Below are 144,179 nucleotides of genomic sequence, written 5' to 3' on the forward strand. Positions count from 1 at the left end.
AGCAACAAGAACAACTCCCAGTAGCTCAAATTCTCCATTGCTACTTGGTTGGAGAAAATTTGGAACTTACGAAATATTCTGGGGATACCATTTATATAAATAAGATTAAATACCAAGCTCTAAAAGACTCGTGTTCGCAGGTGACATTATGCCTTCCAGAAATAATCCCTTCAGAATTTATAGTGAAAGGAGAAAGCATAAGAGTCAAAGGAATAGGGACAGAGGTAATTACACTACCAGTAGCAAAAATACCAATAAAATATCAAGGGTGGACTGGTTGGTGGAGAATTGGAATTAGCAGCGAACTGCCAATGTCATGCCTGATAGGTGTAGACCTCTCTGAGCATGTCAAAAGTGCGTTAATGAATTCTTGTGCCCAGAAAGAAAACAAGGAAATATCTGAGGAAAAACTTGAGTCCTCTGATGTAATAATAGGAGGGAATGATGGAATGGATGATTTGGTGCCAATGATAAATCCAAATGAAACAGGAAACAAGGAGCAAGAAACAAACAGGAGCAAGAAACTGATCCATCGTTAGAACAGTGCTTTAAATTGATTAGTAAAGATCCAGTATCACCGGAGAACCCTGAGAGATACTCTGAGGCAAAAGGCCTTTTATATAGGGAGATTTTGATAAACCCCAGAAGAAAAGGGGAGAGCCTACAGAAATTACTAGTGGTTCCTTCCAAATACAGAAAGGAAATAATAGAAAAAGGACACACAGACACCCTATCTGGACATTTAGGTACTGCAGAAACTAATCAAAGAGTGTCTCAGAAGTATTATTGGCCAAAAATGGGAAAAGAGATAAAAGAATTCTGTCAAGCTTGTGACACATGTCAGAGAAAAAGAAATAGTGAGGATAAGGCCAATAGGGAGGACAGGAATAGAGATGATTATAAAAATTATATGGAAGATATTAATAAGATTTTTATTCAACTGAGACAGGAACACTCTGAACAACAGAAACAGGAACACAGAGAGGTGTCAGAACTTGGAAAGAGTGGGAATGAGGTGAAACAGGTCAATTTAGTGTGTACAAAATCAAAAGGAAATCAGGAAACATCATGCTGCCCTGAGATAGTGAAACTGAAAACTTTAGAGGAAAGTAAATTGAAGTCAGCAGAAGTAGTATCTAAGGAAAAGATACAGCTAACTGAAAAGGCTGATAATTCTATGGCTGCACCCATAACTAAAACCAAGCAACAAGAAACCCTAGCTAAGAAATTGGAGAATAAAGAATTAGAACTAGAGAAAATTAAATGTGCATCTAATATTAAGCAAGAAGATAAAAGAGAAATGCAATGAGTACTAATGAAATTTACTCTAGTCATAGAAGAGAGAAAAGAAGTTAGAGGAAAAGCTATGATAAGGATAGCAGGCTATACCCAGCATGAGGAAAGAAATGTCAGACGTATAGCCTCTCCTTTAAAAATTATAAAAGCTAAAAGAAAATACAAGAAGATCCAGTGGTTGAGCAGCTGTAAAGAGACCCTGGAGAAGCTGCACACTGCATTAAAGAAAATTTGGTGTAGTATCCAGAGAGGTCATCGAATCCAGAGAGGTCGTGTCCAGAGATGTCATCGTATCCAGAGAGGTCGTGTCAAGAGACATCTTCATGTCGTGAGAGTTCCAGAGTGTCTTCAACATCATCGCTGAGGTATCCAGATTCGAATCCAGAGCCGTGCTGAGCCAAGCAGACGACGAGAAAGATCATCAGCCAGCTGAGTTCCTGAGTGGAAAGCTGCAGCCAAGGTGGAGAAATCGTGCTTCGAGGAAACGTAAGTGGGACAAAAGAGGGTGGTTGTTGCAGGAAGTCCAACCGTGCAAAGGGAAAGGACAATTTGGACTATGCACAGACTCAATACCGTTAATGGGCTTACTAACTGGGAAAGCTTACAAGAACAAGCTTGCAAACTGGAAGAGAGACTTGCAAGATTTGGACTTTAAATTCCGCAAGAAAAGAAAGACTCAAAAGATAGCTACTGAAGCTTGGGTTCGAAGGCCTAATGAAGAACAAATAGTCCACTGAAAAATAAATGTAGAATGTAATGGACTCCCAGTTATGTATAAATTAATATAAGTAATTGCAAAAGTAATTGTCTTTTAAAAAGAAAAATGGTAAGAAATGTAGAATGTAATAAACTGTTTTAGTTAGGTAAAAGTAAAAATAAGTAATTATAAATGTAATTGCATTGAAAATGAGAGAATTGTAAGTGATGTAGAAAGTAATAAGCTGTTCCTGTTACGTGTAACTAAAAGTAAGTAACTGCAAAAATAATTGTACTGAATAAGCAATGGGAAAGTGTATTAACAAAGAATTTGAAAGTATTAATTGAAAATGTTAACTGATAAAAGTACTGTAAATGAAAAATTGATAAGCAATGGAAAAATGTAATAACAAAGGAATTGAAAATGGTAATTGCAAATGATAAGTAATTGAAGGTAAAAATTTGGAGTAAGTATTAATGTGAATTTAAAATAGGTAATGTTAATAAGAGGTGGAAATATTAAAGTGCTTCTATGTTGTTCATGGAGCAAACCACTATAGGTTTCCTCCATGGAACTAACTTGCAAAGGAGGGAGGTCTGTAACGGTACCCAAAGTATGACGTCATTCCTGCCTGTCAATCAGGGGATGGAGCAGGAGGGGTGGAGTCAGAATGACAGTTGGAACAGCTGGGTGAGACAGTTAGGAGGGGGAATCAGATAGACATAGGGATAGAGAGAGTTAGGGACCGGAAGTTATTGAAACAGTGCTAGGGCATAGGAGTAACAAAAAGGGTTAAGAAAAGAAATTGAAAGAATAAAATATATTGGACAATCAGGAATTATCTCATCAGTTTATCAAAAGAAATATTGACATGATCTGACATACGTTAACACCTGATTTAACACACATGAATATATAACACAGTTACATTTGATTATACTTATGATCCTGTTCAATAATAAAAGAATGTTTATTTAAAACCCTTGTCTCCTGAAATTGTATGACCCTTTGGGGTGACAGCTCCTGAGTGTGTGGGATTTGATTTGGTATTTGTATAATACCTGGTGGCAGCGAAAAGGGCGGATTTACCTTTGTGGAGCCCAGAGGTATAAAGGGCACAAAGGGGGATCGCCACACCTAGCAAAACAGAAAGTGAAGGTGTGAGCAGAGGTAGGCCAGAGAAGGCACTCAACAAATGTTATTTCAAAATCAATATATTTAGTGAACTAAGAATCCTTGGTCTTTCAGATACAGTTTGAAACTTGTATCTGGAGATTACCAGAATTGTGTCCAACATACCTTTCTAATTCTACACAAATACATACGTACACTTTCAGAGCAGTGAAAGCAGCATCCTGGAAGGCTAAAAGGTTGTGAAAATGACTTTTGCATTTTCGCACTACTGATGTCTCCTTCACATCCATTTACAGTATTCTCTTTCCAAAGAGACTCTCCTATTTGTCCCATATGAAAGGCAGAAGGTTATTGCTGGCACAGAACGGCTCCGATGAGACCAGCTTTTGTTGCTGTTTAGTGGTTAAGTCACACTTTCCCAACATCAGGGTCTTTTCCAGAGATCAGTTCACACACAAGTAAATGAACGCCTGCTGTCCGGGGTAACCTGGTTGGGGCTGCAAATGATGCTGCTAGAGTCTGTCTGGAGACATGGCTGGCATCCGGATTTGTGCCAGGCTCTTGTCCTCTGTGCCAATGATATTTCATTCCAGGGCTCTGAGGAAGGGCGCTGAAAGCTCAGACGGGTAATCCTGAAATTGCCACGACAGATGAGCGATTGCTCTGCAGATGCAGGTATTGGGCGGCTCCCTCCGGGGTCGGGTCGAGACAGCCGATGGGGGCCGCTCCAGCGGTGCCTGAGCCAACACGGGGCCAGAGCGGGAAACGATACCTCGAGGCGGGAGGAGCTTCCCGCTCTCCCGCCCGGCTTCACCTGGCCAGACTCGGCTGCCCGCCCGCCCGCAGGCAGCCGCCCGAAGGACTTTGCAAAGCACTGCCCCTGCTCCAAAGGCCGGAGAAGAAAGATGGCTTCATTCGGCGCGCCGATGGAAAGGAGCTGGAAAGGAGGGGGGGAACTGCTCGCCCTCACTCCAGCAACCCTGCGCCGCCCCCGCCGCCCGCCTCAGTCGCCTTAGGTGGAGCTGCCTCCGCCGCCGCCCCCGCCAGACTTGAGGACGGCGCGCCTGAAGCCTCCTGCGCGCCACGGCCCCGGCGAGCGTCCCTTCCCGCCAAGTGGCCATGACGCTGAACGGCTCCTCCTCAGCCGCGCCGGGCAACCGCACCGGACCCTCGTGGGCCGGGGGTAGGGCGGCGAGGCGTTCTGGCTCCTCAGCCTGCTGGCGGCGGCCACCTTCACGTGGAACCTGCTGGTGCTGGCCACCTTTCTGCGGGTCAAACGTTTCCACCGGGCACCTCACAAGCTGGTGGCCTCCACGGACGTGCTGGGGCCGGGCTGGTCATGCCGCTGAGCCTGGCGAAGGAGCTGGCGGCGGGGCCGGGCCCTGTGCCCCGTCCGGCGACGTCCTCTGCTGCACGGCCAGCCTCTGGAGCGTGGATGGCCGCCATCGCCCTGGACCGCTGCTGGTCCCTGGCGCGGTCCCTGGAGTACACACGCTGCCCGCCCGCTGCCGCCGCCGCGCTTCCCACCTCCTGATCGCCCTGGCCTGGGCGCTCTCGGCCCTCCTCACGCTGGGCCTGGGGCGAGGGTGCCTACTACGACGGCCAGCAAGCGGCAGCGCTGCCAGGTCAGCCAGGAGCCCTCCGACACCCTCTCCTCCACCTGCGGCGCCTTCTACCTTCCCCCTCGGCGTGGTCCTCGTCGGCTCTACTGGAAGATCTACCGGGCGACCCAGCTGTGCCTCGGCGGAGGGGGAACGGGGGGGAGCAGGAGGAGGGACGCCGTGGTGCCCCGCCCGGAAATCGCCCAGGTAAAAACTGGCATGGGGCAGCGGGCTGGCTTTTTTTGCCAGCCTGGGACGGAGACGATGTGCGGGGGGTGGGGGGGTTCCGTTTGAATCGGGCCCTCCCCCAACACCGTGTCTGGTCCGTCCAGAGCGATGCTCCGGAGCGTTTCCCCGAGGGCGCGACAGGTGGGGAACTGAACTCGCAGAGCAAGCTGAATAAAGGCTAGGAGTGTTAATCAGCGCCCAACTTCAGAACTCCTGGACTGAATTGCTAGACGTGGAGGAGGTGAGAGTATCTACAGAAGGCGTTTTCTGAGAGCAGCGTAGTTAATCCGGATCTCAATCTGAACGAGGTACAGGCGTTGTTCTTGGCGGTGTCGGGTCAAAGCCCCGAACTTGAGCTGGTGCCATTAAACAAATCAATACGTGTGAAGAGAAGAATTGATTGATTGATTTGATTTGATTTATACCCTGCCTATCTGGTCTACTCGACCACTCTAGGCGGCTAGAAGGTAGCATTCCTTTTACCACCCGCGCTTCCACTTTAGCAACTTTAGTCATTTCCCCTAGAAATGGATTTTAAGACCAGAACCTGAAATGTCCATGAGAAGCGGGGGATGAAGTTTCAGAAAAGGTAGCACTGCTGGTCTGTCATGGGATCGCAGGCGAAAACAAAAAGGTCTGAGGAAGTGGAGTTGATCTATGAAAGCTTTCGTTAAAATATAGCAGTTAGTCTTTAAGGTGTCACGTTTCTGTCGTCTTTATTTTTTATGTCTTTGTCTGTAAAGCCGGGATGAAGGAGCACCTCCCTTTTTTGGAAGCCAGGGCAGAAGTTTGTGAATGGAACAATCCAAACAGCTAGAAACAACAACTAATTAAAAGCTTCCTATCCTCCTCTTTTTAGGTTCCAAGGCTCCTTAGGGCTCCATTTTGCCCTGGGGAAGCCTTTAGAAGCCTTAGGATGGGGATGGGAGCCTTTGATAGTTTTTTTTTTTAAAAAAAATCACCTCCCAAACGCAGCTAGTAGTCCTGATTCACATTTTTGTCCTTTACTTACAAACTACTTTGGGAAGCAGGCTTTTGTTTGTTTGTTTTTGGGGGGTCTGGAAGCAGGCTTTTTATTTATAAAAATTAAAAGAGTTATTTGATATTTTTGCCACACATTTATCTCATTTTCTCATGCACTGTTTTTGCAGCATACTAGGAATGGTCTAGCCATATGCTGCGTTAATATTCTGTTATGTGGTGACTAGTTCTAAAGTGAGAATGTGGCAACAGTCATCATTTCTTTTCAGTATAACTAGGACTTTTCTTGGCTTCATCCAATGCCTATGCAGCTCATCAATATGTCTGGATATGATCAGCCTGCATGTGTGTATAATAATAATTGTGTGCTTTCTGATTTATGGTGACCTTCTTCAAAATTTTCAAGGTAGGTACTGTATTTTTCTATGTATTTTTCCAAACACTTTTTCCTAAAATAATTAAAGGAAAAATTGAGGGTCATTTTATACTCGGAAGTAAGGGGGGGAGGGATCAAAGCACTTCTTGGGGGACCGTCCCCAGAGAGTGCAGCTTGGGGAGAGTGTCTCAGCCCCGTGGAGTCTCAACTGTGGGGTTCCACAGGGGTCGATCATCTCCCCAGTGCTGTTCAACATCTATATGAGGCTGCTGGGAGGGGTCATCAGGGGATGTGGGGTTTCGCGTCATCAATATGCCGATGACACTCAGCTCTACATCTCCTTTTCACCAACTGCAGGTGATGCCGTCCTGTCCCTCCAGCGCTGCCTGGGGGCTGTACTGCAATGGATGCAGGAGAATGGGCTGAGGTTGAATCCGGACAAGACGGAAGTTCTGAGGGTGGGTGGTCCCGTGGTTGGTGCTTGGGTGACTCTCCCACGTTTGGGGGGTGATCCTGGCTGCGAAGAGTGGGGTCTGCAGCTTGGGCATACACTTGGACCTGACGCTCACCATGGAAACTCAGATGGCGTCGGTAGTCCGCACCACCTTTTTCCATCTCTGTCGAATTGCCTGGCTGCGGCCCTACCTCGACATGGGGGCACTCACTACCTTGGTGCATGCGCTCGTAATCTCAAGATTAGACCACTGTAACGCGCTCTACGTTGGGCTGCCTTTGAAGCTGATGCAGAAACTTCAGGTGGTGCAGAATGTGGCAGCCAGACTCCTCACCAGAGTGAGAAAATACCAACACATTTCTCCAACTCTGGCCACACTGCATTGGCTGCCCATTCGTTTCCGCGTCGACTTCAAAGTGTTAATGCTTACTTACAAGGCCCTAAACGGTTTAGGACCTCACTATTTGGTGAAACACCTGCTTCTACCAAGGTCTACCTGGATCACCCGTGCAAGTCAGGAGGTGAGACTGAGGAGCCTGACGCCGAGAGAGGCCCGGAAGGAGAAGACATGAAACTGGGCCTTCTCGGCGGTGGCTCCTCGCTTCTGGAATAGCCTCCCTCCAGAGATTTGCGTGGCCCTTACGCTGGGTATCTTTAAAACCCATTTAAAAACTTGGTTGTACATCCAGGCATTCCCTCCAGCTAATTCCTGACTTTTCTTTCTAATTCTCTTCTATTTTATCTTATTATAATTGTTATTGAATGATTATGTACATTCTTGTGTTTTATTGTTTTATTTTGTATTGGAAGCCGCCTAGAGTGGTCTGGTGGTCCAGATAGGTGGGGTTTAAATTAAATTAAATTAAATTAAAATTAAAAATAAATAAATAAATAAATAAATAAATAAAGGGAGGATTGGCTCGGAGAGCTGTGAGCTCACTAGCTCGTTTGGCTGACGTGATTGCAACGAGGAAGGCCAATTTAAGGGTCAGGAATTTGATGTCTATAGACGCCATGGGCTCGAATGAAAGCCACATCAAGGCGTTAAGAACCAGCTGCACTGACCACTGGGGGGTGATACGTTGTTGAGGAGGGCGAATGTTGTTGAGCCCTTTTTGGAATTTCTTGACAGTTGGGTGAGAGAACAACTTGGAGGAAGGGGAGTCGTCCGGTTGATGAGCCATAATGGCTGATAGGTAGACCTTCAGCATGGACTGGGAGAGACCGAAACTGAAGAGATGAAGGAGGTAAGTGAGTAGGGTCTTCAAAGAGACAGGTACAGCAGGTAAGTCATTGTCCTGAGTATATTTTAGAAAGGACTTCTATTTATTCTCATATAGGAGAGTAGTGGAAGGTTTGTGAGCCCGAAGGAGAACGTTCATCACGTCGGGAGTATCCTCCAAGCTGCAAGACTGAGAGAGGCGACGTTGGGGTGAAGGACGAGGCCGTGGCCGAGCGAGAGGAGATCTGGGCGGAGAGGAAGACGGAGCATGTCTGACGACATTGATAACAGGTGAGTGAACCATGGCTGGCGGGGCCAGTACGGGGCTATCAGGATCGCGTTGGCACCGTCTTGCCGGTGACGGACGATTACCCTCTGGATGAGAGGTAGAGGGGGAAATACGTAGAGAAGATTGTGAGATCAGTCCATCAGGAATGCATCTCCCAGAGAGGCGCTGTCCCTTCCTGCTCTGGAGCAGAATCGGGCACATTTCTTATTGGCATCGGATGCAAAGAGGTCTATTGAAGGCGTGCCCCATCATTGGCATAGCCCCTGGAATAGGACATAGTTCAGGATCCATTTGTGAGTTCTCGTCAGAAGCTGACTGAGCCGATCAGCCAAGGTGTTGTCGTCGGTGGAATAGGGAAAACATGGTTGGAATAGCACCACTCCCAGAGGTCGACAGCTAGGTAGAGCAGAGAAGGGGAGTGGGTGCCTCCTTGCTTGTTGACATAGAAGAGGGCAGTGGTGTTGTCTGTTGCCAACTGCACTACCTGTCCTTGGATCAGGGGAAGAAAGGCATGGAACGCCTTGATGATTGCCATCAGTTCCAGATGGTTTATGTGAAGTGGCAGTTCTTGTGTTGACCAAAGTCCATGGACTGTGTGCTGAAGGCAGTGGCCCCCCCATCTCGTGGGGCTGGCATCAGTTGTGACCTGTATGGAAGGTCGCAGGGGGGAAGAAAGGTCTGCCGATGAGGAGGTTGTCTGGGCAAGTCCACCAGTTGAGTTGGGAGGCTAGCTCTGGTGTTACCGACAGTAGTGAGGACGGGAGGTCTGTCACTGGGTTGAACAGGGAGAGAAACCATGCCTGCAGAGACCTCATTTTGAGCCTGGTGTGTTGGACGACGGCCGCCATCAATGCCATGAGCCCTAAGAGATGTTGGGCATGATGCGCTGAAACGGAGTGATGGGTTTGGAAAAGGCGGACAGCCTTTTGAATTTTTGTGATTCTTTCTGGAGGCAAAAAAGCTCTTGCGCGGAGGGAGTCTACCTCCATGCCGATGAACTTTGCTGTTTCTTTTGGGATCAGGTGTGATTTCTCGAGGTTGATTTTGAGACCGAGACTTTGAAGAGTATGGAGAATTGTGTCTCGTGCCTTTATGGCGTCGTGGTACCATGTCGCCACCACCAACAGTGTTTGAAAGGAGATGGTGAGGCCATAAACTAAAGACTAGTGGGGGGGGAAGGAAGGGGGAAGGGGGAAAGGAAGGGAATAAAAACGGGGGGGGGGGCGATTAGGCAAACAAAAGACATGGAGGATCACTAAATAGGCAATTAAAGTAAAGATAAGCAAACAAAAAGCTCAAAGGAGCCTAGAAAAATAGCCAGAAGGCAAAAAGCGAAGCGCTGAATTTTTCCTGAGAACTGTTCAGCTCGGTGGAAAAAAGGAACTGGGGAAGATGGTGGGTGGGAGGAGCATATACCTCATGGAGGATCACACCATAAAATTGTTACTTTTAGCTCTAGAATCTTCCGAGAGAGTCAGTGCAGGCGCAGACAATACCCATATGTGTGCATTCACAGAGGCCACAAAAAAGAAGTATTCATTTGAGACCTTTGGAATGTATTAAAGAGTTATATAGGTAGAGGTGAGATGGACAAATGGCCACCTGTTTCCTAGCCCACGTTAATAGTATTCGGAGAAGCTGCTGTATATTTCCATCTTCTTTCTTACATTCCAGCATCTGGTCTGCTAGCTGGAGGTAAAAGATATCATCATCTGTTTCTGTGACTGATGATTGCCTTTTGTTGACACTCAGCCTCCCTGGGGCTGCGTCCCTCCTGCTGTGCTAAAGAGGTTCATTGTCCTTTACAAACGAAGCACAGTAACGGAGAAAACACAGCTCATCCCTTATAAATGCACTCTTGAGATTAGGCAAATCCACATTAAATGCCTTTCATTTTTTCCCCACTTCACTGGAGGAGTTAAGGGCTCTGTATGGTTTCTTTCTTCATAACCTGATTGCTGAACAAAGTTGAGGATGGGCACTCAACACCACTCAGAGCTCAACAGTCTCACCTGGGTACTTTAGATAGGAGTGTTGTCAGGCTTGTAGTGTATTTATCCAAAGGTGATGGAAAGCTGGCTTTATACACCGTTTACCCAGATATTGGATCACCGTCTTTCAAAGGTCAGAATAAGGGACTGGGATGCTGAGAGCCATGTGCCAGTGCGAGGTGCTCATAGGGGGACTGTTTTCTGTGCTGGTATCAGCTATCTTTAGTTGTATCAGATGCTACTCCAGAATTATGTAGTGCCCAGGAGCAGGGACAGTAGGGTTAAAAAGTTGTTTGCTACTTTTTGGCTTCCAGATTCTATGGCGAGGTCCTGAAATTTGTGTGCTGGACATTTCTGGCTTGCAGAACTTGCCACAGAAAGCCCCTGTTCCAGATACAAGTGTGGTCTTCCAAACATTGTTGAACTACAACTTCCATCTTTCTTCACCACTGGCAATGCTGACTACGCCTCATGGGAGTTGTAGTCCACCACTACCTGGAGGATCACACATTCCATTTGCCCTGTTGCTAATATAATTCATTCAGAAGCCTGGCACTTTTTTTAAGTGTTCATAGGCTACAGTCCAGGTTTATGCTAGAGGTGCTGTGGGGCAAATTACTTTTTCTATCCGAACAAAACTGCCTTAATGAAAGCTCCTGTTTGCTTTTGTGTCAAGGTGAAAGAATCTTCTCAGCCACAGATGGTATTTACAGTTCGTCATGCCGCTGTCAGTTTTCAGGCAGATGGAGACACTTGGAAGGAACAGAAAGAGAAGAAAGCAGCGATGATGGTTGGCATTCTAATTAGTGTATTTGTACTTTGCTGGATTCCCTTCTTTGTCACTGAACTAATAAGCTCTCTGTGTTCCTGCACTGTTGCACCTGTCTGGAAAAGCATCTTCCTTTGGCTTGGCTACTCTAACTCTTTTTTCAAACCTTCTCATTTATACAGCATTTAACAAAAATTACAATACTGCATTCAAGAACCTTTTTGTGAAGCAGAGATAAAAGAATACCGGGAAGAGTCAACTGCTGGTGTATTAACAAACTGGGATTTTTGATCCAGGAGAGTGGAGGTATTTTCCATAGGTTGGAGGGGAAGGACATAGGTGGCTGTTTATTCTTATATTTAGAGAGCTCTTCTTGACTTGTGAAATCTTACCATCTATACTATGTAGAGTAGGTTGCACTTGTATCCCCTCATTTGTACAGGAGGGTTTATTATCCCACGTTTCAGATGAGAGTACACAGGCTAGGTGACAGACAGATCACAGGCTTCCCAGTCCATGCACACTCAGCCATCCCACAGAATGTTACTTTGACACAAGGCACTGACGCCTTGAATGCTTTTAAAAAAAATCATGCAAAGTTAGTACAGGCTCAATCAAAATGAACCAATGGATCCTTCCAGCTACAATAATAAAATTAAGTTACTTGTTCTTGCATTCACCATTAAAAAGGTACAGTAAATCTTTTGCGTAGTATTATAATAATGCAGACAACTTTTAAGCCCAAAACTATAAGCATGTTTGCCTAGAGATTTTGGGCTACTTCAGTGATGGATAATTTTTGTTTTTTAATCCAATGTCTACAGCAAATTCAACTGCATGGCTTTGGATTCCAAGCCCCACCAGGTTCTCTTACTCCTTTCACGTTGCAAAGCTTCATGCTCTTCCCCAAAGTACTTCAGTCTGGGGGGGGGGGGGAGGGGAGAGACACCTGTGGGAGAAGCAGTACAGGGAGTTGCAGAACACAAACATGTGCATTGAGCAACACGCAGAAGAAAACCATAGACCATCCCATTCTCCTAGTGTATGGCCGGAAGTGCTTTCTGTTTGTCCATAAAGCATGTTGGGTTCTGGTTGCTATCAGTGGGGAGCAAGCTGTGGCTGCCATTCAGAATTCTCAGAGCACAACACCCACCTCAACAACTAAATCCCCCTATCAACTTCTGAAGCAACTACATCCTTGGGTTTGGGAGAGACATTTGCATTTCTTCACCCCATCCAACATTATCTGTAGGACCAAATTCCTTTTTATTCTTCAGATGTACTGTTTCCAATGTGAAGTTGATTTAAACTTCATCTAGGAGTTACCTAGATCTGCAACCCGTGGCATGGAGATTTTTGTGGCGAGAGCTAGATGCCCAAATTTTAATTCAGGGAAGAAGTCAAAATTGATTTTCTGCTCTCTGTATCTTTAGGAAACAGGTCTAATTTTTATTAACATTGATCTAAGGTTATTGTATACATACAACAAAGTGATCTTTGATCTCATCAGCAGAGCAGAAAGCCCTTCAAAATGTCTTCATGATAAGAAGCTGATGAAATCAGTTGGAAGCTTTTGTTAAATGCATCTCGATTTATTCTTTGTTGTTTAAAACATGATACATGTTTTCTACAGCATGTGTATTTTTCCTGAAATATCAACTAGTGCAAAGATAAATCAAAGTAGGAAAGAATACAATTTTTATGTGTCTTATATATATATTTACATAAACATACAAAAGAAATCAAGGTAATATTGTGCTGATTCATTACATCTTTAAAATGAACCGACCTAATCAATGGGTGGATTAAACTGAACGTGGAAAATTTATAAATTCAGCTCCACAAAGGAGCGGCTCTCTGAGGTCATTCAAGAACTCTTGCTTTTCAACTTGGACAAAAGCATTTCATTTTTGCGGCATTCCTGTTGATAAAAAAAGATAGAAGCTTCAGACATTTAACAATGGAGAAATGCATGTTAACAAATGATAACTAACAGCACACTCCTAGGCATGGCTATTTAGAACTTGGATCCACTCAGTTTAATAGGAAGGACTACCAAGACAGCAGATTTAGTAACCTCCCCACCCCCAAACACAATGGGAGCATGGAGGCACTAGTTGAGAAAGGCTGGTGTAGAGGACACCTTCCATAAATGCTGGGGGAATATAAAGCAATGAGATTCATTGATAGGTTGAGAAAGGGTCAGGACTGGCTAATAGAAATCACATAGGACAGCAAAGGAGCAGATGAAATGCCATACTAATATCAAACAATCCCTCCAGTTGCTTTTAGGCTCTTCTGCAAATCGTCGATTCTGCTGCATTCACTTCTGTTCTCCAAAATTTTGCACTACCCGGTGATGATGCAAAATCAATCAATAAATCAATAACAAGATACCATCTGTCAGATATACTGTAACTTAAATACCTGCACTGAGTGTGTGTGTGTGTGGACTCAATGGCCTTTATAGACCCTTTCAAGCTCCATTATTCTGATTCTAAAACTAAACCAGTAATGTATTATCAGGCAACATATATCATCAGCAGTATAACATGGGGCAGATTGTCTCTGCCTATAAATTCTCTACTACTGCTGCTAGAATTTCAGCATTTCTTTCCTTTTACCTCTTTAAACTCCTTGACGGTTTTGAAGTAAAGCCTCTGCTTCTCCAGTAACTCCAGATATTCATCATTTAACTGGTCTCTTCTCATTTTGTTCTCTTGCTTTTTCTTCTCCATCTGATTGAATGAGGGGAAAGGGTTTTACATGTAATGCACAGCAACCACATCCAAATTAAATATGGAGTTGATCTTTACCAAGAAGTCTCTAAGTACCCTGCATCTACATCTTCTAAGATGGAAATTCATTACTGGCGGCATATGCTATAGAAGCACAGACAAAAACACCAAACAATTAAGCTGTGATACTGCTCCGTGTATGCTCCATTCACTGTCAAATGTCAGAACTTCTTATTGTGACTCTTCCTACATCTTTCATTTGAAACTCAGAAAGTCAAAGGGATAATGAGGCCCCACCTTTGCCTATTCTTTTTAGCCGCAGCATGACCTGCTCTTCTGCCTGAGGCAGGAGGGCATGTGCCCCATCACTCCTAGTATCTTGCTCTGGGGCACTGGGTAGGTAAGCCACTCTGCCTAGTGAAGCACTGAAGTGAATGAAGGTCAAAAATGTGCTGTTGTGAGGGGGGTTGTCCTGACAACCAGGCATTGTGAGGTAGATAATAAGCCATTCACACTCTTCAATAAATGTTGTGGTTTTGTAAGTGCCTGAATCTCAACATTATTGATGGGGGCTTCATATTCATAGACAAATATGTAGCCCGCTGGCACAGGTGGCCAACCTGATTACCTCCCAACCCCAGAACTTGTTGGTCTACTTACTGCACAGCATGTGCGGCGGCATCGTCAGTGCACCAATAACAGCAGTAGACCTGCCTCCCTGCTCACCGGCTACTCCACGGCTGAGCGAGGAGACTCCTCCTCCTATCTATCCCCTTGCCAGAGTGACTGTGCGAGCAGGGAGATGGGGCTGCGGCAGCTAGGCTGCTGCTGCGATGGGTGCACGGATGACGGCAGGCGTGCATGCCACGCTGTAAGTGGACTGGTGGATTCTGGTGGTGGGAGGTAATTGGGCCAGTTACCAGTGGCATCAGGCTTAGAATACAAATATGAAGCCCCCCCATCTCTACCCTCAACATCTTGCTTACCATGATAGGGAATGACCTTTCACAAACAAGGTTTTGAGCCTGGCTGGCTGTTTTACAGCCAATCTGACTCTCCAGGCAGCTTTACCACCTGCTGTTATTTTGGTGGGGGGTGCACTCAGAGGAAGGAAAGGTCCTCTAGCTACTTATTACAACATTTGCTGCAGAAGATAAGTGGGTCTGGCAGCACTCTTTGGAGACCCAACCTGGTGACAGGGGATGCAAAATTTGCCCGATGCAATATGCTCACCCACTGTACTGAGCATGCTGACCCCTGTGGTTCTCCAGATGGAGAAAAACGCAAATTGTTCATCTGATGACAGATGGCTCTACTATCTCATGGAATGGAAATCTGGGTCAGATGAGCTTTAGTCCTTCCACTTGTGGGAAGATTCCATCCTACATGAACTTGCCTTCCAACACGTGCAATGGCCCCCTCACTTAGATTCCCTATGTGACACTGTTTACAAAGCAGACTGTGCATAACTCACATGTTGGGGACTATACTGCAATGGATGCAGGAGAACGGGCTTAGGCTGAACCCGGACAAGACGGAAGTACTGAGGGTGGGCCCTCCCACAGTCGGGGTTCTGGGAAACTCCCTCTCTTTTGGGGGGGTGACTCTCCCTGCAAAGGATGGGGTACGCAGCTTGGGGATCCATCTGGACCCGGTGCTCTCCATGGAGTCACAGGTGGCGTCGGTGGTCCGCACCGCCTTCTTTCACCTCAGGCGGATAGCCCAGCTGCGGCCCTACCTGGACGTGGGGGCGCTCACCATCTTAGTACACGCGCTCGTAATCTCAAGATTAGACCACTGTAATGCGCTCTACGTGGGGCTTTCTTTGAGGTTGTTGCGGAAATTACAGGTGGTGCAGAATGCGGCGGCCAGATTACTCAGTGGAGTGAAAAAATTCCAACATATTTCGCCCACTCTGGCTGCATTGCATTGGCTGCCCATCAGGTTCCGCATCGACTTCAAAGTGTTAACGCTTACGTATAAAGCCCTAAACGGTTTAGGGCCTCGATACCTGGCGGAACGCCTATTCCCACCAAGTTCTACCCGGATCACACGGGCGAGCCAGGAGGTGAGGCTGAGGAGCTTAACGCCGAGGGAGGCCCGAAAAGAAAAAACAAGAAATAGGGCCTTCTCGGCGGTGGCTCCTCGCTTGTGGAATAACTTACCTCCTGGTATCCGCGGAGCTTCCTCGCTGGGTACCTTTAAGAACTTATTAAAGACCTGGTTGTTTCGGCAGGCCTTCTCACCAGATTACTTTTGATTTTTTTTTCTCCTTTATTGTTTCTTTACTTTAATTGTTTTGTAATTTGTTGTTTTAGTTTATTGTATTTTATCTTTGTTGTTGGCCGCCTAGAGTAGTCCATCGTGACTAGATAGGCGGGATATAAATTAAATAAATAAATAAAATAAATAAATAAATGTTACTTTGAACTAAAAACCCTTTGGGGCTTTCCTTGCCAGTTGTAGGTGAATTGAAAACAGTGCTAAGAAACATGTTTTTTTCTGTTAGGCATTTTGATTTTGGCTGGTTCTCATCAGTGTCTGTTGTTAAGAGGGCTCCCATCAACACTATATTTTTCAACTACCCATGTTTCCCTGATAATAACACAGGGTCTTATATAAATTTTTGCTCCAAAAACACATTAGGGCTTATTTTCAGGGGATGTGTTATTTTTTTTAATGTACAACAATCTACATTTATTCAAAGACAGTCATGTCATCTTCTGGTTGCTGCACAATGGTGGAGGGTGGGGGTTCACTTAACTAGGGCTTATTTTGGGGAGAGGGCTTATATTATGAGCAAACTGAAAAATCCTACTAGGGCCTATTTTCAGGTTAGGTCTTATTTTCAGGGAAACAGGGTACTGAAATTTTTGACTAGGATACTTCACATTTTATTATCAAATGGATCATACATACTACATTATTTAATGCTCAGATAGCAAGATACTTTCAGTAGCAAACATGTCTCCACTTTCTTTTAAGTAATATGTGACTACTTAAGCTTCAAAAAAGTCGTGAATTGAACAACTGATTCAAGCAGAGACGGGAAATTTCCAGAGGCTTGCACTTTCTTTATTTAAAGGTCTGTTGTCCTCTGTTTGAGGCAGGACAAACAATTCTGTCATACTTCTGTCTACCCCTAGACTTGTTTTAGGCACAGGAAAATGCTTTTTCCAAAACCACCAGTACCCTGGCAGACTTTAACAGTCCCAAGCCCTCCAATGTACAGTAAAATTACCCCTCAAGAGTAGGTAAAGAAGATACATGAAGAGATGTTGGAAGGGATTCAGGAACAGAGTTATATATATGTTTTAATAGAAAAAGAATGTGGCATAAGAACAGACATTTGTAGCATGCTGAGACATTCACTTTCAGTTCATGTGTAGAGTTGGACCTCCCTATCTGCAGGATCAGTATCCACTGATTCGTTTATCTGCTGCCTGGAAATACTAAATAAAATCCTAGAAATTCGTATTTATATGTATTTCCAGGGTGTAACTGGCCACCAGAGGGAGTCAGACCATGCAATGTATAGTGTTTGATACTTCTGCATTTTCCAGCATTCACAGGGTGGGGGGGCCTTGGAATCAATTCCCTGCGGATAATGTGGTCTTACTGTACACAATCCATATTCTGGCCTAGTTTGTAGTTGTATCCTCACCTAATGACCTGGTTTTATTTGAATTGCTAAGATGTGGTATGTTCAAAGTAGCAATGCAAGAAATGAAAGGATCTCCAGATGTTCAGTAACATGTAGTTTATTGCAGAGATTAAAGATCCTACTGAAGTCTTAAAAAATACCAAATGTCTGCAAAAAAAAGAAAAAAAAAAAGAAAGAAAAGAAAGAAAAAGGAAGTTATCTAACCTTCATTCGATTCTGCTTAATTCCTTCTACAATCTGCTCCATCTGCCGCAGAAACTGGTCTCGAGCACCTGAAGAAGCCATGGCTCTGAAAGGAGAATGGATGTGAAGCTAAAGTTTTATGCAAAGGAAGGAGTGTTCTGCAATGGGTGACTTTCAAGATAAACTGTAACTTTCTTCCAAATGATAGATGGGGGGGGAATGGGCCCCAAAGGAGCAGGCCGAGATTAGAAGCTGAAGTAGAGGAAAGAAGAATGTTTGTCTAGGTCCCTTTCCTACTGCAATGTGCAGTTTAAATATAGACACTAAAAAAAACCTAAAAAAAACCTACAGTCAATCCGTATATGCAGCAATCAACTGAATTCCTATATTATGTCCAACCCATTTCGTCTTAGGAATTCTCATTTAATAATAGGCAAATATCTTCAAGTGAAATATAACTTCTTAAAATATGGTGTTTGGAACTAATAACTAGCACAATCCTGCACATAGTCCCCCAAAACCAAGTCCCACCACCTTTGATGGGCTTTCCACTAGGTGAACTGGCACAGACTTGGTTTTCACAGGGAATAGCTTTCAGTGCCTTGGAAATGTCAGACCCAAAGGTTAATGCACTCTCTGGAGCAGTTACTTTGCCGAGCTACTGCTATAAAAAGAAAAACTGCATCAACTTTATACCCCCAGTGAAGTTCTCTTGATTTCATGTAAAGGCTATGAGTGCTAATTAGATTTAGGATCAAACCATGCCCCTGCATGGAAAACGCACTGGGTGGGTTTTTATACACCCCTTGAAAAAATGGTGAACAGTATGATGAATGTCACAAAGCTATAGGGAAAAGAATTGGGTAGGGGGAGGGATTACATGGACCAATTAATTAAACAGGGTAATATAAAACATATTCTTCATGGTATGAAATCCAATCAAGATTCACTGTAAAGGCACAAACTGGCCAAGCTGTAACTATAAGGCTACTAGCCCAAAAGGAAGGAAAGATGACTTACTGCTGGAAGTTGTCATGAACTGAATTCAGCAAATTAACCTAGAAAAAAAACAGGAGCATTTATTTTTATGACAAGTTCATTGTGGAAAAAAGTCAAGTACATCAAGCATCAGGACAGGCTTAAAATAATGGATGACACGTGACTATGTATGTTATAGCACTAAGTAACTCATGACTTGATGACTGGCAGCTGGGGATGTGAACCACCTCCTTCCGAAGCCCTGTGTTTAAGCTGTACTGGGTTACAGAAAGTTCTTTCAGTGGTAGCTGCTAGCTTATTCACACATGCTTGATGTCATCAAGTGGTGCACATTTATGTGTGAATCAGTACTGTGCTGCCCTAAGAATGATGTACAAGATACAGCAATGCTTGCGCAGAGTGCTACACACAGAAAGAGCTCTGGCAAGGAATTTATATCAGCACAAAGACATTCATAGCAATCAAAAATGGCTTCCCCTATGGAGGATCTTCGCTTTACAATGAGTTATTTCGCCCACTGGAATGCATTAACTAGTTTTTAATGCATTCCAATGTTTTTTACTTTCGCTTGACGACAATATCGCTCAACAGCTATTTTAACAGAACGGATTATCATTGTCAAGAGGGGCACCACTGTACTTGGTGTTTCTGGTGGGGAAGTGACAATGTTAGTGAATCCAATCACCTGGCCTAGAAAAAGCTGCAGGACACTGTATCTGCTGAACTACCATCAACATCTCTTCCACTTTCACTATATTCAGTCACACCTTGAAATACATTCTGCAGATATGTATTGAATTGTATTGTAAGGCAATTAAATTCCTAACAAGTAGGAAGGATGTATTATGAATGCATTATGTAATTTTTAATAGGATGGAAGTCAGATCACATCACCACAAGAAAGCCTAAATGTATGACAGCTGGATGAGTAATCATTCTCTTCCGTCAATATTTTTGGACTCTCATTCCCATGATACCTCACTATTGGCTATGCTAGGTAGGATTGATGGGCACTGTAATCCAAGAAAAACAGGAAGCTAATTTCTGGTTAGGAAATGGCAGCAGGTGGCATCAGAGGTTAGTTTTGTACCCTTAAATGATGCCAACCATAGTTGTCACTGTACACCTCCATGTTTCCGGTTGTGGGTGAAAGCCACATCCGTTCAGAATGATCCAGACCAGAAAAACCTTCTTTCTTACAGATTAAATCTTGCACAGACTGATTTTGTTATACCACAAAGCATGCCCATGCACTTTCAGGAACCCTGGTATAATGTGGGTAACCCTGAAAACATCTAAGAGCCTGAACATCTTCATTATCAAGTCTGCCTGTATGCCAAAGCAGCAACTTGACTACCTTAAATTCCAATAGGAGTTTAGATCCCCATACTGTATCCTGTTGTGCATGGTCTAGGGTTGCTTGCTCACCAAAGGGATTCAAACCACAGAAAATCTTCATGACTATTGGTTTGTTTTTGGGGGGTGGGGTGGGGGAACAGAGTGGAAAGGAAGAATACTGATATGAGGAGATATACTCCAATGTTAAACCTTACAGTCACACACTTTAGTTAAAGCAAGGCTCTGGAGAAGTGCCCACCAAAACAGTCAAAACTGGGATAGCTGGGTCAGTTATCCAGATTTATAAATGCATTTGAGATGCAGGAGCTCATGGTCCTCCAGAGGCTGTTGGACTGGATCCCCTTCCTGTTGGTTGTGCCGGCTAAGACTAATAGAAGTTGCTATCCAATAGGAACTGGAGGCTCATCTATTACTACCTCTGATGTAGAAGAATGGATTAACACGCGAAGTCTACACGACTGATTCAGAAAGAGACGGCAAAAGTGCACAATGAAATGGAAGAGGAAAGATTAGGAAAGCAGATCCAGGAAAAAGAAATCACTTTAATCTGCTGAATTGCAGCTAAATCTCAACACATGTGGAGAACCACAAGCTGCCCTTGTTACCAATATTTTGTTCTTGTATTTCTCTTTGCTCAGGGGTGCATCTATTTCCTGTCCACTTTTACTCCTGTGTGATACTGCCCCCTCACAAACATAATCTGTCTTGACATAAATAGATTTATTGGGGGTGGGAACATTGTCTTATCTTCTCACTGGAAGGCATGTTACATTGCTGCATATAGCATGCTGTTCTCCTTTTTAGAAAAAGAATACCCTGTTTGTTAAATAAAACAAAACAAGAGCAGCCAGTTGTGTTCTGTGATATGAAAATGGAATTCACAATTCCTGATTTCTGGTGTGACATCCTCACAGCAGATTTTAAAAATTTATTATTCAGTTCTCTAAAAAATATTTTTAAATGATATTATCCGTGTTGCCATCTCTTCTTCTCGAGAAAAAGAAAATGTAATGGATATTTTAAGTGTACTGCAATTATAGAAATAATGGGTCCCTCTCATTACCGAGATCCCACCTTGCTGTTTAAGTGCAGCAAGTGAATATAATTACATTTTGCTATTTATAATTTTTGCAAACGTTCATGTATACAAAGAGTAAGAAAGCACATCCAATCTACACTAAGCAATTTATAAAAATTCATTATTATAAATGGCTTCCTTTGGTGATTTTAAGGTGCATGAGATTTCATTGCATTACACAGGAGTTACATACATATCCAAGTCGCCAAAGGATGTTTTTAATCAGTAGCAACCTGCTCCCATTCCTTGTGCTTTCACAGGGCTGCACAAAAGGATCTCAGCCACTTTGATCTCGCCTCAAATTTTGGAAGACAGCTTACCTCTTTTTCCAGATACACCTTCTTATCATCCAGTGTGTTATAAAGAGTAAAGAACTGTTTAGTTTCCTTGTGAGTTGCTGATACTGCAAAGAAATAAATCTTTTAGTAGAACATCACACATATGCATATATGGGTAGAAGACAAGAAACCGTTACGATACTTGACTCAAGTCTTTCAATACGAAGTACAATTCTGTGTACGTTCACTGATTTCAGCACAATTTAAATCTTCACAAACATATGTTCAGGATTAAAGGCTGAGAATCTTTCCCTTTAGATATTTTTCATTCACCAGATGTGCTTCTCACTGCCAATTGCTACTAAATAGCAGAAAGTTCCCCTTGATTTTTTTTTACAATATCCAAATCTATTCCCCCTGTCAAGAACATATACTTCTCATTTTGTCTTGTTTCTGCTTTTATATCCAACCTCTTCTATAGACAATTTATAAGAAATAGTCAATTTATAAATAAAATCTTGATAATCTTAGATAAAATATCTAAGATTAAAATCTTAAGCAGTCCACGAACTGAAAATACTAGACAAGGGAAGCTCTCAGACTGCAACTCCCATCATTCATCTTCAATGGATACGGTCTTGTAGGATTGCAGTCTAGGAGTACAGTTGTGCCCCGCTTTATGTGCCCTTAAGCAAAAGGGACCTTCTGAGCTGCTGATCTGTATGTGAGAGAAAGTTAGCAAATATCCTTCAACTCTGGGGAAGCACTGTATGAGATGGTTTGGACCACAGCCAATGCACAGCAAATTCAATTTTTGTCAACGTTCTCCTAAGTTTTCGGCACACTGTAAAAATGTAGAGGGGTGAAGCATACACTCCCAAGTACTCAGCCAACCTACAAAAGCCAGCTATATATCTTAACATAAAATCAACATGCTGTGAATAGTAGTTCACATAAATTTATGGGAAGTGACAGGATTTCAGCTTGTAAAGCAGAAAGGGTTATTCTAAATGATTTGCAATGCTCGTTTAGCATAGACCAGGCAGGCAAAAGGTAGAATTCTCTTAAATCATCTGTTCACTACATTAAGCACAGCTGGGACACTGATACGATAGCTGCAGCCTAAAGAGAGGTAATGCATTTTCTGACACAGAACACTCTTTATAGCCATTAATGGCACTGAACAACCTGAAGAGGCAGAGAGATAAAACTCATACATTATTTTGCTTTGGCTGCTGATAAAGCATCAGCATGTATGCACACACAGGGTTTATCCCCCCCCTTTTTTTTGAAAAAACAATAAAAAGGGACAAACTGCTATTGTATCCTAGGAAAATTTCTGATTGGGACAACAGCAAGCAGCAGTGATGCCAGCAACTTCTTCAGAACAAAGCAACACAGCTGCTAAGATTTTGCCTGGCCACATGTACAATTCATCAGTGTCCAAGAGGACATGAAAACAAACAAGTGGCGACCAAGGCATTCTAAGGAACATAGTCTCTGAGGTGAGCTTGGCCAGGTTTTCAGATCTTTTTTTTGGGGGGGGGGAGGCCCTTCTCTCCCATTCAAGGCACACTGTGTATGGATCCCTCTAACTCCAATGTAAACGTAGGACACTACATTCTTTTTCTCTTCCTTTTAGAAACCATGATCTCTAAGAAGCTGCTCTATGAACAAAATATTTCACCAGACGTTGGAAAACAACATGTCATCCATACAATAGGTCTTGGTGAACAAGAGCAGCCACTCCGAAGGATATTCCCATTCACTGCTGGAGGAGTTTCCACCAAAGTGATCCGCAGTACCCACAAATGTGAGCATGGTACATTTCCCTGCAAGCACACAGATACTGAGGCTTGCAGGGCTTCTTCTCTCACCTCCCACATATTTCAATATTCCCACTTGTGCACATACATGTTCTTCCCTTCTTCTTTGTGAAAGGGGAGGAATCGAGCTTGGACACTTTATTCTTGTGCTGAGATCATCTTGAAGCTACAAAGCATCTATAGAGATCTCTTTCTAGCGACAATATGAACTGGCTTACTTTAAGAAGCAGGCCATAAAATACAGAGCCTAGTTTCTTGTTTGACTCCATTCTGTGTGCAGCTGGTTTACCACCAGATGCTCTTAGACTACAACTCCCAGAGGTCTAGCAGTTTTAACCCAAGAACATTTGGGGACCCCAGGTCGGGAACTACTGGTGTACAGTATTCTGCCTGGAATACTGATTTCAATGATGCAACCAACTACATAAATTGTCAAAATCATTCCAAAAAAATCACAGGTACTACCTCTTTTGCCTCAAGGATATGTTTATAGGCACTCTATAAAAATCTCACAAGTGGGGTTGTATGATGTGAACGTCAAAGAGCCATCAATACAACAGCATTAGCAAAGTGCAGCCAAGCGTCATGCTGCATAGCTTTATAGCACTTAGTTGTGAGGAATTCACTCCCATTTGATATACATACCCTGACCATAAAGTTCAATAAATCTCTTCTGGTACTGTGTTAACTCAGCTCTGCTAGGAACCTCATCAATCTTGCGTTGTAAAATGGCTATTTCTCTGTTTCGTCGGGCCTGAGGAGAGTTTAAAAACAAAACACATAAACAGTTCTCTTCTCTTTTTTTTACAGAAACTTGGCCTGACATTCAAAAACAACCCAATAATAGAATCAGAAAGTAAAGGAATTGGAGCAGGCCTACAAGGCCATCGAGTCCAACTCCCTGCTCAATGTAGGAATCCAAATCAAAGGATATCTGACTAACTGGCTGCCTAATTTTCTCTTGAATGCCTCCAGCATTAGAGTACTCACGACCTGATGTTACACTTAGTAACCGAGAAATCATATTTACATTTTGAAACATGTTACACAAAATACACGTTAAATTATAGAAAATCATATTCAGAATGTTCTTCAGAATTTACACTGTACAAAAGAGAAAAGCATTTAGAAAGTAATTCTGTGAAACCAACTTACCAGAAGCAGTCTGATCTTTTGCAGTCTTTCCCTCTCAGTTTTATACTGTTGATCTATGATTTTTGCAGGTTCCTAACATTTGAGACATTTTTAAAAAATCAATTTCTCATTTATGCTTATGGACCAAATGCGTGTGTACACACACACACACACACACACACACACACACACACACACACACACACACACACACACACACACACACACACACACACACACACACACACACACACACACACACACACAAAATTTGTTGAGACGCTGCCTGCTATGCAGTTATTAATTGATATTGAGCCATTGTTAGGAAAGTTTTCTTAAAGTATAGTAGCTTTGGTCAGTTTTCCTTAAAAGAAATATCCTTTTTGTCCACAGTTGGGATTATTGGAAAGAAACTACAGGCTTCCACACTCGCATGGAGACTCCTTTTTCAGTTTGGTGCTAGCCATGGTTTACTGTGGCATTTGAATCAGCAAGCTCTGATGAGTGCTTACCCTCCAAGCCAGAATTAGGAATCAAAGTAGGGTGACTCCCATCCTGGGTTAGAGGATAACTGTTAGCCAGAGATTGTCAGTCAAGACATCATGACAAGCTGGAGTCCTTGCTAAAATTAATCTGAAGGGAAACTGTATGAGCAGGAATTATGGGAGTGCAGGATTTGAAAGAACATCTGAATTTACCGGTCTCCATTAAAGAAGATGTCAGATTTAAGCTTCGTCATGTGCCATTAACTTTTGAAGACAACTCCTTGTTCAACAATATAATGATGTTAAGTGTAGAGGCCCCTTATCTGGGGCCTCCATATGTCACTGGATTACAGCTTCCAGGCTCCCTGAATACTGGCCATGCTGGGAAATGGAGTCTTAAGAGCATCTTGGGACACACATTTCAGAACACCATCCTGGTGCCGCATCAGTTGCAAAACATGCATCATGGCCAGAATCTTGTTGGGCAACAGTGCAGTGCAAGAGCAATCATGTGAGCATTTCACCCCCTCAGATGAGCTCTTCTTCAACCACTATTCTGACACTTGTGTTCGTCCGCTTTGTTTACCTTCTTAAAATAAACAGCAGAGAGAGAGAGGAAGGGGCTGCATTCTGCAGGCACACGGCACTGCATTGGGTGTTGTGCACAACCAACCCGGTGTTTTCACCCATTTGCTTTCCATCGCAGCCAGAATCCCACACACAGGGTGAGGAGCCTCCATGCAGAGCTCCAGAAAATCAGAGGGAACATTGCTTATGACACTTGCTGCACTGCTCATCTGATATATTTTCTTGGGGTGGGGGTGAGAAATGCAAGAGTGTGTCATAAATCTAGAATAATTCTTGTCAGAATGCCTTTAAAACATCCTCAAAAGCAACCTCTGAAAACAAGTAGAGAACATTGCATGAAGGTAATTTTGTTCCTACTTATTTTAAAGTTAGTTTTGAAATTTAACTCAATACAGTACATTCAGATGAACACACTAACAAAGTAAATATGTAAATCCACTGGAACTGATATAGAGGCCAGTATCATGTTGTTTAACTCTGCCTGAACAACATAAATAACATCACCATTAGTGGAAGACTCGACAGGAGTTAATATGTGGCACTTTGTGGGAAAAGAGTGTCCATTCAAAAATGGGCTCAGAGAGTTGCATCATCTGTGTTTCGCATCTGCTAGATAGCAGACTGTAGGGACGTGGTAGCTCTGTGGGTTAAACCGCAGAAGCCTCTGTGCTGCAAGGGCGGAAGACCTGCAGTCGTAAGATCGAATCCACATGACAGAGTGAGCCCCCGTCGCTTGTCCCAGCTCCCACCAACCTAACGGTTCAAAAGCATGCAAAATTCAAGTACTGTAGATGAATAGATACCATCACGGTGGGAAGGTAACAGCGTTCCGTATCTAGTCGCGCTGGCCATGTGACCACGGAAACTTGTCTTCAAACAAACACTAACTCTATAGGTTGGAAACGGGGATGAGCACCACCCCCTAGAGTCAGACACAACTGGACAAATTGTCAAGGGAAACCTTTACCTTTACCTTAGATAGCAGATTGGCAAAACCAACAGGCCATCAACATTCTAATGCAAATTCTATTCAAGTGAAATAAGAGGAGCAGTTTTACAATTCTTACAAATAAGAGGAAAAGAAAAAAATATTTCACTGGTGTATTTGCTATGTACCTTCTCCTCTTCATTTTCAGAGGCTTCTGCTTTCAAACCTTCAATGTTTTGCTGGAGGCGTGCCATCTCTTCCTTGAAGAGCAAGGAAAATAAAATTTCTTTTCATTAAGCAAGCAAGATGTTCTTTATGGAACACAAGCCAGAAATGGCTTTCTTTTCATAAATTATGCATTAGACAAAGCCTAAGATACAATATAGGCTGGCAACAAAATAAACAGCTATCTATCCATCCTTAGGGCGCCAGAGGAGGCAAAACTTCTCCATTATGTAAAACAGCATGCTCCCCTATCAGTAGCTTTATATCTGGGCAGGCATGGGCAGTCTATCTGGCAAGAATGGTAAAAAGAAAACATCAGGCTTTAAAAATGCAAATGCACTTAACAGATTTACAAACCTGCAGCCACCCCTGGCAGGATCACAGTGTCCAAAAAGGATGAAAAGTGGGTCTTGCAATAACCAATACTCCCACCCTAATTTCAAAGGGTCTTTATATGCTGCATCCCAAGAAGTTCAAGAAAACTGTTCTGCAGCAGTACAGATCAAAGCTGTCCAAAAATACTAAAGACCTGAACATTCAACGTAGGTTTTGTCAATTTCATGGCATGGCACTGATCTTGTCTTTCCTCTCATATTTAAACTAGTGCCTTTTTTCCCCCAAGGTAACTTGTAAACCATCTACATAGCAAAAAGTACTGATTAAAATGTCTGACTCATGCATTATCTTAGCAACATACTGTTTGGGACTGTCTGCCACTCCAGTAAGCTCAAGGTGGTGCACCTGGCTCTCTTCCTCCCCACTTTACACTCACAACAACCTGTGAGGTAGGCTACACAATGGTTGAGTCATTCCACAGTTAGTGGATTACCACTGCACACCTCTCCAAGAAACCCTAGTGGGGAAGCAAAGCATGCTGCCCCATACAGGCCATGGGTTCATTTAGCTAAGTGCTGTTTCTACTGACTTCCAGCGATTTCTAGGGCTTTAGGCATGATTCCCAGCCCTACCTGGAGATGACAGGAACCGAAAATGGCACAAGAGGCATGTGGCACATAAACTATGTGACTTATGCAACTAATTATCTTAAAAGTTCAGAATGGTTTGCATATGCTGGTTTTTTGACAAGGATACTGGTCATGAAGCGGTTGTTGTATCATGTTCCTGTGTCACAGATGCAAGACGGGTCTTAGGTATACACAGACCAGCGTATACCTTCAGGAGCACACCTGGCCCTTGAAGGGAGCTCTGTGTAGACACATACTGTACAAGCTTTCTAAAACTTACCCTGCAATGTGCTCTGAATTCTTGTTCTTGACTTTTTAAGTTCTCATTCATGGCCACCAGTGCCCGAAGCTTCTGCAATACACTAAATTACAACATTTCTTTTGTCCTTGGGAATTTTGAACATCTTTTCTCATAAACAACAAAAGAAGTGTGTCACTGGGAACAACACAATTTGTCCAACGAATACAAAATGTAAGGTAATTGGACTGCAAACTATTAATAGTTCACGAAAAACAGCAGTTCCCAGCATTGCTACTCCATCATTTGATACAGTACAAGTATTTATAAAGAAGCTCAACCCAACCACTGAAGCCAATGGAATTTAAGTTTAGATGCAATACTTGTGTTCTGTCTTTTAAAAAAGTGTATTTCAACCAGGATGGAGTTTTTCAAAGGAAATATGTGGGAACCATTTTGAGTCCTCTCCTAGATTTAGGATAAATTCAATTTTCATAGATTCTTGTAAAGCCTAAATAAGACATCAGGATCAAACTAGACAAGGTACATAGGTCACAATTAAAAGCTGGCAGCATGTGTGCCTTCTAGCAACAGAATGGCCTCAGAGCTGTAGGTCTGGGCAATCAGACTTGCAAACAAAGCTCTTAATGACCAATCCCAAAAAGCAAGCTCATTTGCAAGACATAAAGGTGAGAACATCTTGTGCTAAAAATTCCTTATTACCCTTCAGTAAACAAAAGTGAGCTGAGCATCTTGTCAAGTTTGACCATTAAGCTGCAATCATAGCCACTCACACCTGCCTTGCACAGAAAAGGCCAAAGGTTGCACTTTTGCAAAGAAGCACAGTGGATATGGTTTAAATAAAACTAAATTAAATCATGATTTATTTATTTTTTTTAATGGATTTTTTCATCAATTTAAATAAAAAATGATTTTAAAATTTCAAATTGTGGTTTAAATCCATCTGACTATTTTTAAAAACACTGATTTTAGCCAACCTGCAAAGAATTGCTATGTGGGGGGGGGGGGGAGAGAAATAGATGAATTGGAGCTGCTTTTTCTTTGGCCGTGTCCATTAATTTCAGCAGAGCTTTTTCAAGGGAAGAATGCTAACATTTTTTCCAGCCAGCTACAGACATTCTTGTTTTTAAATTTCTCTAAGAGGGAAAGCCTGGTGCAATTCACTCCTATGGACTCACAACCCACCTCTTTTCTATCATTCGTTTACAACCTCGAATGTTCTTACCCCATAGATGCACCAGTTTTGCAAAACAAATAGACTCGGGAACAACTATACGCACACATAACATACTCACAGTGGGGAAACCGATATAAATAAATATATGTAAAAAAAGAGTCAGTGGTTGGTAAGGGAGGGTACAGAAGAACTGGAGACATACTTTGAATCTGCTTGGGATTCCACTATTTCCAAGGCAGACAGTTCCTTGTCCAGTTTTTCACTGTAATTCTTAACCTATAGGATTGGAATTGATAAAAGCTGTTGTAAACATACGGAATAAATAAGTGGTAAGAATCAACTGAATCTGCAAGGAAATTTCTCTTAAGAGCTGTCATGCTGTACTAAAAAAACTTTTTGTGCAATTTAATTGCCTTTCTATACACAACCTCCACAACACCTAGAAGTCGTCATTCTTCACCAGTGGCAGAAGAGGACCAGAAATAGCCCAGGTGAAGTGCAGGGCTTTCATCATTCCCTGCTTGTCCCAAAGAAAACACTATAACGTGTACCAGCAGACAGGATAAATGTAGTTAAATGACGCACTGCACACTGAGCCAAGCTAGCTTATTAAATATTAACAGTAGTGGCTGAATGTCCCAATCCTTCAAACAAAATTACTTCAGCTAGCTGAGATACAGCCATGACCAACATAGCCAATATCAAACAGAAAGCTGAGCTTGAATTCATTTAACTTTTCACCAAAAAACAAACATTTTTCCCCAGTTTTATGCATAGATAAATTTCAATTACCACAGAAGTTAATAGGTTACGTTTAGGCTGTAACTCAAGGTAATTATTTTGGAAGCACATCCAAGTTAATTATTTGGACATCAGAAAATCATGGCTTGGCCTGAACCATTTCTCACAGTTAATGAGATGTCAGAGAACGCTCCTTTACAAGCTACAATAATGTAAGGTTGAATGAGAGAACACCTCTTTTCCCTTTTATTTTTACAGAGGTGCTCCTTCAAGAGGTAAAAGTCATCTGTTGGTCTTGGCATGTGATCTTCCTCATTGAACTATCTCGTCTATTTTGCTTTCAATGTGTCACTGAAAGTAATCATGTGCTTCACCTCCAAGTCTGATGGCTGAGAAAGGTCTCTCTCTGTGGCAACCCCATGGAAGGAGGGCAAAGGGTTCATTCCGGGGAAGATGCATTGACCCTTATGCAGCACAATTTGGAAATCAAATCTTTCTGTTTCATATGAAAGCTTGTCTGCCAATACAATTCCACATGAGGCTGCTGGGATGCCACACCATCCTTGCAGTTCACAAGGGCAACTGCCTTTCCTTAGGTGGTCATTAAAGCTGCAATCGTATGCATTCTTATTAAAAGTGCAAACACGGACAGAATTCCACTGCAAGAAACCTATATGGAACTTGCTCCTGTTGAGCTGCACTCCTTCCATCACTGAAAGTAAAAGAAGAGGACACTTGTGGGATTTTTGCAGAGTCTCTGCTGGGATTGGGGGCTGGGGAAGATTGGCAACTGTCATGCCAGGGACAGTATGAAAAGAAAGGAGAGAAAGAACACGGCTACTGCACGCAGTTAATTGGGATAACTGTTGCAAAGCAGCGGTCAGTAAGATGCTAAAACCTCCCTTAACAAGAGACAGCAAAATGGTACTACTACAGGCTACATTGTATTCCTTTTATCTCATACCAAAAGGCAAAGGCACCAATTTTTAGACTGGCCTCATTTAGTCTTTTTTTTTTTCCAATTTGGGAGACTAGAGCTCACCTAGAAAATGAGGTGGAAGAAGAGAAAACAGAACTTTACCTCAGTTAGTGTCTTCTTGGCCTCACTACATCCTGCTTCCAGGTCAGCACACTTAGCTTGCAACTGTTACCAAAGAAGAAAAACAGAGGGAACAACCCATCAAAGGGTCAGAAATGCCTTCGGTCAGGCCTTTTAATTAAACATAGCAACAGTACATGGTAATGGTGTTACTATAAACCTGAGAACCTTACTAGAATTACAGTGGTGCCTCGCTTAACAACGTTAATTCGTTCCAGCAAAATCGCTGTAAAGCGAACACATTGTAAAGCAAAATAAAAAAGCCCATTGAAACGCATTGAAAACCGTTCAACGCGTTCCAATGGGCTGAAAAACTCACCATCCAGTGAAGCTCCTCCATAGGGGCAGCCATTTCCGCTGCCTGTAGAGTGAGGAATCCGTCCAAAAACATAGCAGGGAGCCATTTTGAGCACCCGGTGGCCATTTTGAAAACCTGACGATCAACTGTTTTGATCGTCGTAATGCGAAGAATCAGTTCCCGAAGCAGGGAACCAATCTTTGCAAAGCGGAAAAAAACCATGTAAAACATCATTTTGCGATTGCAATTGTGATCGCAAAAACATCATTGTGAAGCAGATTCATCGTTATACGAGGTAATCGTTAAGCGGCGCACGACTGTATTCTCATGTAACTGTCCATCTCGTATCTGTATTACAATAGAATTTAGTGAGAAAATGTGATTCACCACATTTCAGCATTTATCACACACCCATCAGAATCCACTTGGTGTTTGCCTAACGTTTGTAAAATGTACCATGGCGAATTTGAGCTAACTGACAAGGTGGCTAGGGCACATTTTAGTTGCATAATCAGACATGTAACCAAGCATGTGACGGAGATGCACCCCAACTCCCCATCAATTAGCCATGGCAAGTTATGCAAACTTAAAGTGAACACCAATGGAATTCTGGCCATCATATGCACAAAATGTACAAAACTATCAGGCTAGGTTCCTCTTGCACCATGCATGGTTCTATAATCTCTGACCCCCTAGGAGCAATATCTCGGGGACAAAGGGGACTGCAGAGTATAGATGAAGAAACTGCTGACAACTGGGCAAGCAGAGTACTCTCCAGTGGTAGAAAGTCTTCTCTGGACACAAGCCCATGTCTGCACACCTGTGCACGCCCCATTTCACACAAGGACACTGAAATAAAGAATGCTGGCTTAAATGAACAAATTCTGGAAAATTGCAGAGAAATACAATTTACAGAACTCTCACATAGGCAAGTCAGGTTGATTCCATAAAATCATATTCCCTTGTGTTTCATGAGAATGCTAACACAGAGGGAAAACAGCAGATGGGACCAAACAGATGGCAACAAAGTTGTGAAACTGCAAAGAGGGTGACAGGCACAACAGTAGTTTTACCAGTGTCCAAAGGAACTCCGATACAATATTCTACAGGAATAATAACAGGTTGCCGCAAACAATCCATTTGGTTTTTTATGACGACAGCTCCCAGAATCACACAGCAGCCTGGCTCTGTTCTCAAAAATTCCCATTTTTTGTTCTGAAGGCACTTTTGACTTACGTTTCCCCATTAATTCAGACTGGTAACGTGGTTTAAAATCAACTTTAAAATTCAGACAATTAAAAAAAGAAAAAACATACTTCTTCCAGCTGCTTCGTTTTCTGCAAGATCTGCTTGTTTAGAGAGGCCACCTTCCTTCTGTGCTGCTGGGCAGCCCCAAGTCTTTCTGGACGCTCTTCGGCAGAGAGTTCTGATTGCTATTGGGGGGGGGGGAAGGGGTCAAGGAAAAACACAGAAATGTATTGTTTCAACATTCCTGCCAGATTCAGAGATAATTCTGAAGTCTAGCTTTTGTACAGGACCACTCTACAACTGACTAGAAAGCCAACATGAAAGAAAAAGATAGGAGGTTGTGTGTGTCCCACAGTACAGCAAGATGAGGCTCCACATGGGTTTCAAGACTACCGCTTCCTTAATCCTTTGCCCTTTGCCATTCTGGCCAGGGATTCTGGAAGGGCCAATGATTCTGTATAAAACATCAGGAAGACCAAAGATGGTCATTCCTGTGTTACAGACACCAAGCACTTAAATTGGCAGAGATTTTCCACATAACAAAAAGAAGAGGAAGGGAATTATTCATGTTCTACTTTGACCCACACGGATCACCACCCCTGCATGTAGTTAGGAAGAGATGAGTGGCTAAAGGACGGAGTGATTAACAATAAATCATAGAGGTAAAATCAGAGCAGAAATAAAAAGTAAAAAACAAAGACAAAAACAGGGTGGAATCTTAAAGACTAACTTGCAGGAAAAGAAGAAAATGTGACCTGTTAAAACTCAGTGTTTGAAAAATATTCTCTATTTGCAGTACTTATAAACTGACACACAAAGTATAGCAAGCAGGAATGTAGCAAGCATACAGTTCAATATAATACAGATGATGCTTCCCTGACGTTGCTTGAAATTGAAGCCCAAAACATGTCTGACACATAACCCAGCTACTGATTTAAGCAACAACCAGTGTATTTACTAAAAGTGACAGATCTGTGATTTTTAAGAAGAAACATCTCTTGATAAATGACAAAAACCTGAGCTATTAATTCAGTTCATTTCCCATCACAGACCACAGCTTTTCTGTTTAAAATCTATAATTAAGACATGTAGCAGTTGCTACAAACACCCACATAGGTTCATCTTGTTTTGCCATTTATTCACTGATTAAGGCATAAAAGTATGAGATGACTGAAATACCCACGTCCTCCCTGTCAAAAAACTAACAATGTAACAACCGGAAGCCAGACTGTTACTGCATAAAGACAACACTCAAAATGCTATAGCATATACTGAACTGCCTAAATCAGAACTAAATTAGAAACTTTTAGTGGTCCAAAAACAATGCAGCCAGATTGTTAACCACCATCACCAGCAGAAGCCTTACAGCAGCTCCAATGGCTGCCAATCTGTTTCTATTCAAATTCCTGGTTTTAATTGACAACGCTCTAAATGGCTCAGCCGGAGCTATCTCAAGGAGCACATCTCCCTTTATGAGCCTGCTCCTTAAGATCATCAGGCAAGGTATTCCCCTTACTCCCACTACCCTCACTGTTTTGTGGGGACATGGGAAAGGGCTTTCTCTGTCTCTGCTCCCGGACACACCACCCCTACATGTACTTAGGAAGAGATGAGTGACTGAGGCTTGTTTAAAACACATAAAGTTTTTTTTCTTTTTCAACTACATGTATTGTCTGGCTACAATGGAATAAGCAAGCCAGTGAATTTGTTGAGAAACTCTAAATCCTGTATATTGGATTAGAAATGTAATGCATCAAACACATTTTTACGTCATTTTATGGGTGTCATGTAACCAGCTTCGAGGGAGGCAGGACCACAGAAAGAAACTGCACATTGCATCTTATACTTACAAATCTATTGTTCTAAGTGTAGTTTGTCTTACCAAAGTGATAACATGCTCAAAGAAAAAGTTTTCACCACTTAGTGTGCAACAGTTTTTCCTTTTCCCTGGACAGAAGGTGGCTATTGTCTTCCATTCCTCCTTGCCCGCTTCAAAGAAAGGAGGCTAGGGTACTAAAAGCCTGTCTTGGTAGTTCCTCTGCACAGGAGGGAGGGCTGTCCATCCATACAGCATCTGGCCTCAGGATCCATGTCCAGCTGGCCTCACATGAGTGCATCTGAATGTTTCCTTTTGCTATATTGCATCATGCTGTGTCCCTGCTAATCATGTCATAAACCTAAAGCAAACCTTCTAAGATACCAGTCACTTTCTTAGTTCATTGAGGTACTGGTTGGTCCTGAGCTTCCAATCAGCACATTCTTGCATTCAAATTTTTTAAACCCCATATTATTAGGCTGTTGGTTTTTTTCACATTTCAAATACAAAAGAATTTGTAGATACCAGCAAATTGTTGAAAAACAAAATTCTCCACCTGCACCAGCACAACTGCAATAGGCACAGCTGTTCACAACATGGAGAGGACCACCCTCTACTGCCTGATATGCAGATGTTACAGACAAGGGAGCATTAGTGAAAAAGAAGAAGAAATGGCAACCCTAATTTAACATTAATAAAATGGAATACCCAGGGCTTCAAAGATAGAGTTTTTAGAGTTAAGGGTTCAAACCACAGGGCCTGGGTGGAGGAAACTCAGTTCTCGTTTCCGCCACAATTTCTGCTCCTCTGCCTATGAAAACATTGGCAAATTTTACTCATTTATTTTTACAAACTGTTATTGATCCCTGTTCTTTTCAATGTCTGCTCTTGGCACCAATTTCAGAAGATCCAGAGCAGATCTGGAGGAAGCCAGGAAAGAGGAAATCTGTTCTTCCTATAGGTTCTGGGCTTGTGGCAACAAGTAATCATTGGATACAACCTCCCATCTCTTTCCGTCCAAGTATAGAGTTTTTAAAAACTCTTGCCCAAAGCTTGTTCAGCACTTTTCTCTCTCTCGCTTCTGACTGAAGCTACGCAACCTTTCAGAATCATTTGTCCTTCTCAACTCAAGAAGAACTTGTTTATTTCCATCCTTTCATTCCCAGAGGTAGTATCCATTCTTTGATAGATTCAATAATAATCACAAGAAGATTGACTTCCCCAAATGTAAGATGTGTACTGAAGTGACAGCCCTGTATCAACTACTGTGGCTCAAGGACTCAAACAAAAACAAAAACATTATTTTTTTAGCCATCTTCATTACACGCTGACAGGAAATCCATTATGCCAGCCTGAAAAATAAAAATAGCTGAGCCAGATTCTTAAACCCTTTAACTAGCAGAAAGATGGATGGAAAAGGGATAATGAGGAGGAAATAAGGACTGAAAAATAGGTTTGCTTCTAAATAAAACCCAATAAGACACAAAATGTCCTACTATTGGGTTAAAAAAATTATTAACAGAACTTCATGAAATAGTTATATAAAGGCCTTTTCCAAATGAGACTCACCATGGAGCTGTTCTTCTTTCTAAGTCAAACCATAATAACAGCAGCAGGCTTTTGATGACATCTCTGTATGCTCAATATATCCCAAGCAGATGAAAAACATATATAGGTATGACAGAAGTCAAAGCAAGAGAAAACGCACATGTGCAGTATCCTGTTCAATTCACCACATACAGAACATGCCCTGTAATGTTTTCGTTAGCCAACATTTCGTAGGGCACCTTTATTAACTGTTCCAAGGATCAGAAACTCCCAAATCTCCCAAGCTCCACAGAAGGTGCAGTGAGTTGCAGTCCAAAAACAGAACCCTTTTTTTTCAAGCTCTAAACCAAGTCGTATTGCATTACAGAGAACACGTCTTTTTAGAAATAGAATCAAGAAAGGTGAAGCCCTGAAAGTTGCAGACTTAAGAATGCTTGATTGAAAATAACAACGGGTACAAATTACCTACCTTCTCAGCATACTCTGAGACAATCTGCTTGATCTCATCGGACTGAAGTCCAACAATCTGCCCTACGGTGCTTGCGGTCAGTCTGCCCTGCAAGTAGAGCACAAGTGGTGTGAATGCCTGGGAAGAGGCAATATATTGCAAGCCAGTTTGATGCAAATTGCCCTCTCTATTTCATGAGAAACGGCAATTTCGGTCCATTACTTGGCTTCCCTGGAAGCAGTGAGGCTTAGATGGAGAAGAGCAACACAAGGTAGATTGGGGAATGGGACGAGGCGCAACACAAAAGACAGTCAGGAAAGCAGCCAAGAGGGGCAAAGACTGTTCTGCAGTGATGAATCTGAATCTGGCTGCAAGAAAGGGAAGAGATCATTTGTTGTGGCTAATCTTGGCAAGACTGTCCTCGCAATGCACCAAAGGTTATTTGTCACCACAGTCAGTATAAGAGACCGTCTGCCTCTAAATATCAATTCCTGGAGAACATGAGCAAGAGGGTGCTACCATGTTCATCTCCTGCCTGTGGATTTGGCAGGAAGAGCACTAGACTAAACAAGACAGGGCTTTACCCTGATCTTTTCCCATCAAGTCAGAGGACAATGGCTGCTGCTGTTTGACTACCCATGGCTCTTGCTTGAAGTGAAAGACTTAAAACATGGGCTATTGTGAGCTGTGCATCAGCATGGAAGGAAGACACGTGCGTATATTTAAGTGACAGAATCCATGGGCAAGGTGGGAGAATGGGTGTTTGTGCTGTGTTATTTAATTACTAAATGTGGAGGTTTCCATGGTCATAATATAGTATAACTGTATCGGTGAAGCATGGATGCTATGGAGTAAGTAGAAAAATTGGTACAAGGAAAGGATGCAGTCATTAGTAGGACACAAAAAAGCAAGGAGACTTTAAACCAGGCTTGTCCTACCTGCGGCCTGAGGGCCGCATGCGGCCCAGGTCAGCTCATAATGTGGCCCAGTGCAATTTTTTATTTTTAAAGAAATTCCAAAGTTTCAAGTTACACTGCCGGCGCTTGTGGCCAGAATGTGGCATGTCACAACAGTAGAGGGGGAGAGAGGGAAGGAAGGAAGGAGTGGGAGGGGAGGGGACAGGGGGGCTGCGTGATTGCATTGCACAGTCCCCGTCAATAGGTGGACCCCCTCCCAGCCCCATAAAGCCGTCGGAGTCGAAGCTGGCAGCCTCTGCTGTCTGAGATCGCAGCTGCTGGTAAGCGCGCTTGGAGCGGGGGGCTGCAGAGGACGGCTAGGGCTGCCCCCCCATGCAGCCCAAACCAAATGCATGTGTGGCCCAAACCAAATTTTCATCTTCTAATGTGGCCCAGGGAAGGTGAAAGCTTGGACACCCCTGCTTTAAACAGTAACACAGGGAGATGGAGTCAGTCTATTCGTTCTGGTAAAAGGTCACCTCTGCTGAGATTTACCTCTCCTTGATTTGTTTTCACTTGCTCGTTACAAGAACTAATATATTTAATTTTGAGAACAGGTGCCTACATGTATTGTCTGTCTCTTTGCTTCCCATCCCCTTTTCCTTTTGTATTGTGTCTTTTAAATTGTACACTTATAAAAGTAGAAAAGTCTCTTTACTCTTTATACACAGGCCAATCAAACCGCTTCAGGAGCCTTTTCATTACAAGTATAAGACAGAAGGGCAATAAGTTTATTGGGATAGTTACGATTACTCACAGGAAAGACCTGCAATTACTTGCAAGTAGTATCTTTCCCTATTATTTAACATAAATAGCAGGAGCCTACAGGGGCAATTCAGAGGTTAAACACTTGAGAAACACCTCTTTCATCACCTACTAGTCTTTCGTTTCTGCCAATTTTATGCTGTAGTTTCACGTCTCAGGCTGTCTGACTCTAGTTAACCTCACTTTAAAGGTTGTACCAGCTTTCAAGTCAACTTGCAGATGTAGAGAAAAACAACGGAGATGTGAATGTGCTGTTTATGTTGCTGTACCAAGCTGGTTTATTTGGTACAGAACAAAACTAGACCGTAAGTGAATATCTTTTGCATTTATTCTCCACAGGATAAGTCACAGTCCAGTCCAGTTTCAACTCATAGCCCCATGAAAGAGGGACTATTTCAGATAAAAAGCACGTGGCAACAGTTACACTGGGACACATATTTTCATAAGAACTCAAACTTAACACGTCAAGAAGTGTCTTACCTCTTCTGTTCCCATTGCAGCCATCTCAGTCATCAAAGTTTTAATACGAAGCTGATGGAATAAAGGATAAGAGATTTTGGTTTCCAAACAAGCAGTGCATGCTATTTAGATAATACCTGACAATCTTTCCAGTATGGAATTTTTCATCATCCCTAGGCAGCGCAGCCGGTAGCGAAGGACGATGGGCATAATAGTACAAAGTCACCTGCCCAAACATACACATAAGCCTCTTGCGACAGAACCCAGTGTGACAAGCTGCAGCCTCTGCTCCTCAACCCCAGACAAACATAAAAGAAAGAAGCATCCTTCTCTTTAAGCCCTGGCAGCAAAAGCAGCAGCCTCATTGCTAAAAGTAAAGTACGCTTATGCCGAACAGGCATAGATACCAGAGAGAGAAAGAAAGAATGAGAGAGTGATTGGAAGAGTGGTTCTTCTATGTAAACACCAGTGAAGTCTATCTTTTAGTTCAAGGACAATGTCACATACATGAGTGTAAGCTTTTTGGAAATGAGTGCAATGTAGACATTGACAATCAATCAAAGCCATCTAATAAAAGACACCACTGAAGAGCTACTAAAAGTGTTTGCCCATTATTCCATAGCATGCAAAGCTGGAGTGCAGAAAGCTTCTGTCAGCAAATTCCTTAATTGCAGTGAAAAGCAGGGGGGACCTCAAGCTATTAATTAGCCCATCCACGCATCAGGATGTAAAGGACCCCTGATTAAGCTCATCCTAAGCTACCAGTTATGCAGACCTCTTCTGCAGCTTGAAGGTCATCTTCGGTATAGGCATCAGTTTTCCCTGCTGATGCAAGCCCAGGCGGCAGCACCATTTTCTTCTCTTCAGCCTGTTATAAAGGGGGGGGGGGAGTGCCAATATGATTAAGATGAAAGATGGAACAGCTTGTCTACAGAATCATGAGTGGGGACTAAAATTTACCAAAAAGTAAAACATCAATATAGAACAGATTATCTTCCTCATCCTAGCTCAGTCTTTTTAGAGGCACAGGAGTGGACTATACTGAAATCTCTGTGTGACAGTTTCACACATATAAACAGGGATGCATAGATAATGTATCACACACACACCTACACACACATACACAAACACAATAGTAAAGATACAAGGCTGGACACAGTGAAAAGCAAGCCATGTTCTGCGAATCAAAACATAGTTTTGAAAGACTCTATAGCTCCTGGAGTTTAGTGCAGTAAATTACAGTAGAGTAGATCCATACTACACGAAGCATTAGGATTTCAGCATGCAGAAACAGTCCACACATGAGTGGCAGAAATACAATTTCAAACCATCTTGTACGCTACCACATTATTTGCCTGCACAGGATGCCCCTCACAATGCCTTGGTTCTGATGACAGCATTTGATAGTTCAAGGCACACAAACATACCAAGTTCAACAGGAAATGGTGAAGAGATGTGGCTGGATTTTATAGAATTAAATAAAAGGAGTGGGATATGTATTTCAGAATATTGTTTGCGAGGGAATGCATATGGCATGATTTGTCTTTTTTTCACAATACTACTTTTTTGTCATTCTGCATTGATATATACCGTTTTCCCGAAAATAAGACCTAATCTGAGAATAAGCCATAGTATGATTTTTCAGAATGCTCGTAATATAAGCCCTACCCCCAAAATAAGCCCCAGTTAAGTGAAACCCCGCCCTCCACCAGGGACTCACTGAGCAGCAACCAGAAAATGATGATGGGAATGTCTTTGAATAAATGTAGATGGTTGTACATTAAAAAAAATCCCCTGAAAATAAGCCCTAATGTGTTTTTTGAAGCAAAAATTAATATAAGACCCTTTTCTGAAAATCTAATTGAGGCATACTATGTTATTGACTTTCTAGAGAAAAGGGCTCTTTATTCTTCAGTATTAGTTTCTAACACTAGTCAATTATTTCCTCCCAGAATGAAACGCCTTTGAGTCACCCAGTGAGATGTATAAGGTTTCCTGGTGGCAATCAAGGCAGAAACAAAAATAATGAAGAAAATGCTTGCCAAGAATAAACAGTGGCCGTGGCAAAATTGTTTTCAAACTATAGCGTGTGAACTGATTAAAGGAAGCAACAGGCTTGAGTTTACAAGAGCTGAACTGTTGAGAACAGAACATGGCTCATTCATAGGCTGGCCATAAGTCGGAGGCGACTGGACAGCAGGTAACAGCAACAACTGATAAACATCTACAGAGCTGTCAGCACAGTGATAAGAGACTGTGTCCAGATCCAGTAGTGCCTTATCGTTCCACCAATGGGTTCAACACAGCTGTATCTGAGCGAGGGAAGGAGTCATATTTCAGTTCTGATGAGACTTCCTATTCAATGGCTATCAACCATGAAAATTGCAGTACAATGCAGGATTTTAAAAAAAATAATAAGGAAAAGCGATATAGAAGTGTTGCTATATCACAAGTAATGCTGTACTAAAACTGTGGCGGCAAGGCACAAGAAAATCGGAAAAGAGGTTTGAAATACATTTGCGAACTGCTGCATTTAGAGATGGGCACAATCTGTGCTTCAGCACATTTTGGCAGACTGGGCCACAGCTGTTGCATGGGCACCTGCAGGAGGAAGTGAGGGCGGGAATCTGGGACACCCACATAACATCAGTGGGCCCGATCCGCACCAATGTACCAAACTGTGGAACGTGCCCACCTTTAGCTGCATTACATTTTTCAAAATACATATATATTAGTTCTTTACACCAAAGCTGCGGAACCTATCCAAGTCCCCTTCAACCTCTGCTATCCTGCCCAATAGTTGAAGGATAACAGTAATACCTCAGATAGCACTGCAGCAGTTGGTAAAAAAACAATAACAATATATATCATCATATATATGTTTTTCACAGCAGGTGGCAAACTACATAATACTCTGCTTAGCAGTTAGGATAAATTCAAAGAAAATGGAACAGTATTAGAATCAGTGCTAAACAGGGTCATTTTAAATTTATGCTTTATGCCATACATTCTGGAAGCCTGGTCTATCTCCAGCATAGCACCGGTAGACCTGGTCCCAGATCTAGTGCTGCCCTGCAAACTGGGACCCTGTTGAGCACCACAAAGTGGACAAGCCAGCATGTGTGCTGTAGCAAATCAGCGCTAATCAGTGCAGCGGTATGTGAGATATTGCTGTAATAAACACTTTAAAAGAATGCCAAATTAAGGGGGGAAAGTCAGTTCAAACTGACAACAAAATCAAAACTTTGTAAAGTTAAAGAAAATAACATTAGCAATTCTTAAAAGGCTGGAAAAACAGATTACAGTGGTGCCTTGCTTGACGACGATAATCCGTTCCGTTCAAATCGCTGTTAAGCGAAATCGTTGTCAAGCGAAAGCAAAAAAACCCATTGAAATTCAATGAAAACCGGTCAATGTGTTCCAATGGGCAAAATACCTCCTCGTGCAGCGAAGATCCTCCATAGGGCGGCCATTTTCCGATTTCTGTAAAGCGAAGAATCTGTCCTGAACACAGCAGGGAGCCATTTTGAAACCCTGCTGATCAGCTGTTTTTGATTGTCGTTAAGTGAAAAATCGGTTCCTGAAGCAGGGAACTGATCATCGTCAAGCAGATTTTCCCCATTTAAACATCATTTTGCGATCGCAAAAAACTCATCGTAAAGCAGATTCGTCGTTTAACGAGGTAATCGTCAAGCGGGGTACCACTGTATTTTTTTGCCTGAAACCTTAATGACTGCAACAAGAATACCTGAAGAGAGTGTTCAAAAGCTGCCTCATGTGTCCAAGCATTGCATTCAAAACATGATATAGGGTTGCCTTTTTGTCCTCTGTGTCCCTTGAAACTTGCTGCAAGAGGATAAGTTTCGAGAAAATGCAGGAAGAGGTCATGCTGATAGAAACAGTTTTGCCAGCCGAACCAACCCTTTGATTCACATCAAAACCTAGTCTTCTCTCATTCCTGCCTTATTTGTATTCTTGGGCAAGAACCAACCTTACCTTCTCAGTTTTTCCTTGTCTGCTGAACCCATATCTCCTGTAATGCATAAAGGCAGGGGCGAGGATGACAGAAAGAACAAGAGAGACTTTGAGGCTAGATTAACTTCAGCATAATAAAAGACTTCTTTTTTTTCAAACATGCACAGAACAGCCCTCAATGCTTTTTTTAGAGCAAAATGAAAATAAAAGAAAAACCTCAGGGTTAGTTGTGTGGTAAGGGGGGGGAAGCAGCAAACACACAGCAAACAAACCATCAGTCCCACTGGGTCCCAAGCTACGTGAAACTTCCTTTATTAGCCTTCATGGGTTTCAAAATCATTTTTTTGGGGGGGGGTCCTCTTGGTCCCATCACCCTCACATGTGCATTTATTAAGGCTGCAAGAGAAGGCCTTCTCTGTTGCTGCTCCCAAGCTGTGGTACTCCCTTTCACAGAGGCCACCCTTTCCCCCCTCTTGGCTGTTCCTTCTGCCAGCAAAGACTCCCCTCCTCAAGCAGCTTTTTTTTTCTCTCTCCAGTAACTTACTGCCTATGAAAGAGCTCCAAAAATAGGACTGTTTTTATATACTAGTCTTAGAACACTAGCTTAATTGCTTTTTAATACTGTAACAATTAATGGGTTCTTAGCTGTTAATGTTTGCTTTAATGTTGAAAGCTGCCTTGGGTCCTCCTGAAATATTTTAAACAAATAAATAGGTTTCTTTTTTTTTTCTTGCTCTGCCTTCTATCATCAGTGGAAAAGCCTCACAGTCTTTCCCTAACATTTGCAGTACACCCATGTGTTAAGACAATGACTGGCTTGAGTCTCCATACAGGAGAACACCACCCTGGTTTCTACTGTAATGCTCTCTACGTGGGGCTACCTTTGAGATTAATGTGGAAACTCCAAATGGTGCAGAACTTCTTAGTGGGGTGAGGAAACATCAACATATCTCCCCCACTCTGGCCGCCCTACACTGGCTGCCCGTTCGGTTCCGCGTTGATTTCAAAGTTCTAATGCTTACGTATAAAGCCCTAAACAGTTTAGGGCCTCGATACCTGACAGAATGCCTCCTCCCACCTAAATCTACTCATATCACTTGATCTAGCCAGGAGGTGAGGCTGAGGAGTCTAAAGCCGAGGGAGGCCCAGAAGGGGAAAAAATAAGAAACTGGGCCTTCTCGGCAGTGGCTCCTCACCTTTGGAATAGCCTCCCTTCTGAGATCCGTATGGCTCCTTCGCTGGGCATCTTCAAAGGTCAACTGAAAACCTGGCTATTTAGGCAAGCCTTCCCTCCAGCCACTTCTTTATTTTGTACTTTCATCTTGAGTTCTTGTCTATTGATGTTCTATATTTCAAATTGTTTATTTTATATGTTGTTAGCCGCCCAGAGTAGTCAGTTGACTAAATGGGCAGGGTACAAATTCAATAAATAAATAAATAAATAAATAAATAAATAAATAAATAAATAAATAAATAAATAAATAAATAAATAAATAAATAAATAAATAAATAAATAAATAAATAAAGTAAACATAAAGAAACAAAGTGTGACAGCCTGTTAGATGTGGAAGACAGCTAACATATCTTTCATTAACCTTGTCTTCTCCATGCCCTGCAACTTCAATTATGTCTCCTGGGAATTCACTTCCAGACCCTTCACCATCCTGACCACTCTCTTCTGCCCCTGTTCATTCACGTTCTTGGGCAAAGAGCTCCAGATGTGATCTCACTACTGCAAAGCAGAGTGGAACAATTCCTTGCCATTATTGGGACTTGCTTTCCATCCATGCAGCCTGACTGCATGAGCTTTTCAGACAGCTGCACTGCACTGCTGAGTCACTTTCAGCTCATGATTTGCTAAGACGCTCGGATTCTTTTAATACCTGCTGCTTCCAAGACAGGTTTTCCCAATCCTTTGATTCCATGCACCTGAATGCAGGATTTTACACTGCTCTTCACTGGATTTCATCTTGGCAGTTTCAGACCAGTATACCAGCATGCCAAGCATGATTAACAGCTAACACAAATACTATGAGCTAGGCAGGCTGAAGAGGGAAGGGTCCTATACCATCAGTCCAGATGTGTATCCAGATGTGAATTCAAACACAAATGAATATTTGAGTGCATACATCTTAATTTAGTTTGAAATACCTACTTTGGCATAACCTGAAATATAAATGAAGAAAATCTTATGTTTTATTATTACTTGCAAAACTATGTTTTAAAGTCAAACCGCTTTTGCTTCATATCAGTATTATGTTCACTATGGGATGTAATTGCAGATTAAAAGAAACAGATACACAGAGACTTCAGAAAAAGTGTTCAAAATAGTGGAAGTAAAATCTTACTGTACTTTCCCTACAACAAATTCCTACTTTTGCGCTGAAAAATGAATCACTCATGAAATTTCACCCAATAGCATTATTAAATGCCAAACATGTTAACAAGAAAAATGCAAACTCAAGTGCCCAAACCAACATAGAAAAGAAAAAAAATGTGCACACATACACAAAAGAGAAATACTCACAAGAAATAATCAGTGAAACTAAGAAGAGGGAAAATAAACAAGACAAGCAATTTGAATGTGGACTATGACTAGAATTTGGCACAACTCTTTCAAATAAGGCTGTTTCCCTTTCCACCTTTTGTTCTTGTTTAGTCATCTCTGACTCTTCGTGACCCCATGGACCAGAGCACGCCAGGCCCTCCTGTCTTCTACTGCCTCCCGGAGTTTGGTCAAAGTCAAGTTGGTAGCTTTGATGACACTGTCCATCCATCTTGTCCTCTGTCGTCCCCTTCTCCTCTTGCCTTCACATTTTCCCAGCATCAGGGTCATTTCCAGGGAGTCCTCTCAAACTCTAAAGCAGTTTCTCACTATGTCTCCCCTGCCTAATTTCTTTATGCTGCAAGAATCCCATTTGTAACAAATACTGTCATTCTCTGGAAATTCTGGCAAAAGATGGGACTGACATGTTCACCAGCCATACAAAACAGGTGTTCAGTGATCAAATGGAGATAAGGCTGTCCACTCAACCAAACAGAGGGGCAAGCACCTGTACTCAGCTCACATCACAAAAAAATTCCCAGACTGAATAGGGGACCAATGGTTCCGTTCGTGAAGCACCAATGACGGGAGCATTGTACAAGAAGTCAAATGGGTGTCCAACAGCCTAACAGTTGGATGGTTACTCCAACTATGGATCCTTACGGATGTGCTACAGCAAATCTTTTATGTGCAACAACCTCCTTTATAAAATGGGTGCTAGTATGGTGTAGTGGTTGAAGTATCTGATTAACACTGAGGAGACCCTATGGGCATCCAACAGGATGCTATGAAAAATGCGAAGTCCTTGGACACGTTGTGGCCTGAGGCTTTTTGTTTTTTGCAAGAAACTGATCAGAATGACTAATCTTATTTCTGTATCACTTTTCCTCAAAGTTCACAGGGGGTCTATCTTATCCTCCAAAAACTCTCTGACATTTTTAGGCAGAAATATCATTAACCAAGATAGTGTTAACATCTCTGTGAGTTTTACAACTGAACAGTGTTAGACCCTGGGTCTCCTCAGTGTTAATCAGATACTTCAACCACTACACCATACTGTACTAGAACTCATTTTATAAAGGAGGTTGTTGCCCATAAAAGCTTTGCTGTAGCACATCCGTAAGGATCCATAGTTCCAGATAACTATTTGCTGTTTTATCCAGATTAAGGAAAATGGCTCAGTGAAAGTGATTCAGTTCGCACATTTTGGTGGGAGGAATTTTGCTCCTGTGTAGACATGTGCATTTCATCCTTTTAACACTCTAAATTCCTATGGTTATATGAATGAAATGACCCTCAACACTTGGAAATCATGGTCAATCAGGCTTGTAATAGCTAAGGATCTTCATACAGGAAGTCTGAAGAACATGCTACCTACAGAGAAGTCCTCCTATAGCTCATTCAACAGCTGAGGAATAGCTACTTGCCAACTGAGGGAAGTTCCAAAGCATGTACTGAAGGACATACTTATTTTACACAGGTTGGAGACCAGTTCCCATGTGAACCAAGTGTGCAGCCTGGGACACATCCTGTAGCTAATGATACAGCACTGCACCTCTCTAGCTGCTACAGAAAACAAGCAGGAGGGTACCACTGTGATGAAGTCCTTTTGTAGGCTTCCTACCGGCAATCTGTTTGCACACAGTGAAAACAGAATGCTGGACTTTTAGCTTGAATCAACTTCTCAGGAGCACTGGAAAAGGTCTCACAAAGGAATTCCTGATGAATGTTCAGGAACCTCAGTATTACTCCGAATACAGAATTTATTTACCTGCCATATTCCAAAAGTGTAGCATGAACTTTAGAGTCTTCATCTATTAACTTTTCTGCTCCTGCTCGTCGCTGGTATTTCCTTTGTGGCTTGTAGACCTCCTGAAAAGACAAGTGAGTGCAACGTTTCAAACATCAAATGATCAGAAAGAAACTGTACAAGTCCCTCCAGTTTCAATACCTTTCATTTACAGAATGAGTTGTTGGTCACTAAGGCCAACCTTGAAGACTATGCAACAACCTGAAGGTTTTGAGCAAGAGTCAGGGGACTTCCACACAGATAATGGCACTCCCCCCCTCATCCTCTCAATGCACTCTCAAATCTATCTGAATGGTCTCCCAACCTCCTAGAACAGACTAAAGGGGCAAGGAGTTTGAAGGAAAAGAAAGAACAGTCTTTCTCCCCGTTCCATTAACGGGAGCAGTTTCACTGGATACCACCTCTAAATGAAGTACACCAATACTGTACAAGGAATGAAGAATTAGCTGAACTTATGCTCATCAATTCCAATCCAACATCACCAAAACTGTTTGGCTTCAAATCTATACTTTCAAATTTATATTTTCACACATTTCACTGTCTGGCCAGTTGAAAAATCCTACTCTGAAGTAGACACTTGATCCAAATACCTACTTATCTACAAGACATCTTAAAACAGTAAGGAAAATGATAATGATTTTTTAAAAATATATATCTTGTATAATTAAACATTTCATTCTGAGTTACTACAGTTATGCATCCTAGTTTCAACCTCTTACTAAATAATTATATCTAATTATCAGTTACTTCCTTGCAGCTACTTTAGTCAATCAACTGAGAAAGAAAAATTAATTTTAGCATTATTGGAGTGAGGAAATGAAGAAAAGGTTTCTAGTATCTTGTTGATTATTAAAAGGAATAGAAATAAGCCAGAACACTTAAGCCAAGGGCAAAACAGCCAAACTGGAGCCAATAATTCCGAAGGCCAGGACGATACAAACATATTTCATATTACAGCTTGCATCCCCAAAATAAATCGTCTGGGAGTGAGGATTTCTGTACAATTCTTCTTTATCAATGCCAGGCAAGGCTAGCCCTAGAATGAGGTAGCCATTTCAGGCAGCTGGCTCTTGAGTGTCATAAAATGGCAGCCAGCATGGGGCCCACCTCCAACCAGCTCTTCTGAAGGCATGAAAGACCTTTCCATAGCTAAGGAGAAAGGAGAAAATTCCCACACACACAACATGAAGAACCAGTGCCACATCTTACATCTTGATTAGAGTTTCCAACATCTTGATTCTTGAAATGCCTCCTAAAGGAACTGTTCCTTCCTTGCCTTCTACAATTTATTCTTGCAATCCCATGTTTGTTTGTTTGTTTGTTTGTTTTGCTCTGGCTCAAAATCCTGTGCTTAAAGCACATACACCGTATTTCCCTGCACAATTATACAACATTCCTGGGTCTTCCTCACCACTTATTGCTCCCTTTTTAAATACAAGAATTACCGCCATGTAAGGCAGAGAAGCAATGGGGGAGGGTTGGGGAGCAGAGATCAAAATTAACCTTGGGAAAGTGATATCGACAGGATGTCTCAGAAATATTGTTTGCTTAGACTACATATCCCACAATCCTCCAGCCCACATAGCTAGCCAGGTAGGGTGAATTCTTAGAACTACAAAACAGTAACTTTTCCAAGTTCTGATCTACAGTGCACAGCTGCGTGAGTTAAATGGAACGAAGGGAATATTTTAAAAAAAGAAAGCGCAGGTAGGTCTTTTAAAAATAATCCACTTCAGTACTGCTAGCACTTCTCATACAGTACTAGAATCTCTCACACAGAGACACACACAGACACAGATGTGTGTGTGTGTGTATGTGTGTGTGTGTGTGTATATCTATATATATGTATGTATATGTATATGTATAGAGAAAACAAGAAAGGCAGAGCAGAAGAGAGAGAGAGAGAGAGAGAGAGAGAGAGAGAGAGAAAGCATCCCTGTCAGATATTCTTTGTAAAAACGTCTGACGAACACAGCAGGGCCTGGACTCTGAAGCATGACATCCTGCACTTTGTTCCAGACACAATGACAAAAGCAGTTTACTTCGACAAACGAGACTGCAGTTTCCACAGCTTGCCTTCTCTACTCTGTTGACTCTGCCTGAAGAAGGTATGTCAAGAGATTGTTACCCACCTACCCTCCTTTAGTATGAAATGTTTTGATCAAAGTTGCTAGCTTCACAAGTGGAAAATCTTTTTATACTATGGCATATTGGTTGGGACACAACAAAAGCACTTCAAAATTAGGCTCTTCCAAGTTTACAGCAGCCTCATGTTGTACATTGTACTTTAAAAATTAGACGTGAACAGCAGTTTACTAAAATTGCTGCAAAACAATTAGCAAACTCTCTAGTCAAGCAAGGTCACTGCACCATAGTATTGCTGACAGCTAAACATATTTCACAAATGATACCAAAGCATAAACAAGAGAGAATTGAAAGCATATTGAAATAAGTAGAATGTATTTATATTGCAATGTGTTAATATGACTGGAAATAATTTTGCAGATCCAATAATTTGCTCTCTTTGTAGCTACAGTATCTTGGTGTTGCAGTATCTTAAGGTTCTGGAGCCTTTATTCCTTTACAAAAAATTTAGTCAAAACAATGACATGCATTATTTTGAGTTAGATTTTGAATTACAAACTCTTGTTGCATTAGGTGCAACAACAATAGAGATTCCTATTAAAAATTTACCTTGGTACATCACAACTATATAATTTGCAGGTCCTGGAAAGAGAATGTTTACAGTTCGAAGGGAAAAGGTAAACAACTGAAAGTATAAATACAGGGAGGAATACAGGGAGGTAGAAGACACTTATACACTCAACACATCATAAACACAAGAAGGTTTTACATCACACAATGCTACACCACATACACCAGATGCCAACAACAATAGTTTAAGAGCAAAAATGGCAACAGACAAGAACAACACAGATTTTCCTTCATTGGACCCATACTGGTCTGGCCGGGTGAGCATTTAGAATTATTTTGTGTGTTTTTTAATAGGCTGAGAGGCTCAGAAAATACTTTCTTGACTATATATTTATTTTTAAGAATTTTGGTGATTGATTGATTTTCTGCCCATCCGGCAGCCAAGGCATTCTTGCATTTTGCTTTTCAATACGCCTTTTCAGGTCACAAGCTCCTGTATTTTTAGAATTTAATTGAAACTTACTTTCTTTCTTTCTTTTTACTTTTAAAATATATTTCTACTGTATTTTAGACTGAATTCTGACTTCAGTATTTGCCCACAACGTAACTTTAGTTTTTATTTGTTTTTAAGCATTTGTGCTTATAGTTTCTACACAGCTGCAATACTGTTGTATTTTCACAACTTTGAAGTATTGTCATGTTGATGGAACATAAAAGCAATATAAATAAATAAAGCTTGTAGAATTAGGCAAGCTGATGTTGCCTGGAATTATTGCAATAATGAAAAGACTTATAACGTGATACCCAGATGAATTTCGATATGAATGGAAACAATTACTGTAGTTTCATTCTAGAATTAACCCTTAACTGGGACAAATGCCAATTGCAACAAATACAGGCTTTTCCTTAGAGGTCACTTGACCTGACATTTTTGGTGAGCCAGCCAGAGGGATCAGATAATCAATCAGGAGAATTAGACAATCAGGAGAACCAAAAGATTTATGTACCCAGTTTCTGAGCATGACACTGGTTCTCAATGAAGACCACATTCCTACCAATGAGGAAGCACAAAGGGCAAGACCAGCTCATACACTAAACTGTGCAAGCAGCAGGGCTTCTGTTCAAGGCAGAGCTAGTTGCTCTGCTTCATTTTTATTTTAGCCCTCCTTTTTTCCAGCTGCGAGGAGAAAACCCCCTGTAGCTTCCTAAGATAATCACCAAGAAGGGAGTGAGTGAGAGACTTTAAAAGAGCAATTGGCATGCTCCTCTTTCAGTCCTTAAAACGGCAATGAAGGGACCCTCCTTTCTTCTCCATTTCTGTCTACAGTGATGCCTTGCAAGACGGGTGCCCCGTTTAACGACGAAACCGCATTACGACGAACTTTTTGCCATCACAAAAGTGATCGCTTTACAATGGTTTCAATGGGGTAATTTCGCTTTGCGATGATCGCTCCCCTGCTTTGAGAACCGATTCCCACAAAATGACAATTTTAAAACAGCTGATCGGTGGTTTCAAAATGGCCGCCGGGTAAAAGAAATGGCTCCCTGCTATTTTCTGGGACGGATTCCTCGCTGCACAGGCAGCAAAAATGGCCGCCTTATGGAGGATCTTCGCTGGACGGTGAGTTTCAAGCCCCTAGTAACGCATTAATCAGGTTTTAATGCGTTTCTGTGGGCTTTTAAATTTCACATTATGACGTTTTCGTTCTACAGCGATTTCTCTAGAACGAATTAACGTCGTAATGCGAGGCACCACTGTATTTCCTACCTACACACACTCACACACTTCCTCGGCCCTCAATCAGAACTTAGAGGTGCTGCATCTACAAGATTTTGGTTATTTGATCAGTAGCTTCGCATCAGGAAAGGCAAAGAATGTTTATTTCTAAAGTAATGAGCACAGCCGCCATCTTCCTGAGGTTTCCTTTTCCTGCTTCCAACCACAAGATATGAATGCCAAATTTAACACAAGGGCTTTAATGCAGGCACTGCTCGGACAGGTTAATGGCATTGGCTCTGCTCTATATGTGGGCCTGGAAACAGACAAAATACTTCTTATTCACTTCATTTTTACAGTTTTCCAAAGATATTGCACATGCCTAAACCAACTAGCTGGAAGGCCACATGTTCACGCCGCTGAAATAGTAAATTTGGGATAAACATTTCCACAAAAATCTAGCTTACACTTACAGTGATTTCGCTAACTGCTTTGACAGCCTTTTCTTTTCTCTGAATGAATTCATCATCCTAAAAAGGAATTTTAAAAAAAGTATAAGCAATAACAACAGCTATGCTCAAGAAAGAGGCATGTTCAGTCATGCTAATGAAAGATCATTCATTTGATGTGTTCCACATCCATAGTTATGTTGCACAAGTATTCAAATAATATGGACATGTTTGCCATAATCACATTATGTCTGGCATAATCACATTAAGACTGCAATTCTGCACAGAGACTAATCTACAGGGAGAGAATCACTGAACTCAAATATACTTCAAAACAGACACATAAGGTTGCACTGCAAATCTATGCTTTCTGCCAGATGGCTCACAGTCAAACGTGTTAAGGTTATTTTGTCTAGTAGGTAAAAAGAATGTAGACTATGTAGACTATAGTAATCAATTCCAATTTATTGGCTGAAAGCCTGTTCCTGGTTGTAGTAAGTTGCGAGTAGAGTAGAACAGAATTAGTAGGGACTTGGTGAGTCAATTCCTCCACATGTTCCACTGATTCAATAGGCCGACTCTAGTTGTGACTTACTACACTGAGCGGCAGAATTTCAGCCATCAACAAACAAGACCAAGACTCAGCCACTGATAGCTGCAAAAATAGTTACAGTCATGAACAGAAATAAAAAGATTAAACTTGCTTATCTCAAAGCACTTTGAAAAATTGTTAATGACTCTTGGACTGGATTTTAAATCCGAACCATTCTATCTCAGCAATTAGATGTGACGTTACATTATGGATTACTAAGAGTTGATCGCATTGTAATAACAGAGAAACATTATAGCTACAACTCCATCTAGCTAAGACAAAGGGGATAAGAATGGGATGCATTTCAGTATTTGTACACTATATATTGGTGTGATGCCATTGCCCAACTATGGAAAGGACAACAGATCCAAAAGTCTCTTGAGAAAGCAGTCTTAAAAGTAAATATGTTACTGTCTCATTAGTTAATAATAGTAATAGTAATAGTAATAGTAATAATAGTAATAATAGTAATAATAGTAATAGTAATAGTAATAATAATAATAATAGTAGTAGTAGTAGTAGTAGTAATAATAATAATAATAATAATAATAATAATAATAATAATAATAATAATAATAATAATAATAATAATAATGATGATGATGATGATGATGATGATGATGATGATGATGATGATGATGATGATGATGATGATGATGATGATGATAAAGTGTTTCCTTAAGTGCCTCTGGAAACAACTTCCCAGATCATCTTATGAATAGAGTGGAAAACACAGGAAAATCCATCAACCTTCCAGATATATATGACTGGACATTTAATACTTAAAAAGCTGGATTGAATTACTCCATTACAGTTTTCTGCTTCAATACCAGCTTATGAGTTCCAATACCAGCTCATAAAGTTTGATTCATAAGCTGCTGTCTTTGAACCTATGAGCCAAATCTGCTGATGCAGAGCTGCGTCAATCCCATCCAATTTCAAAAAAGGTTAAGAGAATCAGTCTTTTCTCTCATTCTGAATTACAGAAGACACTGCCAAATATTTACCTCTGGTAGACTGTGAGTCTTTTGAAACTGAGATATGGAATATGAGCGAATGTAGTCTCCCATTTCTTCACGGGTTTCTATAGCACGTTTCACTAGCCACTGAGAGAAAAACAAAACAAGAAAGAGGTGGATTGGTGGCATCAAAGCATCGATACACACACACAAATGTCATTGATAACTGATTCACTGCCAAAAAGAACTTTGATTATTTAGAAAAGATGAATTAGAATTAGTTAAATGAAAGAATATGAGTGTCCATATTAAACAGAAAATCTAGACAATACAGTGGTGCCTCACTTTACGATTGCCCCGCATTACAACGAATCCGCTTGACAATCTCTTTGCAATCGCAATTGTGATCGCAAAACGATGGTCTGAATGAGGGAATTTTCCTTTGCGATGATCGGTTCCCTGCTTCGGGAACTGATTCTTCGCAAAATGACATTTTTTGAACAGCTGATGGGCGGTTTCAAAATGGCCTCCAGGTGATTAAAATGCTCCCTGCTGTGTTTAGGGACAGATTCCTCGCTATACAGGCAGCAAAAACGGCTGCTGTATGGAGGATCTTCGCTGGACAGTGAGTTTTTACTCCATTGGAATTCACTGAACGGATTTCAATGTGTTTCAATGGGGTTTTTATTTTCGCTTTACGATGTTTTCACTTAACAGCGATTTTCCTGGAATGGATTATCATCGTTAAGCGAGGCATCACTGTACATAATATTCTGCACAGACATTCAGGATTAAAAGCTATACTGAACTATACAGTAACTCCAAATGCTTCCAACATGTGATGTATCCTGATACTGGAGTGATTGGGGTGGGAAATGTGTGGCTCTTTACATGTTGGTAGACCAAAACTCCCATCCATTTTAGCCAATACAGTCCATAGTGAAGGAAGATGAGAGCTGCAGTCATATTTCGATCCAGAGGTTATTCACTAGTACTCAATGCAACTCAAACAGCTGTAGAGAACTTGTGAACCTTCAGATCTTGCTGAATTGCAGCTCCTGGGCATTCCAGCTACCATACAGTCAGTGGCATGGGAGGTAAAAGCTGTGGTCTAATAGCAGCTAGAAAGTCATATACTCTCCATTCCTGGCCCAAAGTGCATGTACTGTGTAGCAAGGCTACAAAGGAGTGAACTCCAAAGCTGTTCTGACCTTCCTACTCTTTCGTTTCAAATGTGACATGCAGTGTCTGTTGGCGAAAGAAAATGGGGAGAGGGAGAAGGAAAAATTCAAAATATTGTAGCGCTTTGAATGCTAATCATTTTATTTCAGTGCAGACTTTTGTGGATCAAAGCCCACCTCATCAGACACGGAGCGCAAATACACGACCTGTATACTTACATATATCCACACAACCAGGTGAGGATACAGATAACAGGGACAATGACAATGCAGTGTATGCAACAGTAAAGGATTATAGATTTGGATTACAGCTTTGATTTGGATTTCTGCATTTAGGGGAGAGTTGGACTCTGTGGCTTTATAGGCCCCTTCCAACTCCCTTATTCTATGATAAGGGGCAATCCAAAATAAGCAGAAGGCCAAATGTTCAGTGGAAGCATGTGTTTGCCACCAGAAAACTGTCCTGTCTTATTTTTAATCTTGCACCAATGCTGTTTCCCTGATCAAAATCATTCCTCAGAGGCAAAATGGGCACATTTCTATCAGCGGGGGATCAATTGTTTCAAATAAAAAAGCACCTACCTGCACAACAGGAAATATGTGGATAAAATCCAACCCTTGTATTTGATGAGGCTCCAGGCGATGAGGGCACTTCATTCTGGGCAAGACTGATACAATTTTCTCAGTTAAAGCACTGGAAACAAGTCAAGCGTGAGATAGATATTTTAGGGGAGGGAAAAAAATGTGTGAAAACAAAGTATTTGCCAGCCTGAAAGTGCCCTCTAGTGGCCAAAATCAAATAGTAGAGTTTTTTTAATAAGCAATTTTCAAAGCATTAACCATGTTAAGTTTCTTGTGGTATTTTTAGCAAAAATAATGAAATTTGTGGCACCTTTAAAAATAGCAGATTTATTATAGTGTGAGGGTTAACAAATTACAGTCCAAATCTTCAAACATATAGGCCCAAACCTGCACTTCCTTTTTAGAACCAGACACAAAGGACAGTGAACATTGGGTTTTGAATAGAGATGGGCACGAAGCACTTCATATGAAACATGCCACGTCACCACAGGTCCCATGCGGACCCATCTCCCATCTCTTAAGCCGGCTGGCCTACTCACTGTTCTTTGCGCACTGCTGGGGGCGCCTTCTCTAGCGGCACACCAGTCCAGGCAGGGGCTCAGGCTGCCTTTCCCTGCCTCCTCCGGTAGCCGACCACTCATCAGCTGAGTGGGGAGAAGCCCCGTCTCATCTCCTCATTGGGCCCGGCACATCACCAGAGAAGGAGGTCCCTGGCAGCGCACGAAGAATGGTGAGTGGGCCAGCCAGTCGGGGGTGGATGGGTGGGTGGAAGATGGTGCCACGCAGTGCGCTTCATACCCCTCTCTAGTTTTAAACAGAAATTGGCATTTTTTTTACACTACAACTCCCAGAATACTGCAGTAAACTAGGTTATTCCCATCTCTGGCTATGAAACACATTCGGGAAAAGAAGTGGGGGGACATACAGAAGATTTAAGATGTGACCTAGATTTAAAGACAACATTCTTAAGTTAGGAAGGCTTCTTTAAAAAACCAGGTGACCCTCTTTTAAGCATGGCTCACTGTAAGTGTGTTACATACAGCACTGATGTTACCTGTCTGTCATGGGTTTGGAGGGAAAGTTCCAGCCTATGGGGAGTGGAAGGCGGGACATCAGGAGGAGGGGCTGTACTGTATATATATGTGAAGCCTGTGTGAAGAAGTTTGGAAGCTGGAGAGAAGAAGCAGCAGCTGGGAAGAAGAAGCTGGTGTGGGAGTCTGTGTGTCAGACAGGGTACTACTGTGTGTTAGTCAGTACCAACCTGATAGGTTCAGGTGTCTGTAGGGTTAGCCAGAACTGATAGGTTCAGGGTCTGTGCTTTATGTTAAGTGTTCTGTGTGAACCAAACTGTGTGCATGTATGAATGAGACTAAGCCACGTTACTATATCTTATTCACCTGATCATTTTATTTTCCCTGTGTGTTGTTTTAAATAAACCTTGTTCTTTTATTTGTTTAAAAATCCATCCCTGGTCTGTGTGACTTCTTATAGGGAATGGTTGGTGGCAGCTTAGTTAACTGTGGCATATCCCAGTAGGTCTGGGTTTGTCACATTGATTGGTGTCCAGCGTGTGGGATACGACTGGTCCAGTTGTCCAGTGGTACAGCAAAGCCTTGGCAAGTGTGCCCAGAGCAAGGGGGGTCTAGTCAGGGACAATCTGAGAGCGCATAGGTAATCTTCTAGGTGTGCCTCACGGGGGGGTGCACTAGTAGAAGAACGTGTAACCTCAGATTGGGGGCTAGATTAGGGAGCTCTGAGGCAGCCTGTTTTGGCGGGAAAAAAGCTGAGGCAAAACTGTAAAGTAGAAGTGATTTAGCCTGCCTGCTGAGAGGCCTAGCAGAGGGGGGTGGACTCAGGCTGGCTACAGTTGCAAGTTAGTGCTGAAGAACAGCAGCAATCTATAGAGAAAGCTGGTTCTGAGGCAAAAGAAAAAAAAAAGTGGTCGCTTTATTTTGAGGCTTGACTTTTGAAAGCAGCCTGGTCTGGGGGGGGGAATTATGCCCTTGACTCGAAGCCAAATGGCAGAAATGGGTGAAGTGAAAGACCCCCAGGTTGACCAAGGTTCTGAGGATGAATTTGGCTCAGTGCAGGGTGACAGCACAGGAGAGCAGAACCCAGAACTCAGAAAATTGCTCCTAGCCCAACAGCATGAACTGAGGGTGAGGGAAATGGAGGAAAGATTAGAGAGAGAAAGAATGGAGGAAAGAGAGAAACAAAGGCAATTTGAAATAGAGAGAATGGAAAGAGCAGAAAGATTGGAGAGAGAGAAAATGGCGTTTGAATTAAGAAAATTGGAAATGATGAACCAGAACAATAATAACAATAGGGATTCTGAGGGAGGCCAATTGTCTAAAGCTGACCTGAAGAAATTCCCTGTGTACCACAAGGGAGATTGTCCTGAGGTGTTCTTTTCCCTAGTGGAAAGGGCGTTTGTGGACTTCTCAGTAAGGGAAACTGAGAAGATGACCATTATGCAATCTTTAATCAGTGGCAGCCTGGCCGAAGTCTATTCAGAGATGCCAGAGGAACTGATGAAAGATTTTGCAGAGTTTAAAAAACTGGTGTTTGCCAGACATGGGATAAATGCGGAACAGCTGAGGCAAAGATTCAGGTCAATCACCAAGAAACCAGAGCAGACTTTTACCCAAGTGGGGGCCCAATTGGTGAGGCTGCTAGAGAAATGGCTATCTCAGGAGGGGACAGAGACCTTTCAGCAGCTCAAAGACTTGATAGCGCTGGAACAGTTCTATTCAGTCCTGCATGGGGAACTGAAATTCCAGGTGAGGGAAAGGAAACCGAAATCTGTGGCAGAAGCAGCCGAGATCGCAGATTTTATTTCCCAAATAAGAAAGCCCTTGGGTGAGGGGAAATCGATGGGGAAACCTAAAGAAACCTACAGCAAGTACTCTCAGGGACCAGGGAAAAGCCAGCAAGGGGGAGGGGCCCATGGTGAAGGGAAGCCCTCAGACATGAAACCAAGACCTCAGATTTTGGAGGGAAAACCAAAACAAGATGAGAAAGACTCAAAATATAGCAGAAAATGTTATTTCTGTCAGGGAAAGGGCCATCTAATCTCAGAGTGTGAGAAATTAAAGCAGCTAAAAGGAATTGTGCCTCAGGATTCGAGTGGAACCAAGCCAAAAGCTGTGTTCTGTGTCCAGAAAGAGCAAGGCTCATTGTCACTGAGGGAGCCTGTTGCCATGGCTACTCAATCTGGAACAGCTACATCTGCTGATCAGGCTGAGGAAAATGGTCCTCTTGTAGAGGTCAGGCGCTGCCTACTGGTGAGAACAGATTCTCAGTTGTTTGAAACAGCAGGGGTGGACGTAGGAATACTTGACCATCAGTATAGGGGGCTGCGGGACACTTGTTCCCAGGTGACCCTGTGCCATCCAGATATTATTCCTAGGGAATATATAATCCCAAATGAGAGCATGAAGGTGGCAGGGATTGAGGGGCAGGTGATCTCACTGCCAGTAGCGGAGGTACCTGTGAACTTTCAAGGCTGGAGGGGAGTTTGGCGGCTAGCAATTTCATCGACTCTGCCAGCAGCCGTGCTCGTGGGAAATGACCTGGCTGAACATGTGAAACGGGTGCTAGTGATTACACGTTCACAAGCCACCACGGGGACAGTTCAGGGGGGTAATGATGAGCCAGAGACGGAAGCAGGGGGGAGTTCAGAAGCTGTGGTGGAAACCTTAACCACAGACAGCAGATTTGGACAAGAGCAAAAGGCAGACGCCACTCTCCAAAAGTGTTTTGAACAGGTGACTGACGCCCGGCTAGCACCTGAAACCCCAGTGAGATTTCTAGAGGAAAAGGGGATTTTGTATAGAGAGACCCTGAGAAATATCTCAAAAGGGGGAGATGGGATCCGAAGTCAGCTAGTGGTACCTGAAAAGTATCGCCCAATGATCTTACAAAGGGGGCACTCTGACATGTTTGCTGCACACTTAGGGGTGAACAAAACACAGCAGAGAATCACACAGAATTTTTACTGGCCTGACATAGGGAAGCAAATCAGGGAGTTCTGTAAACAATGTGATGTGTGTCAAAGGCAGGGGAATAGCCGCGACAGGACCAAAGCAAAGTTGTGCCCTTTGCCTGTGATTGACACTCCGTTCAAATGCATAGGGGTGGATATTGTGGGACCTTTGCCCAAGGCCACAAAGAGGGGGAACAGGTTCATTCTCACCATTGTGGACCATGCCACAAGGTACCCTGAAGCCATACCCTTGACTAACATTGAAACTAACACAGTGGCAGATGCCTTGGTGGGGTATATGTCCAGGATGGGATTTGCCTCAGAAATAATCACAGATTTGGGCGCATCGTTCACATCGAAGCTCATGAAACGCTTATGGCAAATCTGTGGAATTAAGCACAAGGAAACCACTGCCTATCACCCTGAAAGTAATGGGTTAACTGAGAAGTTCAATGGGACTCTAATGCGCATGATTAGGGCTTACTTGGCAGAGAATCCAAACAATTGGGACCAGAAGCTGCAATCCCTTTTGTTTGCTTATCGATCAGTGCCACAAGCCAGTACCGGGTTCAGTCCATTTGAACTTTTATTTGGGAGAAGGGTGAAAGGGCCCCTTGATTTGATCAAACAAAATTGGGAGCAGATCACCCAGGATGACCCACAAGATGTTGTGACATATATAGACTCTTTAAGGAATGACCTAAAGAGAAACCTAGAGCTAGCAGCAGAGACCCTGCAAGCTCAAAAGGTCAGAAAGAAAGCTTGGGATGACCAGAGAGCCAGGGAGAGGCGCTTTGACCCAGGGGAGGAAGTGCTTTGGCCTAGGCTCTGCAAAGCGAGCAAGTGTCAGCTGGGTAGCCCAGAAATAAAATACTTGGGTCACATAGTAGGGGGAGGAGTGATAAAACCCCTCGAGGCCAAGATAGAAGCAGTTCGTGATTGGCCCAGACCCAACACCAAGAAAAAAGTCAAATCATTTCTTGGGTTGGTGGGCTACTACAGAAAGTTCATCCCGAGGTTTAGCGAGATTGCGGCTCCGCTGACCGATCTGACGAGGAAGAAGGCTGATGACCGCATCCCGTGGACCAGCGACTGTGAGGAGGCGTTCCAGAGGTTGAAGCAGGCGCTCATCAACTATCCAGTGCTGCGTGCTCCAGACTTCGACCGGGAGTTCATCATCTACACCGATGCGTCTAACAGCGGGGTAGGAGCAGTTCTTTGCCAGGAGGATGAGAATGGTGACCAGCATCCAGTGTCCTACCTGAGTAGGAAACTCCAGAAAGGTGAGAGACATTTGGCAACCGTGGAGAAGGAGTGCCTGGCCATAGTCTACGCGATCCAGAAGGCCAAGCCTTACATCTGGGGAAGACATTTTATTCTGTGCACTGACCATTCACCATTGCAATGGTTAAAGACAATGAAAACCCACAATAGTAAACTTATGAGGTGGGCTTTAAATCTGCAAGACTATGACTTTGAAGTGAAGGTGGTCAGAGGGTCAGTGAACTGTGTTGCTGACGCCTTGTCAAGAAGACCCGAAGAATGAAGACGGCGAAGGAACATGGACTATGTATATATTTTGGTGACCAAAAAATTAAATGTACCTGTTGTTTATTAAACATGTTTGGTTTGTATGAATAAAGGTAACTTGATGTAGTGTTAATGGTAAATGTTTAAATGCCTAATAGAGTGTAAGTATAAGTAAGTATGATATTGTATGTATAACTGTTTTTGCGTGTTTTGGATTCAGGTTGTTTTTTGGTGAAAAGCACCTTAGCTTTCCCCCTACAAAACAACTTATAAAGAGGGGAGGTGTTACATACAGCACTGATGTTACCTGTCTGTCATGGGTTTGGAGGGAAAGTTCCAGCCTATGGGGAGTGGAAGGCGGGACATCAGGAGGAGGGGCTGTACTGTATATATATGTGAAGCCTGTGTGAAGAAGTTTGGAAGCTGGAGAGAAGAAGCAGCAGCTGGGAAGAAGAAGCTGGTGTGGGAGTCTGTGTGTCAGACAGGGTACTACTGTGTGTCAGTCAGTACCAACCTGATAGGTTCAGGTGTCTGTAGGGTTAGCCAGAACTGATAGGTTCAGGGTCTGTGCTTTATGTTAAGTGTTCTGTGTGAACCAAACTGTGTGCATGTATGAATGAGACTAAGCCACGTTACTATATCTTATTCACCTGATCATTTTATTTTCCCTGTGTGTTGTTTTAAATAAACCTTGTTCTTTTATTTGTTTAAAAATCCATCCCTGGTCTGTGTGACTTCTTATAGGGAATGGTTGGTGGCAGCTTAGTTAACTGTGGCATATCCCAGTAGGTCTGGGTTTGTCACACAAGCCTTCACATTACACACACACACACACACACAAACATACACGGAGGATGGGCTCTGCGGCAGGGGCAGAGGGAGAGTCCATACCCCTGATACCCCATCAGATTCTGCCCTTGCAAATATCACAAGGGAAAGTCGGGCACTGGATACAGCCCATGACATGTACTGACCACAACAGGTAACACAAGAAACTAGATTTCAGACATGTTTTAAATTAACTTACATTTTCTGACCAATGGTTGAGTTTTCCTGAAACAGTAAGTCAACATCAATGTCAAAACTGCATGTTGTGATACACCACGTCATGCCACCGACTACCTAGAAAAAGGCAAGCATCCTCATTTTATCACTGACAAAAACTTGTTAGAAAAATGTTACAAAGTTGACAGCAAAAATATTTTTAAGCGTTCTTTCCAAAATGGCATACATTTCTGCATCTTCAGCCCATTTTTCACCAGGGATATGATCAATGTGCCCACAACGGGATGTGTAACTAAAATCCTTTCCAAGACCCATGCTTCTTAGTTTATGAGCAGACCTCAGGAAAGTTCCTTTTTTAAAGCTACAATTCCCAGCATTGTCCAGAGAGCTCAGTCATTGGCCATGCTGGCCAAGAGATTCTGGTAGCTGTAATCCAAAAAAAAAAAAGAAAGAAAAAAGGATCCTTTCCAAAGTCTGTCAATGGTTCGCTATTTTACAGCATAAATGGCAATTCAGCATCCTCCAGATGGTTTGTACTACAAGCTGCATGTAGGCCAGTCACAGGGCTATCATCAAGCACTATGGGCAGAAGTGCCTGGGAGAGGCAAGGCTATCTTCCTTCATTATAACACTTCAGGGAAGTTTTTAAAAGGACAATAGACCCACTCTTATGTCTGTCAGCCTCAAGCAGTGTAGATCTAGTGAATCAACAAAACTCATTGAAGTGCCAATTTACCAACTTCCCATTGATTCTGCTCTGGTTGGGGCTACCAATGGGACTTAGGTTGTCAATCAGAGATCAGGTGACTAAAATTTTCAGTTAAAAATATTCCTCACTGATGAAATCAACTACATTGGTAGTTGACATATTTATTAATGAAATTACTCAGATCTGTGAACAATACCATGTTAACTGTACCTGACTGTAGCCTTACCTTGTCAAAAGGGGACAGCCCTTTAATCCTTGCTCTGAAGTATCCAGCAGCCACCAGCAACTCTAAAATTTCACTTAGTTTAATATTTTGCTCTTCATCCTCCCTGGTTTCAACCTAGAAAAAGGGTAATAAGATTAACAGATTTTATTAAAAAACCCAACAAACTAGAGATCATCTAAATGTTAGAAGTTTAAAACTGTAATAGACAGTTCTACTGCATCAGCAAGACAAAACATTTTTATTTTGGCTGCATGCATACCATAAGGCCTATGCACCATGAAGTGGACTTAAAACAACATTCAGCAAGCCCATCTATTAAAAGCATTCAACTATCAGAAACAGCATTTTCTTCCATTCCTACCGCTGGTAATGTCTTGCAGCACAACAAATTGAAGAAATTAGTTTTCCACAACAAAAGGAGCGGAGATTTCAACTCAGTCATCAGTTAAAAACAACAACAAAAACTAGAATCAACTTCCAGATTCATTTGTTGTGAGAGAAATAAATACTTCAGAAGTGTTACTGTTTAATGAAGCTCTTGGATTTTTTCTTCTTCAAATCACTACCGTGAGGTACCTTTTAAGATACCTCACAGTACCACAGATCTACAGAAACAAGTTGGTGATGCTTTCAACATTTCTCATGTTTTAATACCTCCACTATTTTGTATGAGACATGAATTCTGGAGCCATGACTTTAGCACAGCTCTGGCATGGAAATATTCACGATACAATTCTACTTAGACTTCACACACCGCTTTGTTTAATAAGAAAGTCACCATTTTTGAGGCAACGAAAGATGCTGGCTTCAATCCACAAAAGCTTATGCCAAGCAAAACCTGTTAGTCTTTAAAAAGAAATAAGGCTCTGTGTCAGTTTTGCTGCAACAAACTACAGATTAACTTGGCCACCCCTGACAGTTTTCCTGGGTTGTTTTTTTCACTTTTGCTTTATTTTTTAAGATCAAGGCATTCCAGGTTGGATTTGATTTAAATAAAAAGATTGTATTTTTTGACAATTTAAACAAGAACAAAACATTATTTAAATAATGATTGACATCAATTTGATTTTTTTTAAAAAAATCATTTATTTTTGTCCCACAAACATCTCGTATCCCTCCACCCTGTTTTGCCTTTTGACTGATTAGGAGCACCTATGTCTTGCCTGGATTAAGCTTTGCTCTCATCCAGTCCATTACTGACTTCAGACACCAGGTTAGGACCAAACAGCTTCCCCAGATTTTGATGGGAAAGAAAAGTAGAGTTGGGTGTCAGCCTCATACCTGTGGCACCAAGCCCACGCCTTTGGACAACCTCTTTCAGCATTTAATATATACTGTATAAAATCGTATGTAGCACATTCCAGGATCTTGAGTGGCCACATTGTTGGAAAGGAGACTCCACACACCACCTTCTGAACCTGCCTCTCGAGAAAGGGCCAGAGTCACTGCCGAACAGAGCTTCCAAGTCCATCCCAGAGTGATGGCTCAAAAGGACAGGACAGCTGACAGGAACAAAAGCTACTGCGAGGTCCACCAGAACCAACAGACACACACGCTCCCTGCATAATTGCCAGTGTTATTCCAATCACCTCATGGCATACTCTAGTGAGTCCGACTGAACATGGGCTAGAGCTCATTTGAAGAGGTCATTCTGTGGCAGTAGCGGCAGCAAAGAAAAGGTTCTTTGCTGCTGCCATTGCATCTGCACAAAGTCGTCCAGCAGAGTTGTTTCCAGTGGTCAAGGGCTAAATACATGCCCTACCGAAAGAACAAAATACGGACCACTCCACAACCCGCTGTAAGGAATTTGCACAACACTTTGCACATAAAGTCACTCGGATTCGCTCTGACTTGGATGCTGTAATTGAGCTTGTCCTGTTTTAATGGATACTTTTCAGTTGGTCCAGCCTGATGATGTGGACAGGATTCTTGGAGAGGTGAATGCCACATGTGTGCTGGACCCTTGCCCTTCCTGGCTCATAAAAGCAGCCAGAGGAGGAATGGCTGATTGGGTACGGGAAGTGGTAAATGCCTCCTTGCAGCAGGGTAGGATCCCTGCTTCCTTAAAGGAGGGAGTAATAAGACAGCTACTGAAGAAGCACTCCCTGGATCCCAGTGTATTGGATAATTACCGACCAGTCTCAAACATCCCATTCCTGGGCAAGGTAATGGAGCATGTGGTGGTTTTTCAGCTCTGGGGATTCCTGGACAAAGCGGATTATCTAGACTCATTTCAATCTGGTATCAGGCCTGGCTATGGGACAGAGATGGCTTTGGTCACATTGGTGGATGATCTACACCAAGAACTGGATGGGGGGAATGTGTCCCTGTTGGTTCTGCTGGACCTCTCAGCGGCTTTCGATACCATCGACCATGGTATCCTTCTCAGCCGTCTCTCTGGGATGGGACTTGGAGGCACTGTTTTACAGTGACTCCAGTCCTTCCTGGAGGGGAGAACTCAGAAAGTGGTGCTGGGTGACTCCTGCTCAACGCCCTGGCCATTGGCCTGTGGCGTTCCTCAGGTTCTGCTTTGTCACCCATGCTTTTTAACATCTACATGAAACCACTGGGAGAGGTTGCCTGGAGTTTTGGGGTTCGGCGTCACCAGTATGTGGATGACACCCAACTCTTATCTCTCCTTTCCACCTAATTCCAGGGAAGCTGTCTTGACTCTAAACCAGTGCCTGGCATCAGTGATGGGCTGGATGAGGGCAAACAAGCTGAAACTTAATCCAGACAAGACAGAGGTGCTCCTGGTTAGTCAGAAGGCAGATGAGGGAATAGGGATACTACCTGTGCTGGATGGGGTTAACCCCCCCCCCCACAAAAAAACCCCTCAGGTCTGCAGCTTGGGTTTACTCCTGGATTCATCCCTAAGCTTGGATGCCCAGTTCTCAGCGGTGGCTAAGAACTGGGCATCCAGTTCTCAGGAGTGCATTTGCATAGCTAAAGCTGGTGTGCCAGCTGTGCCCATTCCTTGAGATGCTGGATTTGGCTACAGTGGCACATGCCTTAGTTACATCCTGTTTGAATTGCTGTAACACACTCTGTGTGGGACTGCCTTTGAAGATGGTTTGGAAACCATCTTCAAAGGTGTTGTAAGCCACCTAGAGTGGTTGCAATGACCAGATAGGCGGGATATAAATAGAATAAATAAATAAACTTCAGCTGGTGCAAAACTCTGCATCCAGACTACTGACTGGGGCCAGCTACAGGGAGCATATAATACACCTGTTACAGGAACTGCACTGGCTACCAGTCCGTTTCCGGGCCCAAATCAAAGTGCTGGTCATTACCTATAAAGCCCTATACAGGTTGGGTCCAGGCTACCTGAAGGACCGTATCTCCCTATATGTGCCTTCTTGGCGATTAAGATCAGCAGAAGAAACCCTCCTCTCGGTCCCATTGCCAGCACAAGCACAGCTGATGGAGACACGGGAAGAGGGCCTTCTCTGTGGCAGCTCCCAGGCTATGGAACGCTCTCCCTCGGGAGATGAGGATGGCCCCTTCCCTGTTACCTTTTCGAAAAAAGCTAAAGACCCATCTCTTCAGGCAGGCCTTTAACAATTACAACTCAATCCCTGAACTCCATTTCAGCAAATAATTTTAATCTTTCTATGTTTTAATTTTATTTTAAATAATAGATTGTTTAATTTATCTTTTATTATTTAACTCATTGTGTTTTTAAACTGTGTGAATTTTAATGTTGTGAGCCTCTCTGGGTCCCTTTTTGGGAGAAATGTGGCATAATAATAATAATAACAAGAAGAAGAAGAAGAAGAGGAAGAAGAGGAAGAAGAAGAAAGAAGAAGAAGAAGAAGAAGAAGAAGAAGAAGAAGCCTGTAAAGTAATAGTTGTTCACTCGTTCCTGTTTTCAAGGCCATTTCATACACTGTATACTTTTGAAGTGCTGCTATGTAGTCTGTAATGTGTTAGAAGGGAACATGCTCTTTAACACTGAGTACAGTCTTCATACATGCCAGTAACGCTGCATATAATATATCTTTGACAGCTTTAATGAAAAAGATAATTCTCTTCTTGCATGTTAATATAAACATTTAAAATAAGGACAGCCTATGAGGTAATGGCAGTACTCTGTGTTCTGTACTGGATAGGGTGGCAGACTAGAACTCAGGTGACCTGGGTTCGATTTCCCACTCAGCCATGGAAACTCACTGGGGTATGAAACAGGTAAAAACCGCTCCTTAAATACATCACTTACTTGGAAAGCCCTATTAGGGTTGCCAGGTTGGCTCCATCTTGAAGGCACAATAACAACATGAATTAATGATGTCATAAGCTAGCCCTATCTATACTTCTCATTACATGATGCACATTCAGTGGTCCAGCAACTGCAAGCATTCCCTCTCCCATTTTATCCCCACAATAGCTCTCTTAAGCTTAAATGCTATGAAACAAGACCTCCGCTTTCCCTCATATGACTTATGATTAAAGAATAATCAGAAATGCTATTCATATTTCTTAAGTAGGCTATCAAAGATCTGTAAGGATTAGCTAAAACTCAGAATTTTTAAAGGAATTAGATTACATGGTACTGTAATACTATTTGTACATATTTTATGCCACTCCTATCATAGATCCAAAGACAGAGGAAAAATAATGATTTTCCTTAGCTGGTCAATAATTTTCAAGAAAAGTCACCTTAAATACATAGTAACAAACAGTTATTCAAGTGGACGAACATGCACACCAAAACACAGAATGGGGAAAAGTTCATAATCTTCCACAACCAATATTAGCATCGCATTTACACACACACTGACCCACATATGTGCAAACAGGCAGGTGTTCAAACCTACAGCCATGCGTTTCTTGACAACACTCATCACAGATTACACCATAAGAATATACTGTATTTGGAAAACAGCAAACACCAAGATGAAGAAGATGCATGTTTCTAAACACACTGCTCCATCATAGGAACAGGCCACTACAGAAAGCATCTCTCTCTGTCACGCCCCTATACTGTGCCAGATTCTACATACAAGTGATTTGATCTGGTCTCCTAGTCTAGGTAAGGCTTCCTACCTCTAATATTCCTAGATGTCCTACAATGTAGAACAAGAATGAGGAACCACCCTTCAACCCTCCAAATGTTTTGCGTTTCAGTTCCCCCTCCAGCAAGATCTGTGCTAAGGGAACATGAGAGCTGTACTTCGAAATATCAAAATGGTTAAATATGTCCCACTTGTGACATCATAGTTTGAAACTTCAGAACCCCCAATAGCTGTTCTGTATAAAATTGGCCACAGAAAGAGCATGCTTACCCAGGAGGGCAAAAACAGGTGAATATGTGACCAGCAAAGGTTCTGCATTTCAGCTCCTCCACAAAGTACTCAGCAATGCCAAGCACAGGGCAAAAAGTCCATGAAAACAGCTTTTGGAAGAGAAGTACTGTAGTTATTTGATAAAATGTAAGGCCAAACAACCTTGTGTGTATTTACACACCCACACCCACTTTCAAGGCCCCACACCATTCTAGAGGCACAGTTTATTCTAAGCCAGGATTCATCTCAGCAGAACAGAAAAGCACTGGCTCTTCACATTTTCCAACCAAATCCAATACCAAACAGTAGAAGAAGAAACTTCACCCAGCACTATAAGCAGCTGCAGATCTCAGAAATCACACCATCAGAGCTACAAAAAAGGCAATATTAGGAACAGCATACATACTGCACTGGTATTTAACAGATACCTAGGTTTTTTTTGTTAAAACTTGTATTTGTTATATAATACCGTCAATGTTTATATAGTTTTGATTGACTGTGCCTGGTGACTGACTGTGCCTGGTGTTTTTGAATGATGAAGAAGAAACAACCGAGCATGTGCAGAGTGTCTTTAGCTCAGCCACGCCAGTCAGTTCTCCATACACACAATCACAATCCGGTTCCAAGATTTCCAGGAAGCCTCGAACACCTTCTGAAACAATCCCCCCACCCCCACCCCCGGTGGGTTCCCGGAGAGCTTCCTCCTTCCTCGGGCAATCCTGCCTTGGGCTGCTCCCCTTTCCTCCAGCCACTGCGGCTGAAAGCGACGCACCCACCAACCCACGGTGCTGCAGGATCCTATCTGAAAACGGCCACATCCAGAAGCGGGATCTTCACCAGGCAGCGGTTTAGGGGGGAATGGTGGCTCCCCAATTTTATTTTATTTTTTTAAAATAATGAGCATGCAGCCTTCTCTTTCCATCCCTGGAATATATCCTGTCGCAACCCCACCCCCCAACCCTCCAACACAAAAAAAAGCAATGGAGGGGTGGGTAACCAAAGCACGGGGGGGGTGAGCCTGCTTTAAGATAATGGGCGACACTCTTCTTCCCCTTACCTCTTGGGGAGGAGGCTGATGATCCTGCCCCTTCAGGGCACCCATGTCCCTTCCTCAACCTCTCCAGCGGCCCGGCTGGGTCCCCTCTTTCTGACACCCGCCGCCGCCGCCGCCTCTGCGAAGAAGGCTCGCCCACTTGCGAGGCATGCAGAAAAGGGGCGCTCGTCTCCTTCCGCAAAAGTATGGCCTCCCCCATTCCGCCCATTGGTTTCTCCCGTCCGTCCCCCCCGCCCCTCTCTACGCAACACAACCCGGCGATTCAGACCATGCCATTGTGCAGAAAATAGGGAAGGGGGAGCTAGTGAGCCTAGACTTGCTCACGTGACTGCTTGGAACGGAAGAGGCGGAAGGGGGAGGCGATCGTCTTTTGGCAGCGGCTGGAGCCGCGGGAAGCCGAGCGGAGGAAGGCCGGGGCTGAAAGGAGGCGGGTTGTGTGTGTGTGTGGGGGGGGGATGCTAGTTTCTCAGTATAGTATTTTTAAGAGACCGTGGCGCTCTCTGGGAATGCTCTTGTTGTCTATGGACAGGTTGCCTTTAGGCCGGGTATGGCAACCCATTAAATTAATGACCCCCCCGGGTTCCTCTATTGAACGATGGGATCTTGCAGGCTAAAGGCTGTGGCTTCCTTTATCGAGTCAATCCATCTCATGAAAGGCCTTCCTCCTCCCCTCCCCCATTATTGCCTATTTTTCTGGTATTATTGGCTTTTCCAGTGTGAGTCTAATCATCTCACGAAGGATCTAAAGTACTATAGCCTTAATTGTAGCAATTAAGAGTTTCACATTCGATTTGCTCTAGGGCCCACTTTTTTGTCTTTCCGACACTCCATGGAGCTGTCTGTAAAGCTGTCTGCTAACCTCACTTTTCAATTGACTCGAATCATTTTCCTGCCTTCTTTTTTCACTCTCTAGCTTTCACGTCCATACATAGTAGTGAGGAATACCACAGTACTCCCAATATTGCCTGCAAATGATGTAAGATGCCTCTTTATTCATTGTTTTAAATATTGTCTCTTAATGATATTAACCACTGCTGTATACTCATTGTTTTGAACTTTAAATATTGTGTTTTATTCTGTGAAGATTCCTGGTCATCCAGGTGAGGTTATCTGGAAGATGAGCCATGGCAACTGGACTTCCTTCTTGTTAGCTTGAAACATTTCACTACTCATCCAAGTAGCTTCTTCAGTTTGAGGACAGTTGGTAGGAAATCCCTAATATATCCTCCACTGTTGGTTTCACTTCCTCCTCCTCTGAATAGGCTTGTTAGATGGACAAAGGACTGGGGATGAGGGATAATCTCACATTTGCAGCCCTTCTGCACCTGTTGTCATGGGTTGTTGACAGTGGTCTTTCTGGTGTCTGGTCCTAATCTTCCTGGGGTGGGGAAGGACTGCAGAAGTGGGATTATCCCTCACCCTCAGTCATTTGTCCATCTAAAGAGCCTATTCAGACCAGGGGGAAGTGAAACCAACATGGAAGATTGTATCAGGGATCTCCTACCAACTCTCCCCAGAATGAAGAAGCTACTTGGATGAGTAGCGAAATGTTTCAACCTAATAAGAAAGAAGTCCAGTTGCCATGACTCAAGTTCCAGATAACTTTACCTGGATGATGGAGAATCTTCCAGATTGTCTTTCATTGTTGTAAGCTGCCTTGGGTCCTTTTCAAAGGTGGGAAAAATACTTTAAATAAATAGATAAATAAATAGTATGAATAATCTTGGTGTTGGTTTCCATTAACACAAATTTACATTAAAGAATGTTTTCTACTTGCTATGTCTTCTAGTTCCTTGTTCTTTACCCTTCCAAGTCTCAGTCTCTCTGATTTCTTAGCTTCAGCCTCCATTTTGATGATTGAACCAAGAAAATATCTTTAAAATTCTGCCCTAAAATTAGGACAGAATACATAGAAACAGGTTGGTTTCACATAGGCAAACCAACTTCAGAGTACAGGTTATGTACATCAGGACGATTGGCATAGCCATTTCTTTTACAATGATCTATAGCCTTTAGAGACTGCTCATTCATAGGGTCACCATAAATTGGAAGTGATTTGACGGCACATAAGAACAACAGCTGTCCAACTTTAATGTCGAGAATAAAGGAATTGAAATAGTGAAAGATTTTGTATACCTTGTTTCAGTCATCAATGAGCTGGGCTATTGAGGACAGGATATTTTAGAGATCTCTCATTCATAAGGTGGCCATGAGTCGGAGGAAACTTGATGGCACGTAACAATAACAATAGCTTTCCAAAATCCAAAGCTTAAGGCTTTACTGAAATCTACAAAGCACAAACTTGTTTTCTTTTGATATTTTTGGTATCTTTTAGTAACCAATGTCCAGAATCCAGTTTGTCCCCATGCAGTGCAAAATTACATAGGCGTGACTTTGCAGGGCATTACACCCAGGCAAAACTGACGGCACAATGATTGCACAACTATTCACACACTTTCCATAGTCTCATATATGAGATGTAGTCTCATATCTGGAAAGCAATTGGGGTTGCAAAAGGTTTATATATTACTGCTGTAAGTTACTGTGGATGGATCAAGAAGGGTTAGAGACATACCTACTCTTTCTGTGGCATCTTGTTGACATCAGGGCAGATTATTTTTCCATATACCCTGTTTCTCCGAAAATAAGACAGGGTCTTATATTATTTTTTGCCTCAAAAAACGCATTAGGGCTTATTTTCAAGGGATGTCTTATTTTTTCATGTACTACAATCTACAGTGGTGCCCCGCATAGCGAGGTTAATCCGTTCTGGATTAACCCTCGCTATGCGAAATCGTCGCTAAACGGGTAGGGGAAATGTATTGGAACGCATTAAACTTTGTTTAATGCGTTCCAGTACCTTTGTTACTTACCCGTTCAGCGAGGATTCCAGGTGCCGGCAGCCATTTTCGCGCCTTCGCTAAGCGAGGGCAGGACGCGAAAACGGCTGCCGGCAGCCATTTCCAGGCTTCCGGCGGCCATTTTGGAACCGCCGATCAGCTGTTCGGCGGCTCCAAAATGGCCGCCGCAATACCCGATCTTCGCAATGCGGGTTTTCCCCATTGCGACGATCGGGGATGTTTCCGTATAGCGATCCCGAAAAAGGGATCGCTATACGGAAACATCGCTATACGGTGCACTCATTAAGCGAGGCACCACTGTACATTTATTCAAATACAGTCATGTCATCTTGTTGCTGCACAATGGTGGAGGGCGGGGTTTCACTTAACTGCGTCTTATTTTGGGGCAGGGCTTATATTACGAGCATCTTGAAAAATCATGCTAGAGCTTATTTTCAGGTTAGGTCTTATTTTCGGGGAAACAGGGTAGTAAGTATATGGTTTATAGTTAGGTCACTTGTCAGTTTCAGTGCTAAATCAAGCTGCTGGTTATGTCCTATAAAGCCCTTAAGGGTTTAGGACTGTGATACTTGTTGGAACATCTCTCACAGAAATCAACGAGTTTCCATTTCACCGCCTCCTCTCAAGGGGTGTTGCCAAAAGGGACACACAAAGGCAGGCCAAAAAGGCAAGACTGAAGAATTGGGCCTTTAAAGTAGTGGCCATTCTTTGGAGCAAAGTACCCACTGAGATCCACCAGCCTCCTCCTGATGTTCACAAAATTACTGAAAACAGAATTATATCAAGCCGCCTTCAATAATGTATCTCCCGGATGCTGTTATTTTTTTCCCCTTTTTGGCTTTTCTCTTGCATGGATTTTAGACCATGTCTGTGAATCGTCATATTGAATGTACTGTTATATGCAGTTTTGTAGGGCTTTAGTTTTAATCTGTAAACTGTCCAGGGTAATCCTAGCATGAAAGAGGCAGTACAGTAGGACCCCCGTATCTGCAGCATTGGAATCAGCAGTTTCACTTATCCGCAGTTTGCTGCAGCCCTATACACAAAATACAAGGGCGTTGTGCGTTGCTTATGGAGTTTCCTTGTATCTGCAGTTTCAGAAACCCACAATAGGTTGTACAATCGATATGGGGGCCATACTGTGTATAAATCAAATAAATAAATACATTTTTTTGCCCCAATGAACTACAGTGGAAGCCCCCCTGCACATGTTGAAAAATGCAGATTGTGGCAAACTTCTCCCTTCCTAAACCAGACACCCTCCCTGCACTTGCCACCTATCCAGAAGGTCTATATCATCCCTGCCTTCCTCTGATCCATGCAAACCTGACAGTTACCCAAAGGGAGAGCAGAGTGCAGAGACTACTTCCACCACCACTGCCTGGGGATGGTTGCTCACCTGCATGTTGAGCCGTTTGCTAGTGTATTCTACGTGCAGAGCCAGTTGGCTGGAGACGCCCCCATCCCATTTCCCACCTAGATCACCCAATACCAACACTTTTTAAAAAAATGTCCAGGTAAACCTGCAGGTAGAAGGAGCCTCCACTGTCACCTCTGGGGAGAAAGCTTGCAAGAGGAGAAGCCTTAAGTAGCAAGAGATTTATTTATTTATTTATTTATTTATTTATTTATTTATTTATTTATTTATTTATTTATTTATTTATTTATTTATTTATTTATTTATTTATTTATTTATTTATTTATTTATTTATTTATTTATTAGACCTATATGCCGCCCCATAGCGCTACAAGCACTCTCCGGGTGGTTTGCAATTTTTAATTATGCAGGCTACACATTGCCCCCCCCCCCAGCAAGCTGGGTACTCATTTTACCGACCTCGGAAGGATGGAAGGCTGAGTCAACCTTGAGCCGGCTACCTGGGATTTGAACCCCAGGTCGTGAGCACAGTTTTAGCTTGCAGTCCAGCATTTTAACCAATGCGCCATGAGGCTCTAGTGGCCAGTTCTGCTAAAACGTGGATTTTTTTCCTGCATTTTTTTCTTGTAATACTTTCAATATTAAATATTAAGCAAATTACAATATTTGCAAACCTTGGATAAGTGAAACAGTGGATATTTATCCTGCAGATAAGGGATTGTATGTGCCTAGAGGCAGTGTAGGCTTTTGCAGAAGGTATTTCACAATACAGGTCAGCTATTTAAAGAAAAGACAAACAGGAGTATCATTCTCTACTCCTACCAAGCACCATTTGGGAAACTTATGGGGCAGGCCTTTTCTGGTTTCTAAATAGCACTGACAGGGGTGTAGTGGAAAAAACAGCTCAAGCATGGCACTGGCCCTGAATAAACAACAAACACCCATTGCTACTGTGGCTGCTATGCTTTGGCTAATGATGCAAAACCATCAGCTCCAGCTGAATATATGTAGTCATTGTGTGTTAATTTATGTAACAGCAGCTTGCCAGCATTGCCTGGATTCATAAGCAATATCATTGCTGAGGATTAGAGTCTTTATTTCACCTGTAAGCACCTACTATTCTTAAAAATCAAATTTTCATCTGAAATAGTAGGTACTTTTATTGTATGGGTTTCCTCTAGAAACAACAGCCCCCATTTCCAACATTATGCATTTAATACATTTAGATGTCACTTTAACTCCAGTTTGTAATTCTTGTCTGATGTTTAAAACAAAAGCAAGCCAGGTGTCCATTAGGTATTTCTGTTGAAAGGTCTCTGTTATGATTTAACCTTGAGTATTTTATATTGACTTTATTTAACTTAGAAGGGACATATTTGCAGGTATTAATAAAAGGGATATTTTCTCTTGTATATTGAGTAATTTGATCAAAATGGTCCCTGGGGTAGACCATTCTTTGGAGTCCCCCATCAACAGCCTTGACATTGAAAGATAATGAAAAATCTGCAATTTTGCAAAAGGGTTTTCTTTATTTCAGTTATCTTACAATGCTTAATTCGATTTCTGCAATATTACTTGATGAAGAACTAAGTAATAGGTATCCAAGAGGTCAACAAAGGCTAGTCCCATAATCTTCCTAGTTTCATAAAAGAATTTTGAAAGTGACTTCTCTACAGAGTAAAGGTAATCTGGGACAAGCCGTCTGAGATTCTAGCATCCAGAAAGCATTGCTTTACAAGGCACGTTCTCAATTCAGAAACAGAGCTTCAGAAAGAGACCTGGAACCACCAAAATAGCATGATATGCTACAGATATAGATGGAAACTTGTCAATTCAGTCTGCTCCTTACAAGGTTAATGGGAATGATGATTCAAGGACACTGAAAATGTGTTCAACTTGGTCCTACTATTTTTAAGCCTGTGGGTATCATTTGTATTTTTAGCAGATGATTCAAGATGGTGTGTACGAACAAAAGAACTTTCGCACAACCAAAGGCCTTTCAAAAATATCTGTCAATATCATGAATATGTTTAACAAAGAATGGAACTAACATCTCAAGGATCACCTGGAGTAGCACCTAAGTGCCACTTGCTATTCAGACACTCAGGCTGAAGTTCTTATCAATCCAAACAGCTACCCATTTGCTATGGGAGAGATCAGGTATCTGGGCTATTTCATCCATCACAATAATGAGATGGATTAAAAAGATTAAAATGCCATAAAGGAAATTTTGGGGGAAGAAGAGGGAATATCCTGGTTAAACATACTCCAAATGGAAAGTTGGACTAGAGAGTGGACTAGAAAAGTAGGAGAGATTAGAAAACTGACAAAATTCGAGGAGATTATTGAACAAAGACAAGATCAAGAAGAAGGAAACAAAAGAAAGGGAACAGTTAGCGTAATTTATAAGATTTTACTAAATTCTGGATTTGAACAAGTGATGAGGAAGAGATTTAAAGAGAGGATTTTAATGACATCGTCACAAAGAATAATGAAAATATGTCTATAAAGGTAAAAGAAAATTGTTATAAGGTAGCATGGAAATGGTATTTTACCCCAGTATGACTGAACATAATAAATAAAAACATCTCAATGCTGGAGATGCAAAAAGAAAATAGGGACCTATATGCATATGTAGTGGACATGTGAAATAAGAAAGGATGGGCACTGGTTTTTAAGGAAATCAGAAAAATTATTGGATACGATATTCAGATATCACCAGTTATTGCCCTCCTGAATATAATTAAGAAAGACCATCTGAAAAAAGATCTGAAAGAGTTAGTTGTTTTAATGGCTACAATAGCAAGATTAATATTTGCAAAGAATTGGAAAAGCAACAAATCTTGAAGATTGGTAGAAAGAAATGTGGATCTTAGCAATTAATGATAAGTTAACATGTAAAATGAAAATAAGAAGAGGAATGGTAAAATCTAATGATTTCAAGGACATATGGAATTTATACTTGGAGTCTGTCTTTTCGAAGAGGAAAAGCTATATACCAGCAAAAGAATCAATGCATTTTTGAGAGATATGCGGTAAAAAGAGATATAAATTGATATTACTGGTCAACTAGTCCCAAAGGTAAAGCTGGCATGGGTGGGGAAAGTTCAATGTGTATTGTGTGTAGTCGCTATTGAATTTGTATTTTAGTTTTAATTTTATAAAAATAACAGTAATAAAAAGGTTTCTGGCATATAGAGAATTACAGGACATTAACAAGAAATAAAAATAGTAAAGAACTGTGAACTTCCTAATTTCCAAGACAATGGTCAAGTAATTGTAAGGGCAGGTAGGATGTTATCATAGGTCTTGAACTGCTATGGTTTCTCTGTCATAGAGTCTTCTTGTTCTCACTAAGAAAAAATGGCAGCCAAAATGGCTTAGATGCCAGGGTGCTGAGTTGTGTTTGATCAGTGAAAGGAAGCAGGCAGGCATCCATTATGTATTTGTTATTGTCAGGGCACTTATGCCTTATGGCAACTCTAATAGGGGTTTCAAGATACCCAAGGTTCTCATGGAGAGGCTTACCATAAGCCATCACCCATGAATTCTCTGGTTGAGCAGGGACTTGAATCCAAGTCTCCCAAACCCTAGTTGGATGCTCAAACCACTGCACTAGCACTGATTATGTATTTACCCAGGAATCTGCCCCGGTGTGTTCAATAGGGCTTATTCACTAGTGAGCGCAGGCAGCCAGTACTCAGGAGGTGGGGAGATTCATATTGAACTTTTAGGGTGAGGTCCACCTGCTAGTAATTCAATTGGGTTTATAGGCTGTTTTCTTGTCGGTGACAAAACTGCTGTAATGTGGTACCATCTTTTATGTAGTGATCAGCAACTAGATTTCTGTAATTCTAGAAGTTCCAGCCCCAGAAATCATAGAACCCACCAGGCAGATTTCTGGGACCAAGAGAGGAGAAACCAGAAGGCAAAAGAGATGTCTTTCTTCACCCATTGTTTGCTTCATTCCATCTGGCTTGGCTGGAAAGAAAAAAGGGAATGCCCTTCATTCACTCCTCTGCTACGTGGAAGGGTAGCCTTACTACCCATTAGGCCCTGTAGGGGGAGCCTCTTAATGAACTACCCTCCCATGTTGCAGTGAGGCAACTTCCACATCTCTTTTGCATTATTCTTTCTCCTCTCCCAATCCGGTGTGTGTGTGTGTGTGTTTGTGTTTCTAGATGAATTCTGGTACTGGATGTCCTAGAATTATGAAAGTCCCATCCTTAGTAGCATTGGATGACCTCTGACATTCATGTCAAGGCAGTATTACTATAAGAACAAGGGCCGGAGAGATAAGAGTTTCCAGTTGCATTTCATAATAGAAAATTCACTTCAAGGTAAAGTAGCCTATTTTCCATTCAGAGGAGTACTTTGGAATCGAATGAGTGCTTGTAAAACTGAAATGTTACCTGAGAACAGAAAATCACCCTTCTTACTGAACATTCCTCCTTGCGATGGGCACAGAATAACTGAAATACCAGAACTAAAGGACATGAACATTCAGCATGCAGCAGGAGTCCAAAATGTTAGCGCTAATGCACTGTCTAGATTAAACAAGGACTGGCTACCTTGTTCTGTTTTTCCTTCAGAGAACAAGTGGACACATAGCAGGAAAACAGTCTGTATGCAAACACCAACCTGCGTGGCTGTTTTGGGACCAGGGTTCTTTATTTACCAGATCATCTGATGATGGAACGGGAGAACTTTTCCTCTTAACACAGAAAGCAAGGCTTTCAGGATGTGAATGAGCTTCTAGAGGAGTTGCCTGAGAGACAGAATACAGGACCTAGGAGATAGAATGCCTGAGCAAAGCCAAAGGCACATGAGGTGGCTACAAGGGGCAAAAATTGTCTCCTGCTTCTAAAAAAAACAAGGCCCTCCAAGGCCTCAGTATGGGCAGGCCTTGAGGGAGAAACAGATAGGAATGCTTTTTGTTTGAGGCATCAGCTACTATGAGCAGTTGAGGGCCTGTGGTATCTTCTCAAAGACTGTAAATGTAATTAAGATAGGGCTGATTAAGATTTCTTTTTCTTTAAAGTCAGACGTCACTCTGTGTTCCAGGAGGTTTTGATAAACAACATTTATCAAAGATATTTATGGATGGTTTCTCTTATTCAGATGAAAACACACATACACACACACACACAAAAACCACAACACAACAGAACAGAGGCTAAGTTCAACAGAGGCCACTAGGGTGTGGGGATCAACACATATGGTATTGATTGTGATGGAGACTGACAGTGAGGAAGGTAGGCTAAGTATTGTTTTGAACGCCAGAGTAGCCAAATGGCAGAGTGATTCCCGATGTTACATTGGGAACGCTTTGCTTTCTTTGATATAAGAGAGAATATATTGTGTGCCCTGGACTCTTGCCCCACTCTTTGGGGAAACAGCCGTGCAAAGAAGGGGAAGAGAGATTGCCCTGGAGAGATTGAATGGCATGCACAAGGAGTAGTCCTTTGAGCATTCACATACCTGTTTACTGGCCTTGTTCTTTAACTGATACCTTCATCAGTACCCTAATCAACAAAATGAAGCAAGTGAAAAATACTGTAAAGAACTCTACTTCATTTCTCATTCTCAGTCGCGACAACCTGGTGTGTTACCAGCCCCTACTGGAGTTCTTGTTGTCCCCAGCACAAAAATGATGTGAGTGGGGTTTTTTCCCCACTAAGCTTTTTGCATTTTACACAAAATTGTATGCAAACACTAGCGCCTTTTCCCTTTTTGAAGCTAACTATATTAAGCATAGGAGGACAGATTGATCAAAAAGACACAAAAACCCCATTCAGTGCTTCTACTCTGCAAAAACCAATGTTGAGCTTGCATACAATTGCTCAGTTTGAGCAATTGTATGCAAGATTTGTATTGTTACAATTTTTAAAAATCTTAGTTTTGAGAGTATGAAAATTTAAATTCAGAACAACAGACAAATTTCACAGACAAGGAGGGAAAAAATGACATTTCACATTCTCATATTTGAGAACAAGGTAAATGAGGATTTACATCTCTAGAGGTGATACTTTTCCCCATCACCATCTGCATGTCAGAAAAAAAACTTTGGCCATCAAATATCTATAGGTCAATTAAAAACACAGGAACAGAGAGGGTTAAAAATGTGACACAAATGATGGCTTTGGACAGCTCTATGTTTTTCACAATGAATCATGTTTGGGTTTTGGTGCTGACAATTACATGCAAAATGGAAAGTTTTTAAAAAACCATCAGTAGGATGGCTTCCCCTTAAATTTTGCAATTATTTCCCCTAAGTCAACAACAGATGGCGCTGAAGTTAAGCAAATGAATGAACTTAAGAAAGCAAATGAATTTGCCCTAATGCTTATTACCAACATAAATCTGTTCTTGGTGCATATTAATAACAATTATGCTTGTTTTTGAAAACCAAATACACACACACACGCATGCACAATTGAATGTCTAAACTGATCACACATCTGGAGTTAGGAAATAATCTTTTCTCATTCATTCTGTTCTCCACTGTTTGTGCTAATGCCTAAGTTTGGTTGCTTGAGATGTGTCTTGTGTTATTATTTACTATTCCTAAATTTATTCATTGCCCTGCAAGTAGCAATATTCTTGATTTCTCCACCTTTGAAATGGGATATGCTGTTTAGAAGATGTATACCTGAAAGTCCAAATTGTATGGGATAGATGAACCTCCCTAGCTTTCATATAAATACACTGTGGTATAGTGATAAATATTATAGGCAATTGTTTGAAATGTCCCCATAGCCATGTCTTCAAAAAAGGATATGGGGAAAAAATGAAGACAGCCATCTTGGTGCATATCCATAAATTATTTCTAGCAATTTACATTTCCATCAGAACTTGGACACATCTTTTGGAAATCCAGTGTGTCTTAACTACATATTCACAACCAAGCCACTCCAAAATATTTTGCATAACGAATAGGGTAACTTATAAGAAACCACTGTTTCTGGGAAACATCCACCTTCCTAACTTACAAGTAGAGAGAGGACTGGATGTAATAGGGATGTAAATCATGGCTTTTTGCTTCAAGAAAACAAAAAGAAACAAATCACGGGGGAAAACATTCATTTTTTCTTCCAGCAAAATGTTTTTGTGAGACTTCTCCCTCAGATAAATTGTGCAAGGTATCTCATGGGATTTTCCCACATGTTCATGTTTTCTGGAAGAAATGCCAAACTGTGCAACATTACTGTACTGCAATGCCTGTGCAGGATGGTGTCTTTCCCACACAGGATTAAAGAGAGAGCCAGTAAGCCACAGAGGAATTGGCCATTTCTTCAGCAGAGCAATGGGCGAAAAACAAAAAAGTAAAAAAAGGTGAAGAGAGGGGATGAGACTGTGATCTTATGTTCCCAGGAAGCTAGGAAAACTTGCTAGTGCAGGGAGAATCTCAGCAGGGAGTTTCAGGATGGCAAGCCTTGGGAGATAACTAAGAATAAGCTTTTCTTTTTTTTTTTTTTTTAAGTACTCATTACATCTGTCCAAAGCAGCTGAATTCAGAGGGAAGAGAAGAACCTGAAGGGGGTGGCAGATAACGTCATTATCCCTGCTCTTCACAAAGATCCAGGCCTTTGACCTTACAGCCCCTGGCTTCACTATCCCACTACCTCCTCACGTATTCTTCCAATGAAGCACCCATGAACTGTTCCAGCAGGCCGGAAGTCCTATTCTAATCCAACTTTTAAACTAATATTTGAGAAAGTTTGCAGCCAGAAAGTTATAGAAATGTCTCTTCATCCACTGATAATCAGGAATATGTTGCCTCTGCATGCAGAGGGTTTCTTTTTAGTGGTTGTATCCTCCAGGAATTAAACTGGTAGTTTTAGAAAGTCATCAAAGTTAGAGGTCATCCATCACCACATCTGGTTGCAATGAGTCTCTGTCATGTATGCAGACCTGATGGCACATAAATTCTCTTCATCACGCATAGCATAAATCTCTTTCCATTCTGTCTGCATCAGCACTGGTTGGAACTTCTGCAGAACAACTCCAGCCACATGGACCACCACGTGGGAATGCCTTGCTCTGACTCCCAGTGTGCAGCTGGAAAAACACAACCAGCATATTTAAAAAGGGCCGAATCTCTTTTTTCCCCCCTAGGGATGTCTCCTCTGGTCAGAGTAGGAAGCCTGCTGTGCAGAGCTCCCATCCTGCCTGCACCAGCGGGGCCTGCCAACTGTCTGGACTTGGTGGGAGAAGTACAGATGGAAGCATTTGGTGCCTGTGTGGAAATGGGGACTCAATTTTCTGAAATAGTAGACCAGCCCACCCACCAGCCCAACCAGTGTTAATAGCATGCCTGTTTGTAGCCTTGATATATGTCCAGATGACAACAGCAACAGGAAGAATAAAATTATTGTTTGGTTGTTATGGGTTTTTCAGGCTCTTTGGCCATGTTCTGAAGGTTGTTCTTCCACCACAGAGTGCTGTCCTCTGAAGATGCCAGCCACAGAGACTGGCGAAACGTCAGGAAGAACAACCTTCAGAACACGGCCAAAGAGCCCGAAAAACCCACAACAACCATTAGATCCCGGCTGTGAAAGCCTTCGTGAATACAAAATTATTGTTTATTTATTTATTTGGATGTGGTTTTTTAGCTTAGCTACTGATATACTGGGCTTGTTCTGTCTGGTAGTTGCCATGCATTATCTAGCTTGACACAGCGGCTTCTGAAATTTTAATTAGCCAACTTTCACCACCACTTCTGTCATTGCTAGTGTCTGAGAAAGGAAAAAGAGTGTGTGCATGAATCCTTCATTCCCTGTGCAAAGAGGCTAATTGTGGCTAAATGCCATCAAGTCACTTAGGTGACCTTATGCATTTATGGCCTCCCAAAGTTCCTGTCATTAACACCACCGCACAGCCCTTGCAAACTGAAGGCTGTAGCTTCCTTGATTTATTTATTTAACTTACATGCTGCCCACTCTATCCAAAGGTCTTCGGGCGGCTTATAACAATTAAAATACAATTAAAAAGATAAGACAATTAAAATACAATTAAAAAATATACTCTAAAAATTGCCATCAGGACCTACAGTTGACATTATTTCAATTAAAAGCCTTCTGGAACAGGAAGGTTTTGACCTGGCACAGAAATGTCATCAGCGTCGGCGCCAGACGAATCTCAGTCAGGAGGGCAATCCATAGTCTGGGGGCAGCTGCCGAAAAGGCCCTTTGTCTACAAGCCGTCCCTCTTACCTCCTTGAGGGATGGCTCTTTCAAAAGGGCCCCCTGGCTAGATCTTAATTGCCAGGTAGGTTCATATGGAAGGAGTTTACCTTTCTCACAGAAGTAACAGTAAAATACAGAACAACAGTACACTAATAAAAGACAAACACATTTAAGAAGGTGTACCGAACAGGTCAATTATCCATTATGTAAATGTCATACATAGAGAAGGTTGGTTTGGCGCAGTTAGGCAGATCAGGCCTACAGGTGTTGCACGGGCAATCCGGATTCTGCGGCCCCCTCCTCCCGCAGCCACCCACTCAGAGGAGAAGGCAGGGCAGGGAAGCCCACGGTGCTGCTTCTGGCGGGGCTTGCAAGGTAGGAGGCAGGGTGTAGAATCCAGAGCACCTGTGCAACAGCTGTGGGTGTGATTTGTTGAATCACTCTGAAGCGTCGAACTGTGGTATGGGCCCATCTCTAGTCATAAAAGGTAAAGGTAAAGGTTCCCCTTGACATTTTTAGTCCAGCCGTGTCCAACTCTAGGGGGCGGTGTTCCTCTCCGTTTTCAAGCCGTAGAGCCAGCACTTGTCCGAAGACAGTTTCTGTTGTCACGTGGCCAGCATGACTAGAGAACGCCGTTTTACCTTCCCTCCAAGGTGGTACCTATTTATCTACTCGCATTTGCATGCTTTTGAACTGCTAGGTTGGCGAGGAGCTGGGACAAAGCGACGGGAGCTCACTCTGTCGGGTGGATTCGATCTTATGACTGCTGGTCTTCTGACCCTGCAGCACATAAGTGTGTGCTTATTCTACATTTCATTCCTGTATAAGTTATTAGAAGCACATTTCTACATGATTGGTAAAGAGAGAGCTCATTCAGTACAATGAAACTTACTCCCAAGTAAGGCAAATACAGAATTGTAGACCAAGTGCCTTCAATAAGAGCATAAGAAAATGAAACCTTGTAAGAGTTCCCCTTTCCTTTCAATTGGCTGAAATAGATGAAAGAGACTATCTGTAATAAAGTGTTTTTAAACTAAGACACAGTGAAGATCCCTCCACCCCATACTTTCTCCTCTATAAGTTCTGGGCAAGATATTTGTCAGCACAGTATAAAATCCTGCAAGGGGAAAAGAGAAATGGAAAATCAGATATTATTTGCCCTTTGAATGTAGCTTTAAATATTGATTTGGGAGCCTGTTTTTTCCAATACAATGTCCATGTCAAATACAGATATAAAATATAGCTATTAAAAACAAATGATTTGCCATTTCAGATCAAGCAACTTTAGGGACAGTTCTTGTTGCGGTGCATTATTGTGCATGCTTTTGTGAGCTTTAGTGAAATGGATGAAGGTAGCTCAGCAGATGTGGTTGATACCTTGTCCTTGGAAAACCTCTGCTATTACTATGTCAACAGAATGGCTCTTGAAACCAGTATGTGCTCAGTTGAGGAGGGAGGAGGAAAAACACAGCCAGAAAATGCAGTCGTAGTATAGAAACTGCAAGCATATATAACGGCAGCTAAGAGCCAGAGGGACACATACAGATAGCATACATTATGTGTAATCCACCAAATCACCTGCAGGGTAAAACCACATTATCAGCCTTAGTGGCACTGCCAGGAGCAACACAAATACCGCCTCTATCAGTAGGGGGGGTTGTCAAATTATTTTATGATCCCCCTAATTACTATTTTTGAGCACAATAAACACAGGGGAGGAAGGAGGAGGATGCACAACACAGCACCGGAATAGTCCTGTGAAGGCAACACATACAGTACATAGACTGCCCAAAAAAAGAGTTCAGAACTTAACAGGAAAGGGGCAAAATCCGTCCGTAGGAAGGGGCCAGGAAATGCAGGAAAACCAAGCATGCATATACACACACACACACACACACACACACACACACACACACACACACACACACACACACACACACACACACACACACACACAAGCACAAGCACAAGCACAAGCACAAGCACATGCAACAAACATATTGATAGCAGATTTCAGTGTCTCACTGTATAGGAGGGAGTCTGAAAGGCAAGAGGCCTCATCCAGCTTGTGTGTTGTCAGAGACTTGACTAGGGAAGCTGAATAAGCAGCCATTGGAGGAGGTACTGCTTCCAAGTCATCTCCCACTGAGGTCAAAGTCCAAATTCTTCCATTGTGCCATCCATGTCCTGATTTCCCAATTTTTGTTACTCCATTAGCAGATTGTTCCGCTCACATTTCTGGGTCAAGTGTATATTTCATACTGGCACCAGCATCAGTTCCCCAGGCATGGTGAGGCTTTTCCCAAATCCTAGAGTCTTCAGCCTGTAGTTCTTATGTATGGAATTGCAACCTCAAGCTGTCAATCAGTCTATGCCCTTATGCCCCCAATGCACAGAACATCAATTGCTTCTTAGCTTATTTAGTGTGACTTATGTATCTGCCAATAAATCTCAAGTATAAGTCAAAGAACATGCAGCTCAAGTCAATCTATAAATGTTGGTGAAAAGCTTCACTATCTCAGTTTTGCCAAAGATGAGGCCATTTCCTCTGTGTATGTTTGTGTATCTTCTCTACATGTAATGAGGTGGGAAATAACAAAAGTCCACACATTTCAAAAATTAATCCTGACCACCAGTGTCAACATCCCACAGAGGAGTTAAAATGCTGGATGTCATGATTTATTCTTTGTTTGTTTTTGTTTTTAATCATGTTAGCATAACTTTAGGGATTTTTTTCAAGCATGGATATCTTTGGAGGACAGCATTTCAAGGAACAAATCAGATTATATCCTTGTTAATCAGAGGCACTGTTAAATTGGTGACATATTTAGAGTTAACATAAATTCACTTCATAATCCTGTCATCACTGTATTTTGGCACAAATTAAAGAAAATATACGAAAGTAAAAGCAGAAATAGCATAGAAATTCACCAGCTGAGTGATCCAGTTACTCGGATTGTTAACAATTAATGAAAGAATCAATATGATCTCACACTCAGGGAGCACAGATATAGTGCTACTTGTTCTAAACTGATAGAAGTACAGTATTAGTATGAACAGATCAAGTATTATTATTAGATAGTAGGTTTTAGCAGAATTAGAGATACTAGTAGATGTGACTAACAGCAGTCTCAAAAGTAGAAATTCAAATGACAAAAAAGAGGTCGATGACAGAGAAAATAGTATAGATTATCTTGTATTCTTATTTGAATGGAGAGAAAAAAATGAAAAAATAAAAATAACTGTCAAATAGACAGGAACCTTTTTTAAAAAAATTAAAAAGAAAACACATATATACACAGAGAGAGAGAGAGAGAGAGAGAACAGGAAGGATAAAATCAAAAATAAGGATAAATTAAGAGGTATTTTGCAGAAGAATTAGTTAAATTTGATACAATTGGAACAATGGTTGAAAGAAGGAGAAAAAAATAAATTAAAGGATAGTTAATTGACAAAGTTTGGACATATCAAAGAATGTGGAGAATGAGGTGAACATAAAAAAGGGAAAGGGAGAATTGGTAATATTTATAGAATATTGACAGAAGAGGCAGATCAGTTAGGAGGGTTAAAAATAATATGGGAGGCCGATTTAGGAAAAATAAAGAAGAATGGAAAAATATATGGAATAGATGGGTTTTTAAAAAACATTTCAGAATAAAAAGAAATGGTTATAAAACAATTTGGAGATGGTATTTAACACCAATAAAATTAAACAAAATATATTCTAAATATTCCAAATATTCTAAATATTCCAAGATGTGCTGGAAATGCAATAAAGAATTAGGTACATATCTGCACTTATGGTGGGAATGTGAAGAAATACAAAGGGTTTGGATGGAGGTTTTTAAAAAAATTAGAGAAATAGTGGAAGTCAACATTGAAGCATCACCAAGAACAGCATTATTATTGTTAATAGATAATAATGATTTAAATAACCCCCCCCCAAAAAAGAGATGATTATAAATATAACAGCTGCTTGATTACTTATAGCAAAAAAACTGGAAGAAGAACTGAATTTTTCAACCACATGAATGGTATAATGAAATCTGGAATAGTGTGATTAACAAGAAAATGACATCTGAATTTAAGTTTTAAAAAGCAGTGATGAAGATTAATAAACTGAATGTGAGGTGGAGTGACTTTATAAACGGCATATTGAGTAAAGGAAAAGGGCAAAAGCCGGGGCAAGAATATATGTATTTCTGGAAGGGATGGGCTTAAAAAAGATGAAGGACATTTTGTTGTAATATATATATATGTACTGATTAATGAATGGTCCCTGGGGTGAGGGGTGTGCTATTGTTTTGTTTCATTTTTTGGTTTTGAGTTGTATGTAAACAAATAAAACAAATAAAATAAAATTTAGTTTTATATATATATATGGTGGGAATGTGAAGTAATACAACCCCCTCACCCATGAACTTGATCTGTTCATACTAATACATACATATATATATTATATTCTTCTCTGTTTTTAATATATATATCAGATAATATAGTATTACTAGCTGACATGTTAGATGATCTGCAAAGATTGCTCGGTGAAGACATTGAAGTAAATAATAAACTTCAGTGTAAAATTAATTTTAATTGTAATCAATTAAAAAACCTTGCTCAACAAGTGCATTTAAGAATTTAAAATGAAAGCATGTAGGCTGTGGACAAATACAAGCAGCTTGGAATTTGGTTGAATTAACAGTGGAATCAGAGCTGTGAAATAAATATCAGAATATAGACAGTCCAAAGGAGCTTTCTCAAGATGAAGAATTCAATATGCAACAAAATCTTAACATTTACTTTGGGAATACATATTGTATGGTGCTATATACAGTATAGTATTCTCAGTTCTACCATATAGTATGGAATCATTGAGTTGTAACTACCTTTTTGAAGTATGAATTCATAGAAGAATTCTAAGAATTTCTTCGATCCACAGGACATCCACAAATAACTTGTAAAATGAATGAGTAAAGACCAAGGAGAAATCATAGAATAACTGAGTTGGTAGCGGCCTATAAAGCCATTGAGTCTATTGCTCCCATCAATGCAGGAATCCAAATCAAAGCAGATCTGACAGATCTAGCATTGGAGCATTCAACATCTCCCGAGGTAATTAGTTTGATCGTCATATTGCTCTAATCGTTAGGAAGTTTTTCCTGATATTCAGCCAAAGTCTAGCTTCCTGCAGTTTGAGCCCATTATTACATCTCATGCACTCTGGGATTATCAAGAACAGATCCTTTATTCTAAGGACACAGAATACAGGAAACTAAGATATTTCAGTCACATATGAAAAACAAAATTATAGACTGCTATGTTTTCTCACTCGAGGTAAATGAATATACGCACATACAAAAGAAATGGTTAACTGAAAAACATTGGAGGATAGTTTTGATGGAGCACATCAAATATTGCTACTTTAGTAATCATTACATTTTAGTAATAATTAATCCCTTTGGTAGGATTTTGCCACCTTGTCACCTATAGACTTTGCTAGTGTGGCACTTTATTATCTGATCCCTCTGTTTAGACCATTTGTTTTGGAAGTATTTTTTCCTGTTAGGTCAGGGGAATGTCTACCATGTGCTTTATCCTAGCAATAGAACAAAAATGCTTGTAGTTTTCGTTTAAAAAGAAACACACAAACAAAACCAAATTTCAGCCTACAATTGGTGATAAGGTTTGTTGTGCCATGTGCTTAATAAGAACGCTGCGGCCTAGCAACAGCTTCAGCACAAGTACCAAGGTTGGGTATGCTGGCCAGGGTGACTGGGAGTTGCAGTCCAGCAGTATCTGGAAGGCTGCCCTTTGCCCACCTCTGTCCTAAAGGATTCTGAGATCCAGATCAGCATCACCAAGAGTACAGCCTTTGGTGAATTGGTTTCTATACTGTGTAAGACCCAGATAAGAGCAGGGAGGGTGTAGTGTGTTCTATACTCTTTTGTTTCTAGCATTTGTTGAAAACTCTTATTTTCCGACAAGCATTTCCAGAACGAAAATCCTAGCTGCACTTCTCTTAATGTATATTTTTTATTGCAATTCTTTGTATTCGGTTTTTTTTAACGTATTGTATACAGTTCCAAAACCCCCCTTTTTTTAAAAAAAAAAATCTGTATCATGCCAAAACTGAGAGAGCAACACACATCACAAAAAGATTTAAAACAGGTGCAAATTAAATGGTTATGGATCAGTTTATGAATCCTGCCAACCAACCAACCAATCAATCAATTTAAAAAAAGGAAAGTATATTGCTTATACAGTATACCGCCCCATAGTGCTTCAAGCACTCTATGGGCAGTTTAATTGTAGAGACTACACATTGATCCCCCCCCTCCCCAGCGAGCAGGGCACTCATTTTACTGACCTTGGAACAATAGAAGGTGGAGTCAACTTTGAGCCAGCTACCCTGGGTCGTGAGCACAGTTTTGGCTGCAGTACAGCAGTGGGACGTGGTGGCACTGCGGATTAAACTGCAGAAGCCTCTGTGCTGCAAGGTCAGAAGATCAGTAGTCGTAAGATCAAATCCACGCGACAGAGTGAGCTTCCGTTGCTTGTCCCACTCCTGCCAACCTAGCGGTTCAAAAGCATGGAAATGTGAGTAGATAAAATAGGTACCACTACAGTGGGAAGGTAATGGCATTCTGTGTCTGGTTATGCTGGCCACGTGACCATGGAAACGGTCTACAGACAAATGCTGGCTCTATGGCTTGGAGATGGGATGAACACCGTGCCCTAGAGTTGGACACAACTGGACTAAATGTCAAGGGGAACCTTTACCCTACAGCAGTTTAACTACTGTGCCACAAGGCTCCTCAATCAGTCAGTCAGTCTCCAGTTCTGACATCCCATTGTACAGGGCCATGTTTATCTTGCTTTAGCTGATCTCTAATCATCAAATACCTTATCTCACATACTGTATGTCCCACTAAAGCTCATAGAATTATTATGGAGTAGCTGGCATGTGACTAGTGATAAGATATTTAAAAACATGAAGTCAAGGCTGTTGGAGTGTACATCTTGCCCTGTAGGGGCTTTGTTTTGTTTTGTTTTGTTTGGGGAACGGATCTTGACTTGCAGTTTCCCCAGAAAAAATTCTGAAATATTATGGACATGTGAAAAAAGTAAAAAAAGAAAGAAAAGTGAACATTCGGCAGAGAACTTTATAGAAAACACCACTGAATTAACTTACTCTACATTTGTTAAACATGAATAGCTCTAATAATGACATTTCATTTAACAATGCCCTTTGTCTTTTCAGTTCATCAGTTACCTATTTCAGTAATGAACTGCAGTCATACCATTCTGATTCTCTCCTAATGTAAAGGCTGAGATCACTTTGCTGCCAGTGGAGCATGATGCTATTATTCAGTTTGTGGCTTGGGGGGGGGGGAAGGCTATAGAATATAGCACTGCTCTAATTGGCTAACAGATACCGACATCTGGGATTGCTAAGGACAGCTGGTAATTCTGTTTAGCTTCCAATGGGAAAAAATAAAGTAAGCAAAGGAGAGGGAACGGCTGAACAAGTTGCATATCTAATTGTGGAGAGTGAATCTAGATTCATTAGTGGGAGTGAAAAGACCAGGAGGCATCTATTAAATGTAATTTTCATTGCTTTCCAGTGAAAGGCTAGGTGTCAATGGTAAAAGTTTTAGCCAGAGTCAAGGGTTTACAACATTGATCTGTAACACAATCCAATCCAGGTTCATTGGTCTGTTGATGGGATGATCATCAAGATATAAGAGTTTGTTGGTGAAGTCCTGCTCAAACTCAATGTAAATGCGCAAACATCCATCTACGTGACAAGATTGGTAGGACTCTGAAGAGGTAATGACACCAGAGTCAAAGGCTTTTGCTAATCTCTTTTTCAGTTCTTACATGCTTAACGAATCTGCAGTGCCTTTGCTATTAAGAAAATAATGTGAAGGTGCAATTTTATCCTACTATCGTAAAAAAAAGGGAGAAAACAAGAGCTCTCCCTGAATATCATAATGAACACAAAGAGTGGTACAGGTTTATTTTCCTTCTGCTACCTAGGAGTCCAATAATTCAATGTAGTTTTTTTGGGAAACGATTGAGGTGGGGGGAGGAAAAAAGGAAAGAGAAGGAGAGGAGAGGAGAGGAGAGGAAGGACTGAAAGATAAGGGGGGAGGGGGAAAGAGAAGCATGCATGTGAAAAAGGCATTTCCTCTCTCCATACTGAGTACTACTCTATCTATAGATCTCTCTCAATTACCCACAGTAAATTTAGGCTTTGTACAAGAGCAAATTTTACAGTCCATGAAGAGATGAAGTGAAATCTAGATGAAATTCATTGTGACAGGTTCTCCTTTAGTGCCCTGATGTGTCTGTATTACAGAAGATAGACATTCTATTAGCATGGAAGCTCCCATAATGGACTGTGAATCATTTCAGGTAATAGAGGTGCCAAGTGGAATGACTGAAAAAGCACTATTGAATTCCATTAGAGGTCTTTGTTTTTGAATCAGTCATTTCTTTGTGAATCGCCAACTATATACTTCTTGACCCTATCGGGGAGTAATAATTGTGAACTAATATCACAAAACATTAATCTGAGTTACTGTGCAATTAAAGCTACTTTCTCTGGGATTATCGCTATACTACCAAATGTGAAATAGCCTGTGATGAGTATTGTGGGGTGGGGGGGGTGGGGGGTGGACTTTGCACTTTCTCAATTAACCTTCTCCAAAGTTGAGTTTCTATTCATTAAATACAAGGAGGGCTATTATGTTAGTTTTCTTTAAACACACACATGACAATTTTTTCAAACAGAAGCTACTGCAGTCAACAAATCTATAAAAGTAAACAGTTTTTTACAGGAAGTGCTGTACATAGTTAATTATTAGTAAAATCAATAAATAACTCCCCGTCTTACAAGCCAAACAGTGCCACCTTATCTATCCATCACATATGATTTATCCAGCTTCATAATTGCTTGGATAATTAGTACAGGATTTAGGTTAATTTGGTATGCCAAACCCTTTGGGAATGGCTGAGTAATTACCATTTGTGGAGACGTTCAAGTTATGAATTATTCTTTCCCATACAAGAGAGGTGGCTTGGGAAGGTATGTCATCCACTACCCCAATACAAATAGGAATTTCAGCATTATTCCCTGTCAAACATCCTTCATATTATGCACATTAGAAGAAGATATTTCATTAAAATGTACATGCCTATGAGCTACCATGCTATCAAGTATGTGCATTATGGTTTAAAGACCTAGGCAAAGAGGAAAAGGGGTAGTAGACCCACACCCAGTACACGTCTTACAGATCATAACATCTTTTATAGTACCCAGCCCTAAGCTAGAGAAGAATTTTCAGTGGTTCCCATTTTCTCCTCTGAAAGGAAACCCCTTAGAGGATTCCTAATGTGTGAGTGGGGAGCTGCTTTGAAACAAAATGAACAAGGAGACTCATAGGAGTGAATCCCGCGAGCTATGAATCATGGCTTTTCTCTTCAAAAATCACTTTGTATGAACAGGATTGCATCAGAAAGCATAGCAGTCAACTCAGCGTGCCCAATGTGTGTCAGAGAAGTACGCAGCTTGTAGTACTTTATTCACAGAAACACGCACAAACACACTTTATCTATCTTGACAGCTGTTCCGTATCTACTGGATTGGGGGTATCATGTTTCCTTGTATCTATTTGTGTGATTTATAAGAAAGATGCCAAATCTACTGGGGCTTGGACAGACAGGGAGAGACAGAGTCTTTAAAGCAGGGATCTGGGACTTTCAGTCCTCCAGATGTTTTAGACTGCAACTCCCATCCCATGATCCTTTACCATTAACTAGGCTGTCTGAAGCTTCTGGGAACTGAAGTCAAAAAATCTCCAAAGATTCCCTCCTTCTCTGCTTTATACAGAACATATTTAAATATTGTTTTGTTTTTCTTGTTATAAACCTCCTAAGATGGCTTTTTTATTTGTTTAAACTGGGGATTCTCTGTGTTTGGAAGATGATAGCTTATTGCTGAAACCAAACGGTTAGTGCAATACCCCCACACTGCAATTATCTGTGCCCGCAGCTCGAGAATGAGACTTTCCTTACTGTTGTAATGACAGGTGTAAGATTAACTTTGTTAGGTGTTGAACCACTCATGCAAACTAAATTAAATTAATGGAACAAATTTCTATCATAATTAAGATAAAAATTCATGTCAGCTGTAACCTTGCTGTACACTAATTATGTACAAATGATTTATCATCTGTTTCGCCTAGAATATTAATCCTCACCTCATTGATAACTCCAGCCAGTGTTAAGAGATGAGAGTTGATTAACAATGACAGATTGGGCAACCACACTGCAGACTGCCTGTACAACCAGGGAAGCCAATAAGATTTAAATGGCACTTCTTATTTAGAAATCCATTCCCATAGAAACAGATGCATGCTTAATGAAGGGAATGGAGATGATTTCAATAATGATGGATATTGGAACAGTGGGCAGAGCCAATCAATAACAATTAACCACTTAGTCTACTAAAGCTATGGTTCTATAAAGTGGGTTATATACACATTAGTCGAAACTCGGATCGGGATGTGTTTTATAGAACATCATTATGTGTTGCTGTTAATGCTACTTACTTTAATAATTGTGAAAGGCATTATGAAGATTACACACACTAACAAGCCAGTTTTTCTATCTTTTTTAAAAAGGGGAAGGTGAATGTGAACAACTGGCACACGTTGAAATTCATAGAATGGTACCAATGTGATGTCAAAAAATAACTACCATGTCAAAACCCACAAAAAGGTATATGGTCTATAAATCTTCACTGCAGTGTTGGTATTACTATAAAACCTAATATTTGTCAATCTCCTGTTTCTTACACTGTTCTTCCCACATATGCATAAAGGTTCTTGAAAAGTCTTCTAATTCTGGCTGTGCCTTGGTTTCCTTCTGGTTTTCCTACTATCTTTCCCTTAAAGCCAGAATAGAGATTTAATGTATAGCCAAAGGCACCAGATTATGATGACTGTGATCAGTTGCTCTCCATGGTAGTTTCTTCTACACAGAGAACCGTTGGTGAGGAGAGTGTTTGCTTTGAAAGTTAGAACTGGTACCGGTATACGGAAAATCTGATAACCGTGTAAAATCTCTTCACAAAGGTGGAGACAGTCTCCCCGAAGAGCAATGAAAAGCAGGGTCATAGAATCACAGAATCATTAAGTTGGAAAGGGCTATAAGGCTCAGTGCAGGAATGCAAGTAAAAGGATAACTGCCAGGTGGTTGTCTAAATTCTTCTTGAATGCCTCCAGTGTTGAGCACTCACCACTTCTTGAGATAATTGGTTCCATTGCCATACTCTCTAAGAGTTAGGAAGTTTTTCCTGATATTCAACTGAAATGTGGCTTCCTGTAACTTGAGTCCATTACTGTGTCTTGTACTCAGTGACAGCTGAGAAGAGATCCTGCGACTCCTCTGTAAGACACCTTTTAAAGTATTTGAAAAGTGCTATCATATCTCCTCTCAGTTGTCTTTTCTCAAGGCTAAACATGCCCAGTTCTTTCAATCTTTCCTCATAAGGCTTTCCAACCCCTGATCATCCTTGTTACCCTCCTCTGAACTTGTTCCAGTTTGTTGCCATCCTTCTTGAAGTGTGGTGCCCAGAAGTGTGGTGCCCAGAACAAGAGCCGAGCAAGATCACATGGAAAGGGGAACTCTATCATGTATTCCTGGCTACATCAATTATTGCATAGCTTGTCATCATTGTGTCACTAAGGTGTCCAGATAAATAAAGATCTACAGTGGGGTCTCTACTTAAGAACGTCTCTACTTAAGAACAATCCAACTTAAGAACAGCTCCATTTGCTAAATTTTGCTTCTACTTGAGAACAGAAATCCAAGATAAGAACAGGAAAAAAAAACTTTCCTGCTCTTTTTTTAACCTTAGGTCATCTTAGGTTAAAAAAAATTCTCCCCCTAGTGGTAGAGTACGTATTAACCAGCCTTGCATTAGTTCCTATGGGAACTAATGCTTCAATGTACGAACACACCTCTACATAAAAAAAAACAAACAGCCAGAACGGATTAATTGGTTTTCAGTCCATTCCTATGGGAAATTTTGCTTCAACTTAAGAACGTTTCAACTTAAGAACACCATTCCAAAACGGATTAAGTTCTTAAGTAGAGGTTCCACTGTAGTTTCTATGGACGGAAAAGAGCAGATACGGATTAAATGGTTTTCAATGCATTCCTATGGGAAATGCAGATTCAACATAAGAACTTTTCAACTTGAGAACCACCTTCCAATACGGATTAAGTTCTTAAGTAGAGACCCCACTGTACTCAGCAATAGTGTTGCTAGCCATTCTGCAATGTAGTAGACTTTCCAGCTTCAATTAAGAAAGAAACAGGTTCTCAAACTTCTCCAGAGGCAGGGACATGGTTTCTTTCCCTGCATTTCCAGCTATTTCTAAGCTAATTGCCTTTGAGTGTGTAAATGTAAATAATTAGAATAATCATATGTAGAAAGGATTAGGTAGAGTGTATGCAGAACAAGTCAAGTATTTTATTCTCCAATTTAATTTTGGATCTAATATCAACTCTAAATAACAGAAAGAGCTATAAGATTTATCGTCCTCTCCTCTCTAGGGGAAACACATCTGCTCTGAACCTAATCAGCCACATTCTCTCTCCAGTGCTCAATACAAATGCTAATGGGGAAACGTTTATGTGGCAGAACAAAAATGGATCATAAACACTACAAGTCAGATGTAGCAACTAAAAATTGCCTCTACACATTTTCCTGAAGATTCAGTGCTGGTGTTATGCAATGGCTATTACTCCTCCTCCCTCCTTCTCATGAATAAAAATTAGGAATAGGAGGGAATCCCACAGGGAAAGATATTAAAAATGAAAAGCACATAATGTGTGCACACCTATAAACCATAAGCACATGCACACACTATCAGTATGCAAAACAATCTCTTCTTCTGATCGCTCAGTATTCTTTACATGCATTCTATTGTTTAGTTATCCCATGACAGTCCATTGTTCTGAAAGGCACCATGAACACAAACATACAAAGCTGCCTTCTATTGAGTGAGTCAAACCATTGGTCTGTTTCAAGCTCTTTATGTACAGCAGCTTTCTAACATCTCAAGCAAGGTCCTTGCTAGACCAGGTTCTTTGTACTTATTTTTAACAGAAGCTAACAAACTGGGTAGACCTCTGGGTAGATTGGGCGGCATAGAAATCAAATCAAATCAAATCAAATCAAATCAATCAATCAATAAATAAAAAGCAAGTTGGGGAAACTCACTGTAAATTTCTATACTACTTAGCGCTGATTTTTATGTGAGAAGGCATTGCTCCAAGTAGTCATTTGCCCAAACAATTCTTATTCCTGAATATTTAGATTATTTCTTACTAGATGTGTCAACACAAATTTAAGTGCAGAATTCAACTGCTAAGGCACATCATGAAAAGCTCAAGAAGACTTACTGCAGTATTTAAGTAAATTACTCTTGCTATCTCCCACTTTCTCCGACGTGTTTCCATGGCACAGCAGGAATTTGAACCCAGGTCTCAAAGTCCCAGCTCTCAAATTCTACCCACTACATCACATTGGTTCTCACATTGTGTGGTGCAAAAATTTGAAAAGATTGGGTTATCCCAACCATTCTGTGCAATAATCTGGCCTGGGAATGGGAAAGAAAAGGGGGTGTCAGGGAACCAGGTTTGAACTGATGAGGCAGAGTGAGGCAGTTGGTTCAGGAAACCGATATTAGGTGGTACAGAGCAGCAGTAGCCTGCTCTTCTCCTCTGTCTTGGGACAGAGCTGTGTGTTTCTCCAAACTCATCCTGCACTCCCTAAGCCAGCTTGCAGCCCTCAGGTGAAGTGAAGGATTCAGTTCCAACAGCAGGGTCAAAGTAAGCATCACCTGCCAGCCAGCCAGCCTCTGAAATTAGCCTTCAGAGAGAATATTTTCTTGACCTTTGCCCCAGGCAGCAGAATGCCTCCTATTGAACCTGCAAGGAATTTCACACTACATACAGTGGGTGTGTCAATGATATTTCCAGTGTGTGCACACCTAAGGCCCAGCCCAGAAACATTGAGGATGCCTTTTGGGTCTCAAGTCTGGTCTGACATGATGTGGGAAAACTGGATTCCCAGATCCAACAATCAGGCTGGCTGAAGAATTAGATCTGTGCAGAGTCTGAGTTGAGACGTGTGCCCTCCCTTTTCTTTTACATTTTCTCTTCCGATCAAGTGAAATGGCAGCACAGGCGGAGTGGGGGGTAACCTAAGATTTAAAGAACCTGAAGTTCATTCTGTTAGTGAAGGAACTAGAGGCATCAAAATAAACTCACAGTGAGTGAGGTAAAACTCAGTTCATTTGCATGTAGATAGGTACAACCACTTACAAGGAAGCACGCCTCTTAAAGGAGTCATGGAACCTTTTATAATCTCCCCTCAGATGAAACCCACCAATCAGATGTTGACACTTGGAAGTCAGTAGTTAACAGTGGCCTTATAAGGGCAGGGTATGCATACAGCTCTGTCACAAGCAAGCAACAGATAACTGTGCCAGTATTTACTAATTGCTCCTTAGAAATGACTCAGTGAAAGCATGTCAGCGTACAACAAACTAAGAAAGAACAAAGTATCAATTTAAATTTCCCACAACACAAGCCAAAAAAACAAAAACAAAACCAGCCAGTGTCACACAAGGATTGGCAGGTCGAGAATCATACTTGGAGTGGACAATTTTTTGGAAGACAAGAGATGTCACAGCTAAGCCCCAATGTAGATGAGCATTAGCTTTGTGCTTGCATAGGTTCTCTGTAACATTTTGCCACGTGGTAAGGTAAATCTTACAATATCTTTGCAACTAGCCAGAAATATTGGGGCAATATCCCCTGAGGCAGTGTGAGCTGGGTGGTTAAACTTGCCCCCATCAAATGCTGCAGGAGTCCACATGACTGAGAGTTGCCCCAGACTGATTTTATTTGTGTCCATCTGAGTTTATTGCTTTTCAACTCACCTCTGAAGCAGTGTCTTGAATAGCAGATTGATGTGTAGAAATTAGTAAGTAGTTATCTTCATTATCCTATGAAAAGCCTCAATTCTCTGTCAGACTGCTGTTAAAAGCAAAGGAGCCGGCCTGGCCAGGCTTACCTGGTCAGCTGGCAAACCTAGCAGTCTCCATGGGGCAAACATCTGTCTGCATTCTAGCAGAAGACTGTTGGCTAGCAACTTGTTCCTGCCAAAATATCAGTTTGGAATAAGAAATGAGAGACAGCACATCTTCCTCTTACCTGCCTGCAAACCTTTCCTGGGAGAGATAATGAGTTAGACAATGCAAACAAACAACATTATTCCGGGATCCAGTAAAGCAGAGGCTGCTTTCACAACACAGAAGCCATTTCTGCTCAAGCCTTCTCTGGTAAACAGCCATTTTTATGCACGTCTTTAAAAGAGGAAATTAGCCCTCTGGCCTTCTAGGCTTTAATGAGGACTGGAAGACAGGGTCATAGGTTTATTTCTTTCTCCTCCTCCTTCTCCCCACCCCCAACTCCCCACCAGCTTAATGAGGAAAGTGACAGACATTGGAAGAGTTCACAGTTGAGTAACTTTCAAGGCATCCACAGTGGCCCTGTTCATAGAGGCACATGCTGGAGAGCTCCCCTCCCCTCCCCCCGGAAGCTATATAATAAACATGGACTTGGGTGTGTGTATTGGCTGGAATAAGTTATCACTAGGATAGAGATCTTGGGGCAAAATCCCCTAGGAAATTTAAACCAAAAGAGTCAATTTAAGGCATCCCTAGCAGTGCATTCAATTAAAATTAAATTTGAAAAAAAAGATTGGGATTGGAGGGTGGGGGAGGGGGAGAGATCAGCTGTCGTTCTGCTAGACCACCTGCCCAAAGGAGGAAGAAGGGAGGGGGTACAGACAGGCAATGATCCTGCACCAATGGTGACTGAAGGCTCCTTACAACTTGCCAAATAGTGCCTTCTTTTTGCAATAGTCCTGTCCATTCAGCTTGGGTAAAAAAGAAGCCGGGACTGAGTAGCCTGCCTCAGAGAAAGAAAAGGCATTACTTCTTACGAATTGAAAATATTGGTCATAAAGGTCAACTGAACCCTACCACAACTTGGGCAATTAGTGGGGTTTAGATGCTTCCACAAAAAAATAGACTTTATATAGAAAGTAAACTCAGAGACAAAGTGCTTATTTCCTACTATTACATCTTTCTTTCAGACATAATTTTTTTTCAAAGAATAATGAGACTTGCAAACAAAGCCCATTTTTCATCTCAGCAAAGAATCCTAAATCAACCAGACACAATATTCCAGGTGAGGTCTGATCAAAGGATATTGTTCTTTCCCTTGATCTGGACTCTGCACTTGATGTAACTAAATATTGCATCTAACAGAGAGAGAGAGAGAGAGACAGAGAGATTGCTGTGTGAAGCCCCCTAAAATTAAATGAATGAGGGAAGATAATGGCATAATAAAAGCTTCCACTAAGTCTGTCCCCCAACCACCCATACCAGAAATGACCACAACCAGACCCCACAACCAACCAAACACCACTGCCTCATGGTGATTCTCACTGATTGTAAACACTGGTGTCACTTCAAAACTAATTGTACCTCTAAGCAAAAGTTATTCACCCTGCTGTCCCTATTACATGTGGCTAACAGTCCTGGTGGCTGTACATCACTTCTAGTATCAAAGCCAGTGCTCCTTTGAATTAGCTGTCTCAGGCAGCAGATGCCGGGGTGGGGCAGAACAGTGGTAAGGTATTGAAATATGGAGTTACGGATGTTATATGCCCCCTGAATCAGTTATTCTCTTTAGCTGTGGTAGCACTACAGTCCCAATGCCTGTGGGTTTTGTTTTGTGTTTGGTTGGGTTTTTTGTTACCCTCTGAATGTGAAATAGAGAAGGCACATTTTCTTCTTTCACCTGATGAAGCAGCATGTCTTAAATTGGGTCTGGCAGGGGAACAGAACAAGTATGCAGTTGTTTAACAATTGTTGTGCACTCTTGATGGTCTTCCAGTAAGAGAAGTGGGTCACTGTGTAAACTGAGGTGGGATTCATAAGCTATATAAAGCCCACCAAGACTATTTTTATGCTCCATGAAGGGTGAAAAACCTAATTTTCCTCCCTCCCAATCCCTGCAAATAGAGGGGATGATGCCTGGAGGGAATACAAACCAGGTGACCTTCTAGTTACCCCGGTTTAATTTGTGAAAGCTGGTGTAGCCTCAGCCAAAATAAGTGCCACAAGATCTTCTGAGCTTGCCTATCCCTGTTGTGAACAGAATGCTGTCCTAGACAGATAGATCTTTGATCTGATCAGGCCTGGCTCTGATTAAGTTCTGATGCTTTTAGTGTGCAGCATACATTCCAGTATAATATTTGAGAGGAGTGGAAAGCCTGTCAAACCCATCAGCATGGGATAATAACTTCATGAGCATGGGGCAAGGAGAGAAGCTGAAACAAATTGACAGGTTCTTATTTTAGGCCTGGTGCGCTCAGAACCTACATCAGAGAGATTTGCAGGGAGTTTAAAATAATACAAGCCATTTGTATGGTGGAATAATAATTTTATTAGTGATAAGTAATGGATATATTAGATAAAACGAAAGCAAAAGTAAGCTCACAAATCCACATGCCATTGTCAGGGAAGTGGGCTCCCTCACTGTGAGGAGTTCTGCCTGGAAACTTTGTTTCACCAAATATCCATGTACGTACTTTGTATCCGAGAGTGAGAACCTACAAGGAAAGCTACAAGCCTAAGGATTTTATAGGCTATCAATCCATTTTAGAAATGGTTAAAACAAAACAAAGCAGGCAGTAACCTCTATAGGATGGTGAGGGAAAAAAATCACTTGGTGAAATTCTCAGCTTCTTTATCTTTGGCTGGGGTGAGAAGTTTACTACTCTCCTTTGTGGCCCGTGGCTAGCCTATACTAAAAGCAAACATATTTTTCTTTCTTGCTCACAAGAATCTGTGACATGGAATCTGTGAAGAGTTTATACGTTGATGTTGGCTTTAGCTATTTTCTTCAGCTATGTCTAAAGAAGTGGGCTAAGGCAGTGGTCCCCAACCTTGGGCCTCCAGATGTTATTGGACTTCAACTCCCAGAAATCCTGGCTAGCAGAGGTGGTGTTGAAGGCTTCTGGGAGTTGCAGTCCAAGAACATCTGGAGGCCCAAGGTTGGAGACCACTGGGCTAAAGCACTGGTTCTCAACCTTGGCTTACTCAGGAGTTGTGGACTGCAACTCCCAGAAGCCTTCACCACCAACTGTGCTGGCTGGGGTTTCTGGGAGTTGCAGTTCAAAAACATCCCGAGTAACAAAGGTTGGGAACCTAGGGGCTAAAGGATACAAAAAAACTATGCCAAATGTTAGTCTTTAAAGTGACTTAAGACTTTTTATTGTTTTTCAGGTTAGTTGGCTAAAGCAGCTCCCCCTGTACATGTTTTTCCTTGTAACAGGTGTGTGAATATAATGGTGAGTATAATGAAACTACAGGTTACAGAGTCCTGTGAACAGCAAAATTTTTTAAAAAGAGGAGAAGACTCAATGGACTTACAGACTCCTTCCAACTTCATTATTCAATGATTCCATGATTCTATATGTAGCTGAAAAGAGCTAGTGTGTGGTGGGGGAGGCTTAACAGTGATCTAGTACAGTTGGCAATGTGGTGGAACATAACCAAAGGATTTCCCCCTGCCCCCCAGAGCTGGAGCAAATATGTCATCTGCTGGAGCACTCTGGTAAATGGATGGAACCACTGGTAAATGAATGAAGTGATAGTGTGACTTTCCAGTTCAGAACAGGGAATGGCAAGAAAATGTAAGAGGGAATGCCATATGCTCCTGTGCTCCTTCAGGCAGTCTTCTGGCCTGTCATTGTGAGGGAAGATGTCAGTCCAGCTGGCTTTTGTACATAGAAAGGAAAACACACCATGTGGTATTATCCTCTAGGTCACAAAATGTCTTGAGTCAGCCCAATGTTCAGTTATTAAATATGTACGGGAACCTGAGTATGTGTCTCCCAGTTTGAGTAAAGGTCTCTTGTAAAATATCAGCACAATTCCACCATCTCCATTCCCCTGTATGGTGATACCATGCACATGAATTGCATTCTTGGGGCCAGAATTGTATGTGAAAGGTTTCATCCAAAGATATATAGAGAAATATCCTCCATTATTACAGTAATGTCTAATCATTCCTTGCTTTAAAGGGGGAAAATGAGTGAGCAAAATCAATAAAATTGTGCCATGTATCTTATGTGAGTAATATAATTAACATGGAGCTTTTTAAAATTCCTATCTGATGCCCATGCTCGTTACAGAACATATTTAATATATGCAAGAGCTACATCTTTTCAAGGTTTCTTTTACTTTATTCAAATTACTAATCATTTAGATCCTATCTGAAAGCCTTTCCTCCCTCGCTCCCCATGCATGCTTAACCTAATTAACTATAAATGAGAAAAAATGCTTTTTGCATAAAAAGAAAATGCTAACCTATAAATTATCCAGCTCTCCCGACTGAAGCTGGAAATGCCTCCCTTAGAAAAGTTCAAATTTTGGTGCAGTATTGTTGGCACATGGCACAGCTAGACTCACTAGTATCTATTTCAGAGAAAACAGCTATTCTGTATAACTGAATGCCAAATTGCTTGAGTGGAGTTCTCTCTGATATTTCTAAAACCATGAGCCTTGCACTCAAACTGAAAATATCAATTAGATGGCCAACAGAACCTGCGGCTTACTTTGGGATCTTTTTTAGTTTTGGGGACTGATTTCACTGCTAGGGTTTAATTTTTGAGCATATGATTTAACAACAAGCATGGGTGGAAAATTTACGGAAAGAGCCAGAGTTTTGTGGTGGAGCCAAAGGTCCCATATTCCTGCTGCCCTAGTTAAAGACCAGGTAGTGATTCCCTGAACATCTCACATACCTCAGAACTCTACAAAGGTTGACATAAGTTGGAAGTGGCTTGATAGCATATAACAACAGTGGATCATCTAAAAAGTCATGAACTGCTCATTTTACAATCTATATTTTAAATTAGCTCAAAACTGGACGCATCAGTTTTGATAGCATTTTCGTAAGCAATACATACACTGTTTTGATTCAGCCATTGTGCCTGAGATGACTTATCCAGCAACAAATTATTCTAGTGTGATAATCAAGAGAACTCTTCATTAAAATAACCTCAAAATATTATTTTATTGATATATCATAACATCTATATCCGTCAGTTAACAAGCTATTTAATTGGCTAAAAGCTAAAATGTTAATCAGCTGACAACCTGAATTACTGGCAGTGCTAGATGTTGAGCGGGAGCCAGGAATCAGAAGCCAAGAATCACAAACCAGGAACAGGAGCTGGAGTTTTATTAAACACAATAATACTATTATTGCCCAAATCAAATCCCACCCAACCTTGAAGCCTTTTTTTGTTTATGTATTTATTTAAAATGTTTATATTTGGTCTGTCTTCTCAAGATGAGTCTTTCCCAGTCAGAAGAAGCCATTGGCCGGTTCAGTGAACTGAGTGACTCTAGAATTTATTAAGCTAAGGCCTTTCATAGCCCAGGTAACATTCTGCTCCACAGTTCCAGTAAGTAACATTATTATATATGGCAGTAATCATATTTAGATATTTAATTCCCTAGTTCTAATCATGGGAGCTCTTGACAATGGTCATCCACACAAAGGCTGTGCTATGGCTTTGTTCTCTATTGACACTGTTGGACCTAAAGTATGGCCATTCATAATGAAGACTATGTTGGCAGCCTTCTCAATGCATATAAAACAAAACATATGAAAGGGGAATTCAATCATTTCTTCATGATCACATGTGATGTTTCTACACACAGAATGAATATTTTAACTGAGGTGTCTTCCAGATGCAGTGTTTATTTTCCTTTGTTTTACCTCTTTTTTGTTGCTTGATGATGAAAGTTCATTAGATTTACATGGAATTTCATGGCAACTGTTAATTACAGTGCTTCAGTGGTTCAGGGGTCATAGCGGAATGCCAAAAGGTGACGTCATTCTTGCCTGTCCATCACAGAAGCTCAAGGGGAGGAGCCAAGGACAGAGCAGGAAGGGCGGAGTTAGAGAGACAGTTGGAGATGTGGCTGCCACCAGGTACTAGGAGAATACCTGGTGGCAGCTAGAAGAGAACAAGGGTGTGATCCTTTGTGAGGACCAAATAAACAGGGGCAACAAGGTCGATCACCACAGGGGTGTCTTTCTATTAGACAATGCCTAGCAAACTTCACCTTGTTGTTGGCCAGCACTTTCTCCTTTCCTCCCACCTGCTGCACACCTTTCCTCTCATGCCTTGATTTTTGCTATCCTTGGGTAACAGCTGAGTCCTTCCTCAGTTGTGGCCCAGGCCCTGACATCTAAAGAGGTACACTTCCTACCAAGAACAATAGCAGGGGATTCTAAATCTGGCAAGCAAATGAAGTTGAGGCAAGAGCCAAAGGTGGAAATTAGCACAAAGCTGCTTGGGAAGTGTCATAGCATTAAACACTGCCTTGGTACAAAGTGATGCAAAAAAAAAAAAAAAAGGTTTGTTTTGAAGGGACAAAAAAATAAGGGGGGGGAGAACTGCTAGGGAGGAAGAGATACAAAGTGAGAGAAGATTAATGTCATCTGGATGTTGGGGAAATTTCTGATAAAATCAGTGCATGGCCCTGCACTTCCTATACAGCTTGAAAGAGTACCTTTGGGTGTGTGCTGTTCATTATGGGACTCTCTTTCTTTGATTATATACTGTATTAAAGTACAAGCCTACCTATTTAGAAAGAGCAAATCACTTGATGTCTGTGGTTAAATGGGCATAGCTTAATTTTGATTCAGAAAATACAAGTCAGAGTTAGATCCATACTGTATTAGACTTACATACTGTAAATCCAATGAAATCCTGAAATTTATGGCAATCTGTTCTTAAGTATAGGTAGCTGAATACCTCGGTGAGTCAGAAACGGAGAATTAGGAATTCAACTCCCCAGTGCATATCCCATGAGTACAACCAACCTGTGTGTGCTTTGGCAAGCTGCACAGACCAAGAATGTCCCCAAAAGTAGGGACTAGTAAACCACATCTAAGTACTTTATCCCTAGAAAATCACAAGAAGTGTTGCCATAAGTTAAAATGGACTTGACAGCATGCTACTGTTTGTTTGTTTTTTGTTTTTCAACCCTAGGTATAACTAGTTCTGGATCCAAGACATAGCTCTAATTTATTGCCTTTACTAGTGCTTGTAGTGTTGTGTTCCCAGCCTTGAGCTGGCAAAATGGGAAAGCAGTCCAATAAATAAATAAAATAAGTAACCTTCTGCTAACAATGTCCATTTGTGTTATTTGCATCTCTTATTAGAACTTCTGTTCCTAGAAAGCTGAAAGGTCTTATTCAGGTGACACAGTCCATCAGTTTGATAAATACATGACAATCTGAGAAGGAGTTTCTCTAGACATTGTGTGTTATTTATCAGGTCTTAGGTTCCTCCCGTCTCATCAGTGCACTAAGTTGTTTTTAGTATTATCATTGCTAGGTATATATATAGGTATATACCTATATCTATACCTAGCAATGACATTTTGAGCTGACGATCTCTTCGTGGCCAATCAATGTACAGAAAGAAAAATAGCATCAAGGACAAATAAACCAGCATATATAATGTGGTGAAAAGTATGCTTATATACGTACTTCTACCATATTATTTCATAATCACTATCTGACAAATGAGGATGAGGGAATATTGTAAAGTCATATTCTATACCAGGCATAATGCTTATCAGTTTATTTTCCTTTGACCTTCTGCTGTAGAAAATTAATTCACTTGAGCTCTCCTCACACTCAGAACATAAGGGGGGGGGGAAATAATGTTAGCGCTAGTGAATATAATCTCTGTAGGAAAGCTGTGCAATTATTCAATGGTCTAATCTTATCTCTTGTTTCTCCCCCCCCCACCCTTTTTTCTCTTTCTTTATGGCAAGTCTCCATTTAAAGGCATTAGATATACTGGGCTATTGCCCTGCACCTTCAAACCACAGTAAATAAATGCAGCTAAGTGCCACCAAGAGTGAAAGAGCTTATAATGAGAAGTGTGAATAGACGTCCATGCCATTCATCATTCTACTCAGTCCAATATTGGGGCTCGTTTTTATCAGCGGTATCCGAAGTAGTGTCATCACCTCTGGTATAAATCTTCTGTCAGTGTCTGTCGTCTCAGTACCCTATTAAACCCATGCTCTCATATAATCACCAAATGACCTTTGGATGCCTTTCATTAACCCCTGACCTAAACCTTGCCAATGTCTTGTTGGTGGATAAATCTATGACATGACATTTGCCTATTTCCCTGCATTTATCTCCATTTATTAATTTGTGCCTTTTCAGTGATTGCTCCCATGCTGAAACGTGGGGCAGATTTTAGATAAAGGTGGCTTTAATGCCCTTGAATTTAATAAGATTTAAGCATACAATGTACACATTTTAATCTTACAGAATATCATGCATGACACTGCTAATATTTCTCCTATGCAAAATGGCTGCAATTATTCTTGTTGGCAAAAGGGAAGCTTTTCTCCACGAAACAAAAAGCCTGAACATTTCCTGTAACAAACAGGAGCTATGCAAGCACCATCCAATATGCTCTTTTATTTCAAATAGTTCTGCCCCATTTGGTCATATTAATCAGAACTGATTAATTAAAATTAAATTGTGCAGCTGTGACACAGCTGAACCTAAAATGGAAGGCTTTGGAGGCAAACATTAGGGTTGGCTGGTGGGGGAGCACCACTTGCTTTTTTCTTTTTCTTTAAATGTCATTTTAGAAGACACGAAGGCTCATCCCAATGATCCTATGCAGAGCTAAGAGTACCTAAAACCACACATGCAGTGGTGCAGTATTTGCAGCCCTCAACATGATGTTGGTCTGTAACTCCTATCAGCTACATCCTGACTAAAACATTGAGAGCAATGCAAATATTGAGACCAGTAGACTGGCAGTAAACCAGTTCCATGGTTGCTAGCAGGGACTATTCCAAAGGTATAGTAATTGCTCTCCACAAATTTTGAAGACAGCAAAAACATTTGAAATACTTTGTATGTAGTAAACAAAACCTACCACTTATTGCTAAGAAGAAAATTCAAATGGGAGCACACTCTTTGCTTCCAATTTGTGTGCAGAATGACTTGGGTTCAATCCTAGACATCTCAGAATAGGGCTAGAGATATCATGCCTGAAGCCCTTGAGAGATGCTGCCAGCCAGAGTTGGCATTCCCAAACTAAGGGTCTGGCTTGGTTTAATGTAACTTTCCATGTTTCTACTTCTTCCCTCCCCCCCAACGTATTAAGAGTCAAAGTGTTCTTGAACAAATAAGACTATACAACCCCATAAATGAGCAATAGAGATGGGCACAAACCTCTCTTTGCAGGTTCATGCCAGTTCATCAACAAGGCACCTCTGCTGCCGCATGTTCCTTTCCACCATCCCCCCCCCAGTGGCTAGCTCCCCCATTCACCAGCTGGCACACACTACTCTTCTTCTGCTCTTTGCATGATTGCCCAATCAAAGCTGGAGCTTGTACTTCCCTCCTCTACCTCCTCCAGCAACTGCAGAGCTGCAGGAATATCTGCCCCACCTCCTTGTCTGAGCAGGTGGTTGCCAGAGAAGGCAGAGGAGAGAAACATGAGCTCCTGCTACTACTGGGTGATCAAGGGAAGTGCAAGAGAACAACAGCATGTGCCAGCAGTTGAGTGCCAGAGCCATCTGCTGAGGGTGGAGGAAGGGAACATGGGGCACATCTGCTGCACTGATGAACTGGCAGAAACCTCCAAACTGTGGTTTGTGCCCATCTCTAATGATCAATCTCCAAAATGTTCTGTCCTCAACAGCCCTACTCAGTTCCTGCAAACTCAAGGCTGTGGCTTCCTTTAGGATATTGATCTATCTTATATAGTATTTGGTCTTCCTTTTCTCTTTCTGCCTTTCACCTTGCCCAGCATTATTGCTTTTTCCAGAAAATCTTGAGTTCTTATGATGTGCCTAAAACAGGACACCCTTGGCTTCAACATTTTTGCCTCCAGAGGTAATTCAGACTTGATTTGATCTAGGATCCACTTCGTTTGTCTTTCTGGTACTCTGAGGTATCTGCAAAGGTCTCTACCAGAACCATATTTCAAACAAATCATTTTTTTTCTGTCAGCTTTCTTAACTGTCCAGCTTTCACACCCACACATGGTGATACAAGAGTGTGGATTATTTTGGTCTTGGTCTCTGGCGACACATCCTGACATTTGATGATACTTTCTAATTCCTTCGTTGCTGCCCTTCCAAGTCTTCAGGTTTCTTGGCCACAATCTCCATTTGGATTGATAAGTGAACCAAGATATAAAAAAATCTAACTATTTCAATTTCTTCATTGTCAACACTAAAGTTGTGTCGTTCTTCTATAGTCATGATTTTGGTCTTCTTAACATTCAGCTGTAGTTATCTGCATATCTTAAATTATTGATGTTTTTCCACCAATTTTCACTCCATCTGAATCTAGCCTGGCTTTCCGTATGATACAGTATGTTCTGCATATGGACTGAATAGATTAGAGGACAAAGGAAACATTCTATGAGATTATTTGGCATCATACTGAATGTTGCCTGTTTTAACTAACATAGGCAAAGAAAGATGTAGGGTTGCTGTTTTCAATATCAATCTCAGGGCCACACTATAAGACCCACAAACAGAAACAGAGCTTCCCTGAAAGGTAAACAATACTTTGTTCTACTGGGAGATGCTGAGGTTTCTATGGCTCTGCAAGTAGCAAATTAGTTTGGTTTAGCTTTGTGATTAATCATTGGGATTTAAACAATAGGCTTCATTTGTAAGTTGACTTGTATAGACAGGGCAGCTATGAGGAAATCGAGCTTTGGCGGGATAATATTTAACACCTTCTAAACTGGCGTGGCCTGGCGTGCTCTGGTCCATGGGGTCACAAAGAGTCGGACACGACTTAACGACTAAACAACAACTAAACTGGCATATTGTATAGTTTGGCTCTCAGAATCCACACAAAGAAATTTATTATTTATCTCAACTGAAAGCAGCTCTACTGATCTTTTACATTAAAATGCTTTGTCCAGTCCTTGAGACCAACAGCTGAGCATCCCCATCACATCACTGCTAAAATAAGTGCAGTAATGTTATATTTAAAGTAGTCAGTGGTGGGAGAGGAGACAGATTTGTAGGTAGCTAAGTGAACTTTGTGTCTTGTCCATCTTGACCTTTGTTAGTGATCAGTGATCACTTGCTTTTTAGGTGAGCCCCTCATTCTTCAAGGAAGTAGCTCTTGGTTACTGTTCTCCTTCACCAGTAATAGAATGCCAGCTATGAAAGTGTCTCCATGTTGGAGCTCAGCCACCTGAAAATTTTATCCTGTTTAATAAATCCTGAATTTATTGGGATAATAAATAAGCATCCTGCAAATGAATATTCCTAATTCAGCTCATTTTACTAATCTCCATTTTTCTAACATAATGGTAATGAATGGTAATTAACACCTACATTCATTTCTCCCAAGGAGCAGTAGATGCACATGAAGCAGCATCTTTTCATGGCACAATGGCAGTGGAACATCCTGCTGGAAGATATTATCTGACATCAAATGTTCACCTTTTAATGAACACCTGATTATTTCGGCAGGCTTTCGAAGGAATTTCAAAAATACTTGATAAAATGGATTCTTCTTTTTAAAAAGATTCTTATTTTTGTTTGCTCTTCTGGTTTCCATTTTCAAACTACAATCCTAAAGGTACATCTTAGGGAATAAGCCCCATTGAACACACTTACTTCTGAGAAAATACACGTAACATTGTTCTCTTAATTGCAGTTTACTCATGCTTTTAAATATATATTTAAACATCTTTTAATATATATTCTGCTTGCCACATTAAGCATTTTTCTTTATGAAAGGCAGTGTGTATATATAAAAACAAATAAAATGGTTTATTGTTTTAAAAAAGAAGATTCAAAATACCAGATTAAATATAATCAGCATGAGCAAGAAATGCTGGAGACAAACAAGGAATTTTATTTGCCCATTTAGTGATCTTTCTTAAATGATGAAATAAGTCACTGCAACTCAAAATGTGTGTTCTGCCTCTGTACTGAGTGACGTGAGCTGATGATTTGATGCTACAGCTGTTTCTTTATCTTTACTTTCCAACATGTCAACCTTGTTGAAAAACCAATTTTATGTGACTTATTTCTTGAGGTTGTACTCTTAGCAAGATGCTGGAAATGTGCACTATTGCTCTTTGTGTTCAACTGTGTTGTTAGTGACTGGGCATTTCTGATCTTTGATCATCAACCTCTTGCATGCTGTTTAGAGCAATGGATGCAGTAAAAAGACTCAATAGTCAGATTGCAAAGGTAGAAGACAACAAATTCAACAGTACTACATTGTGTTACATAGTAGCATTCAGTTTGTTTGTGACACTTTAAAATCATATGCCAACTTTTAAAGTACATGCCAACTTGTGAAAATCCAAAAGACAAGATGTGTGCTCCTTCCAAATCATGGTCCCTGCAGTCAAACCTGGTGGAAGTTCAAAGATGTTTTGGGGTTGCTTTGCTGCTTCTGGCACTGGATGCCTTGACTGTGTGAATGGTATCATGAAATCTGATGATTACCAAAGAATTTTGGGGTGCAACGTAGTGGCCAGCGTCAGAAAGCTGTGTCTCCACCAGAGGTCATGGGTCTTCTAGCACGACAATGACCCAAAACACACTTCAAAAAGCACCCAGAAATGGCTACAAACAAAGCACTGGAGAGTTCTGAAAAGGCCAGCAATGAATCAGGATCTAAATCCCATAGAACCCCTGTGGAGAGCAGTTGGGAGAAGGCATCCTTCAAATCTGAAGGCCCTGGAGCAGTTTGCAAAAAGAAGAGTGGTCCAAAATTCCAGTAGTGAGGTGTAAGAAACTCATTCATGGTTACATGAAGCGACTGATTTCAGTTATTTTTTTCCAAAGGGGGTGCTACCAAATATTAAGTTAAGGGTGCCAGTAATTTTGGCTAGTGTAGTTTTGGGTTTCTGTGTGGGACTGTATCAGATTTGACTTTCCTTCTCTCTTTTGACTGTTCCTCTCTGTCTTCTCTGAGAGAAGGGTTGCATTTTCTGACAGAATTGCAAGGGTGCCAATATTTTTGGCCATGACTGTATGTTGTTGGTTCTCAATCTTAATTATAAGCTTAAAATGTCCAGATACCTCACCCCAAGGTTAGACTGACTCCTTCATTTATGTCTTTTAGGCAGCCAATTAAGGGAACAGTTATCCAGGAATAGATATCATTTAATCTGGGGAGGGGAAGGTAGCATCCAAGCAGACAGAGGCCCTCAATCTTTTGAACCAATGCCTTGTAGTTATAAAACTGGTTATGGCAAGTAGTTATAAAAACAATTTTATTTTTGAGATGTTTTACTTCAGATTAATTTTTACCATGTTACTACCTATGCTACCCAGAACACACTGATATCATCTGATTTCAAAAGGTAAGGAGGGCAGAACTCAGTTCATTCTTGAATAGGAAACAGTGGGCATTTCAAAGAATCTCCCACGTCCCAGGAAGGTCTAAAGAAGAACCTTAACTGAATGCTGGAGAGTCGTTCCAGAGTTGACAAGACTGGACTAGGTGGACCAATGCTCTTTACTTGTACTGTATATGGTTTTCTTATCTTGGCTGGAGTTTCAGGGGAATTCTTAGACATATCCAGTTATGCATGCATAGAATATGTGTAGACCTTCAACTGAGTTTGTGGCAGGTGGAAAGCAGCTCCACATATGCAAACCCAGCATGCAGCATATAGGAATAATTCCTACAGAGGGCTAAAGTGCAGACTGATTAAGTAACAACTGAGCTGAGTAGATTTGAGAAAGTTTTTAATTTACTTTGACAAAAATGTACAATGTTTTTATGTTAGAAAAGGGGTGCAGGAGAATCCATTCAAAATACAATCAATACTACTACCCTAGTGCCCTTAGAATTCAAACACAGAAGGCTGTGGTGATGTCCTGGCCTCAGATACTTCTGCAGAGCTCAGATATTCCTGCAGGTGTATTACATGAAACAATTCATCTTTAATGCAATGCAATGGTTTGTGTTCATGTTTAATTCACACAAGTATGTGTATATTTCTCAGGGCCAAGCCCAGTCTAACCTTTGTTCCTATTTATTCTGTGGACTGTGTAAAGAGACAGCCAGTACTATGCTCTGTGAAATGTTATGCCAAACCAATCGTGCTTTTCCACTGACAGTACTGCACACCTAAAACAATCAATACATTGCTTCAGTCCTCTCTGTACACAAACTCAGTTGCGTGAATGGCTGTGGGGAGCTGCATATTGTGCAGAATGTTTTCATTATTTCATGTCTACTTAAAGGACCCCAAATGCAAAAGACAAGGTTTAAAGCTAGTGCCTCTCAAATTCTTTGAATAACTGCACAAAAATCAAGCTATTTGTCCTATCTTATCTATCTAGTCGCGCTGGCCACGTGACCACGGAAGCTTGTCTCCGGACAAACACTAGCTCTATGGATTGGAAACGGAGATGAGCACTGCCCCCTAGAGTCGGACACGACTGGACAAATTGTCAAGGGGAACCTTTACCTTTACCTATGCTCACTTATACTGTCGTACGATTACCTACTTGAAGTTTCTATGGACATGACAAGACAGTTTTGTAAGCAATGTTCGTATGTATAAAAAGCACCCCAGCTCGTTTGTTAACTGAAGAGCTGTTGATCAGTAAGCAGTCAAGGAAACAGCTAGAGTCCAGCTGTTAAAAGATCTGGGTCAAGCCTATGCGAGCAAGCCCTCAATAAGCCTATAATGGTGATAGATCAATAGATTGATAGGATGAACCAACCAACCTACAATTTCATTTGATTCAGTGGTGGTAAATAATGTGCGTGGACGAGCATTTATTTATAATTTACTACTGCTGAGTTAGGTCAAATCAGTTATGGAAAACTGGATTAATGAGAAGAATTTTATGCCCTATAAACTACTAGATTTAAGACAAGAGAACCTGTGGCCCTCCAGATATTGCTGGATTGTCAGCTTCCATCTGCTCTAGAGACAATATAACCATTGGTCAGGATTGCTGTGGCTCAACAGTCTATACTCCCTATCCTTTTACTAGAGGGTGAGGTACTTGCTGTAACAATTTTGCACAAAAATTTTAGATAACTTTGGGCTAGTCACTATCAGCATAGAATATCCTACATCATTTTTAGCAAGGGTAATAGAAGTACATCTCACTATGGCTTCCTTGGAATATTTCAGGCAAAAACAAAAGAAAAATAAAAAAATAAAGAAGGCAAAAACACTGTGGCACGTTAAAGGCTGCTATACTGTACTTTAATATGAGCTCTCATGGACAACTCCACTTCCTCAGACTTCATGCAAACGTGGCTACCTCTTGGGATATTTCTTCTTCTTTCAACTTTTTGCTGTCACACTTTTGCAGTCCCTGCCAATTTCTACTGCTATCTTCTGGATTTGAATATGCTGACCAAATGTACCACCATGTCCTCCACTGTGTCCCTATGCCACAGGCTCCTCCAATGTTTTGGATTACAGCTCCCATCACCACAACTGTGGGTTGTTCAGTTTGGGAATCTTGAGATTTGTGTTGTGTGTCTGGAGTAAGTTACAACGTTTGGTTCCTGTCAAACAGCTGTTGGAGCAACAGAAATTCATTCAGGAAAAGAGATGGCCACTTGAATACTGTCATATGATTATCTATTATCTATTTGTCCCTCCCAGATTCACACACATTTGCTGCAATAAGGGAGCATTCCATGCAGTGTTATGAAATATACAAACTAAGACAATGTTCTGGCTTTTTCCCACAGTCACATCATCCTGAAAGAAGGCTAACAAATACAGTGATTAAACTGTTGGACTAAAGATAAATTCCCACTTGGGCTATCTTGGGCCAGTCATACTTCTCTGACTTACCACACAGGATTGTTGTGAAGACAACATGAGGAGAATAAACGGATACAAAGCCTTGAGCTCACTGGAGGTAAGATGGGGTATAAATATAATAACAACAAAAATAAAATTTTGTCTGGGAAACAATATGCTTTGGCTCCACCCACTCATTTCCTCCACACACAAATTCTCAGAAACAGTTGAGAGTTGTACAGTGAACCTGATGTTTTAGCAGTTACATGTGAACTGGCCTTGAGGCAAGCACTGATTCACCACAACTCCACTGCCTTCAGTGACTGAACAGTGTCAATGCCTGGCAGACTAATTCACAAGATGTGCACAGCCTTCTGAGATGTAATTATCCTGTGTGTGACAGTGCCTAGCCTTAAGGAGGAGTGATGTCCACAAAAACTTATCTTCACCAGAAAAGGTCATATCACCTTAGAAAGGAACTTTCTTATCCTGCAATAAATCTAGAAACAGCAGCTCAAGGTACTAAACAAGACCGTAACTACTTAAATGAGTGCCATTACCCTCAGAAATACATGCTTTTTAAACACCAGATTTTTTTCCATTTGATCAATCTGCTAATTTAATCAATTAAAGCCATAGCTAAAGCTATAATTTTTGCAAAAGTAATTTTATTAAAAAGGCAATATTGAATACTCAAACTTTGGGATGGAAAAATATTGTAAGCAAGCCAAGTTTTTTTCAGTCTTTAAAAAGCAACACATATGAATAACAATTCCCCCAAAGTGTGTGGTACTTTATATTTAAAATACAGCACATTCCTGATTGTGGAACATTTTACAGATTACTCTGGACATTTTCACATTTTGGGGTTCTGAATTTATTTTCTTCTTGACACGATTTTATTCAGCAGGTGGAATTTTTTCTTGCAGACAAAAGCAAAGGAGACATTTTCCCTCCAGATATTTGCCAGGGATCTAACAAAAATAAAACACAAGGAAACATGGACACAGACTATACTATAAGCTTTTGGAGCAACAGACCCATTATACTCAAGAGGACTTTGCACTGACTTCAGTGGGATATTAGGAACTGTACAGCTAAATATGAACAGTTATTTCCTACATTAAACTGTTTTTAAAGTGTACATGGAGTTACTTTTTGTTTCACTTGTCTTATTTTAAGCTTTTAAAACTTATTTTACTTGCTACATTGGATTTTAATATTGCTTTTAAATACTGCATGTGTTCTGGTTCTTCCTTGTAAGCCACTCTGGCTGAAAATTTCACTTAAGAGAAAGCCAAAGTTGTTTTACTGCCTGAGGCATGAGACAAAGGACATCATAATACATTTCCACAGACAGGTAGTTCAATCTTATTTCAAAACTGGCACGAGAATGACATCCTTAAGTCTACATGAGAACAGGAAGGATATAACAGGCTGCAAACAGCTGTATAGCACTGTCCTCCTAACCCCCCACCGCTACCTACCATCTTCCTCAGCATCTGCCTAACACAACAGGGCCTACCTTAACTGTTTACACTGATCTGACCTCAGACAGCTCAGGGCAGAGAGGATGCTGGCCATGATATCACCTCATTCCAGTACAGTTATTCCACTCCAATTTAGGTCTAATTCTATAAACATTAAACATGTGGGGGGAAAATATGAGTACTGTATTTCCAGCTGCTTTAAGCTTGGCAACGTAAATGATCTAACAATCTAGTTGTAAGAGGTGGGGACAAGGTATTCAAGGGCCTTCCAACAGCCATAAAACAGGGCAGCCAGTCTCAACGTTTACTTTTGCTAGTTGTTAAAGAGTTATTTCTGTTTTATTAATGCTTTTTACCTAATATTTTAAATATGTTATTTCTTTATTCACAATTTAAAATTATGGACATACATGAATCTTGTGCCATCAAGTCAATTCTGGCTTATAGTGACCCTTTTCACGGTTTTCCAAGAAGACAGTGCTCAGTAGTAGTTTACCATTCCCTTCTTCTGGGGTCACCCTGGTATTGTGTGGCTTGCCCAAGGCCACATAGGCTGGCTCTACTAATAGGAGGCAAAATGGGGAACTGAACTCCCAACCTGTGACCCCACAGCCAGATACATAAACCACTGAGCTATCCAGGACTTGGAAATATGATTCTCAGTGCAGTGGATAGTGACTGACTAGGACTCTGGAAAATTGGGTTTGAATCCCTGCTTGGTCATGGGAACTCACTGGGGTAGTGAAACAAGTAAAACCACTCCTTAAATATATCACTTACTTTGAAAGCTCTATTAGGGCCACTATAAATCCATTCTGATTTGATGGCACAGAACACACACACACATACAAAATATAGGTAAAAGTAAAAACAAATTAAAATATTAGGATAATTAGACTACTTTTGACCAGAAACAGGCTACTTCAATAACATTATCTTGTGCTAGTTCTTTCCTTTTATGATGGGGCATAAATTGCATGCACATAATTGCTCCTCTGATTGAATTTCTCCAGTCATAGGAAATTTGTCCTATATCCAAGTATATCCTTATTTTACTTGATTATTCTTTGATCTTCCTACTTCACTTGGAAGTCTATTAAATTAAGTGAATTCCAGATGGTCCAGTGAAATCTTGTCCTGGCAGGAGACATTCTTAAGCATTCATCCATTTAGCAAGGTGTGTCATTTTTATTCTCCAAAAGTTTAGCCTAGCCTCTTCTGGTTTAATATTTAGAGCTTGAGATGTGTGCAAGAGCTTTTCAATTTTAGCGGTTATCTAGGAGGTTGATGTCCATGAAGTGGAGGGGTTTGGTGCTATACTAAGCTTATTTTGCTCATTATTTGCTAGCATCTCTAACATACTTCTGGAGGGGCAATGCTAGCCAAATAATGAACTTTTTCAACAGGAGTAGGTTTCAGGCAGCCAGTAATAATCCTACATGATTCATGTGCCTTTTTTAAATTCCAATTTTTTTTTAATTTACTGTTCTTCGCTCTTAATATTGTGTTTTTAATGATGTAACTCGCTTTGGGTCCTTTTTAAGGAGAAAATATATTTTAAATAAATAAAAATAAATGAATACATATTCGTTTATAACCACTATTTTCAATTGCTAGAGATACATAAGGTTTCAATTCCTCGCCCACAGACAGTTACCTCCCTCCCTTCCCACTTTGACACCGGAGTGACACTGAACTGTAATTTACGCGAATACACATTTCCACTAGGAAAAAGAAACTCCACACACAGGGAGCCCCCGCTTCCTGCCTCCGTTAAAAGGTAAAGTCATAGTAAAAGTTAAACACACACACATAGGGGGTCCCCGCGGGGTAGCCCCAGCCTATTCCTCTCTCTCTTTTTTTTCCCCCCCTTTCTGCCCGCCAAGCCTTCCCTCCCAGCCGATCCGCAGCTCCCCTTCCCCGGCCTTCCCTGCAGCCTCCGCGGCTCGGCGGAAGCGGCTTTGCCCCGAGTCAGGTGTCCTCCTCCTCCTCCTCCTCCGTCGTCGTCGTCGGCCAAACCGAACCCGCGGCCCGCTGGAGAGGATGCGCGGAAGGCGGAGACTGGCAGGCAGGCAGGGGCGGGCGAAGATGGCGGAGGCCGAGTGAGTCTGGGCTGGGGCGTCGGGGCGAAGGGACGGGACGGGACCGGGGAGGACGTGCCGGTGGGGCCATGTCGGTGGGGCGCGGGGCGAGCGGGCGGGCGGGTGCCTGCGCGGTGGGGCCAGGGCACGGACGTGAACGCGTGTCACCCCGAGGATGCGACACGCAACTAGAAGGTCTGTGTGTGTTTGTGCGGCGGCGGGGGGAAGGTGGATTCAACGCTGACTCTTCACGAGAATGTGGGGTTTGCGCAGTTTTCCTTTGCTGCTTTCTTTTCCCGGTTCTTTTTGAAGCGCCTTGAATAACTTCGGGAGCGGGGTTCGGGGGGGGGAGGGGCAAAGCAGATTAATGATCACTGGTAATGCTTTTTCGAAGTATGCGCCAGGGTTTTCCAGCACTCAGTTATGGCCCAGCATCGCCTGTGAAGGATAAGAGAATATAATTGTTTTGTTTTGATGTTGTTAACATTGATTATGCTCGGCTTTTATTCCAGAGTGATCAAGGTGGCATCTGTGGTGTGTGTCCTGTGAACTTTTATTCTCACCGCAGCCCTGAGAGGTAGCAGAACAGCAAAGAATCCTGTGGCACCTTAAAGGCGAACAGATTTGGTACAGTATGACTACATAGCCCCTGAAAGCTCATCCTGTGTAATAAATTGCTTAATCTTTAAGGCACTGCAGGATGCTTTCTTGTTTTTGTTGGCCTACTCATGTCAGTCAGGTTGTGTTTAAAGTTAGGAGCTGGCATAAGGTCACACCAGGAGCTTTGAGGCTCAGGTCCATGTATACAGTACAGTTAGGATGAATAACAAACAGTACCCCGTTCCCCCGAAAATAAGACCTAACCTGAAAATAAGACCTAGTGTGAATTTTCAGGATGCTGGTAATATAAGCCCTACCCCCAAAATGGCAGAAAGTGAGGAGGAATAAAAGAACCTCTTAATGAGGGTGCAAGAGGAGAGCGCCAAAAATGGCCTGAAGCTCAACATCAAAAAAAACTAAGATCATGGTCATTGGTCCCATCACCTCCTGGCAAATAGAAGGGGAAGATATGGAGGCAGTGACAGATTTTACTTTCTTGGGCTCCCTGATGACTGCAGATGGTGACAGCAGCCATGAAGTTAAAAGACGCCTGCTTCTTGGGAGGAAAGCGATGACAAATCTTGACAGCATCTTAAAAAGCAGAGACATCACCTTGCCAACAAAAGTCCGAATAGTCAAAGCTATGGTTTTTCCTGTAGTGATGTATGGAAGTGAGAGCTGGACCATAAAGAAAGCAGACCGCCGAAGAATTGATGTCTTTGAATTGTGGTGCTGGAGGAGGCTCTTGAGAGTCCCCTGGACTGCAAGGAAAACAAATCTATCAGTTCTAAAGGAAATCAAGCCTGAGTGCTCACTGGAAGGACAGATCCTGAAGCTGAGGCTCCAGTACTTTGGCCATCTCATGAGAAGAAAAGACTCCTTGGAAAAAACCTTGATGTTAGGAAAGTGTGAGGGCAAGAGGAGAAGGGGACGTCAGTGGATGAGATGGTTGGACAGTGTCACCGAAGGTATCAACATGAATTTGACCTAACTCCGGGAGGCAGTGGAAGACAGGAGGGCCTGGTGTGCTCTGGTCCATGGGGTCACAGAGATTTGGACATGACTTAATGACTAAACAACAACCCCCAAAATAAGCCCTAGTTAATTGAACCACCACCATTGTGCAGCATTGTGCAGCAACCAGAAGATGACATGACTGTAAAATAAAACATCCCCTGAAAATAAGCCCTAATGTGTTTTTTGGAGCAAAAATTAATATAAGACTCTGTCTTATTTTCGGGGAAACACTGTGTTTCCTTAAATCTTAAGATAGAAAAAGATGGTGAGGCATTCATGCAGGAGCTTGCCTCAACACATTCATACTTTTATTTTGTGATTGTCCTCAAGAGATAGAAATATTTTACAGATTTGATTGTACTTTGTACATCTCGCCTTCCTCTCACGCACTTAATTCTAATGTTGCCATTTAAATAGGCAACAATAAATGTGCATGTAGTGCATTTAACATTCTTAATTTCTATTGAAGAATTCTGATAAATAAAGGTGGTATGAATTAAAGAGGAATGTATTTGTTTTGCTTGTGCTGAAGAAGTGAAAAAATCAGTAGTAAAGCAGTGTGGAAATCCCTCCTGCATACTTGTAGATCTCTTTGTTTCTGTGGGTTAGTCTGCAGTGTTAGATAGTTCCTGCTTGTCTGTCACAAGGGGCCTTGTGTAGCATAAACATGTTGCAGCAAAGTCACGTAAACCATAGGGCCTCATGTTTTGAGACATCTGTGATTTGATTGCCCGTTCTCTCTGTCAACTCACTAGCCATGTTTACACATAATGATGATCCAGGCTGTAGTTCTTTGAATTCTAGCTTCTTATGCTGGAACCCATTTCGGCAACAGAATGTTATTTGTTATCCAGTCACAAACTACAAAAAGAAGCCACTGTTTGTTTTAACCTGGTTTGTTTTTTAAAGTACACCTTGTAGTTAAAGTTGGATCCACAACTGCAAATTGTCCCTGATATCAAACTTGAAACAGGAGCTAATAAAAGGCATAGGAGGGAAATAGAGCAGAAACGGGGACATTGGTCATCTGCAGGATTATTCATGGCTAAAACAATAAACCCTGGCTACCAGAAACAATTGCTTAGTATGATGTGCAGACACCACCACTGAACTGAAAGATATCAACACTACAGCTCTTTACTAGATTGCCAGGCATAATAGTGGCAGTATCATCAGCTTGCTAAGTTAGATTTAATGTATATTTTAGTATGGTCATCACAATGCTTCCAGAACCAATGCCACCCCTGTTGTTATGATGTGCCATGAAGTTGCCTCCAATTTATGCTGACCTTATGAATGAGTGATCTCCGAAATGACCTGTCCACAACTGCCCTCCTCAGCTCTTGTAAATTCAAGCCTGTGGCTTCCCTTGGGAGTCATCTATCTTATATTTCGTCTTCCTCTTTGTCTGCTGCCTTCCACCTTGCATTCTTGTCTTTTTCAGAGAATTCTGCCTTCTCATGATATGCCCAAAGTAGGACAGCCTCAGTTTCAAAATTTTTGCCTCTCCAGATAGTTCAGGCTTGATTTGATACACAACCCATGTGTTTGTCTTTCTGGCAGTCCAGAGCAAAGCTCTCCTCTAGTACCATGTTTCAGATGGATCAGGGTTTTTTTCCTTGTCAGCTTTTTTAACTGTCCAGCTTTCGCATCCATGCATGATGATCGAAAATACAATAATGTGAATGATCTTGTTTTCCAGTGACACATCCTTACACTTGATGTTTTCCAATTCCTTCATTGCTGCCCTTCCTAGACTCTTCTTCTGATTTCGTGGCTGCAGTCCCCATTTGGATTGATGAAGTATAGAAAATCTCTAATTATTTCAATTTCTTCATTGTCAACACTAAAGTTATGTAGCTCTTCTATAGTCATTATGTATGTCTTCGTAACGTTCGACTGCACTCCTGCTTTGGCATGTCTTTCACTAAAAGTCATTTCAAGTCATTGCTGCTTTCTGCCAGTAAGATGGTATTCTGAATATCTTATATTATTCGTGTTTCTTTCATTGTACATAAGTATAGAGATTCCTTTCCCACTAGGTTTTTGGAAGAGACATTAGTAAAGCTCATGAAGAAAGAAAAACAACATATAGTGATGCAGTAATCACAAATAAATCTTGGTTAGTAAGCCAAACCAACATACATGAGACCACCTATTGTACAGTACTGTGTGAATATAGGGTATGTTCATGCAACCAGGCTTCATTTAAAATCAGTATGATTGTTGCCATGTATGCTAATTACTTTTATGAATGTCCTTTCTTTGCATGGCCATTTGGTTATCTTCGTTTAGAAAATGTGTCCCTTATTGTTTGGGACACAGTTGAAAATCCCAGCATTTGTAAATCTACCAGACTATAATAATGGACTGGATTAGGGCAAACATGTTGAAACTGAACCCTGAGAAGGGAGAAGGGAGATCTTACTATTGGGAGGTTCTCCTGGCCAGTTAGGAGGAACCTGGCAGTGATCCTTGATTCAGCACTCTCACTGGAACAACAGATATCTGCCATGGCCAGAGCTGACTCCTTCCAACTTTGGCAGATTGCTCAGTTATGCCCTTATTTCCCTGACAATGTTGGTTCATGCACCGGTATTTTCAAACATCGGTTACTGCAGCAGTCTCTATGTGGGGTGCCCTTGAAGACTTCAACAGCTCCAAACAAGGTTGATTTCCAAAGCCAATTAAACTTGTATCTCCCTAATCCTGGCCTGCTTATTAGCTTCTGTGCCAAATTTAAGGTATAGTTTTTGATATACAAAGTCCTAAATGAATTAGGGCCTTAATACCTGTTGGAGCATCTCTCCCAAAGAATAGCTACCCGGTTCACCCATTCCTCTGAGGCCTCATTTCTTTGTGTGGCCATACCAAGAGAAGTCAAAAGAATGTCAGTTATAAAAAAGGATGTCTTAATAGTGGCCACATGACTATGAAATGTTCTATTGGAGGTGTGCCAGGTTGCCTCCTTTTATATATATTTTTTAAAATTGTTAAAGAAACTCTACAAAGAAGCCTTTGAAAACATACTATCCCTGAGAGAATAATTTTAGGGCCTATATTCCAGTGTTTTCATATGAGCTCTTTTGTTTCTTATATTGAGTTATTAAGATATACTGTTATTTATGGGAATGATAGAGGCTTCATGTTCCCTTTTCTATGTTCAGAGTAGTGGGTTGCCAGTAAGTGAATTGATAAGAAAGAAAGATAGAAAGATAGATAGAAAAGCACTCATACTCCCCTACAAGTCTCAGTGATGAATTTGCTCTGTCCATAAGTAAGGCAAAGGATGAGGGCTCCTTTAACATTAAGTGTTTGTGCTTTAGGGTGTATCCATATTGGCAAATGTTCTGCTCTACCTGATCATGGTTGGTCGTGGTTCTTACCAGGGCTTACCAGTATTTGTGTCTGCATAAGCTTTCAGAAGGCACATCTTCAAAAATCACTTGTTTCTGGAAGAAACTTTTATAAATCAAGTTCCCCAGGGAAGCTGTGTCTCTTTAACTTATTTATTATTTATTAATTATTTCCACTTCTGCATCGCCCCATTATTTTGAATATCATCTGGGTGGTTCACAGCACATCAGGTCATCATTACAAACAATATAATACAGAATTACAATACACAGTAAATACAATAAATTCATACTGTCACTTTAGCAGTGGATTGTAGTCCACAAAAAGATCACATTGACATAAGTCTGTTCTACTTTTGGATTTTTTTATGTGCAGTGGAACAGATTAATGTGTGGCTATAATGTTAATAAATAACTGTAACTCCAGGGAATTTGAAGCAGCATAGTGCTAATCTCCACCTTCCAATATGAGCATGAAAAACAAAGAGAAAGGCACTGATCAGTGTAATGCATCATGTGGATGACAAGTTTTATACTGAAACTAACAGTATAGAACTCACTTCTTTCAGTGGAACCTTTGCCCAGTTTGGGTGAGCCCTTGCTCTATTGCTATTTTATGTGGACTTAGTATTGGAAGCGGCTGGGGGTGGGGGGTGGGGAGAGGCTAGAGTGTCGGGCACAGATGTTAAAGTACAAAAGCGAGGAGGGTTCCTTTCTCCCTTGTTGGGAAAGGTGTAAATATGAGTCAGGTCCTTGTCACATTAGCATTGACTACCAAAAGATTTCCAGAAACATGGTGAATGTGGTAGATACTTGGCACTGTGTTCTGTTGAAGAGTATTTTGAATGAAGTTGCATTGTATTGTTCAGATTTTTTTTAACACTCATTGTTTGGATACAGCTTGCTTCTGACTTTTATGCTGTTCCCCAAAAGATCATAATGATTTCAGTGGTGCACAGACAGAGACTGATGTGCCACTTCCTTTTCTTATCTCAGAACTCATTTTTTCAGCTAGATGTAGATTAGCAGCCTATTTGCAAAGAGTGTTTCCTGAAGAGAAAATTTAGGATGTGCTACCATTCAGGAATTCTCCTCTTCACAGCTAAAAGCTTCACAAGTACATAGTAAACCTTCCAAGGAGCCTGAAGACGAGTACCTAGTTGAAAGTGAAGGAAGTAGGAAGAATGTCTCGACTATTGTAGTCTGCTTTCAGCAGCTGTACAATGCACATGCAGTTTATCGAGAAGAGGCATGCTGAATCAAATCTTGTTTTTATCAGTCAATAAATAAAGGGTCATGAAAATTATGGTTGGAATTCTGTTGCCTTGTTATGCAGGTAGAATACAAATGGCATAACGTTCACTCACTTCAAGCCTGCAGTTGCAGAGTTCCTGCTCAGAGTCTCAAGCATGTGACACTTAACGTTAGCTGGACAATAAACAAAGCAACAGTATGGCTGAAATTCTGTAAGCTGCAACTAGAGTAGGCCTATTGAATCAGTGGGGATTTAGTGAGTCAATACCTATGTACAAGGCTTTATTAACCCATGGCTGGGTCCCTGAGGTTTCATGTATTTCAGATCCCTTCCAGCACTTCACCCCAATACAGCTGACAGTCTGACCCTAGTCCCTGTAGGCTTCTAGGCGCCAGCCTTATGAATAATATGGCCCGGTAAGTCTATTCTAGTTATTACCAGGGATGTTGGTGAGTCTCTGGACCTGAGTCCCAAATCCTGAGTTCATGTTTTGGATACCAAGTTCCAAGTCTGAGCCTTTGGATCCGAGTCCCAAGTCCAAGTCGTGAGTCGCTTGCCCCCCCCCCCCCCCCCGGCTGGGGACTCAGGACTTGATACTAAAAACCTGGGTCTGTTGCTAGGTTTGCCGTATGAAGTGAGAATTTCCTTGGTAGTTTTTGTAGAGAGAGTTCCTAAGCTTAACTCTCCCCATCTGTTTTCATTGCCCTCCAAAGCAGACAAGACCTCAGCCTGATTGTGGAATATCTAAAATCTTCCTTTTGAAGTTGTATTTAAAAAAAAACAAAAAACAAAACAGTACAAAACTACAATTCATATGCATTTGACTTCTCTATTTTTATCTTCCTTCCGTGCCTCTGTCCTTCAGTTGTTTACTCCCATTCTCCAATCTCCCCAAGCCTTCTTCACAAATTGACCATCAACTTTCCAAAATCCTACTAGTAATGATTTCCTAGTTCCAGTCAAGCAGGACTGCCAAAGAAGCCACTGAAGTATTTTTGATTGTTGGATCTTTTTTTCCCCCAGCTTGCACACTAGATAGTTGAGGAGATATACCCCCAGTCTCATGGCTACCATAGTATATACCTGGTGCCCTTCCAAACCATTCCAGACAAGTTATTTGGGGCCTCCATGGCTTAATCAGCACCTTGAGCTGATTTGTGGATATAAATTGAAGATGACACAGGCCCCATCCTAACAGAAGCCAGGATTATCTTGGAGATTTGTAAATGTCACCTGGCATGGAGCTGCAGCAGCATGTCACTGGAAATGCCTGCAAACTCACTCTGAAAGAAACAAAATGGGGCTCATCTGGCAGATCTTTTGAGTGCAAAAGCATAGGCCAGCAGTACAGTGCTCCATAGTGACAGATAGTTCAGTCTGCATTGTGCCTCTGCTGAATAAGAGATGTTGCAGGAGGAACAAGCAGTGTCTTGCTGCTACATCCTTTCCACTTGCCCATGAATAAGAGCTATCAAAAGATGCAAATGATTGGCAGTCTCAGAATGTACCAAACAACATTTTAGGGCTTTCGCCTCCTTTAGTGTTCCAGATGACTGAGCTGTCAGTCAAAACACTTGTTATACACGAATGTGGCACTGAGTCCATGTAAAACAAGAGGTCTGAGTGGCAGGTTGGAAAAAGAGTGTCCGGGAAGGGAATTCCACCATTCTCATCCAGAAGGTATGTAGAAGGAATTGCTGGTGGGTGGACTGGAATTCTACTGACCTCTTGGAGCACAGTACTACTTATCCAAGTTGTACAGCTTGGATAAAGGCAAGCCCTTTATTTAGCCTAAGGACTGATCTTGTCATCTGATAGCTATCAGACTTTGACTGTGTCAGTTGCCTCCTTGTGTGCATTTCCTGCAGTAGTGCCCTGTCACTTCCTTTATTTTCACAACTCAGTAGCAAGGTTGTATGCCAGTCTATGTAGCCTCATGGCATATTGTTGCTGTTTTGAAGCAACAAACAGGATTGGATTTTATGAGATGCTGTAATATGTGGCCCATTTTTACATTTGAAAATTAGTCTAAAACTTCTCCTTAAGTTAAAGTTCTGCACCTAGAATTTTGGAATTGTGTAATTGTCGGTTTAAATTATTGGGCAGTATTTTGTTTTGATGGGGTAGAACTTGTTTCTGCCAAACATTACTCTATGTCTCTCTGTTCTCAGCTAATTTGGGCTGTTGGTATCTTCATGGATGTTGTTTGGTGATATTGAAGTATGTCTTCCCTTATTATCTCCTTTGTTTCTTTTTTCAAAGTGTGTCATAATTTGTGTGTCTTGAATTCCAAACTGAGATGCACTTTTTGTACATGGCTCTTATGAATTGCACGTGAATTGCTGTATGTGTTTTGAGATGCAAAGTATACAGAAATTCTGAAGCCATGAAAAAAGCATTGAGGGATAGGATGACAGAGATTTGGGAGGAATAATAATCTCTCCCCTCCACCCCAGGCCATCACATTTCTAAATGAGTTCTATTAAGTTATCACCCTGTAGAACTTGGATTTTATATCTGTTATTTTATTGGCATGTTGCAATGGTTGCTTCCTTAGAAGATCAAAGAGCTATCTTATTCCGAGACCATGCATTTAGGTACACTTGTATACTTTTAGAAATCAAGAACCAGGCCTCCTCATGTGTTGTACCATTTCAAAGTGTAGTGAGTAGGAGGTAGCTGGTAGGGAGCTCTTTGTTGGCAGCTTAAAATACAGACAAATTAGGGCCTGCATTTTGAGTTCAGTAGTCTGTGGGCTTAGACACAGGGGAGATTAGTGAGCAGAAAGTAACTTATGGCTGACTTGAATTCTGGTTGGATGCAGACTTCTTTAGATATTTTTCTCATTATACACTTTGAAGCATATGAACCATATTGACCTTATAGAGTACTCTGACCAAGGTCCCTCTTTGGTGATCACTTTAAAGCAGTGATTCTCAGTCAGTAGTACATGCGGGACCAGTAGGATTCAGAAGTAATCAATATGGGACTTAATATTTATTGCGAATGATGAATATAATAACAAAATACCTGTGCTATACTTAGCATTAAAAGTGGGTTTTTATATTTATCACAGTGGGGCCCCAGGGTCTTCAACAAAATGATTGATGGGACATAAATTTGAGGACTGCTACATTAAGGAGCCAGATGCCTCTGTGGTGAAATGGGCAATTGAGTCATGTATTAAGGACACTGGATGTCCTGAGATTCAGTTGAGAATGTATAGGATCATCCTGCTAATATAAATAATGAGCTATACAATAGTGGGTGAAGATATTTTTATTTATTTATTTATTTATTCAATTTCTACCCCGCCCCTCTAGACAACGTCTACTCGGGGCGGCTTACAAACATTAAAACACATTAAAACAATGTAGAAAAATAACTAACATAATTATTATAATTAATATTATCCAAGATGGCAACATTAAGAACCAGAAAAAAGGGAAGGAACTTAGGTGACTGGGGGGAAGGCCTGTCTGAATAACCATGTTTTTAGTTGGTTTTTGAACACACCCAGCGAGGGTGCCAGCCGAATTTCAGTGGGAAGTGTGTTCCACAGCCGAGGGGCAACTGCCGAGAAGGCCCGGTTTCTTGTTTTCTCCTTCCGGGCCTCCCTCGGCGTCAGTCCCCTCAGCCGTCCCTGCTGGCTTTGTCGGGTGACTCGGGTAGATCTGGGTGGGAAGAGGCGATCTGCCAAATATTGGCTATACATGAATACTGAAATTTGTAGAACTTGACCCATAGTATTATTTTGATTTAAGAATCTGTATGTTCTTTATATGTACAGGTTTGTATATTAAAATAAAAGCAAACATTTAAATATATGTTCTATAATTATGTTATCTTTTTTTGAACAGGATTTGGAGTATGTCCTGAGAAGAAAAATAGGATTCCTTCAGCCTTGATATTCCTCCTTCTTAGGCTCCAAACACTCGTGTTGAATGCTGCTGGAAATAAGTGAGGCCATGGCAGATAATGATGCACAACCATCCATACCAAGAAAATGCGGCCCATACATTTCTTCCGTCACCAGCCACAGCCTGAACTTGGTGATCCGTGGAGTAGTCCTGTTTTTAATTGGCGTCTTTCTTGCATTAGTATTAAACTTGCTGCAGATTCAGAGAAACGTCACCTTGTTTCCACCTGATGTGATTACCAGTATATTCTCTTCAGCTTGGTGGGTACCGCTTGGTTGTGGAACAGCATCAGGTATGTCAGAACAGCTGAAATGGGAGGACACTAGGAAAAAGTGTTGTGTGCTAGATCTAGTTCATCAAGGATTTTGTGGCGCCAGTGAACAAAGTCCTCTTCCATTATCCTCCAACTTCCTGCACCAAGTCTGTCTCAATCTCTGAAGTTCTGTTGTCTGTCAGTAGCAAAGAGTTTTTTCTTCCTGGTTTTAAGATGCGTAATTTAACAGAGCATTTCCTTTTAAAAATATGATACTATGTAGTGAAGATGCTGGTGCAAGTTCTTCAGTAGCATAATGCAGTTCTTTCATAAGTGGCAAGCATCATGTATTGAATATCTTTTTACTTGAGGTTAGCAGCTATTCATTGATAGGTTCTGTATTTTCTTGGTAAGGTAGATCTTCCCCCATATCTGGAAATTTCACTTGATGAATTGGTGTGTAAGATCATTTTAGCAGGAAAAACCTCTTGGCAGAGAAGTGAGAGGGCAACACTGAGGCATAATTCTGTTGAAAGTAAACCTCCACAATAAGACAGCATTTTCTTGAGGTTCTTTTTTGTTGTATTCTGGTATAGGTCAATAAATGACCTCTTGTCTAGCTAAGCTATTTTTGTTTGTTTGTTTGTTTGATTGTGCTAAAGTTAATCTTCAGGGTTGCATTATCTAATTTTCTTTTCACTGAGTTAACACCACAGATTTTACAGAGGACTTGGATTTGAATCCCTACTTGTCTGAGCATGTTGGTTTGTCTTCTGTCACTTAGAACATTTCAGTCACAGTTACATATTTGTTTTACCTCTAAACTACCTGTCTGTAACAGTTCCTTTCCCCCCCCGTAGCCAGGTTATCATATTCTTGAGTATGATAACCTGACCTTATTTCATTTTCTTTTCTTTTCTCCTTTCTTTCCCTTTTTCCTTTCCCTTGTTATCCCCATATTTTTTGTATTGTTTGAAAATCTTTGATGTTAGAAATGCTTCTCTGAATCCCAGTAAAACATTTATGTGCAGTTAGGATGTCAAGAGTATGAACTGCTGGCATGCCTGCAAGTGCAGTGGTCACCCATGTCTTTGTTGGCCAAAGCATAAATGAGTGAGATTAAACAGCATAGAATATGGACTAACATGTATGGGGGAAAAGGATTAGGATTAAAACAGTGGTCAGGGGACAGGGGTAAATTATCCCAAATGGGGTATAAATGAAAATCCTGGGGGTAATGAGGACGGTTGTGGCAGCTTGACCCTCCTCATTATCCCCAGGCATTTTATTTCCGACAATGCTGTGTGTAGGCAGGCATTCTGTCGTGGGGAGAGCGAGTGCTGGCGAGGAGGCCCCCTTCCCACCCTGCCTCACCTGAGCTCATGGCCGGTGGACCTGCTGGCCCTGCGGTGCCCGCCTCTCTTCACCAAGGATGCGCTTTCCCGGTGGCGTGGCGGTCGCAGGTCCTGGGCGAGCGCAGAGGCGGGGAGGGGGGTCGGCCGCGGATGGTGAGAGTGGAGGGGCAGTGCTGGGAGGGGGCGAGGTAATGTTGGCGTATAGAAATGTTTTGGGGAGGGGTAAAACATAAAAAAAGTTCCCTGAGCCCTGGATTAAATAAATGAAGAACTGTGCTTGTGAGGAAAGAAGAACAGAGAAGAAGGAGCTTTGAAAGATTCACAGATGGACAATTACTGTGAGTGGGACATGTTTAAAAAACCTGCATGCGTAAGACTATGGAGTAAGAGGCCTTAAACTTGGAAGTGACTCTTAATATTTCAGGACTGTGAAATCGCAAAAAGACTAAAGAGCTTTTCCATGTCAGACAAAGGCAGACAAAGAAATAGGGGGGGAAAGTTCTAATCAAGTCTGCCAGAAAAGCAATTATGAGTTATTCATTGCTAATTGTTTCTCTTGCATTTTTTTTTGTTTACAGCTGTGATTGGGTTATTGTACCCTTGCATGGATAGACATCTGGGAGAACCACATAAATTTAAGAGGGAATGGTCCAGTGTGATGCGATGCGTAGCAGTCTTTGTTGGCATAAATCATGCCAGTGCTGTATCCTTCTCTGTTGTAATGATGTTAGTAATCATATCTGAACTTTCTAGGAGGCCAAAAGGTAAACAAGAGCTGCCTTACTCACTTCTCTGAGGTTGTATACCTTGAACATCCCTGACATGGCTGTCAATTTATTAGTTGCTCTTCCATCATTAACTCAGAGTGATGTACTGTTATTGAAAAACACATACTTAATATATGAACATAAGATGGAGCTTTGGAATGTTAAAGCCAAGATGGGTCTGGTCTAGCTTTCTGTTCCCACAGCAGACAACCAGACACTTATAGAAAGTCTACAAATGGGACACAAGTGCAATAGCACTTTGCTGCTTGTGTTTCCCAGTAACTGCTTTAGGTAAAATATGCTCATTATGACTGATTGCCCTAGATGGCTTTGTTCTCCATTAATTTGTTGAATTGCCTTTTAGAGCTATCCAACTTGGTAGTGTTTCATACTAATAGTTTCTAGGCAAAGATCTAACTGTGCACTCAAGTATCCAACACAGCAAAATTAGAACGTTGTTTCCCCCTCTTCCTCCCTCTCCTCCTCCTGCTCCAACCTGCCACAATGCTAGAAATCTACCCTGTGGGCAGATATTTAGCTTACACAAAGCACTGAAGTAGGAAGCAAGGTAACTGATTCTGGCAGGAATAGTATGAAAGTGTTCAGCAAAAGTACATTGCTGGATTCCCACTCCATAGTTTTAACTGTGGAGAAGTACTTGTGTGGTCTGACAGATAAAACGCAATAGAAATGTGACACGGCTCCAAATATCCATAAATCAGCAGCAGAAGTTATGAAATACTAAGAATTAAAATGCCTGTGAAACAAGAATTAATAACGCTGAAGTGGGTGTCCTCGAGGAAGAAGTTTTATAAAGCAACCTAATTGCATCCTTGTTGCTCTTTAAAAACATTTGAAATGTAACAGTACTTGGCTTTGCCCTGAGAACTTTGTGAAGGGTAGATGAAGAGGGGGCATGAGTTGAACCTCAATATCAGACATTTCATGGGTTTAATCTTGTTGCTTAGCTCAGTAAGTCGCACCAGAGTGGGCCTATTGAATTAGTGGGGTTTGGGTGAACCATCTCTTCCATAAGCTCCATTGATTCAAGTGGGTCTACTCTATGAGCAACTGACTATAGTATATTAAATTGGAAGTAGAATAGACCCACTTGAATCAATGGTATTTATGGAGCAGCTGAGTCACCCAAATCCCACTGATTCAGTAGGCCCACTCTGATGCCTCTTACTATGTTAACCAACGGGATTTGAGCCAGTAAGTGTGAGGTAAATCAAAGCTTTTTTAACCATGCATGCACCTCAAATGCCTATTTTCTTCATGGATCTTCTGAAACTGATCTTTAGCCATGCTCACAGAAAGTTGATTTTGCGAACAACATCCAGTTGTCCCTCACACTTGCTGCACTTTCAATTGGACTGTGGTGGACATTCGATAGATCTCGAAGTGGCTTTGGCTTGGGAATAGGAATTGCATTTCTAGCCACCCTGGTGACTCAGCTTCTGGTCTACAATGGAGTTTATCAGTAAGTGTTGTACGCATGGAAAAATATGTTTATTTAATTAGGAGGTTAAAACTGGTGTCCAAAATATTTACAGTAAATATGTCTGAAACATGGGAAAAAAACCGCTCAACATCCTTCCCTCAACAGCGAAATATATATAAATGCCACTGGAATTAATGTGACTTTATTTCATGTAAGACTGAAGCCCAGATAGTAGAAAGAGATTGCTTGGGTTGCCCTTGAGAGCTCACACTTCTAGGTTTTCCTGCTTTTTAAAACATATCATGAAAAGGCGAGGGTGAATACTTTAAACAAGCAAGGTCCCACAGTTTCCCTCCCCACCTTTGAATTTGGGCAGACAGTGGAGCTCATTTGTGGCGTTGGATGATAACATCTTCTGCCTTCTCAAAAGCAAGCTTGGGAGGAAATCTGGTAGGAGCGACATAAGATCAAAATAGTAAGCCTCCACTCTTAAAACCCAAGAGGAGAGCTATGGGTGGGACATGGGAGTCTTGCTATGGATGTGCAGCACTAGGTCAAAGATTGGGATAGGGTTGTTTCTGGCAATCAGACATTTTGGCCTGACTTCCAAGGTTATGGAGAGAGGAGTTAAAGGGGACTTCTCAGGTGCATGATATATTTGCAGTGCACAGGGCTTGAAAATTGTTAGGTCATGTTTTCTTCACATGAGGACAATTAGCTCAAGAACAACTGTTCATGAAAAAAATAAAAGCTTTATTTTATCATCAGTAGTTCAGCAAAATTATTATTCAGTATGCAAATACCGTAGCTTGTAGACGGATACAATAGCTCTGATTGTATTGTCAAAACCAGTAGAGACGTGAAAGTGTAGGAATCTGCGTTTATCAGATGAATAAGGGAGGCACTAATGGGAAAGGAAAGGCAGTTTTTTGGAAGGCTTCTGGAAGTGGTATTTTCCTTGTGTTCACATAGGCCAGATGGAATATCAGGAGAAAGGTAAGTAGTTTTTTTTTTTTTCAAGTAAGGAGATCACACAGTTCCTAGTTTATCAGATGTGCCAGTTGTCACAGGTTACCTTCTGGAATTGTATCTTGGTTTTGAATTTAAAACAGAGTAATCATCCTACTAACTCTAGGGGAAAAAAGAGTATACTACCCATAGAACCATGCTTTTTGGGCAATCTAAAAGTTTAATAAATAAATGCCCTGGAATTGAATCCATGGAAAATTATATACTGTCTCCTGTCCTACCCTAATACACAGGCTTTCATATTCATGGGTGACTTCAAGGTTCTTGTTGGTTATCTCAGAACATGATGGTGTTTGGGTAATAGCAACCAAAAATACAAATTAGAGCCATACAGAAAGTCCTAATTGCTGAGCTATCAAAATACATCCTGTTTGCTTCTTATGCATTGTATTAGACCTTAGAACTAAAAATGACCCCTATGTCTTCCCAGGTACACCTCTCCTGATTTTCTGTATGTGCGTTCGTGGTTACCCTGTATATTTTTTGCTGGTGGAATAACAATGGGAAACATTGGCAGGCAGTTGGCTATGGTAAGTTTATTTTATCAATTCTTGGTTGTTTAGATCAATGGTTCTTAACCTTTGTTACTTGGATGCTTTTGAACTGCAACTCCCAGAAACCCCACTCAGGACAGCTGGTGGTGAAGGCTTCTGGGAGTTGCAGTCCAAAACTCCTGAGTAACCCAAGGTTAAGAACCAGTGGTTTAGAGCATCCATTCTTAACGGGGGCCGTGGCACATTTAAAGGAGACCACAGACTGGAAACAATTCTTGACGAACCACCTTATAAGGTTTGTTATGTGACTTATGCAATCCTTTATTCAGGATCCTGAATCCTGATTCAGCCTGTATTTTCCTCATATTGTGTTTATGGACATGGCAAAAAAAAGTTACAGAATGGCTGGTTTAGAGTCCCTATGAACAATGTAGTCTACTTTGAACCGCACAGCTTTTCCTTGCAGACTTTCTCCAAATAATTGCATTGCTATAACACGACCCTTTGTACGTTAGTTTAAGTCTTCTACACCCTGTCAGTGTTAAATATTGTCCTCCTTTGCAGCATGCTCTTTCTGTAATCGTTCCTTGTCTTTAAAAAGTCCATGTAATGAAGGTAAAAAGAGCCCAATCCTGAATAACCTCTTGACCAGCAGTTCTAGCAATGTTTCAGGATACGCTATAGATTTTTGGACAATTGTGTCTTGAAACATGGCTAAAAACTTGGGAGTGTTCAAATCACTTCATATATAGATGTAATCCTTCAACAGGTATGGGAAGCCTTGAGCCAACAGGGCCTCTTTTATTTGGAGTGCATAATCTGACCAGTCCATAGGTGCTGTCTGCTAGACCCATGAAGTAATGAGGGACTTTAAAAAAGGTTTTATCTGTGTTAGTGCAAATTTTTGAAAAGTCTATAATTGCTGCATGGAGGATTGAAGATTTTTAGAGATGAGGTTGAAGATAGGAGAGGGAAGGGGCATGTGGGGGAGGCAATTTCTAGATGGGGTTAACTCCAAATGGGAAAGTTTTTCAAATCTAATTTTTGTTGGGTTGGGGGAATGATTTATGTGTGGACATAACCCTGTCCACTTTTGGTTTGACCTCAGTGACATTTCTATTTATCCTCCACCCCATCCGGTTTGTAGCCTTTGGAAAGTTAGTCCAGTTTCAAGTGGGAAAAATGAATCCACCCCTATTTTAGCTTAGAACATCCCTTTTAAAAAGCTAGCATGATTTACCTTTCTTCACAGGACCACATCTAGAGGCTTTCATTCTTCTCTCCTTCTGTACAGAATGCAAGTTATAGTGACTTGAAGGGATATCCCTGACGGGATGACACTCAGATTGTCTACAGGGTTTCATCTACAGACATGCATTTCATAGGAATAATATGGGCGGTTGGTATCATGGAAAACAATGGAAGTGGACCTATTCAGCCCACCTATTTGTGTTATTCTTCCTTAGTTTTACAGTTTTGTGATTATGTGTGCCATATCAGTATCAAAGACACTTACCCCTAAATTCTGTGTTTATTTTGCAGTATGAATGCAAAGTTATTTCAGAAAAGTCTCATCAGGACTGAGAAGAACAAAACATACTTTTATTGAAGGAAGATGCATGACAGACTGGGATGAGTACACGCAAAGAAGTACTTGACTATAAAGTTGCCATATAGCACCTTCTCTCTGTTTCTTCTTCTGCTCACACCCTGTACCCCCAGCTTGTTCTATTTGCAAAAATCACTCATTATTGCAATCTGTGATTGCTTTATCTGTAGGTCACTTGAGATCCTAGCATCTTGGGATGTGATCAGTATGAAATTGTGCTTATATGTGACATGCTGGACAAGACATTGGTGTATAGAACAGAGCCTTTACTTTCTGAACATAGGCTTGCTGTATGCCATCCTGTTCTTTGCATAAATGTTCCTGTGCCAAACCAAATTTTATTTCATTTCAAATTTTTGTCTCTATTTTCAGGCTGTGTTCCTTTTGACTTACTTCTGGGCAGCCTGAGATAAGTTATGTTCTAAGAGTTTCACTTTTTTAATTATTCTTCATGTCAAAGTAGTGTAAAGAGATCTGAGAAATCACAGAAGTTAAATCAAAAACATAAGCCAGATGCTGTGACTGGTCAGATTCATAAGCCTGTTACACATGAGGTGTGTTATAGTCAACTTTGAACTGGCTATTCTGTGTTGTGGGTTGATTGCACCTGAGATATGAAAAATCACCCTGCACTGTCTGCAGTACAGATGACTAAGATTACCACTGTGGTCACAGTGTGTGTGCCTGTAGTATGTTAGGAAGGGTATACCTCTCTGATTAGGCACACTGTGTTACACAACTCTTCACTGAACACCAGTGGCAACAGAGCTCTGTGGAGAGAGGTGGGCTGAGTGAAGGGGCTGTACTGCCATTAGCTTAGCTAAAAATAGTTCCTTTGTGGATGATGCACCTTTATTTTGGAAATAGGAAAATCCAAACAGCGTTACATTTAGTGAAATAATCTTCTGTGTCGTGCAACTTTTACCACCTCAGTCCATAACCATAAGCTTGCAAACTTGCATGCAGTCTTACTAAGAAGATGAACTCTTCTTTTGTGAAATTCTTCTATAGAGGCTCTATTGAAATACTGTATATGAATGGGAGTGTTCTTGTAGACTTGCCATACATTAGTGATTCCAAATGGCCACAACTGTTGGGAGACCAAATTACGGTACAGCGTCAATACTCTGGAGCTGACTCTTGAGGATGTATGCATGGGTGGGGGTAAGGAAGTACAGGAGTTGTTAATATTAACAGGAACAAAGCTGAATCTGTACTAAAATGGCCACCTTCATTATTTCTGTCAATAAGTTCATTTAGTCTAAATGGGCTGCTGCTTTTTTTTTTTTAATTCCCCTCTGAAACCTTTTTTTTAAAGTCTACAGTCAGAGAGAGACTGAAATTGGTCCAAAGAGCCAATATGTTTAGGTAAACTGCTTTGTTTTTCTTTATTAATATGTAACGTAAACAAAAAATGTGGAACAGGCACGTTAAGCAGTGGTTTCAATGATTGCTTGGTTCTGGAGGAAAAATATGCAATGGATGCTTTGAACAAAAATGCTCTTCAGAGGAATATGTGCAATCTATAACACATCTGAAAATAAAAATAGTAACATGTAAAATATCAGTAGCTCCAAGTTCCCACTAGCTGTAGCAACTGCACTGTAGCCTGATTGTAATCCAAGACTTATTAAAAAGCACATAAGTGTTAGTACAACAATTTATATGCCTATTTCCATAAAGTACAGCATAAATTAACAGGATCCAGTTTTAAAAACATCTTCTTTAATGGGATGAATATCACTTGGAATTACAGAGATACTTTAAGTTTAAGCCAATGGAGAATTGCATATTCTGATTTGATGCAACATAACTATGTGATTCTCCTGAGTCATATTCATGATGCAAGCCAGCTGTTTCAAGTGTTTGTCTAACTTTATTAAAATTGTGACATGAGAATATATTGAAGGCTTTGATCTGGCAGTTAACAAAAGAATATAGTTATCAAATTGATATATCTCTCCTGACAGCAGAAAAATATAATGTGTGTGGCTTCCAAGGGAGCTGCATCAGAAATCTCTACCTGAAACTTTTCTGATTACTACTTCTGTGCTTCAAGGTGAGACCTGGAGTGAATAATCAAAGAACAGGGGTGTTCTTTGATTAACATCTTCTGCTTAGTTAGAAGTCTAGAGAGGTTCTTCCACTACTAACCTGCCTTGGAGTGGAGCAAGACTCCAGTTTAACCACAGAATCTACTGAATATAGCTGGCATCAAATGTGGATGGGACTATGAAGGATGGTGGAACACCTCGGGCCACGCACAGTGGAGCTTTTGTTAGCTACATTGAATGCCCACCCACGGTTGTGTCAAGTGAATGTTACACATAACTGTAGCTCGCAGTGGACTTCATAAACTTTGGAACATTTTGAAGCTCATTGTCACTTATCACAAGATCTTTACAGCCAGCTCTAAAGAACAGATTCATTCAACTTGCTGAAGAACTCCCAAGGCAGTATAAATGTGTTGCTAAATCTTAAATGCATGAAGACATAGCTCCAACCTTTTTCTATTAATTTGAAGATTGAGATCAGCACCGTTGTATGTTGAGCCATTCACCAGGCATCATTGGGAGTCATGTTTTGCTGTGCATCAGGGACAACATGTGGTCATTTTGAAAATGCCATGTGAAATATTCTGACTGACATTTCCTGTTTCTAAGCCAGTGATCGAACACCTGCTCATTATCCCAAAGTCATTCTGGTGCACTATTGTTTTCTGTTAAGTTCTTATTTAACAAAACTTTGGTTGATGTTATGTATTTATCAGCCAGTACTGGAGTCTTGAGGAGAGGTTTGTAAAATGAGAATGCCTTAATTACAGTGGTGGCAAGAGGCAGCTACTGTATAATGTGTAATTATAATATTAGACTGTCTTCAAAATGTTCTATAGAGGATGAATAAGGTATATTTTAGATACAACTTTATAAGCACTATAAACTCTTCACTAGTTGTGAATTGTAAAAGTTGATGATGTTTACTTCTTCAAATGGCCCTTAAAAGCAAAATATGTATTAAATATAATTACAACCTTGTTGAACTGGTTTTCTTCATTTTCCAGGGAGCAATAATTCATAATGGTAACACAGTGATCCTACTTCAAAGCTCAAATTAAAATGTTGGCTGTTGAGCCAGCATAATGGTTATAGAGCACCTGTTAAAATGCTAAATGAAAGCAAGCCTTTTAATATACGTAAATTAGTTTTACTGAGTCAACATGATTTTTGGCGTGACTAGGCCTTTTAAGATCTGGATCTTGTAACTGCTGTTATGGGAGGGAATACTTGAAGCAGAAACTAAGAAAGGATATTTATTTTAAGGATTTGAAGGCAGTGGGACAGTCACCTCTGAGACAGACTCTGTGAATGCTGACCAAGGCCCAGATTAAACAATATAATCAACATATAATTACAAAGTTTCACTAAGAGGTGAAAGATGTGTGTTTGTTTATCCCAGCATAAGCTTGTTGCAAAGAAGCCTGCTTTTCTTTTGTGCTTGTTCAGTGGGAGATAATTGAAGGTGTTATTTCCAAGTCTGATTGCTCAGACAGAATTATAAAGGAAGTATGTACCCTTGAGAAAAAAACGTAATAGCAAGAAATATGTTTCTCTTAATGTGTGATTAAACCTCAATTGGCTGCCCTTGACAAATGGATATGAACTGTAAAACTTACTTTTAACGAGACAAATGGTGGCACCTCATGATATAGACCTCCTCATGAATGGGAACAGGTTCTCCAGACCACTGCATAATACCAGGCAACTCTTATTGCAATTGGAATGGCAGGAACAAGCCTTCTACTTCGTTGTCCAACTGGAAATATAACACTCCCATATAGGCTGTTTGAACTATCCTTGCTTGCTTGAAGTGGTACATGTTTAAGGCCACTGTTCATTTGCCAGAAGCTGACTGCTGTTGCTCACTCAGACGTATAAATGATGTGCCAACATTTCCATTGTGCCCAATACATGGAACATCAAGGCTTGCATGTCCCTTCTGTCAGGCACTAGCCCCTTGCGTGGTAACGGCTTTGGCTCTTTGAAGGCTGCTGCTGATCTGACACAAGTTTCCTCAATAAGAGAGCACTTTTAAGAAATTATTTTCATATAAATGTGAATACAGCTTGTTGGACTTTAACATACCAGTACGAATGTTGGTGAGCTTAGAGGAAATCCTTTCCTAGTTGGGACAATTCCAAACAGCCTGTCAGCTGAAATGAGCACCAGAAGAGGTAGGTGTTGTTGACCACCTCAGAAGCAGGAGATAAATGGGTAGGACTAAGGCAAGTCCAGGAGGCAGCAAGAAACAGGAGCAGAGCTGGGGTGTGGGGACTCTGAAGCCTATAACCTACTGTATTCTGTAGGACATTGGAGGCTGGACTCGTACAATGAAGGTGGATGTTGGGTAGTGCCCAGGCCTACAGAAGGGAACCCAGTCCTTAGCCTGAACATCTGGGTGCGGTATGTTAGGTGAGTTCCTTTGAAAGACTTGCCAGCAACTGCGTTGAGACCGACAACTCCAGAAGTTATCTATCCCTTCTTCCATCCTTGCTATTAAGAGTGGGGATATGTCATAGCAATTTCACAAGTATGCCAACAGAAAAAGAAATGTCTTTCTGTTGTGAGGCGATATTGAATCATTCATTCTCTTCCCAGTCCTGAGAGACAGGATCCACTTTAAACACAATCTAAGAATCTGTTTCTATAATAATAATAACTGTATGCTGTCAAGTCATGATTCTGATTTATGGTGACCCTTTCCAGGGTTTCCTCGACAGAAGGAACTCAGAAGTTGTTGACTATTCCCTTCTGAGCTTGCCCTGGGATTGTGCCGCTGGCCCAAGGCCACACAGGCTGGGTCTTCTCCCAAGGAGGCACAGTGGGGAAATTGAACTCCCTACCTCTGCCTCCGCAACCAGATATTTAACACACTGATCTTTCTAGCCAACTGTATAGGCTCTTGGGAATGTTCTACTGATTCAGCGTTCAATGAGGCGTGGCTTTTCTTCCCTAGTTCTTTTAAATCTTTGGGTGAAGTCTGTAGGCCCTGAGAGGGAGGAGCACTCAAGGCCTGTTTGGAAAATCCCGGAAGTTCAAGCCTTGTCTAAACCACTGCATGCCCCACATCACCCCCTGTCCCGTTGCGCTTTCTATGACTTTGGTGCTGAGAAGAAAACAAAAAAAAGCCTTCATTTCCACACCCCCCCCCCCTGACAATTTCTTAGCCTGAACTTTATCTGAAATTTTGCTGGTTTGTTGCTTCATGGCAACTCTATGACAGATGCCGTTTCCATTGAAATTACTTTTCAAAAAGTCTGGTGGGAGTGGGAAGTTAAGAAGTAGCAGCTGCCTCCACATTGGAGCGTGATCCTATTCAAATTAATGTGCCTTTCTTACACAAAGTTTGAAGATTTCTTACTTAGGGCAACTTCTTTATGGGATGGGGTGGCACTGCGGGTTAAACTGCAGAAGCCTCTGTGCTGCAAGGTCAGAAGACCAGGCATCGTAAGATTGAATCCATGCGATGGAGTGCGCTCCCGTTGCTTGTCCCAACTCCTGCCAACCTAGCAGTTCTAAAGCATGTAAAAATACGAGTAGATAACTAGGTACCACCTCAGTGGGAGGGTAACAGCGTTCCGTGTCTGGTCGTGCTGGCCATGTGACCACGGAAACTGTCTATGGACAAACGCTGGCTCTGTGTCTTGGAAACGGGGATGAGCACTGTGCCCTAGAGTCGGACACGACTAGACTAATTGTCAAGGGGAACCTTTACCTTTACCTATTCTTTATGTCTTTTTCATAACAATTACCCACAAAAAGGGGTGGTGCTGCGGGTGGAGAAACACATTCTTTTTGAAACACCAAAACTTTGCTCTTAAGCAAAGCATCCTGCATCAATGCGGCTCTAGCTTAGTAAGCTTGACCTTGTCGGAAGGGGCAATGGCCCCTACAAATTTTATCCAGGTCTACGTGGTGGCGCTGCGGGCTAAACCGCAGAAGCCTGTGCTGCAGGGTCAAAAGACCAAGCAGTCATAAGATCGAATCCACACGACGGAGTGAGCTCCCGTCGCTTGTCCCAGTTCCCGCCAAGCTAGCAGTTCGAAAGCATGTAAATGCGAGTAGATCAATAGGAACCACTTCGGTGGGAAGGTAACAGCATTCCCTGTCTAAGTCGCACTGGTCATGTGACCACGGAAGATTGTCTTCGGACAAAACGCTGACTCTATGGCTTGGAAACGGGGATGAGCACCGCCCCCTAGAGTCGAACATGACTGGACAAAAATTGTCAAGGGGAACCTTTACCTTTACCTTACCAAGATATTTAAATGTTAGCAAGACTTTCAATGTTGGTAAAACAAAAAAAGTCCAACTTTAAAGCTAGATAACCCAATTAAAAATAAACCAAGCACCCTTTCTGCTTTCTCCACAGTATGGCAAGTGCTACTATGGGGCTTTGATGCCTCCAAATTTAATCCCATTCCGCCAAAGAGTACCAACATTATAGTTGTTTCGTGATTTTTAACAAAGAATGATAGTTTCTAATGGAAAGTGTGAAGATTTAGGTTTTCTGCACTGAGGTTCATATTACACCATGGTCATACAGGACAACTTCAAATAGTAGTTTATGTTGTTTTGTTTTGTTTTAAATAAGACAGTTTTCCAAATTAGTTCTGAAGCCACAGGTTTAAGACACCAAGAAGCCCAGGGAAGTATATTCATTGAGGTCCCTCCTCTTGGCTTCCTTCTCATAGCCCTTTGTGGACATCCGTTGATGTCATCCACGTCTTGCAAGAGTCCCCCTCATTTGTGAAGCCTGGGTCAGTTACCCACTCTGCCTCACTTTGGGTGGGTGGGTGGTCTTTATCTGAAGCAAATGTGGTAGTAGTATACTTTATTATGGTCAAAGACCAGTAAAACCAAATCAATATAAAATAGATAAATATAATTATTGTTTCGTAAGGCAAATGTGGTTGATGCCTACCCCTCAGTGACAGTCACAATGGCACTGTTTAAGGTTGTCGGAAACTATTAGCTTAGTTGTGGGAAGGCATGGCTGAAGTCTAAGGCCTTCACATGAGATCATAGTTGGAGCAATATTCAAGCCAGAGCGTTCATGCACCATACGCCGTACTTCTAGCCGTTATACTATGCCACTTTTATGGTTCTCCCAGAGCCATCCATGAAGGTCATGTTGCAGCATCAGTGCCAGTCAGAGTGCCATAGCATCTCCTGACAATATGCTGGAACAACGTACATTAAAACAGCTGCTATTGTTTCCATTCTGCCCTTAAAGGGCCTGAAAAGTTACTAACCTTACTGAGGTAGCAAGATGAAAACAGCCACATCACAATGAATTCTACAACCTTTTTCTTGTTGTTTTCCTCCTTTAAAGGGAGAAATAAAGTGTGCTGGCTTTCCAGTTTATACTGTATGTCTTTTTATTTCAATGTACTGGTGCCAAGTTGTTAGGAGCAAATGCCACTGTAGTTCCTTGTAGGAAGGATTGGATTTCCAAATGAAAGCAGTTGATTCATCTGCTGTCATAACATATTGCCGAGTGTTTGCATAATATCTTACTACAATTTAATTTATCTCTGGAGAAATTGAAAGAAAGAAAGAAAGAAAAAGCAAGCAAGCAAGCAAGCAAGCAAGCAAGCAAGTAAGTAAGTAAGTAAGTAAGCAAAAGTAAGTGCTATTGTTTAACCAGGCAGCTTGGATGCGATTTTTGTTGACAATTTTTGTTATTTTTCAGAAACACAACTCAAATCAGTTCATGAATTTCTATATAAGGTATTTAATTATAAAATAAGGTCTTATATTAATTTTTGGTCCAAAAATGCATTAGGGCTTATTTTCAGGGGATATTTTATTTTTTCAATGTTCAACTATCTACATTTATTGAAAGACAGTCATGTCATCTTCTGGTTGCTGCACAATGATGGAGGGCAGGGTTTCACTTAACTGGGGCTTCTTTTGGGGTTAGGGCTTATATTACAAGCATCCTGAAAAATCATAGTAGGGCTTATTTTCAGGTTAGTTCTTATTTTTGAGGAAACAGAGTAGTTTGTATATTTACTTTTAAAAACAGATTTAATATCTTCTACATGAACTACCTTCACAACTGAAGTTTACTTTGGATGTTTGTGCGGGTGTGTTCCTGACATCACCAGAAAAAGTTGTCCTTACCCAATGACTTTCCTGAAGTACCGTTACTATAAGGAAGACGGTAGCAGATTGGGATCATGGGAATAGAACGATTAAGGATCCAAGAGAATTAAACAGGCAGTGAATGGCATATTGCCATCTTTAAAATGTATTCCTCTACAGCAGTATATTCTGGTGACAGGGATACCTAATGCTGCCATAAAGTCAGTGAATTCTCAGGGGTAGTAGCTGTTCATGGTGAAAACTTTTCCTCATGAAACTTCCAAAGAGTATGTGATAAATTATGGTCAAGGAAGAGAAAAATCTCTCAGGATACAAGAAGCTGGAGTGTATTTTTGGGCAAAGAAATATTTCTTTGTGTTACTTTGCTCTGAGGCACAGTCTTTTTCTGTGACACTTTTCAGACTGCTTTGAGGGGGGGGGAATTCTTAAGGACAGCTGTCTGAAAATAAAAAGAGCAATAATTCAGCAGTGTTATGGCTCTGTTGCTCAGGCAGTAGGAGGAATGATTATAAATTTATGACGGTCTCTTTTATTAAATTGACCATAGTTGTTTGAAGTTTTCTGCAAACTTTTGGAACTTTCAGACAAAGATGAGCACACAGAGAATATAAATAAGCGAAAAGGAAGATTGATTGTCATCTAATAAAATCTGCAGTCCTGTTATGTGGTGGAAGAGAAACAATTTTTTTCCAAGGTAGCATTAAAAATATAAAATATAAAGATAGCTATTACTGACTTTAGCAAAGTGTTACTTGCTTTTTGGGAACATGTAGATGTGTGGAGCAAATTACACGTGCGCTGTAATTACTTGCTCCAACTCAAAAACAATAATAATTAAATTAAATATTGTTGCAGTGCCAAAGGTAATTGCACTCTTGAGTAGTAGTATGGAGAACCAAGCACCATCTGTCCTGGATAATGTCTTCCCTTTACAAGCAATCACCAGAGGCTGAAGTTCGAGGAAGAGGCGTTCTTAGCCTCTCTTCTTCTGGATTCTTCAAAACATCGCACTTTGTCTGCCATTTCCCATATAATTTGAACACTGAAGGAGTAGTATACCTTTTACTGCAGGGGGTGGGGTGAATAGTTAGGAGTCTCAACTTTCTTGCTTATTTCACATGTTTATTTATTTTGATGCCACTACAACTACCAAAAATCCAGCAGGGTACAACTAGACAGTACATTGTAAGCAGAGCTCCCTTAATAGACAAATATTCATCTGCTTATAGTAGCATGAGCTTGCCTAAATCCACATGTTGCTAATAAGTTTACTTTTGTTTTTAGTCACTGAGGCTTCATTTTCAAGTCTAATTTCCTAGGTATGTGATTTTGAAAGAATTGTGTGCTTGGAGAGAAAGGGCAATAACAACAGGAAATATGCATTTCCTATTAAATGTGATATGTCCGCCAGAGAACTACCTATTGTGTATTATTTGGCCTTGTTGTGTCACAGAAGCTTTGCTGGGAGGAAAGCAACCACAACACACAACACACTTTCAGGAGATCTAATGCAAGGCTCACACACTAAGAAGACTGACAGCTGAAACATCAGTGCATTAGCTGCCATTTTTAAGACGGTGAGAATTAGAGGCTGAATCTAGCCTTAAAAAGCCTTGTTTAATTTTGCAAACAAGAATCTCAGCCACTCTATTTACAAAAAAAAAAGTTGTTTTTATTGTTGCGGTGTCAAAGGTAATTGCACTCTTGAGCGGTAGTACTGAAAACTGAGCACCATCTGTCCTGGAGAATGTCTTCCCTTTACGAGCAAGACTTTCTCATGGAAATTAACTCAGTAGCAGAAGGCCCTGCATATTGTGTCACTGCTTTCTTTGCTAACGAAAGAATTTGTACACCACCTGATGCCCCGCCCCCTAAACATGCTGCCCAAATTCACTCATCATAAATTCTGGTTCAGGTTCACACACACCAGTTTATGCTGCTCTATGTGAGTTTTGCACAGAGTGAGAAACTTGGAAAGCAAATAGCCCAAATTTACCCACGTGTGGAATTACTGCAAACCATCTGCTGGCTTGGTTTGCTTTCGATAGAAGCGGAAGTCAATGAGCCAGACCCACCAGGACCCACTCAATGCTGTGGAGTAGAAGAATATGATGAGATCAGCAAACAGTGTACTGTCTTCTCTGTCCATCTAAGCATGAGCACAAAAGAATGTCCCATGATCCAATATGTTTGCATAGGGAACATACGGCACCAAATGTAGGTTCAGTCCCCTGAAATATAAGGGTTTTTGGAGGAGAACCCTTTAGAAAGCAGACAGAGATTCCATAGTCAATCAAAAAAGAACCATCAAAGAGTTTTGTGGCGCCTTACAGGCTAATAGGTTTATTTA

General features: G+C 41.3%; 2 protein-coding genes, 2 long non-coding RNA genes and 1 pseudogene across 20 annotated transcripts; 4 read left to right on the forward strand and 1 right to left on the reverse strand.

Moving 5' to 3' along the window:
* The first annotated feature begins 3,842 nt into the window (after nucleotides 1–3,842).
* LOC144587207 (5-hydroxytryptamine receptor 5B-like) lies at nucleotides 3,843–12,784 on the forward strand (annotated as a pseudogene). The gene is made up of 5 exons (XR_013542398.1): nucleotides 3,843–4,133; nucleotides 4,315–4,935; nucleotides 7,900–8,014; nucleotides 8,108–8,280; nucleotides 10,946–12,784. The product of XR_013542398.1 is annotated as a 5-hydroxytryptamine receptor 5B-like (transcript).
* CCDC93 (CCC complex scaffolding subunit CCDC93) lies at nucleotides 12,610–68,761 on the reverse strand. Of its 4 annotated transcripts, XM_072984543.2 has the most exons (24): nucleotides 68,568–68,761; nucleotides 62,223–62,336; nucleotides 61,310–61,404; nucleotides 54,768–54,879; nucleotides 53,053–53,151; nucleotides 51,478–51,534; nucleotides 46,594–46,694; nucleotides 44,805–44,822; nucleotides 42,299–42,335; nucleotides 39,078–39,170; nucleotides 38,324–38,374; nucleotides 36,144–36,230; nucleotides 32,379–32,495; nucleotides 30,747–30,809; nucleotides 29,127–29,200; nucleotides 27,769–27,850; nucleotides 26,487–26,558; nucleotides 24,319–24,390; nucleotides 23,809–23,917; nucleotides 21,380–21,462; nucleotides 18,644–18,681; nucleotides 17,645–17,729; nucleotides 13,663–13,776; nucleotides 12,610–12,959 (listed from the first exon to the last, which is right to left on the reverse strand). In XM_072984543.2, the coding sequence occupies exons 1-24, from the start codon at nucleotides 68,610–68,612 to the stop codon at nucleotides 12,906–12,908; spliced, it is 1,872 nt and encodes a 623-aa protein (XP_072840644.1). In that variant the 5' UTR covers nucleotides 68,613–68,761; the 3' UTR covers nucleotides 12,610–12,905. The 4 variants fall into 4 exon arrangements, with proteins under 4 accessions (XP_072840644.1, XP_020635271.2, XP_078233354.1 ...); XM_020779612.3 differs by lacking the exon at nucleotides 44,805–44,822; XM_078377228.1 differs by lacking the exon at nucleotides 39,078–39,170.
* Nucleotides 22,029–23,102, forward strand: LOC144583457 (uncharacterized). Its single transcript, XR_013537223.1, has 2 exons — nucleotides 22,029–22,842; nucleotides 22,980–23,102. It is a non-coding gene; the product is annotated as an uncharacterized LOC144583457 (long non-coding RNA).
* Nucleotides 68,762–98,250: 29,489 nt separating the features above from the next.
* On the forward strand, nucleotides 98,251–109,592 carry LOC110071884 (uncharacterized). Of its 2 annotated transcripts, XR_013537237.1 has the most exons (5): nucleotides 98,251–98,326; nucleotides 100,432–100,496; nucleotides 102,506–102,620; nucleotides 105,013–105,215; nucleotides 108,596–109,592. It is a non-coding gene; the product is annotated as an uncharacterized LOC110071884 (long non-coding RNA). The 2 variants fall into 2 exon arrangements; XR_002299297.3 differs by lacking the exon at nucleotides 108,596–109,592 and having other exon boundaries at nucleotides 105,013–105,285.
* A 6,717-nt stretch (nucleotides 109,593–116,309) lies between these two features.
* INSIG2 (insulin induced gene 2) lies at nucleotides 116,310–136,695 on the forward strand. Of its 12 annotated transcripts, none has more exons than XM_078377253.1 (8): nucleotides 116,310–116,583; nucleotides 117,075–117,189; nucleotides 119,882–120,142; nucleotides 126,651–127,002; nucleotides 128,897–129,021; nucleotides 130,402–130,568; nucleotides 131,989–132,088; nucleotides 133,595–136,695. In XM_078377253.1, exons 4-8 carry the CDS (start codon nucleotides 126,735–126,737, stop codon nucleotides 133,634–133,636), a joined length of 702 nt encoding a protein of 233 aa, XP_078233379.1. In that variant the 5' UTR covers nucleotides 116,310–116,583; nucleotides 117,075–117,189; nucleotides 119,882–120,142; nucleotides 126,651–126,734; the 3' UTR covers nucleotides 133,637–136,695. The 12 variants fall into 12 exon arrangements, with proteins under 12 accessions (XP_078233379.1, XP_072840609.1, XP_020635264.1 ...); XM_072984508.2 differs by having other exon boundaries at nucleotides 119,882–119,982; XM_020779608.3 differs by having other exon boundaries at nucleotides 116,312–116,583; nucleotides 119,936–119,982.
* Nucleotides 136,696–144,179: the final 7,484 nt, after the last annotated feature.

This window comes from Pogona vitticeps, chromosome 1, assembly GCF_051106095.1.
Source record: "Pogona vitticeps strain Pit_001003342236 chromosome 1, PviZW2.1, whole genome shotgun sequence".
Lineage (NCBI taxonomy): Eukaryota > Metazoa > Chordata > Lepidosauria > Squamata > Agamidae > Pogona > Pogona vitticeps.

Excerpts from the sequence above, each read along its gene's own strand:
- CCDC93 (XM_072984543.2), bottom strand. The coding sequence starts at position 68,612 with ATGGGTGCCCTGAAGGGGCAGGATCATCAGCCTCCTCCCCAAGAG. Across the intron at positions 39,171-42,298 it reads GACAAGGAAAAACTGAGAAG|GCTGAAGAGAAGAAAATGGT; the intron begins GTAAGGTTGGTT and ends CCTTTATAACAG. Across the intron at positions 38,375-39,077 it reads ACCTTCAAGCTGCAGAAGAG|CTTCGTATTAAAACTTTGAT; the intron begins GTCTGCATAACT and ends TTATTCCATCAG.
- INSIG2 (XM_078377253.1), top strand. The coding sequence starts at position 126,735 with ATGCTGCTGGAAATAAGTGAGGCCATGGCAGATAATGATGCACAACCA. Across the intron at positions 127,003-128,896 it reads TGGTTGTGGAACAGCATCAG|CTGTGATTGGGTTATTGTAC; the intron begins GTATGTCAGAAC and ends TTTTGTTTACAG. Across the intron at positions 129,022-130,401 it reads GCATAAATCATGCCAGTGCT|AAAGTTGATTTTGCGAACAA; the intron begins GTATCCTTCTCT and ends CCATGCTCACAG.